The sequence below is a fragment of the Paralichthys olivaceus genome, chromosome 18 (assembly GCF_024713975.1).
Source record: "Paralichthys olivaceus isolate ysfri-2021 chromosome 18, ASM2471397v2, whole genome shotgun sequence".
Taxonomy (NCBI): Eukaryota; Metazoa; Chordata; class Actinopteri; order Pleuronectiformes; family Paralichthyidae; genus Paralichthys; species Paralichthys olivaceus.
Window position 1 is genome coordinate 5,764,280 of NC_091110.1, and position 144,179 is coordinate 5,908,458.

The 144,179-nt window shown below is 39.6% G+C and overlaps 2 protein-coding genes across 19 annotated transcripts; both read left to right on the forward strand.

The window, feature by feature from the left end:
- The first annotated feature begins 327 nt into the window (after positions 1 to 327).
- mast4 (microtubule associated serine/threonine kinase family member 4) lies at positions 328 to 88,136 on the forward strand. Of its 16 annotated transcripts, none has more exons than XM_069513423.1 (31): positions 328 to 883; positions 15,628 to 15,781; positions 21,760 to 21,893; positions 41,905 to 41,936; positions 50,296 to 50,376; positions 61,776 to 61,864; positions 65,861 to 65,930; positions 66,489 to 66,509; positions 67,008 to 67,086; positions 69,380 to 69,534; positions 69,626 to 69,701; positions 69,795 to 70,004; positions 70,111 to 70,212; positions 70,900 to 71,032; positions 72,299 to 72,360; positions 72,476 to 72,567; positions 72,831 to 73,039; positions 73,137 to 73,275; positions 74,275 to 74,407; positions 74,500 to 74,665; positions 75,849 to 75,950; positions 76,609 to 76,731; positions 77,055 to 77,164; positions 77,801 to 77,922; positions 78,256 to 78,470; positions 78,956 to 79,156; positions 79,593 to 79,816; positions 80,075 to 80,197; positions 81,158 to 81,294; positions 81,785 to 81,969; positions 82,075 to 88,136. In XM_069513423.1, exons 1-31 carry the CDS (start codon positions 641 to 643, stop codon positions 85,791 to 85,793), a joined length of 7,641 nt encoding a protein of 2,546 aa, XP_069369524.1. In that variant the 5' UTR covers positions 328 to 640; the 3' UTR covers positions 85,794 to 88,136. The 16 variants fall into 16 exon arrangements, with proteins under 16 accessions (XP_069369524.1, XP_069369531.1, XP_069369525.1 ...); XM_069513430.1 differs by having other exon boundaries at positions 81,785 to 81,879; XM_069513424.1 differs by having other exon boundaries at positions 69,398 to 69,534.
- A 28,259-nt stretch (positions 88,137 to 116,395) lies between these two features.
- On the forward strand, positions 116,396 to 139,421 carry pik3r1 (phosphoinositide-3-kinase, regulatory subunit 1 (alpha)). Of its 3 annotated transcripts, XM_020082241.2 has the most exons (15): positions 116,396 to 116,678; positions 117,745 to 118,350; positions 128,207 to 128,299; positions 128,479 to 128,553; positions 128,853 to 128,984; positions 129,599 to 129,800; positions 130,183 to 130,265; positions 134,723 to 134,924; positions 135,029 to 135,209; positions 135,293 to 135,418; positions 135,507 to 135,649; positions 135,739 to 135,915; positions 136,026 to 136,100; positions 136,193 to 136,363; positions 136,665 to 139,421. In XM_020082241.2, the coding sequence occupies exons 2-15, from the start codon at positions 118,014 to 118,016 to the stop codon at positions 136,852 to 136,854; spliced, it is 2,187 nt and encodes a 728-aa protein (XP_019937800.1). In that variant the 5' UTR covers positions 116,396 to 116,678; positions 117,745 to 118,013; the 3' UTR covers positions 136,855 to 139,421. The 3 variants fall into 3 exon arrangements, with proteins under 3 accessions (XP_019937800.1, XP_019937801.1, XP_019937802.1); XM_020082242.2 differs by lacking the exons at positions 116,396 to 116,678; positions 117,745 to 118,350; positions 128,207 to 128,299; ... (2 more) ...; positions 129,599 to 129,800; positions 130,183 to 130,265 and adding an exon at positions 131,751 to 132,231; XM_020082243.2 differs by lacking the exons at positions 116,396 to 116,678; positions 117,745 to 118,350; positions 128,207 to 128,299; ... (2 more) ...; positions 129,599 to 129,800; positions 130,183 to 130,265 and adding an exon at positions 133,097 to 133,393.
- The last annotated feature ends 4,758 nt before the right edge of the window (positions 139,422 to 144,179 follow it).

Below are 144,179 nucleotides of genomic sequence, written 5' to 3' on the forward strand. Positions count from 1 at the left end.
AGTTCATTCTTTTACAACACACATTTTGAATATGTTATTCTGACAAACAAAGATGAGTTACTGATGTTGTCATAGGCTGCTGGAATGGGTGAGTGGGGCAGGTGCACATGCTGGTCCCTGATTTTTTTCTCTACACCCCTGCTTGGAACTTCAACACTTCTGTGCATTTTCACTTCTCACCACTGATCGTTTTCACCACGGGGGGGGGGGACACACGCTTCTAAAGATGGTGAAAACTCGTGTGGTTGGTTTGGCAGCAGCGTGGCTCTGATTGGTCCGCCCTCGCACGTTGTGGGCGGGGTTTCTTTAGGCCACCAGGCTTGTACTAGTGCGTGGAGAGCGAGGTCAGAGGCAGCGTGGAGCAACACAACACTCACAGGAGGCGGCTCCGACCCGGACCGTGACGCCAAACTTCTTCTGCAACAGGCTCCAGGAGACATTACAGAGTTTGCTCCACGTCGTGACGTTGTTGTTTTGTTTTTTTTTAAATTAAAGTTGCGCAGAGAGCAGCGTCATTTTTAACGCCGATGACCTCACCGGGCTGCACAGGTGTGCTGACGGGCTAATCTGTTCTGCCTCTTCATGGAGTCGTCCTGGTCCCGGAGCTGCTGATATTACCTGGAACACAACAGCATTAATAATGGAGCTCAACCGTGTTAACGCAGCTGGAGGCTGCGGGAGTCTGTCGTCGTCCTCCTCCGGGTCGCACACCTTGTCCGAGGGCGAGGAGGCTCCAGCTGCCCGGTGCGGTCTGGCTTCTGAAGCCGGAGACGAGAGTCACAGCTCGGACACAGACAGTGTCAACGAGGCGGAGGACGATGGAAACACACGGCGGGAGGAGGAAGCAGCAGCAGGGGAGGAAGAGTGTGAGGAGGACGAGAAGGTAAACACACAAATAACGTGTGACTTAAACCAATGGGGATGCAAACATGGGGGGAAAGAAACGAGTCATGTAAAGTGTCAGTCATCTCTGTAATATTAGTCATTAGTCACCAAGCAGAAGACTTGTGAAACAGTGATCTGACTGACTTTACTTTACGGAGTAGTTCTCAACAACATCCTGCTCCAGCTTCACTCATAAGTCAGTAAGAATGCTACCGTGCAAGTATTATTTACTGTAATCATCCAAGTGTGAGTAAAGAAAAAGCATAACACAAACAAACAGCACCATATAAACAAAGCTTCACACAAACATATACAAACAGACGGTGGTAGAGTATAGTACATGTATTCAAATTACTATCATACTCAAGGTTTTTCTCAGCTTTTCTTTTACAAAAGGTAGATCATGTAAAATCAGTAGAGCACACACCTCCACTAAGGCCCAACAGTCCCCTTATGAATTTACCCGATCCATATTTTATTTGGGTCTGCACCAAATTGCACTCATATCAGTACATTTTTTTCTCACAGCAACATCCATTAATGAATTAATTATCCTCTGAGAAATCAATGGGGAATCATTCCAGGTTTCATGGTAATCTATCCACCCGTTTTGTTTAGTTTTGCTTTAAAACAAACAAATAGACAGGGGTGAGACTATCTCCTTGGCAGAGGCAATAGTTTTAGCAATATAATGAATCAATAGCAATATAACAAAGGTTCAATATATTAATGTTTAGTGAAAGCAGAGTGAGGAGGTATAACACAATAGATCTACCTCAGATTTGTACAATGTTTTGCTCTCGTCAAGTGTTTTCTGCTCATGAAGAAGAGTTTAAAACCACAACCATCAATCAGGAGCAAGAGACAGTCTTTAAACTAAAAAAATGATAATGAAATGTATGTTGTGTGTGTGATGATGTTACACAGAACAAAATGTTTTCTGATTCTCCTCTATAATACATCATAGATGACACAACAGATGCAGCTCATTGTACAAGTATAGTTTACGCTGTGTACTCCTCTGACTTCATGCACTCATACTCAGTGTGTACTTCTGAGTCTTGCAGTGAACAGATGCACTGCTTTCTGTTTTAACTTCGAGTCCTGTCTTATGCAGTCATAGCCTAGTTAATGAAGTGACAGGATTGTTTATCATTTCACCAGCTGACCTCAGCCTCAGGTAGTGTTTCTTCTGTATTAGTAATAAAACTGAAACTTGGCATGCTGATTTGTAAAGAGTTTGTGTTGCGATGACACTTCAGATAAATAATGATCTCTCAACAACAACTCCAAAAGGTCATTAAGTTCTGTGATGGGGCAGCCCAAACATTTTACAAATCTGAGATGTGCTTGCACAAAACACATATATACAGAACCTTTGATATATTATATATATTATACTATTATATTGTGATAATTAGTGATATTGTTTTATTGCCCAGCATTTTTATAGGTGTATCTAATAAACTGTAAATTAAGTTTGTTTCTTTCCAATATCTTCTTTTCTTCCACAACAGCGTGATAATATGGAGTTTGTGTTTTACAGAAAGAGGACGCATGTTTATAGTGGCTACCTGGATTTGGAAAAAATCATTAGCAACTTAGAAACAGTTGGAATGTTTTAATTAGGGTTAGTATAGCATCATGTTAAGTGACCTGGGTTTTTCCGATTGCTGACAATCAGAAAATTGATTCTTAGCTCTGTGACTAATGTGATGATTATACAACATTAGAGGCACAGACTGGGATGAACCTGATCTTTTAGAGGAGATTGTTGTGTTTACCCAGGATCAGATGTCGAAAATAAGAAGTACATAATTTATGTCTCAGCCATTTAATTCAGATAACCTGCCATGGATACTTGATGCTTTTATATTATACTGCATGAATGCCCCTGCATACTGGTTTGACTAGCTTGCATGAAAACAATTTCAGTCAGACAACTCACGTTCAACTGTTTATTGCAGCATTAGAACATAGTTTGTGTTTGGCGTCTAGGCTCCAACTCAATCACTCCCCCGATATGATTACACAGATATGAGGGGAGTGACGAGCAAATATTTGTAACCCCCCCCACCGGAGGCTACAGGTGGTTGCTGGAGTGGTGGAGGGGCTGAAGTAACTGGTAGCGATACTGCAGCAGCAGTGCGAGCAAAGGGGCTGATGGGAAATTTCTCTCTGCTTAAATAGGCTGCCTAATAAGGTGGGTGTGTAAAATAGATGTTTGTGGAGAATGAGGTATGTCACATGATGTGTGTCACGTGATTGGAGCAGCGCAGCTTGAGGTGGCTGCCTGAACTAGCTCGCAGGATTCGCTCCATTTAAACTGGTGCATGCGAGCGTGTGTTAGAGATTTCAGAGCTACAGAACCTTTCCATCATGCAGCATGACTCCAGGCTGTGGGTGTGGTTAGTTGTCAACTTCTCTGATATCCAATATGAGCAATGGGGAAAATACAGAAAATTGTGCAACATTATCCATGTGAGTCCACACATTTGACTCAGAATTTCTGGGGTGCAGTCATTATTGATCAATCACTACTTTTTTGCGTAACCTAAGCCCACATCACGAAACTTAAAGTGTAATAATTGCTGCGTCCTGGAAGTTGAGAATACACAGAACTGCAGATCAGGCCGGAATTGTGAATGTTGTATGAACCATACACCTTTCTCTGTGAGATGTTAATTCAATATTTGTAAACATCAAACCGCAGACTCTTCTCAGGAACTGACATCCTCTGGAACATAACTCCAGGGTGGTGTCATGTTTGCCAACAGTGGTGCTCAGCTAAATTGGCTTGGCGACAGATAGAGCTGAGATATCACAGACGCTGGCAAGCACCAAGTCTGGTCTCTTAATTTGTACTTCTCTCACAGTAAGTCATTCAAACCAAATTATTTGGCTAAAATAACAATGTTTTTCCTCTATTTTGGCTGATTGAATGTAATTTTGTTGTTATTGGAGATGTTTTATGATGTGTTCCTACAATAGACTATCCAAGCACACCAGCCCTTATTTTGAGCCAGTGCAGTATGAACCCTGTGGCCTTTTACCTTCCTGTTCCCCTTTGAAATGTCAGTTTGGAGTGAATTTAAAACCAGTGACCTATCTGACGCTGGCAACAGAAGAGATGTAATTTGAACTGTTATTCTAAACTTAATAGACACAAACACCACGGCCAAGAGGTCAGGTGACCTGTCAGTGAAGAGCAGCTTTCCAGTGACGTTAAACTAGGGCTAATCAGGGAACTTTGACCTTTGTCTCACTGCTGTGCAGTTGAACTTACGTGACATCACATCTTCATACCGAGCGGCTCAATTACCACTGTGTCTTCACTGTGCAGTGTGTCAGTGAGTGCATCTCGTTCTATGGAGCTCAATGGGATTTGTCCAAAATATTTACTTGTCTTCACAGAACTCGGCGTTGCTGAATCTTTGTCCATCCCAGACTTCTAAATCAGTCCAGTGTGGTGGGCAGTTACAAAGAACATTATCTGCAGTCAGAATGCGATTATCCCACTCATAATCCTTTCTTTCATGCACTAGAGAAAAAAACAAATGGATTATAACAGGTAGCATGGTGTCCAGATTTATTAACATATGGTGGCCCAAGCTCACTGGATGTATAACTTAACTTTCAATAATGACATGTCATTGCAAATTATTGGTAGCAGTTGCACCTGCTTTCCTTGGATACACCATATGACAGATTGTTAATCATTGTATTCCTTACCTTTGACCCTCTCATAATCATAAATCTATAAACCATACTTTCACTTTTCTACCCGAGATGGCACAGTTGTGTGTTGTTTAATCCCTCCATTTCCTATTTTCTTGCTTTTATATTTGTTGCTGAAATAACAAACGTGATAATTAAAGATCAGACTCATCCTGTGGGTTTCAGCATTAAGCCTTATGGTATTATTACAACAGTGTCTGTTATTTGAAGCCTGTATATCCACCGACATGTGATAAGCTTGTGGGCAGGTCATTTGGGCATAAATCAGCAAAGAACAACAACAAAGACAGAGAACACCTTTTCTTATTCTTCCCACATGCTAGGCTCTCACTCTTTCACTCTTGGCAATGACTGCAGATGTTGGTGTAGTAGCTACTAGACAGTTAGGTGGATTATCTTCGGTACACAGTGTGAGCACCAAAACAAACAGAACCACTTCCCTATAGGGTGAGAGGCAAAATGTGTTGAAATGAAATGTGCTCCTTATGCAGCATTAAACAGTACACTCGTGGAATTATTCTTAAAGTGGATCATGTTTTAAAATAAGTTTTTTTTCCAGAATATTTGGCCACGATGCATACTTTGTAATTTCACTGTGGGTTGTAGTTCCTTCCCAAGGATTCAGTTATTAGAAAGCCGTAAAAACACCTCAGTCAGACTATTTGCAGTACGTTCTGCTTGAAAATGACTTAACTGTGAATAACTCTCTTTCTCATAACTTCTTTATGGATCACTTTTGCTTGATGAAACTGGCACACTCCTTGGCAGTGGGGTTTGTTCAAATAAGGAGTAACCATGTGTGACGCTTGGCAAACTGAGTGTCACACATGGTTAAAGGATTAAACCCGCTGGAAGGTTTTGCTGAATTTGAGCTGCTGTGTTTAGGTTAGCAGAAGTCTCATTAATCTCATCAAAGACGCGCTCGTTCACTTCAGCTACGTTCATCATACAAGCACCGCTTCTGTTTGTTTAAAAGTGTCTGTGCTGTATGATGAAGAGAAATTGTTTTCATGAAGTAAATTGAGGCCAAGTAAAGTTCAGGCAGGCACGGAAGTCATTTTAGATCCGTCTTTAATACACTTAACCTTTCTTTAATGATGTATTCTATGTAAACTGACTTTGGTACTCTGTCTTTGTGCATACAGTGCTGCTCAATAGAGAGCACACAGGTTTTATTGTGTCCTAAAGTGACTGAACATTGTAAACAACTGTCAGGTTAAATGTGGTTGTGTTTGCATCTTATAACATTCATGTCAGAGCCTTATCTCCTATAATTCTGTCCTTGATGTCTTTGACAAACAGCACATTTAAATTTTCTGAAAGTGATGGAAATCAGCGGCTGAAAAATCCACTTGCATCACTTTAAGAAGCTATTCTCTGCTTTGGGGAACTTTTACTCTGAGTTGTGTCAACAATAATTTTAGTACATCCAAACCAGGGGCAAGAATAGACAAGTAAAAGTATATCATCTAAAGCCAAATACTTGTTGTTGCTGGGCTGGGCGTGGTTTTATAGTGTAAGAAAACAGTGACTTAACTGGCACATTGTGATGTTACAGGTCACTGGTTGTTATTGTGAGCTTTTTTTTATGATATTGTTGTGTGGAAAATGATGTTGGATCATTGCAAAAGTAAATGTGAACTTGAAGATTTGACTTAGCTGATGATCACTGAACAAAGAGTAAAACATCGGTTTCAGTCTGACTAGATCCTTTTTATTATTATAGCATCTTGACAGTCTGATCCCTGAAGTTTGAAGGGCAACTGTCTGGCATTGCATCTGTGCGTGCTTGAGTATCAATATTTGCTTCAGTTTGACAATGTTTAACTCTGTCTCTGTGCAGTGGTTCCAACCCTGTGTTGTGCCCTTGAATAAGCAGCCATTTATTAAAGCATGCAGACAACCAGGGTAATAAGAGGGACGTCCATTGTCAGTGTATGCTTCACGGCTAAGAGGATTACCACAATCTGGTTAAGACTCTTTTCACTCCCTCTGTGGACCGTGCCTCTCCTGGATCCATCTTTGATTTTTGACTCCTCAGCCCCGTCTTTTGTATGTCTGGGTTGAGTCCACCAGTTTGCGATGACTGAGCATTTGAAGTGATACAGCAGCTCAACTTTGTTTGTACCTAAACAAAAATGTCTCTAGGTCGGAATTTAACTGTGGGTCAGTGTTCATCATCAGAGGGAAGCAAGGTAGGAGACTCCAACTGTTGACATAGCTGATTGGATTCATAACAAGGGTTAAAATAAGGTTATGTAATCTTTTACGTACTTTGTAGTATTTAAAGTGTGTACCAGCTTTCGTAAACACCAGTAAGTAGATACTGGTATGTAAACATTTGAATGAATGGCAATATTGTTAAATTGATATAAAATGTTCCCCTGAGATGTTATAAATAATGAAATGATAATGTACAACTGTGCATCAATAAACACCTTTATATCCCTCTACCTTATAGTGTTATAAACCTTGTAAATGCAAAAGTAATACAAATGTTTCTTTCAAAATAATGAAATAAGAACATTGAACTTTAAAATTTGGTTTTGATTAAACTGTATGATTATTTTGAAGGGGGTAGTGCTGCGGTTGAACTGTAATTCATTATACATAGAGAGACGCTTTCCTGTTTTCATCATATACTCACAGATATAAATGTAGTTTAGTTGGGCTCATTAGATTGCTTTAAAAGTGTTTGGCGATAAATGCTGGATTTAGGCACAAACACAACCCTGGTGATCATTCTGTTATGCTGCTCTGTAGTGATGCATTTTTACTTGGCTTCTTTTCATTTTTTCCTGGGTGATATACACAGGTGGAAATCATGAGTAAAATGTGATCAGTTCTCTGTCCGAAGGCGATTTTATGGAATGTATACACCATGTGTCAAAGGAACTGTGTTTAATAGAAGGAAAGCTTGGTAAGAAATAAACATGGTTTAATTATTATTAATGCTGAAGATAATAACTCTCATTATGGTAAATTGTATGCAACAAGAGTAAAAAAAAAGAGACAGGAAACTGAATCCCTGTGGGAGAGCAACACAAGTTTTAAATAGGGACAGTAAGAAAATCTAAGTGTTTGTCGGTTGACTGAAATGTGAAGAACCCCTTGGAGACTTTCAATCACATAAGAGTTATTTGGATTTTAGCTGGGAGACTTTTAAGTGTGCTGTTTTCCTCATGGGTAAAACTGTCCTCAGTGTGTAGAGCTAGGGGAGAGGAATTCAGGGCAGATTTAAATTCGGGGAGAGTTGAAAAAGACAGATGTTGGGTGAGGAGGTCAGCCAGAACATAGTTTGTTCTACTGCAGTTGACCCTGAGAAAAAGAGCAATGAACATGCTCTCTATCTCGAGAGTTCACTGAGCACAGTTCACTAACATATACAGTAAGTATCACACAAAATGACCGTTCCTATTATATAATCACAGCATGTTTGTTTCTGGAGTCACGTTGGCGTCTAAATAGGAAAAAGGAAGAAATCCCATGGTTTTTAGTGTTTACAGAGGCCGCAACAACAATCCTCATACATGTCTTCAAACAGCTGACAGTTTACTAACCCCCTCCCCCAGGCTTCAATAGTCCAATCATAGCTTAGTGACCTTAACAAGGCATTGCAGGCCTGTCAGGTTTTGGATTTCTTCACAAGCTGAATCAGTGTGCATACAGTTAGTGTGTTACTCAACATGTAAGGCAGTGGTCACAAATTTTTCAAGCCAAAGATCACTTTTTAATTCCAAACATAAGTTAAGCTCTACCACCCTGATATCTTAAAAATAAACAATTTCGGAAGGTCCTAGTTAATATTTTTGTAATTATTGTTAAAGGCTTAATGTACAAGCATAAATATACACAATAAAAGGCAGTTATGCACCATCGAGTATGAAGCCGTGCATCTTCCGCTCCTGCAAATATTTTACAATAAAACCCCTATTTTTTTAAACAAATGAATGGCTTTGGCTAACAAACACTGGAGTGCTTTTATTTTGAAATGTATAAAGGAAGTGTTGCAACCATTTATGTTTGTGACATGAATTCATCAGATAAACATTAAAACTTCTCTATTTATTCTGTTGTCAACCACAATGTATATTTGTTGCATAAGTCACAAACGTACGTATTTCCAACAGTTCTCGAACCTGTTTCAAGTACAAAGTACTCCAGCGTTCCACTTTCTGAATCCATTCATTTCTTGTGTTTAGATCTGCTGATTATGGAGGGATGGGGAGCTTCTCTCTGAACATTTAGTGATTATCTTGTTGAACTGTGAAGACCTTTTGGTCTCATGCACAGTTATAATTTGGAAGTGAATTCATTTGAACCAGTATGCTTTGATAAATAAGAATGAATCACTGCTATGAATCTAAAAAACAACTCAGAAGAAATTGAGGCTTCAAAAGAAGATGGTCATTGCTTGCAGGCTCGTAATTTATATATACTGGTAGACTCATTACTTATTTATCAATAATTGCAAATTACAAGTTAAACATAATCAAAAGGAAAAAAATAGGATAACGAGCTCAATTGCACGTTGTTAATCTTTTTTTTTTTTCAAACATTCATTTAAACTGTAATGCCACGTTTAAATTAAAAGATATACAGGCTAGAAGCACGTCAGGCCGTCTGAAGTAGTTTACTCGTGATCCAACAGAGGGCGCTCACTCTCAGCTTGCCCTTTTGCATGTCCTCTTGACCCATCAGTAAAGTAAGTCAGCAATGTTATGTTGTTGCCTGAAAATACAGGACACTAGCATCCTGAGTGGATAATTGCGATACCAATGCATATGAAAAGCATTTTGTGTTCTCTACTGTATATGACAAAGTGACCAACAAAGATAAGGCTTTTTTCTTGACTTTGTAAAAAGCAGGTGCCTTACTATTCAACGACAATAAATCTGCGGGCTCACCTGTTACCTTTCCACCCAAGTGAGGCAGCAGAGAGAACAGCATACACGATTGGAGCAACATTGTTTTCAACCCCCCATGACTGCTGGGAGCCTATTTGATTACATTGAAACGAATTGTGCATCATGTCAAATTAGTTTGAACTTGATGAGAGAGATTATGTGAGAACACAAATTTACTGTCTCTGGTGTAATTTAAATGCAACAACATCGAAAGTGAAAGGTTTTCTTGTTTGTGTTATTCATTGTGGACCACAAGGGTAAAGTTGATTTGTATTAGTCTCTTTGATAATGGTAAATTAACAGCAGTAATCGATGGGGGAGAACTTTTTGTATCTAAGTATTCTACATTTATCTGTAGGATGCACGTGTGAAAAGTGTGATTACCACTAAATGTTGTTCTCAGTTGTTGGGTGTAGGAAAGAATATGATGGAGGAACAATGACAGGGACAGAGATGACTGGAAATGGGTATGGGGTATTACCCATTGATGTCCCTTCCTGTTTTATCGTAAATGAGTACTCATTGTGTCTTAGCAACCACCGATAGACGCTAATGGCCATATTCCCACTCATAAACGGTTCCTTTCTCCCATCTCAGTGAATTGGTAAATAACACGTCAGCACAAATCCTTCAAATGGAAATAATATCCTGGGGTGTGCATACATTTGCTTATTTTCCCTTTGTGATGTTGATATACATTTACATTTTTAAAATGTGGAAATTATGACTCAACCCTCTTGACCTTGTAAAGCAGAACCATGTGAGGAGGTGAAGTATACCATAATATGTCTAATATGTTGTATGAAGGACAACACAGTTTCCAAGTACAAGCAGCACTTGGGTTGTTTTCATAATTGAGTCTTGTGGTCTCACAGTGTGGACCACATACAAGTATGTGAATACCACATAGTTTTTTCTGGCTTGAACCATTGGAGTATTTATTACCTGACCTTGGGGACAGTTTCCCCAAGTGCAGCCTCGCTCTTTCATTCTTGTATTAGCTTGTGAAGTATGTGCAGCTCTTCCTGCTATTCTGTCCTTTTGTTTGTCAGTTTGTTTGGGTAGCTGTGCATGCTTGTGTATACACCGGTATAGAAAAAAAGTTTCTCATCTTTGCAGTAGAGTGTCTTTTCCCACCTCTCAAACATTTGTCTTGTTGTTTTGCTGGTAGAGGTCGACAGCAGGGGTAAGACCTCAGAGTGTTTGCTCTGCTTGCTGCAGATCAGTCTTATCTACACTGTTAGAAAAGTTCCCTCTCCTCTTTTCCCAGCAATGGTTAGGTGACTCATGGCACATACCCCTACATCCTTGACTAACTTTTATTTTACTTCGTTTTCGAGGTTTTTCCTGTACTTTTCCTCTACTTTCCTGCACATTGTTTGACTTTTTTCCCCATTCCACTCATTCTGTCTACTCCAACAGCCTTTTATTTCACATTTACAACATTCACTGGCAGCCTAAAGTTATCAGTCAGTGATTATTAAATCTACCTCAACCAATATTTTATATTTATCAAATGACAACGTCAACGGTGTTAATTGTATTGATGAACCTACAGGGAAGTTGCAGCAGAATCTGCAACATCTCCTGGCCTCACTGAGATCAATAGGTAGAAACCAAAATTACAGCTTAAATAGTCTGTTTCTGGATCACCAGAAAATAGACTCCAAATGAATTATACTGCTGCTGCTACCAACTTCAAAAGTAACAAGTCAATATTGTATCACAACTTTTGTCTGCTGCCCCTAAGTTGCAAAAATGGCTTTTATCATTTGAATGTTGTGTTGAGCTTTATGCACATTTGAGTAGCAGGAAATATTGAAAGGGGTTTGAGAGTGTTGGGTTTCAAGCTAAATGCATATTGTGGTCAGAGTACTGTGAACCACAAGAGCATCAGGATGTCTTGACTGTTCAGTCTAATGTAAAATCAAAGTACAAATGGTAGAATCTGTATTCTCAGTAGAAATGATAGTGTTACAGCAAATACAGTAATAAAACCTCATTTGTCACATACAAATAGGTTAAGGTTGCCCCGTCTTTCAGTGGGTTAACACAACTGACTTTGCGTGTTATGCTTTACATCATCTTTGTCTCACGTGTGTTTGCTGTCTGTTCTTTGCTTTGACAACAAAGGATTGTTGGTACTGTCCACTGTGTTTGAAGCTGAGGGTGGAACAGACGATGGAGGAAAGAGGAGCAGGTCAGGCTTTTATCTAGCACACAGGAGCCCTGCTGCAGGGAGAGAGGGATGGTGGTAGGTGAAAGGGCAATAGCTGCTGCCAAAACTGCAATGTGTGTTACCCACAGTGCACACAGCAAGAAGACTGGAATTGGCTCACTGCAGGTTTTCTATGTAATCAAATAGGCATTTAAAGGGCTTACACCCGCCCAAAATCAATGCAGATGTTCTGGACTGGAAGAAATTTGACACATATCCTTTAATAACAGAGCTTACTGCACTACTGTCTTGTAACATGCGTTGAATGTGCTGAATGGGTTTACTGATCCACCAGACTATCATGTATAGTTGGATGATAACGTCGAAGCTCCGAAAATCCAAAATCAGATGAAACTCTGCTCAGCTTTTGCAGCCCTCCAGTTTCCACAGACTCATATTTCTGCTTTGTGGTGCATCACCCAAGTCTGGATGGCGAAGACAAAAGTTTGCATGGATCACAAGAGCTGTGCGTGTTTGTGTTTTGAGTTCACATATGTGTTACTCATTCTAAGTAGGCAGTAAGAAAGTGACTAAAGGTATTGATTATTGGCTCTTCCATGTTTGCGTAGTCAAGTGAAAGCCAATGTCTGACGTAAAATACACACGTCTCCAAACTCCAGACTTTGACCCAGAGCACAAACAGCACTGATAGTTGACTATATTACCTCTTTTTATAAGCTCAAATCACGTGCCAGTAATAATTGATATGGTCATATCTTCTTGTAGCTGGTATGCAATCATTCTAACAAAAGAAGCTTTTGAAAATGAGACTTATATTTTCTCTGACACAGTATACAACTTCCTTTGTGATGTAGAGATCATATAATAGAGCGACATCATCCCTCAGGCCATAGTACACACTGCTCCGTGTATTAATACGATCCTAGGTGTTCCGGTCATAATGACCTGTTTGTAAATGCTTCTGTCTCTAAACAATGCAACTGGATGATGCAGGAGTTTACCAGATTATATCCTGTTTGCAATTATGGTCTGAGTTCTTGGTTTCCATGTTCGTATATTTTGATTCATAGTGCAAATCTTAATGGATTGTAGGCTCATCTTAAGTGGAGAAACTAAGACTTCACCACATCATTTGAAACCAACATGCATATGAACATTTGGGTATCACAGCTCTCCGTCTCGGCCTCAGCTGTGTTTACTGGCTCAACTTGAGGTTGTGGGTGTGTGGTGGTGTTTGTCTTTGTGGGTCTAACTAGCAGCAGTAGAGTGTTTAAGAAAGGCTGAATTTTTGTTAGACAAAACATTTTATGTAATAAATGTATTAGGGTACAGGTTTACAATTAAGGTGAAATGTATTTTACTTGGCCATTGATCCACAAAATCCTATGACTGTAGGAATATAGTTAATGTTTTAAAGTATTTTTATACAAACTCAATATTAGATATATATTTAAAATGGACCCAGTTCAGACAGAGACAACCACATCAACTATAGTTGAGGATATCTGTCTATGACTCATTTGTAACCAACTCAACCTCAAGGGCATCTTGCAACGTCTTTCTCACTCAAAATATTTTTGTGGTTAGTGCGGCCATATGTTAGAATGTTCTGCACAGAAACTTTTTTTATAGTATCGTAGAAAATCATGTTATATAATGAAGCAAATCTCTTCTGAGAAGACATACTGTACTTTGAAAACATTCTTTTTAATGAAATATGACCTTGTGATGTACTGCCTGTGCTACCAGCACTGAGGTGCGAACGCACAGAAATGTGTCCTCAATGTGTCCTGAGAACTGATCAGCCCACATTCTGAGGTGCCATGGCCACATTGTTTTCGCTTTCAATGCAAATGCATCCTGGGCCACATCTCAAGTACCACCTATTCAGCTGAGGTCTTTTGACCTGCTAAAATTTCACAATGAATCAGATATACTTTTATGCTTCTTCATTTGTTTGTAGCCACAATGTCAACACTGATCACCACATAATGATGGATACTTTTCTCAAATTGTAAAGTGGACCTGCCCATTCATTCAAGACCCTTCTGACTCCACTCACTCATTCTCTTCGCTAACACCAACACAAACACACAAACATAGTCATTGGGCACATCAGTAAACTCAGACCAGGGGAAAACTTGATTTGATCTGAGCAAACACAAATCACGTACATATTTATTTGCATAAGTGAGATGTGATCATAAGTGATCACAGGAGACACATTTAGGACACATTTTAATGCCAGATGTGATCACATAAACCAAATGTGGTCAACTTGTGATCAGATCTCTGAGGACGGATGTTAATACCACGTCTGAACAGGGCCTCTTACTCTTCATCTCTTCGTTCTCGGTGAAGCGTAGCCACCCTACACAGAAAGCTCTTGGTTGTCATTAATGACACAGGGATCATAAATCATCCCGTAGAGAGGCAGAGGTTATTTCCTTCCACCTCATGCTCTGAGCCATTTATGTGTCTTTGTATTCGTAGGGAGGGCCTCTTCCTCACCCCGCTGGGCATTGTTATGTGGTCTGAGCGTCATGTAAGGTCATTATCTCCTTAGCACACTATGGGCTGGTTAAATGGATTGTTGTGTGCATTATATGTTAATAATGGATGTCGAACCTGGCATTGTACTTTTATTTAGGCATTTGCAAATTGTCTTTACTTTTCTTACTATATATGTTTTATCTTCCGCTCTCTCTGACTGTTTCTTTTTCGAAGATATACGGATTACTGTCATAGAAGGTTTTGAATACTGGCCTACTTCTTGAATCCTGCCACCCTGGGTGTGGAAACCTCACAAGTTTTGACTTGAAAGAAAAACTCAAACTCCTATTTTTTGTCTTTTAAGCTGTAAGTACTGACATGATATGGAGGACTCCCTGGGAATCCCCCGTCTTAGATCACTTGAGAAGTTGAGCCCTGCCCTCTGGGTTGCCTATGGTTCTTTGATTTGCAGCTTTATTTAGCTTTAACACAATGCTCCCTTCATGCGAAAAGACTCTCACAGCCTGTTGCCCTACATTTTTACCCTGTGTAAATTTCTGCCAACTTCACCAGATACCTGATTAGTGTTTTCTCCTCATCTTAACATTACTGCCAGTTGAATATATTAGGGTTATAAACCAGGGTTGTTTCCTGCTGTTATTCAGATGCTTTACAGACAACATGATTAATCAGAAATCGAGGAAGAACTTTATGGATGAATAGATAATTGGGGTTGTATCTATTGTGAAGCAATCTGATACTAATGTCCACTATCTTGTATCATGATACAGAACCATGCAACAACGATATCCAAACCCACTGCCATCGCTAGCTCAGCTTGTTGATCTCTCATTATTGAACTAAATGACAAAAACACATTACAATTGCATTTGTCATGTGACTGTTGGTCCAACCATGGCTCTGCGATAAGACCTTAAAAACGAGGTATGAACAGAACCATAGATTTAGAGAATCTTTTAACCTCTAATAATTAATTGAAAATCATCATATGCTGCAGCGCTAAATGTGCCACTGTGTACAGGACTGATAAAACCAAAAATATATAAAGACAAAGCACTTACACAAGCACTAATGTACTAAACACTTCATAAATACATTTAACAGAACTTATTGTGTGTACTTGATTACTATAATTAAACCTCAATGTAGGCCAATTAATTAATCAATTATATCAGTCACCGTTTACTCCTCTCTTCCTCACAGCTCATTATTTGTAAAGATCTTAGCTCACTTTTAGCACCTAGCTGTGCTATAGCTTACTGTTGTTTGGTGTATTCGTTGACTATTATACAAATATCCACATCTTGAAAACTATAAACTGATATTTAAGATCTTTTGTGTTACAAAGTAACTGAATACATATATATTTTTTAATTCCCTGCTGTTTCTTTCTTTTTTCTTTAGTTGGACCACATCCTCTGCCCTCCCTCCATGTCCTTCAAGAAGTCCAGTAACCCAGAGATAACTCACGGGTTAAGTCCTGCTCTCAAATTTAAACGACATCTTAGTGAAGATGGAAGAAATGTGCGAAGAAGGAGCCTTGGGGGCGGTCTCACAGGTAATAATTTCACATATGGTCTTAACATTTTACTTTGTGTATGCAGGCTGCTTTCGACTGTCCAGCTGACGTATTTATGGCCAACGGATTCCACACCAGCACACTTTGTGATGTGGGGTTTGCAAAGTTGCTCCTATAGCAGCTGAGTTTCTTTTAATTTATTTTTTGGTCATGATCCAAATGTGGAAAACATGATCCTTGTATGAAGAAAGTGCTTCATATATATATTCTATATATATTCTTTCTTGGCTGCAGTTCAAGATTCATTTTAACTCTCATGCTTGATAAGATTTATGTCAAGACGTAAAGTCACCCACCATCACATGTTGTTTACAGTGTTCTCCTGCTGCATGTAGATTTATTTGCGGCACTCAACCCCAGAGGGAGGTAATCTGGTTATGTTAATCCTTATCACATTAATGGCCAGATATAAATAGATATAAAAAGTAATTTCACCTAAATTAAGAACATGGATATGACACCTTCAGTCATATCCAGCCTTGTACATAGTTTCGCTTTTATCTGTTGGGCCTCTCTCTGATATCTGAGTTATGCCACCATCCCAAAGCAACTGGGGTCAGTGGAACTTAATTTGAAACTTGAAAACTGTATTTCCAGAAGTTGCCATAGTTACTCTGGATAATCAGGATAATCCATAGGCTGTGCTGTGTTTTTAAGTGTTTTGTTACCTTTTATCTGGAAAGAAGTTCTCAAGGACACACTGTGAAATGAAAAAAAAAAAAAAAACTTGGTAGTAATAAAGTGATAAACATGGAACATCTGTGACTTAAAGCAGCCTCTGAAGAGAGGGCTGCTCAAGGAATGGAGAAGCCAATAAGATTACATAATCTGCAAACTGTAGCAATTTGACTCAAATCACCAGAAGTTGGATGCAGAAGTAACAAAATTATCAAGGTATCTTTTCAACACCATATTTTCTTTGGCTATAAAGAAAATGAAAACATATTCTCTCACTTAGCTTCTCACTGTGAAATGATGGGCACATCAGGAAAACACAATTTCATGCCAGAGGTTTCTTTGTCAACACTTGTCTAATGGCTTTTTGATTGTGTAACACATTTGGGAAAAGGTGACTTATCTCTGTGTAGTTATGAGGATTCAACATTCAAATCCAAATTTGATCACAGTTGTGTGTTTGACTAACAAGCTCTTTGTCAATGGCGACTCTTCAAACCATGCTCCAAGGGTCCAGAAGAAGCAGGTTAGCTTTTAGTTATTCAGGGTTATTGATGTTTTTCAGCTTTACCAGGTTTTCTAGCTTTATGTATAATCTGCTCATACTGTTTGCTGCAGGTAATTCCCTTAACAACTCTATTTGACCTAATATCTGTGCATATATCACTAGTGTTTTCCACTGTGGTCCATGCAAGGGTGTTATTTATACATTTCTCATTTCTACAGCCACACTCAGTCTCTGGGAATAAGGAAGAATGTGTCAGCAAACAAGCTTTTTACTGATTTTGTTTTGGTGTCGGTAGGATTGCATTTTGTGTGCTCTTTTTTAATGAACCATCCTGTGTTTCAATGAGGGTGCTGTCAGGTAAAGTCAGCAGAGTACTATGATTTATGATTTTATAAATAGATATTGCCTACCAATCAACTGTTGTCAAATAACCTGGCAAACTGGAAAGAGATGAACAAGTAGTTAAAGAACCAGTGTGTGAAATGTATTGCCATCTAGTGGTTAGGTTGCAGATTGCAGCCAACTATATGCTTCCCCTCACTCCTCATTTTCTAAACATGCAGGACAGAAATGCTCAGCTGAAATTCAAAATGACCCATAACATTGCTCAGGGCCAGGGATAAAAGTGCATTATAAAGAGCTTTTGAATTATGCATCTTGAAATTAAATGCATCATTTTCAAAAAAGTTATGTGTAGTTTCTCCTTTTCATGTGTTTTGTTAACTCCTTTTCACATAACAACCTTTTAAAAATAATTCTATAATAAAATGTTTTATTACATAGCAACAGTTTATCTGTTTTAACTCCTCCTTTTCTCTTTCTTTCCCTCTTATACCCCCCCACCCTCACTTACTTCTGTGATTGTTATCTCGTCTCGTCACTCCCCCGTGTGTGATCCCTGACTAGAGACACAATGATAAGCTGAGTAGCATCATGCAATTACAATACATGCAATGGGTCTGTGAGTTTCCCTGGCTGCGTGTTAAACCTCGCCCTGCATGGAGCTTCCACAGCACAACAGAAACTACACTGGCAACAAAAGAGATGTTTTGTTGGGCTTGATAATTCTAAGTGATTTATCAGTTATCTTTTCATCCAGAGAGAATGGCGCCTGTTTCTGAAATGAAACTGCAGTCAGCACATTAGTGACCTCAGAGGTAGAAAAGTCAAATTTTGTCCCTTCTGTGCCACTGTAGAAACATGCAGTGCAACATGGTGGTCTTCATGGAAGTGGACCTGCTTCCTCTTTATATAAGAAGGGCTCATTCAAAGTTAATGAAAACCCTGTGATTTTTCATGTCATACAATATTCAGCTTTATGCACTATTGAAAACACAATTATAAATATATCCCACTAAATCCTACATAGTGATCCTTTACTTGCTCAGTTTCAGCCTCCCTCTATATTAGTCTGGCTCCCTTGAGCATAGATACATCCTTGTCTGCTAACTATAACAAATGATTTATATTGTGACCACAGCTTTGTTTGCTTCTATTCAGAAGACAGGTTGATGTTTTATGGCTAACAGTTTCTTTTCATGTGGGGTGTAAACAGAGGGCCTTCACCTCACCGATTGTAGGTGTTGACCTTTTCACTGAAGGTTATGTTTTCATTAGATACAGCTTTAAATGTGTGCTTTACTGTTTTACTAATAGAAGAAAAAAACAAGATGCACCGACAAGCATGAACCTGACGCAAGTCCATTGTCTTGATTGTGTTATGAAAACAAGATGTGTGATGTATTTCTAGTTGGAGATAGGATGTGATTGAGATTGGGTTTTCTTCCTTGTATTGATTTGATCACAACTTCATTTGTTTTTACAGTATACTGAGTTTGCATGAGTTATCTGGACAGTACCTCAGGTTGTTTTTTGTAAACTTCTGTTGATTTGATTAAATAACATGCTTGAATATTTATCATAATCAAACTCACACTTTGAACAAGCAGAGAAATATATAGCTGAAATATGCCTCTAAATTTGCTCATGAAGGAATGTACGGAATAACCACATGGCAATTGTTGTGGTTAGGAAATCAAGTTCTTCTTTCAGCCTGTTCAAATGTTATACAAAATACTTATTTTTAATACCACTGAGGAATAAAGAGTGTTTGTCTGTTTGACAAAAGCCTTGAGTCTTACATGATGAACAATAGAGGACTCTGACTGAGATACTGAGTATAGATTTGACTTGTTCCTCTATAATTCACACAATAATACAGGACGGTAATACACATGGTTGGGAACAGAGTGGTCTGACCTTGCAAATACCTGTGTTGAATGTGAAACTCTCCTACGCAAATCTCCTGACACCTGACTTCCCAGAAGTGTTGACTAGTCTGATGAGAGATTTCCTTTATGCCGGTATGTGATGTGATGGCTCTAGTGAGGAAAGCGTTTCCTCCTCATCCTGTTTGGTCTCCCTTCAGTTCTCTTGGTTTTACTGCAGTGATCACAGTCTGAACTACGGGGAACAGCTCAGTATATCTTGTATTCACTTACTTTATGTACTGTATATTATTTAGAGGTTGACTTCGGTCCAAAAACCTTTTGGAATTAGGTTTCATTCCAATTTTGTAAAATGAATCTACAGATAAGTCAGGAGGACAACACCCATTGTTGAAAAATGACAGTGTCAGTATTTACTCGATGAAGCAAGACATTTAAAAATAACAGTTTAATGTCAAAATGTTGCCATGCCTGAAAACCTTTCTGCATCAAGCCATTAAACTAGCTGATTGCAGCACAATAAAGGTCACTGAGGTTTTTCCCCTGATAAGAATACATTTATCAACTAACAACAATAAAAGCACTCATGATATCAAGTAGTGGAGATTTCCTATCACAGGTAAGTGTCTACAGCTTGACTTTCATATACAGCAGTGAAATAAACAGAAAGCACAGAGCCCGAGCAGCAAGGACGAGACATTCATGTACATTTGTTTTGCAGTAAACATTAAATTGTCGCCACTTCAGAACAAAATATCCACAATCTGGAATCAGTTCTTTCCAGTTAAAAGCTCTGGATGAAGGAGATATCAGCATTTGGCCATATAGCATGAGTCATTTCTGTTTCTCAGTCTACAGATCGTCTCTGTCTTTACTGTGTCAAGATTGTTAGTCCTCCTCTCCGTCTCCTGGAGTTTAAACAGGAAATGGAAATATACACATGTGGATAAAATATGACAACAGCACGTCAATTCATGGAGTGCCATTGTGAAACAATATGATTTGCAGGTTCCTCTGCTTAGGGTGTTTATACTACTATGTCTTGCAGTTTGAGAAATAAAGAGGGTGGCTGGGAGTCGATTAACAATAGCAGGAGCATTTAGTGCCATCTACCTGTCAGCCCTGGAAACTGAAACTGGATTAAAACATATTTTTTAAACATTATTTTTATTCTGTGTGCTTTTGTGTTGCTGCATCCATTATTTCACGAGACTTTGAGGTGCGTGCTGGTGCTGCTGTTATGTAAAGTTAGGATTGTCAGTGATCTCTTAATAGGCTTTCTACTCCTCTGCTCTAATTTAACCCTTTGACCTCCTGTCAGGTTGCTCATGGGTCAGAGGTTTCAGATTTACAGTTCTAACTCTCAAACATAACTCTCAGACAGCTGAGATAATGTTTCTAGTTCATTTTACGGCCTGGACCATCTCCTGAGTCCCCATATACCCTCTCCTCTTGTGGGTCAGGAGTTGTTCAGTGTGTTTTCTGGGACAAACAGTGGTTAGGATTTAGCTTGATGAAAACCGTACACTGGTGTAAAGAATGTTTACATCCTGTATCGTCAGCAGTGTACTTAAGTAGCCAACATGTGCTTAAAAGTAAACATTTATTATGTAGACAAATTTCCCATTTGACAAATCTATTACTATACATTAAATAATTGTATTGTTTATATTGAGGTATATATGTATATATGTTTTTTGGGACATTTAATTACACATTTGCATCCAGTCAAGTATTTTAGCTTGGTGGTTTCCATCTTTGGGATTTGGCAGCTGGGGGTCACAAGACAATTCTCAGGGATTTTGACATAACTAATACAAGAGGAAATAAATTAAATGAATGAATGAAATAATTGATAGTTTCACCACCAATTTCACTGAGGGGAAGTTGTTTAGATTAAACCCAGACGTTTTTGAAGGGAAATGTTTTATAAGGTTAACATATTTTTATGTATGTGAAATATCAATATGAAAAGTAAAATAAACTACAGCTATAACATAAAACTGCAAAAACATAGTATTTCACTGTGAAATGTAGTGGAGAAAAAAAATAGCACAGATAGGAAATACACAAATTAAGTACTACAGTTTTACTCAAGTACATTGCTAGTTGTTTTACGAGGGCTAGATGATATGGTCAAAACTTATTTCAAGATAAATGTTCATATCTGTCGGAATCAAATATTATCATGATAAATTTCACATTGTTACTTCTGTTAAGTTATTAACAGATTATTTTTATTATTTCAGATTTTTTGCTCCTGAGTGAAAGTTGTGCTTTTAAACTCTTCTGTATTAGCAAAGAATGGCAAACACTCACAAATCTGAGGTAGAACCGTGTGTTCTACTTCCTCCCTGTGCTCACACATGGATAAATACTATATTGATGTTTATTGTACATGTGTTATATTGCTATTGATGAAAGTGATATTGCAATGATCATAATCACATATTGTTTTATTTCCCAGCCCAACTTTCTACCTCCGCAGCTGGTTATGTGCTTTAGTCAGTGTTTTTAAGTGATCTCATCCTGCTGTTCTTCTGCAGGAAAGTATCTTCTGCTACCCACAAACCCCCAGCAGACACAAACAGCATGGCAGCCGTCGTCCGAGATCTCTAACCTGGTCCGCATGTGCTCCTTGAATCTCGGAAAGTCAGACCCCTCCCTTACCTCAAGCCTGGTGAGTACTCCCTTCAGAATGACCCTCATCATCACAATCAAAGCAAGAATGCTCCAATTATCTCTTTTTGTGAACAGAGTCTGATAAAATCAAAAGCTGCTGCATGTGAATTCCACTGAACGGGTTGTTGTGTAGCAGGACTTTTCAAAACCAGAAATATGCATGAAACTACATTATCTTACACATTCAATACTCAATTATAATCTTAGTAAATTTTCTAAGAGGATATCTCTCATTATGGATGGCCAGAGGTGAAGATGGTTCAGCCATGTTAGCAGAATAACGGAATTCAAACATCAGTGTGAAATACACGCGAAAGTCAATATTCTTCTTCTTTTCCCTCGTTCAGATGATTCGTCAAGTGAAAGCGAAAAAAAAATGGGTAATTTCTGAGTGTGTCATTAGCTTTTGTCATCTCTCATTATGGATATCTCTCATTATGGATGGCACTATTTTGAAAGGGCTTCATTAATACATTTGTTTCATATAGCCACACAACATCTTTTTCAATAATGAACAAATGCGCACAAAACCAAACACTTTTGATCGTTGCATACCTGTTCGAGTTAGAGGAATGTGCACAAACGTAAACACTAATGCAGAAAAAAACCAGAAACGTACTTTTTGAAGAGCTCTGTGTGAATTTCTAGTTTGAAGAAGATGAAGTCATGAAGACGTATGACCTTCACCGTGGTCGCACCGTTCTTTCAGATGACACTGATAGATACCCTGAGGTGCTCCGTCGTGATCTTGTTTTCTGAGGAGGGAGATGTAATCAGAAGCAGAGGCTAATCCAATGCTGTAAATCTATGAGTCATTCCCCATGTGTGTGTCTGTGTGTGTCTGTGTGTTATCAGTTAGACAAAAGGTTAATGTAATGAAATGCTCGTGAAGATTGTGTTTGTGTGTTCGTTTGTGTGCTTGTATGTGTGTGTTTTTAGATTAGCTGTGAGTTTATTTTTGTAAACTGACATTAATGATCTAAATGGGTCAACGCAAAAAAAGCCACTGTAACCTGAACCATGAGCGTGTCTCAGATGACTTATGACATCATTACCTCGTTCACACTGACAACATAATGAGACTGCTACAGTATATGATCCTTATGACTATGCCTGAGGCTTCATAAAAGCTGATATAATCTTATATATTTACTTAACTTAAAATACAACATTAACAACACAAAGACTTTCCAGATGATTTGTATAATTTCATTTTTTATCTGTTATTTTAGGAGCAAAATATCCCCACTCCTTCCCTACACCGGGGGGCACTAGCATCCTTGTGTTTGTAAGAGCCACAAATGAATCCCTCTGGTTAATACGGCCTGCATAGTGAATGAATTGATTCATGATTTCCTGTAGCATAAATGTCCTCCACTTGATAAGTCCTCCAATCAATGTGTTGATCCTCTTAATGTTTTATCAATTAGGACCTGAATGAATCTGAACAAACATAATTCAACTTCCAACTTGCCAGAATTGTAAGATTCTGTATTTTATAAAACATTCTACCAAGGCCTGTGAGTACTTTTTTTACTTGGATCCATCACACCACAGCAGGACTCTGTGATGTGATGGTCTGTAATTCAACAATGATGCGTGGTAGGGATCCAGTATATTGTTCTAGGACACTTCAGTAGGAGGGATAGAGCATCTCCTGCTAAACAAATGTGGGATGAAAAACCTGTTTAGAGGGATTTGCAATAATCTGCTAAGATATTTAATCACAGTTCATATTGCCAATACATTGTATTTGATATAAAAGGACGATACAGTCAGTCAGAAGTTAAGACTTTGCACTCAAGAGGCTGTAATGGTTTCGTTTTTTCAACATATATCTGAAAATTGAGCTTGTCACTAAGACGGGCATTGGGTGGTAGTGCACACACTCATGATGCATCACGTGCCCTCTCCACCATGTGCCATTCTTCTTCATTCTTTACCCATATAGGTAAGAATATGCCACATAGTAAAAGTGAGTCTTGGACAGAGATTTAAAAGAAAAGATCTCCATGCTGGGAGTTCCACAGCTCACTGGCAGAGGCAGATGGTCAGTCATTGCTTAAATGAGCCATTGGTCAAATTCAGACTAAACTGTTCTGGCCTGATTTGATGTGGAGATAAAACACCAGAGTCTTGGACCTGGTTCTGATACAAACCCTTAGATCATCTGGTAGCATTAGGGTGCTCATCCTTGTGTGTTGCAGCATTGAATGTCCAATGCAGAAGTGATATAGCCTGTTACTCTTGCCTCCAGCTTATTTTCCGAGGCTGTCAGATCCTCTGGGTGGCCGGCAGTGTGTGTTGAGGTCAGCCATTGAAGCTTGCACAGCCACAGAATCTGTGAAAATCAGGGACATCAGGGAGGTGGGTGATCAGGCAGCTGACGGCATATACTGTATGTTATAAGTTCTTCCCTGGCAGCAGCTAGAAGAGACAAAGCTGTCAATCAGCTCATCCTTGTTTTCGAGCTCTGACTGCAGGCGGTGAATTTCATTCCTTAACTGTGAGTAAGCAAGTCAGGCCGCCACAGACAGCTGGTCCAAGTGTAACTCATTATACAACACAAATGATGGAAGAATAAACTCAAAGCTGCAATATAAGTCCTCCATTGATGGTTAGAAGGGATTCAAAAGTTTAACAACTGAAAAGATCATTGGAAACTGTATTGGAGTCCTCAATGAAATGTATCCAGTTAAACACTACTGCAAGGTTGTATAGTGGATGCTAGAGAGCAGTGCTGAGGGCATTCTAAGAGCAGCGAAGTCCATTGTAACATCAAGAAGTTACAGAAGCCCTAGCAGCTAATTTAAAAGCACAGTTTCTGAATATAAACTGTGCATTTCTCCATGGATTAAGGACTTTAATACTCTGCTGTATTTGAATAGAACCTCAAGCTGCTTTACAATCAAAAAGATTTCACACTCCTACAATGTGGGACCTTTAACAGCAGCTTCTGCTATTCGAGTTGGCTGCACTAACACCTCAGGGGTTCATCTACAGTCATTGTATCATCCTGCCTTCAGTAAATTGGTTGACCTTCGGAGAGGAGTGAAAGAGACAAACTCGTCAGCTTCTAGGAGCTGAAAAGGAAGGTGCTGTTATTATTTTTTTCCCCACTGACATTAGAACATTTTGATAATATTTACTCTCATTTGTCTTTGTTTGGGGGATTTATTCTTTGCTTTACGACTTTAACAGCATCTTCATTGTGCCTAAAAATAACGGATGATTCATGCTGTTATGTGAACAGAGTCGTTTTTGTAATTCGTAGTGATGGTTATATTACTGCAAAGATCTGAGTCCCTGAACTTAGTGACATAAATGGAGCACTGCCAGCAAACACTGTGGTGCTGCATCTAGATTGCTGAGATTGACATTGTCATTTCCAACCGGTAGAGATGCTCCGATACCATTTTCCCTTTCACGTAACCAATACCTTACCAGTGCATTAAGAAAAACCATTGCTATAATTCTTGAGACGCGTGGTATCAAATCGGTACACAGATTTGCATACTCGCCAGCAGTATCACAGGCGTTCCCCATGCTGGTATCGAAACATCAGTATTCTTATGATTTCATCAGAAGTACAAGCATTTAACATAAGCAGCTGCTATAAGTGGTTCAAATAATGTGGTAAGATAGAAAAAAATGTCAACTACAAACAAAGGGCGTGTGATTTGTCCCTCAGTCTCTTACTCGTCATCACCTTCACTGCAGGTTTAAGACCCCTTTGGTTCCGCCATGCTTCACCCCCCCCCCCCCTCCACCTCACAGGACTCCCGTTATTGCTTTTTGCCTCTTTTCCTCCTCCATGCTCCTCCGTCATGCCCCTGGGTGTGCATGGCTATTTGACTAGCGTGGCACATCTCTCTTGACTGTGATGCTCTTTGGCAGAAAATCAATACTTCACCTGTGGTGTGATATGGAGATAAGACTCAGTCATAATCCTGATGCTGTGCCTTTGTGGACTCTCATTCTCCCTAATAATTGAAGTCAGTGATGTCCTTTACTGATATCATTGTTGTTGGAGCAGGTTGTTGTTGCAAAGAAAATAACTGGACTTTATCTAAACAAACATGAGGCGCAATAGTATTTATGTACATTTTGTTGTACTACTGGATGTTTTAACCAGCTTTTCAGCAGTTCTTTCCAATGTTGTGAAGAGAAATTAATCTAACCTGCTTTCTACCCAAGAATGTCTATGGCCTTTATTGTAGAACACACACACACACACACACACACACACACACACACAGAAACACACACACACACACGGTGCACCAACCTTCAAATTAGAGAAAGAAAATATTAAAGAGATCAAGGCCTCCAAATAAATCCATAAATTAATAACAGTTAGCAGTTTCCCTGCAGGGTGCAGAATTCCAGCAGCATGAATAGTATTAACTATGTTACTGTATAAAATAATTAATCTTGCTTTTCATGAGGTGCTTCTAAATCGCTTGTGTCCACATGCCCTGTTATGTTCAGCCCTACAGATCCCAAAATTACCAACCAAGTGGTATGTCACTGTAAACATGTGGGTTTGATATAAATGAAACTGTCAGTCTTGATCACGTAGTTACAGCTGATGTTCGGCTCCTGTCATCCACTGTGTTAGAGGTACAATCTTCTCTGGTCTGAGATTCAGATGTGACTGTATTAGGCTCAATGTCACTCTGTTCCTTTTCAAATGATTTCAGTGAAAACATATTGGATTTTTGACTCAAGCTGACATCATTTTCAACTTGTGAATGCATACATTTACATGACTATTTCACTTTAACCAGAACTGAATTGATAGTGATGCATTGCAGCCATTGGTTCTTCTTGGTTACTATCTTTGCATTGTTGTCAAGGTTAAAGACTTGCCTCATCCATTGGGTGGTTGGAACAGAGTTTTATCATGGTTGGATATTCCCTCTTCTTTGGTGTTGGACAGATGGATCCTTTGCTCTGCTTTGTATGAAGGGAATTGACTGTTTCCCTCTCTTCATAGGCCATGTCCCTCCTCTGCCTGCCTTACAGCTGCAGGTTGCCTCTTGGTCTGATAAGCTCAGGCGGAGCAGAGCCTGTGGGTCACTCAATCAGTACTCTCTGCATGCTCTCAGAGCCAGATCTCCATTTTTCTCCAGCGTCAGAAGCAAATACTAGCTGCCCACCTGCTTGGAGGAAATGACTCAAAGACAACCCCTGGACTTTTCCCAGAGGCGATTCTGTGGCCCAGCTCCAAGGCCACTGGCACAAACTGTCTGCTTTCATGGCTGCCCCCAAAACCTACCTCAAAGCAGCTTTTCTTTGTGTGATGTTTTTTGTTACCGCCCACTGTAGATGTGTGAAGAGTTCCTATTACTATGTTTATTTATATAATTTTGTTTACAACATGCCAGAAAATACAATTTTTACAGCCCACGATATTAAAAATTGCCCTTTCTCTTCCACCAACCGTGCAACACCCAAAGACATTAAGATTACAACAGAAGAGTGCATACCTCCTCCAAGGCTAATGCTTTATCTCGGCATCTCAAAGCAGTGTTTTCTATTAATTATCAGTTTATATTAGACTGTGGTGTCTCGCCATATTCTAATATGCCCTGCCAATGTTTCAAAATGAACCAACAAAGTTTCTGACACTTCTCATAAAAACATAAGGGACCTTGTAACCTTTGTATTTTGTATAGCTTTGTGCAGCATTATTGGCAGCGTGCGTGTTCAGGCTATCGTCCCCCCCATAAATGCAGACAGTCAAGACCTCATAGTTTCAGCTGCAGTTGTGCATGTACCCACAAGTCATTTCCTGACTTGTACTGCATCCGAACACCAGAAAATCAAATTCTAACAATTAGAGGCACCACATATTCAGTATTTTTGCTTAATAAATGTTTTCTGACATTGTATGAGTAGATTCAATAATTTATTTAGGTAGAAGGTTAGTGGATGTAGTGCTTGTTACAGACATTATGCAGCAGAGAAAAAGAGACTGTCTGTATTGAATGAGACGGTTGACCCCCTCCCTGTTCCTTCAGCTTCTCATCTTCATTATTAAATCCAATGTGGAATTTTCTTAATTGTTCCTTTTAGCAGAGACAGACTGAGCATTGACTCGAGATTCGTCTGGTGAACATAACAGGATTCTTTAATTCCCTCAGGTAATCTGGACGGCATTGTTCATGCTGAAAAAAAAAAGTTGACTACTGTAATCCTCGTCCTCTGAGTTTTTAAGGGGTTTATTCAAAAACAGACTGATTAGCCATTCACGGAGCTGCGCTTTTTACTCTGGGCTTTCTTATCAGCGCAGCAGCACAAATGACGGTCGCCATGCAACACATCAGCTTTCCGTCGTACGCGTCGACGTAAGTGGTCACCTGTCTGACAATCCTGTGCACCTCAGCCGTAGTGGTTGGTAGCTGTCATCCCAGGCCGTGCTAACTGAGAGAAATAATTTGAGCTTGGCTGGAGATGAGGAGAATGGAAGGGGCCCACTTAATATTCACAGAGCAGTACCACCGTGAAAGGAAATGAGTGAAAGAGGCTGAAAAAAGAGAAAGGGGGGCAAAGAAAAACACAGACTGAAACAGAATGCAGAATTACTGGCTAGAATTGGCAGCACGGCTTCGGAAACAAACTTATTTTCCAAATGCTAATATTTCAGGAGGGTGTGGGGACATTGAATTAGAGAGTGTGAAAATCTGTGGTCACTCTGCGCTGAGAGAGAAAGTAGCAGCGCATGAAATTGTCGGAAATTGACACAGGGTATGCAGTTGTGTACACAACAGGTTATGTAGCGGCGTGTGATTGATCTCAGCCTATAATGATTCAGTATTGGGTTGTTTGTAATGAAGGAGGTGTTTCCTATATGTTTGTGTGACATTCTCTCAGCAGGTTTGATAGGTCTGGAGCCTTTTTTTTTTGTTACTTAAACAGCCTGGCTATTATTTTCCTCCTCTGCCATACACAATGCTCTGTCTTCCCCCTTCGCTTCCACACGCAGCGTGAGCTGTAGTCTCAGCCGTCATGTTTCTGTCACCCGCCTAACCTTCAGGTGGGTATTTTGCAGTCTCCATGTAACTCATTGACTGGAATAAAACCAGGGGATCTGTTGGGCTGCCTGCCACAGACAGGATGCCAGACTCATTGTTGGGGTTGAGGCAGAACAATGCTGGGAAGGATATCCTCTTATTTTCATGGTCACCTATGGTGCCCAAAAAGCGTGGCTGCACAGAGAAATGAGTCTTGGGGCTCCCACTTCTCCCCACTCGCCCCCACCCGCTGCTACGCTAAATTAAAACCGCCTCGCCTCCCTGTGATTCTCTCCCTCTCCATCTCTCTCTCTCTCTCTCTCTCTCTCTCTCTCCTCTTCCTCACTCCATCTCTCCTTCACTCCTGAAGTTACAGAGGAGAGGAACAAGAGGAGGTGTCAGCTGACTGCCCCCCTCCAATCAGATAAGTTTCTGATGGAAGTGTTAAGCAGCTGCTAAGATCAGATTTAGCCTGTGGGAGGGAGGGAGAGCGGGAGGCTGGAGCGAGGCAGTGCAGCATGGCTCTGCACCGGTAGGGAGGCATGATAAGTCGGAGCTCTGTATGATGGACGAGTCCAGCATTCTGAGGAGACGAGGGCTACAGGTAGGCAAGCAAATGAGCTCATGTGTGTGCGAGGCGCTGTGTCCGCAGGCTGACTTTGTACTCTACTGTACGTATGTGTTGTTTCTGAGGCACCTGTGTTGGTTGCTCTTTTTTACAGAACACGGTTAGGACTTTGAGACCTTTTAGGCAGTACAGAGTGAGCAACGTTTTGGCTCCGCTATTGACGTGTGCCTGTGTCCTGCAACTGTACAGACAGTTTTTCATTAGATGAACCACAGAGGATAATTAGGATATGAACTAATAGCTGAAAGAAACCAGGCTGAAAAGGTTTGAATCTGCATCACTTTGTTTCCCTGCACAGATACAGAGAGAACAGATTCAGCGTTACTTTTTAAACAACCTCGAATCATTTGTCACATTTTATTTGTGTTGGCTGCCAGCAGGGGGAATGAGAGCGGTGTGTTCATACAGCATGATTGATTACTGTATGTTGTGTCAAGGGCTTTCCTGAGCTTTATTGACTTTTGTCTAATGGGATGCAAGTTGAGGCTTCTGCCTTTGTGTCAGAAATGTTAGGTGAAGTGTAAGCTCAGATCAGGACAGTCATAAGTAATTGTGGACTTGATCAAATAATTCTGACCATATCATGAGACATTATCGGAAGTGAAGAGGGAGGACAGAGTGTTCTGAATTCAATTGCGTTTACATATGATCTTTAATCCAAGACCTTTAGGCATTAATCATCTCCTCCAGCTGAGCCGACAGTCTGTGTTACAGTCAAAGCATAACTTGTTCTTGATTTATTATTTTGCTTACTCCAGTTTTTGGTTAACAGTTTAAAAGGAAGCCTTATTTAAAATCAGCTCAAACTACCGCATATGTTTTTAGTCACAAACACACTGTGATCAGTTTAAAAAGTCTGCACTAGGCTTTTTTGATCCATCATTTCTTTCACAATTACCAAAGGTACATTTTTCCTCTGACAGGTTTGAATTATTTAGCCTTTAGAATTTAGCTGTTAACATTTGATTTTCATGGTCACACATTTGGTGTCAATGTGTTCCTCAGTGATTATGAATCTTTATAAAAAATTTGAGTCCACAAATGCTGACATTTAATTTATGCTCTTTGAATATTTTTAATGAGTTTCTGTGGAGAAACCAATAAAATGTTTGTAACTGTATTTATCAAATGATTACCAACAGTAATTTTGTGCACAGTTGCCTTAATCTCTCTCTTCCTTTGTTGGAGACAAAGACTCAAACAAACACCCCACTCCTGTGGTTTGTAGCTGCCACAGCATGCTAACTTTCACATTCAAAAGGAAATGAAGTTAGTTTGTCAAACAAATGAATATAACTGGTTCAGCTCCACAGTTTCCCATTCATTCTCAGGCCAGGAAGGGATGACATCATTCCAGTCATACCTGGTTTATGTGAGTGGACGTCTAGAACTTGTCTATTTAAAGTGAAGAGTGTGTCTGTACTTTAAGGCTGTTGAGATATTTCAGAATTACATTTGTCTTGGGTTCTTTATTGCTTCCCACAAAGTTCTACCATTTTATTGAGTCAGCTGTTTAACAACATTGTGACTCAAAGTCACGTAGTGCTACTTGCTCTCTTATTTATATTTCAAGAAAATGTTTATTTATTAATTTACCAACTAAACAGTTTCTGGGTGCAACACCGACTGTTTCCTGAGAACGTCAGGAAAATGATGTCCAGAACCTTTCCAGAGTTCAATTTTCACATATGAAAAAGGCAGCAGGAGATTGTGTAGGTCAGAGGCGTTCACAACAATGGGAACATTTCTGGAATACTCAGGCGAGGGGTGGTGCCTGTGCAGAGCAACCAGGAGGCAGGACATGATGTATAAATTCCTCTGCAGAAAGCAGCCCAATAAAGATTGTAGGAAAGCTACTGAATAAGCCATAATGTTTTTGCATCTGCCTGCATCTCGTGCATGTAAGGTTATCTCTCACCTGGAGATATTTTTATCTTCCAAGTTGCATGTCCGCCATCTATTAGAAATGTCATCAAAAGTGGCCCACGTTTCATTTTTCTGGACATATTAGGGGCTAAGGCGCTGGCAGGAAAACCAATGGGAAATGTCTGCATTTCTGCAACTGACCTTCGACATTTGTATTCTCACACAAAGCCCATCTGGAAAATTTCAGGACAATATCTAAACTCATGTGCATGTCTGAAGAATCCTAGAATGAAACTACAGCTACATCTTAGCTTCGCATAAAGACTGGAAACACTCTCTGTTGCTCTGTTGTATAAGCAATAAATTGTGCTGGCTATTATGTCATTGACAGAAATGAGAATCTATTTCTTTAATACCTCGTCATGGTATCTTTATATATTTATCCTCACTGTCGAGTAAAGCTAAGAGGAGATGTTTTTCATAAATGTCCAGATGACAGTAACGATGAAGAGAAATTCGTGCACAAGGACGTCAGGTTGTTTTTTGACTCGATCGTCAGTCATGAAGAACGAGTACCGAAAGCTTAAGAGGGCTTGTTGATGCCTAATGAATGTGACAGGCTGCAGAAATAATTTTTAGCCTTGTTGAAAGCAACCAGACTAACTAACAATACGCAGGAGAATTATCATTTCCCAGTATCAGACATTAATGAGTGCTCTAAATAAATTGCTCATCTAAAGTGTGTTGTTGAGTTCAGCTCAGTGAATTATCAGTGTCTTGTCTGGAAGAAAAATTGATTTGAGACTGAGTGGAATAAAGGGAACTCATATATATATTCATGATTCATTCATTCATGTTTCATATGTCCTTAAAATTATGTCTGTGTCCTTTAGAAAGGCATCTGTAATTACGGTATTTGACTTTCCAGTCTAAACACTTGTGTTCTCCACTTAAATTTCCAGAAGATTACCTTAGTGCTGGAATCTCTTGTGCCTCACTTGGTTTGTAGTCTGTTTTTGGTGGTACAGGAAGCATGTTCCCTCATTAAATAAAATTTGTAGGATTACTATTTTAACGATGCCTACGATATGCATGTCCTTCATCTTAATTAGCAGCAGCCTGACAGAAGTGGCTATATGTCTCTGTGAGCTTTACTATGCTTCTGACATCCGTCTAACTCTGCCTGATAATAAAAGGTATTAACCACACCAGTGCAGTGACATTGTGTGTCTCCAAAGAGCCGTTTGTGTGAAGTGGTGTGAGCCAGCTGGTGGGATACAGCCTGGCCGACAGAACATGATGGTGCAGCACCAGAGGACGTCTACTTGCAGTTTTTTTAGTATGTTTTGATGGCTCAACCATAAACCATGTTCATACATAACCGTATTTGAAAGCTTGTATTCTCATAAAGGAGGCAGTTTTTGAGACAGTGTTTCTGTGCCAATTTCAAAATTTATTTTTTAACTAAATGCTCTAATCTTGGAGGAACAACCTTTCTTTTTAAAAAGAAGTAAGCCGCCTCTCTGCTGAAGTGTCCTTGTGCTAGATGTTGAGTTAGTGTGAGCTCCAGTGGCACTTTTTATTGATGCTGTGAAAGGGGTCAGACTCAAAGATGAAGTTCTCCTTGAGGTAGAAAAATCATAAAAGAAAATGTTCCTCACTACTGGAAAATCAAATTGAATGGAATATAATGCCAGATGCTCACAGCAGCCAAACGCTGAGTTTAGTTTTTACTTGAAAGTTCAAAACTGACGGTCAATATTGATTTGTACATATTTTATACAAACATATTTCAGTTAACATATGTGCTTGTTTAAAAGGCTGCAGAGGAAATATTAAGATTGAGATGTTTACATAGAAAATAAAAGTGTACACAAAGCTGTTGTGAAGAATTGTGGGCAATAGCAGCCTCTGGTGTTGATCCAAGGAACTCCCTCTTATGTGCTCTTTTAGCAAATTAATATTGTACATAAACAATTCATTCATATGTATTTGATCAGACAAATATATATAATCAGGAGAGTAAATGTTTGGCTGTTTATAAAGATAATGGAGTTTCTCCGTGTAGATTACTGCTCTTAGGGTCCGTGTAATTAGTGTATTGTCATCCTGACCATAAAAATGTTGCTTCTCTCATCCATGTGAGGAGAATGTTAAAATGTTCTGAGGAGAGCAGCTTTCTCAGTAGCTTTTACTGGATCAATAACAATCTCATAAACTCAGCCATGAAAGCTCATTTTTCACATTTGTCAAAAAAGTAGGATTTTACAGCTCCTGTTGAGTTTTTTTGTTGCCATTTTATTGCTATTATAAGACACACAGTGCTTCTTTTCACTACAGCTTACATCTTAATGTCCTTACTGTCTCTACTGTTCAAACTGGACATTTTGAGTTGCTTCGTCACGTCTGTCGTTTACATTTCCTTCCGTCAAATGTCAACAAAACCCTTCAACTGTGACCAGCGACAGTTTAGTGAGGAAATCAGCTACATACAAATGCCGGTTCCGAATCAATAGAATACATTTGAACTTTTAGCAAATGGAACCTCATTAACAACCAGTGGCAATAATCAAACAACAAGATAACATGTAACAGCAGTGAGATGAGCAGTAACATGTCACCACAGGTATCAATGTTATTAGACACCACAGTATTCAATAACTTAAACCCAGAGCCTCATATTGTTAATAATGATGTTTGTCATTGTTCTCATTCAGGACACGTTCACCCAGAAAGCCCGAACCAAGTTTCATGTCTTTGTTACATTGTATTGATCCGGTTGGTTTTGGTTTCACAGAGCAATTTATGGAGCACACTTAAACCTTTTGTATGACTGTCATCATCTACATGGGCTGTGTCTATGGTTGACAATGATTGGTTTGTAGACGTGTGTGCGTCTGACGCCTCCATGTTATGGATTTGGCAGGTAGAAGTCTTTCTGTTTGAATGGATGGATTGCCACGGTTATGTCATGATGGTATTACTATCAGCATCACCAGCCTAATGGTTGCTGACTACATGGTTCAGTTTTATCTGGACTGAGACCTTTTATGTTTAGGCTAAATCTTTATTCAATGGTCCAGACTGTGGTTGGAGGCACCTTTCACTCTTTGGTGAGAAAAGTAAGAGTCGCCACTCTGTTGACTTTTGTTGAACCACAAAAAACATTGAATTTGACTGTGGTTTACTGAGTTTTTTTCACTCCCAAATACTCTTTGGCTGAGCACAGACATGCAGCATTCACATTATTTACACAACATGCTGTTATGAAATTAACAATAATGAGCTGATATTATCTACTGTCACACACATGACGTGACATTTGTCATTTTAACTGGTTAAAGCAACCGTTACTGGTTTAAAATGTGAAACCTGCTACAGTTTGCCTTAACTTTTCCCATGTGTTAAACCTCGGATAGGGTTTCGCTTTCATTTGCTTTCATTTACAGCCAGTGTTAATGAGATGTTGCTACGGTGCATGTTGAAGATAAGTTATCAAGCAAACAGTAGAGACAGCCACAACTGGAGTTTAGTTTGTTCTGATTCTTAAATCCTTGTAGACTGTCCTGAATTAAAATAAAGTTTACAAAATAACTATTTACTTATCTCCTGTTTGTATACTGTATAAAGAAGTTAGACTGGATGTGGATATCTTCACTTGTTTTGGCTTTAGATTTATATTAGTATGGCATTAAAAGGAGCTCCTCATTAGAAACCAGGGGATCATCAAATCACAGAACAATCATGCTCTGTGCCAGATGAATTGTTTTCCTCTTACAACATTGGATGAGGCAGTGGATAAAACATTTGTGACACCTAATATCCCGCTGCGAGGAGAAATATGAGGATGCCAACCGATTTAATCAGCAAAGCTTTCTAAAAGTGTCTGTGTGCTTTGCTGTTGAATCTTCCCCCGCTGGTGCAGAAATCAATATCTTTCACATCGAGCTGGTGGAAAATATGACTTTAGACAGTAGGTTTTGGGTTAAATGGGTTAATATTAGTCAACTGCTCATGTGCAGCGTCTGTATGATCAAAGTTCAAGTGATTGGTTGGTTTATAAACATCCAGATTTTAACCAGGTTTCATTGATCAGTGTCACCTCGTCTAATTTCCAGTTAAACCCGGGGTCTCTGTCGTTGAAGCAGCATTTAGATAAAACAAAGCTAAAATGTACTTTTCAGTCAAGTGTGTGATTTATATGCTCTTGTTATTCCCAATGGTAACTCTGAAGAACAATAGGCTTGTTTATTCATTACAGTATAAAACCACTGAACTGTGCTGAAAATATGTGAATGCTTAGTCAACACTTTATTTCTATTGCAAAAGGGATTTGTTGTGATAGCACATTTTACTTCTTGGCTACTTTATCCATATTCATAGTAATAATATTCTTAATTTATGGAGCTCTTTTCAGCGCAAATCTCCAAAGTACTTTATTAGTTTGTAACAGGATGAAACAAATTGATGCATTTACTATTACATAGAAAACAAAATAATGAAGATAAATGCTAAATAATAAAAAACAGATGAGATGTGCTGTTTCATAACTGACCACTTAAACTTATATAGGTCATCTCAATGAACCAAGGGGCCGTTTCCCAATGATGGTTTAACGAACTTCAAAGCATTTTCTTTAAGCATTTTTATGATCATTTTTAACTGTGACACTAAAGATCCTGCATGGGGTAACTATCTGCTGGCCGGCAAATGTATTAAAATGACAAGTGTAAATGATGCATGGTGGATATGTTTAATACTTGGACTTATTCAGTGGGAAAATGAATCTTTTCGCTTGCTCACCTTAATGATTAATGTTTACTGAGTCGAAATAAGTTGAATAAAAACGCCTTGATTGATTTTGCTGGAAGACATTCCACTTCAACTCATATTTAACTGAATATAAATAAGGTGGATTCCTAAAACTTAATGAATATGAACACAAACTCCACATTATGTGTTTCTGTAGGTGAAATGAAAAGCAGGGAGAGGAGGACACTGATACAGTTGCACAATCATTGATTTGGTTTTATTTCCAGTGAGAAGTTATGACTTCTTACCTAATGAGTAGTGAAATCAACTGCAGATACAGAACATGTGTTTTTAGATATAGACATGTGTTGCCTGAAACTCCTCCTGCCTTTAAAATTACATGTAGCCCAAGGCTGCATCCAGATTCAATAGGAAAGATTAGGGGGATTTACATTCCAGATCTTCAGTCATCGGACAGTTGAGACATTTTTTGTTCTTCAGGCAAAGTCTCTCACACAGAATATTGATGTGAATCTACTCAAGTTAAATCTGAGCCTCTGCTCCTTGATGAAGTATCCATTATTCTATTTCAAACTGAAAGTGCTGAAGCACTGAGCCCGAAGAACAAAAAACGACTGAACAAATACTGATGTAACGCAAACTGTTGATTTAACCACGTTATGACTTAATATGAGAATAAGGATTTTCCTTCCTGTCAGCAGCAAACCACAGTTCAACCAAGTCCACTTTTGATCTTTCTGATGTAGGATCATCCTCGATGCATCAAGGAGAATTATTGATGAAGCACATAGGCCTTTTTACAAGAGCAATAGCACAGCTTTGATGTGGTGTCTTGGAGATGATGTGTCGTTACTAGAAGTCATTCATTGACATTTACCCCGCGGAACAACACACTTTTTCAGCCTCATCATGTCAGGACTGTTATCTCCCTCAAGCACTGAAAACATAACTGGATGAACACATGATTAAATGTATGTTTACTTTTTTTTAAGATGAAACGATTTCATGTAATTATTCTCTAGTTTGCTCATTTGACAGCGCTGTAGTCTACACTGTCAGAGATAACATAATTTAATGGAAATGCTTGTATTTATGTTAAGCAATGGGAAAACACCACGTCAGGACTTTTGTTTCATTATTGTAAATCTCGGATTTCACTCAGTTTCAAATCCAAGACTCATCAATTAAATCTTGTTTATCATTTGTTCTCAGGGCTCGGCTTGAAGCTTGTAAGATATCATCTGCAATAAACCTTAAACTACAGATTTAATTAAAAAAAGATCAATGCAAAGTTTTTTGCTTCAAGTGTTATTGAGTATTCAAGTAAGGATTCTTTTTAGAACATGCTGAACCAACAGTGACCTGATGAGAAGATTCAGCTGCATCATTGCATGCTAGCCTCACTACAGACGTGCATTTATTCAAACTTACAAACTTACAATAACAAGATAATCAAATGTAAAATTCACAAATCTAAATTTCTTATGGAAAGTTTTTGGTAGATATTCAGGGGAAGTCCTGCTGTTTATTGCTTGAATATTTTGCAGTCTCTCGTTGACTTGTTCCTCCCGTCTGGTTTTAGTGCAGTTTACAGTGAACGAAGGCAGAAACTCAGTTTGATCATGATATTAGTGAACTGCTCACTCTCCAGTCTGATTCATGGGCACATCAAAAGAAATATCTGAAGTTATAGCCCTATTGTTTTCAGTCATGGGCTACTGGTGGTAACAGGAAGTGTTGTTTAATACGACAAACAGCTACTTTTCAGAAATACACCAGAACAATGGGTATCTATTTACACTGCAGATAAACAAACACACACAGTTTAAATATGGGCTTTTTTATAGTTTGAATTAGTCAGGCTATAATCAACCTTTTTCCATTATGCCTTGAGCAACCACCATCTGATTTACTGCAAACATCCTGCATACTTTTCCACACAGTGAAACTGGTTATTCTGCTGCAGCAGTTGAAGGTGTGAAATCTGTCGCCTGCAGATCCTCATTTACCATCAATAGCTGCTTTATTTCAAACTGGTCCATAGTCAAGAATGCATAAAACAACCAAGTCTAATACAATTGCATTTTTCATTCGGCAGAACCATACACTCAGAGAAATACATTGCTCTCTGTGCTTCATGCTCCATTTCCAGTTGAAAGATTTAGATGTGAACTAGCAGAAGTAAGAAATAAGCAGCAGTAAACAGGGTTTGTATAAGCAATGACTTAATACAGCTCTGTTGCAGTGTTCATAGATTATAAACTGATAAAAAACAAACAGTAATGTTGATTGTGCACATCCATTGTAACCTGTGGAAACGGTGGTTGTCGTATTTAAAATAAACTGAATGGCCACTGCCCAAAAAAAAAATATTCTGACCACTAATGGTATAAAAAAGACTGAAGAAGTTCAGAAACCGATACCAGCATCAGAAATGCCACAGATGCTGCTCAAAGGTCAGGTCAGGGATTGTGTGGTTAGCGAATCAATGCACACATCCAATACAGCCGCTCTGTAAAACTGGTTTTCTGGTAGTGTTGCCAGAGATGGCTACAATCTCAGCTCCCAAAAAAAGTCACGTGTACTGTATTGAAGACTTCAGATTCAAAGGGTTGGCACAAGTGTCTCACTATCTCACTATGGTAATTTTATTGATTTAATTTTTGTTTCCTATTTTTTTTTATTTTCTATATTTGTAATTGCACAAACACAGCACATTCCTTGTATGTGTTAACCTGCTTGGCAATAAAACCTGATTCTTATTCTGATAACACATTTTAGGGTTTAACCTGAGCCAGGCCATCAAACAATGAAAGCAATCATCACTACCATATAGGGAAGTTTAGCCAATCCCAGCTGACAATGGGTGAAAACGTTATATTAACTAATATTAAGAAATATATCTTATATACCTTATTTTTTTTAAATGCAGTATTATCGTATCAGTGCTCGGTATCAGCTGGTACATAGTCCAGGTATAGGCTTTGGAATCAGGACCCAGAAAAAGCTGAGGATTACAGAGCAAGAATTTGATTTCATATTGTTGATGTCATACTGTAAATTTTAAGAGAAAGAAAATCAAACTTAGTTGAAGGAAGAGTTGGAGTTTAGATGTGTCTCACTGCTGTTTCATTAAAACCATGTCACGCAGTGCACTTTTAATACACTCACCCTCAGTAATGGAGAAGCTTCTAACTCCGAAAGGCACTGATGGTGTCAAGCTTCAAAAGCATTCTTGAAAAGTCACTTTTATTCCATCTATATAAATATTTACCTGAAATGAGTTCACACGAGTACACTGTACACATTTACAATCCGTTTTTCAATAAATTAGGTTATTATGGTGGTGTTTTCGCTCTCAGGTTGTCTTTGTTATGGGCTTCACGCTGTGATTTTGTGACTGGCGGATATCCCATCTGTGTAAGTCATTCCCTGCTGGTAATTAGTGTTGTGTGAGCCGCGGTCATGTCTCCCAAGGAAGCTCTCTGCCCTTGGTCTTCAGTAGGCAGCAGGGGAAGCCAGACATTAAGCCCTAATTGATAGCAAAGGGAGAGTGGGGCTTAGCACTTTTTCTGCTGACTGGAGCAACCAATTCACATCAACCCCACATCCTACACTGTCTCACACAAAGGATCTCGCCCTTACCAGGTTATTATTAGACAATGAAACATCTACTGATCAAATCATTGGGATTTGTAGCCACTAAACAAAACAGATCCAAAGCCTGGTTGTATATCATCCCTCTTTTACAGCAAAGGGACAGATCTGGAGAGAGTTGAAATAATAATAGATGGGGAGTTTTGTATTTGCCTCAGACTAATGCTATAAAAGAAAACAGGGAAATAAATCAACCTCCTAGCTCACAAAAAGCTGCTGATACTAAACCAACAGCTCTGTTAAGTCTGAGGGTATATAGTGATCTGTACAAGGCGTGCTTACCTGTCACTGCGGCTCGTCATCATGCACAGTCGTCCATGTGGCACTGCCACATCAACAGATGCTGCAGGAACATCTGTTGGGGTCTGATGTAGTTTCCTTTTTCCTTCCTGTCAGCTTACAGAAAACATGTTGTTTGAATGTGTCATTGGATTTCTGACACATTTCTAGTTGTCAGTATATTTAAGGGCAACAAACATACTTTCCAAATGCTTCAAGCTTTGAGCACAACTAGAAATAACCAGCTGTATGTTGTTGATGTGCTTAGAATATTTGTATATCCTATTTTATCAGGGAGAGAATATAGAGCTGTGTCCCAAACTTTCATTTGGTGTAGATTATGATATTGAGAATCAGTCTTTAAGCTCGTCTAACAATACAACTGCACCTCTGAACTTATGAAACCTGGAAACAGGTTTACAATTGACAATTTAAAACTGCATTTTGTTGCCTTGTACTTGTGACATGTGCAATGACAATAAAGTTGAATCTAATCGAAAATCGAAAAATGTAGGAACAAGGGAAAAAACGCAGTTCTTTCTTAATGATGACAATAATAAGGAAATAATGTCATGGCACCTCTCTAGACACCTGAGGACCCCTTACATTATATCATTGATAAACACATTAATAATTCATAATAATATATATTCTATATACTAAAACAAAGCGCTAAAATCAGATTAGGAAACAAATTCCCCGCCATACATATGTGACACACAAATTGTTAAGTTAATTCTAGGTAGAAATCAGGAGCGGGGAAGGCAGATACATTTGACAGTGCATGTAAGAGTGACTAAAAGTAAAGGTTAAAAGGTGATTGGTTTATATTTCTATTACTAATAGCAGAAAATCTCAAAGAAAAGTACTTTAACATTTTGTACCCACTGAGTCAAATGTGTTTAATGGCAAATGCAATGCAAAACTTTGCAATACTTCAGATGTCTGCCTGCAGTATTATCCTTTAAGTATCCAGCCTGTGAGAACACAATAAATCAATGGCAGCATTGTTGGTGATTTTGCTGAGCTGATTCAGTGCACAGTAAACCCTGACCTCTGAGCAACTCTGCCTTCCACAGTGGGTTTCAGGAACAAATCCTCAGCTCTGTACACAGTCCTACTTACAGAATCGAAAAGGTTTAACATACATCTGGTTTCATTTACAGAAAATGAGCTGACATATACATTTAAGTTTATTTGTGTAACTATCTAACTTATTGGAGCTTAATTTACACTTAATTTAGGTGTAAAGTGAACCTCTCTTTAATTTTTTTTGATCTGTGTTCCTAAAAACCAATTAATCAAGCTCCTACTTCCACACTGCAATTTCAATATTTATTTCTGGGTGTTTTATGACTTTTTAAAAGGGGCTTATTTAAGAGGTAATTGGGTTTGGTGGTTGCGCTGTTGTGTGATTTAAGTAACAGTTTAAAAATCCAGATGCCGTCTCTTGTCATCTTTTTTCCCAGTTGTTTGTGAGGGGATGTAACAGTTTCACACCTGCTCTGTCATCTCCTTCCATATGGAGGCAGTTTGTGATGCTCTAAATCTGCCACAGTTGCTTGTTGTATTTTTTTCAGTCACTTCCTTAATTTCCACTTTCTTTATTTTGGTCTTAAAGTTTGATGCAGCTCTGGTGTTCGAACCAAGTTCACGTGAATCACCAAGCAACCTTTTCCGTGTGAAAATAAATACATGAGTGAGGCTGTGTTGTGTAAAAAAAAAAATTATTTTATAAATTTTGATTATTTTTTGTACTAACGATTCTTATCTTTTTTCTTTTACAGAAAGAGCTGAGTCTACCTAGAAGAGGCAGTTTGTAAGTACCTGTGAATATGTTGCATATTAGCATCTGCTGTAGCCTGTGTTCATTAACTGGACCCTGTATTAATCCTTAACCTCTATTTGACACACTGCTATAGTGTTATTTACAACTCATATTGACTCAAGTAATATTATACTTTGTGTATATTGTAATACACGACTTGAATTTTTTTAACGTCAAATCGATATCTAATGATATTCTTAGCATAGCTAGTTCATAGCAGTTTCTATCGGAGTCCTAACACTATATGAGAGTTGAATTTTGGATATAAATGTTTTAGTCTCATAGCGTCAATAGGTTTTGCAGATGTCTTCAAAAGTCTAATATTCATCTGAGTTTTAGACCTAAAAAAAGTCTTAAATATGTTAAAGATATTACATATTTATATTAGGTCTTAAATACATTTAGGTTGGTTTTGATATTGGGTTTTTTTCAAGATAAATATTGTGTGGTGTGTGTTGTACTGCAAATATTGGTGCGCCATTATAGAAGCACAAACAAGACTACTACAAACCGCACTGCACACTTAGCTTGTCTGTGGAAGAGACTGGATACCCACTGTCTCTGTCTGTAGTTTGCAATAATACCGATACAACGATAACTTGGTGAATCGAGGGTTATTCTCTTCTGGGCCAACTTAATCTTTAATTAGCACTTCTGGGAATTTCATATGCCTTCATATCTGTTGCACTTGACATAGGTCTTTCCTCTCATTCATTGTGGTCTAAAAAGTCTTACATTTATCTTGTTGAAACATGCAGAAACTCTGTTACATGACATTATTTCAGATACTGTGAATTCACAGGTATTCTTCTTTCATTACGGCTTTTTTACTAATGTACCAGCAGCTTGTTTCTCCTGTCTTTTATGAGGAAATACCCCAAAGATGTCTGAGAGTCAGCCTCTATTAAAGTGGAACTGAGTGGAAATTTCAACTATTTCACTCCGACACTTACCCGAGGCAGAATATGTCCAAGGTATTTCTCCAGCACTCACCTGTTTGTCTGAGGTTCACTCTGACTACAGGGTGGCAGATCAGAAGCAATTATTCAAAATCTCTCCCTAGATTCACATTTGTCATTTTCTGAGAAACCACACTGTATGAGGACTCTTATTAAGGCACTTTGACGCAGTGTCTCAGTGCTGGAGGACAGAATGAAATCCTTTTTTCAATATATATGGTCTACTTTATGTTTGAATCAGAATCAAACAGTGGATGAAGTTGGCTCGAATGGTCTCGACTGGTCCCTCTGCTGGTCGGTTAACTTTCTATCAGAAGCTTTTTTAAAGGTGACACTCGGCCGGTGATATGTCAGATGAATTACATCTGAGCCATGCGAAGGTGTAATGGACTTCCTGGACATTGATTTTACTTGAAGTCTGATACATTTTATGGCACTGAAAGATTCACCCATGACACCTTGCTGCTCTCGCTGCCACCTCACATCTCCTGTTACAGAGGTGAGCCATTACTAGCAGTGATCTGCTGTGAGATCACCAACTGCACTGGTTGTTATTTAGAGCGCCCGAGCCTCCACTGACCTTGGTAACCATAGTAATGGTGTTTGGATATGACAAAGTTTATATGACTGCTTCAGATTCATCTTAGCTGCAGTTTATTTAAATAACTGTCCTGTATTTTCTTTGTTTGTTACTTTGAAAACAAGAAAAGTGAGCATGACGCAGCCCATATCCTGTAAGACGGATGTGTTGACTTCTCTTGACGCAGTAGCTGACATCTTTGACTGTTGTGCACCGCTTGATTTCAATGTGTCGGTGTGAGATTTATTATTGAAATTCCTTTCCCACATTTGGCGACTGATGGTTTTTTTTCAACACGAGTCATTGGAGAGCGATGACTGAAACCTATTCATAGGCTGACCTTAATAACTAGAAGTCTTTTGCTAGGTTGAATTAAATAACTGAAAATCAATCATTTGTACGTGTTGGCAGCTCAATATGCGCTCACTGGATTTGTTGACAAATCAAAAACACATGGTGGTGCAGTTTGGCGTCCGAGGCAGCAAAGATGTGCTGCCCAACTACGTGAACTGCGTCACCATGCAACAGGATATAAAAAAGAGACTGACGGATACTGTTGCATGGTCTTTTTATGGTAATACACAAACTACAGATGCTGTCAACCATATTTCATGAACGTCATGACAAACCACTACAGATAATAACAATAATAATAATAATAATAGTAATAATACATTTTATTTATCCAGCCCCTTTCATACATAAAATGTAGCTCAAAGTGCTTTACAATAAAATCAAGGACATGAAATAAGATGGATTAATAAGAACATGTTAGCAATAAAACAAAGACTTAGGATAAAAAAACAACAAAAAACAACCATAAAACTAACCAAAGGTATAAAAAGAAGTTTAAAAAATACACTAAAGACAATGGTGTTAAAAAAAAAGAACATACAATTAATTGAAAGCAAGTTCATAGAAATAGGTATCGAGTTATGTCTTAAAACTATCAACAGAAGTATGTGTGGTGGTCGAGTTTGTTCCAAACCTTTGGTGCATAGCAACAGAAAGCTGCTTCACCAAACTTTTTGTAGTTTGTTTTTGGTATATTGATCAAGCCCAGAGGGGACGGTTTGGAACATACTCCAATAAACAATCAGAGATGTGTGAGGGTGCTGTACCATTAAGAGATACTGTGATACTGGAATGAGATAAGGTATTATCAGTGGTTAACCATATAAAGAGATTTTTATCACAAAAGCTAGTAGATTGATTACCACATGGAAGGATGCAGTCTGGGACATGAAAGAAGCCACAAAATGTTTGTGCCGATCCAGGATTTTTTTTCTTCAACATTTTCGTAGATTTCTAACCCTAACCCCAAAACAGATCTGGGTCCAGTGAATTCAAATGTGGTTTCAGAAGGGGACTGTTGGCCCATGAGCTCCCCTCCGGTTTTACGGTTGTATTCCTGTTTTTATATACACAGTATTTCCTCGGAGTATGAAAGACACCATAATTCTGGCCCACATTTGTTGACTACATCTGTCACTGCTGAGCTGAAGACTCATCCTAAGGTCAATGAGAGAACTCTTTTTGATGGTAGTTATGTGACTCTGTTCAGTCCCTCTTCATCACCTGCACATCTACTGAGAGTTTCCTTTGTCTTATTCCTGCTTAATCCTGTCATTTCCTTGATGAGACTTGTAAAGAACATCGTATACATAGTCTGAACAAAATGTGAAATGAATAATGTAAATGTTAAATCAAGCACAGGCTTATTACCGTTGCACTTTGCTATGTGACACATTTTTACCTTTTGCTGAGGCTGATTCAGCAGGTTTTTTTGTGCAGTCCTCCGCAGCACCACTGTTATCATTGCTTTTCAAAAATGTGCCCAGGTTACAGATTGCACTAATTATTCAAAGATCAACTGGCAATGCACAATGTGTTGAGTGTCCCTTATACCTCAGAGAGTTACCACTTAACTCAGCAGACAGAAATTATAAAACACATATGACAAGCACAATTTTACATGAAACTCCATATCTGCTCGATGAATTGCAATTGCCCCAAATATCTTACAGCTAAAATGTGTTGTTCAATAGTTACTGTAGCTTCTCCTAAGATGAATGCTATTTTCTAAAATATTTAATTAAAAAGTGTGACGTCAATGAAATACTGTGGTCACAAGTTGTTACAAGAAAATGTGACAACGGAGCAGCTTGAGACAAGAGCTGCAGCATTAATTCAAATGAGTTGATAAAGTGAAGCTACACACGACTCATTCCAAGTCAAGGGACAAGTAAGACGAATGAAAAGCCTGTTAACTATGACTGATGAGGGTCCACTTTTCTTTTCCATCAAGGTAGAAGTGATTTCAAATGAATTCAGGCTGAATAATAAAAGCTCCTCTGCACACTGTGCTGTGAGTCAGTGAAAGTTGTTTTCACCCAAGTACAGTAGCTGTTATATATTATTATGAAAACCTGGGTGAGTCACCTACCTTCACCCAAAGCCACAAACAATGTTCAGAAATGAGTTTAGTCCAGTTAAATTAGCTTGGCCGACTATTTATTCTTTTGTTTGTTTCATAATATTGTATACTACATGTAGCAAATACATGCAACACACTGATTTGTTGTTGTAGATACCCATGTAGTTTCAATGCATTAACTCATTTCTGTGGTAGTAGTATAAAAATAGTGCATTTTATTCTGTGTACTGGTCTCATTATAGTTTAATTTTTCTAACTGAAGCTTGTGATGGTGTATAAAATATGATAGTTCTATTTGACTGTTAAACTAACCAGATGACCCCTTATACACTTCTTATTGTGAAATGAGGTGTTCACTGTGGCTGAGTCTGTGTGGAAAATTCTGTATGGAAATGTAGTTAGTGGCATAGTTTTATATTTAACTTGAGAAGTGACACAATGGTTTAATCAAAAGATCACTGAAGGAATCAGTGTTTTCCATGCTGTCGTCTGGTTCAGTGGTACAATGCACAAGTCATAATTGACAAGAAATGTGTAATACTACAACAATAAAATGTAATGTAATAAGAAAAGAATAAGATGTAATCATCAAGAAAAATAATTTGATTAGACAAAAGTCAGAATATTCAGATATTCAGATAATTAGGAAAATAACAATTTGAGGAAGTAAGCAGCAAGGAAATCCAAATCCTCAAAAGAGACAGTTTTCTCCAGGTCCCTCTGTTTTTTTCTTTCTTCAGAATAAACAGTTTCTTGCAAAATCTTTTCAAACTTCAGACACTTCAGGACAAAGTTGAGCTGAAAGTAATGTTTGTTTTGTTGGTCATCCAAGAAAAAGCCTGATCAACAGGTTTGTGATGGTGCAGTGTTTACATGTGTGCTTAGGGATACATGTAAACACAGGTCCTCTGGATGTCTCTGTATTCATCTATGTCCCTCTGTTAGTTATTCTACCTCTGCACCATATTTAGAGGCAGAGGAAATTGTCTAACGCCCTGAAACTGTTGGATTTATGTCTCATAGATGAATTGGCATTCAATCAGAGGGTTCATTTTCCAACAAACACATGCTATGTATACCGTATGAACTATTCTCTTCTGCTAAGTTCAAATAAAACGTCTGTAACTAAACCCACACAAGATGAGGGAGATTTTATCTGGTTAAAAACAATTAAAGATGGAATAAAATGCCTGAAAGTAAAGGACAGTAAATAGTACAATAGTGCTGACCCTGGGTTTGTACTCCTGACCTGCTGCTGTACATCCCCTTCTGCTCCAGTTCCTCCCTCAGTGACTGGTTCTGTAGTTAATGTAGTGTTTGTTGACATCTGCAGGGGCTCTTAGCTGCTCAAACATGCTCACACTGGTAAAGAATTTGGTTTCCTGGATGAGTGTTTAACAGCAAATGTTACAGTTATTGTAGCTGACTCATGCAGAGAACAATTGGTGTATTTTTACTGTGCTCTCAGTTTATTTGAATAACTCCCCACTTATTGTTATAATGTACTTTGTTAGATAATTTCCTGACTGTGTGTTATGATTCATTTCGTCTCATTGGGATCTTGACGGTTTGGCAGTAAAGTGACTGCAAAAACAAGTGTGGCTAGAATGCATCATCATCATCTTGTTTTACTGATGATAAGCTGCGCAGAGATGTTTGAAATCTGTGCAGCAGCAAGGACGATCTGTTGCGTCATCGTGATTTATTTGGTTTCACTATTTGATTTCACAATCACAGCCAACACTCCTCTCCCTCTCTGAAGCACTAACACTGACTAATCTATTTGCCTGCAAGGACAGATGACGTCATACAGAAATTCCACCGCAAGTTCAGTTTTCAGCCCTGCTTTTGTATTTTTCATGTTTTTATTTAACCTGAAGTCAGTTGGTGTCTGAACTGACTGATGTGCAGCGGCAGATGGTGGTGCATTAGGTTTTTCCCTAACAGATGACATCATCCCTGGTTGTGGCGACATTGCATCGTATAGCGCGTGCCTCTTGTTAGCCTCTGTCAAGGTGACTGCGTGTGGAGCAGCAGACAAAATGGAAATTGAATTTACTGCACTCATTTCTGCCATGTAGCGAGCAACCAGCTGGGGGAGGAGTTGTGGTGGTCGGGGAGGGGCAGGGGGTTAAATGTGAATGCGTATGCGAGGGAGCAGGGGGGCGTGTATTAGGGGAGGGGGAAAGGGTTATTGTCCTGCCTCCGTGCCCTCTGCAGGCAGCTGAGGATCTCGTTTGACAGCTTCAAGGTGGAACGTGGAAAGACCAAAACAAGAAGTGTACCCCCCTTTTTGCCCCCTCCCTTTCAGTGGGGGGAAAGCAAACCAATCCGTCTCATCGCACTGTGGTGGCTGGGTTTGGCTCTTTGTCAGTGCAAGAGGGGCGGCAGGCATGAGGCAGGCAGGGAGGCAGGCAGGGAGGCAGTGTGAATGCATATCATGACCACAACAGAGCAAACGAGCACAGTTCAGCCATGAAAGCCCAGCGGGAGAGGCTGAGAATTCCCGGGCTGACGCTAGAGTGAGTATTGTCCTCTGTTATCCTACCAGGCAGCTCCTCTGCAGTGTGCAGCTCCATCTGTCTCTGTGTCATATGTGTTGCTTTAAGCTCTGTGCAGTGTGTTAGCATTAGCAGCAGCAGCAGCATCTGCAGCAGGAAGTCTAATGTCAAATCCTTCACAGCTAGGCAACAGTAATATGTGTGTATGTGTGTTGGTGTGCGTGCATGCTCATGCATTTATGTCTCCATGCACGTGTGGGTGATAGACAGATAACGTGTCAAGGAAAAGAGTGCCGCAGCAGCACAACGTACTTTATTTGCTGGTGTGACGCACACACACACACACACACACACACACACACACACACACACACACACACACACACACAGACATAGACATAGACACAGACATAGACATACAAAGGAAACACACACATGCTAACAGTATACCTGTGATGAGTCTTGCATCACTGCTGGTTGAATGTGATCAATACGTTAAAAGGCAGTGACTCACTCAGGCTGTGTTTACATGGCAGGCTCCCCTTTCATCACAGCCACAGTCAGTTGTTTGGCTTGATGTATTTTTTTATGTGGGTCACAAGGCATTTGTTATGGTTCCCTCCACATGAGGCTTTAAACATTGAACTCATGATCCTTCTAATTGGCCTCTATCTAATTTTTATACATAATGAGGACAAAGCATTATATATATACATATATACATGACGGTTCTTCAAAGTACTGAAGCCACTGATAGTGTGCTTTTCATTAGTGCTCCTTATGTTGGTTAAAAACCTGTGTACTACCTGTGTAGTGTACTACCACCCTGTGACACTCCAGGCCCATTGTTTCTCTTGATTTTGACAAATGGGTCACAAACATATACTTCTTGAACTGGTCATTGTAGCTTTAAGCAAACATTTCTCAACCAGGAGTAAACACTGCAGTCAGTGGGGGCTATTTTCATCATTAATCCAGATTTAGTGCTCTATTGTTTCGTATTAACTGCAGCAGTAAGGTGTTTGTTGGATTGAATTCAAATATAGTGCCCACAATGAAGCAATGGTCTCTATTATTTTCATTAGTTTTAGGAGAACAATGGAGCTCTGTGGCACAGAGAAATAAGATGGATCAGGTTTTGGATGCACTGACAACACTTGAATGTGGATTCAATGCAGATGACTTCGTTGTTAGTTTTGATACATATAATATAGAAAAATCCCAATTAATTTAGCATATTAAATGATGATGATGTCCACTGCAATAAAGGTTACTCACCTCTGCATGACCTAATATTCTGCAGTGCTGGAAGTTCAGTTTAAATAGAGCTGAATACATGGCATCACTATAGGTAACAGTGGAGCCACTGTTTAAAGCTTTATTTAAAGCACTCAGTTAAGGCTGCAAAATCAGGTTCATCTGTAACTTCCTTATATAATCTTATCCATAGGCAAAGCGAATTCTCTTTCATAGTACCACAAAAGATAAAATCATACATGTGAAATGTCATGTTATCATATAGTGAAAAAATAATACGGTGAAGAAGGAAAAAAGCACACACATGGTTTCCTCACACATACAAGTGTAGCTCACATTGGAACATTATTGGGGGTCAAACATCCTCAATGTCAAACTAATATTACAGAACCAGACAAATGCCTTGGGAATCTGCTCTATAAACACAATTTCATTTCATCTGACAGGGAATATTTACTCTTCATGATGCTGCTGTCTCCATCCAGACACATGTCAGGGCTCAGGGGGGGGGGGGTTAGGTTAGCTCCTGTCGTGTGTCTGTGTGTCTGTGTGTGTGTGTGTGTGTGTCTGTGTGTGTTAAAAGACAACTATTCACTACAATCCATTTAACTTACAGCCTCACTCCCCGAAGCTTGAGCCCCACTCCCACTAGCCCTTGCAGCCCGTGCAGCCCGCTGCACGCTTTTCATTTTTGGAGGTAAGCAAGAGCTCTTCAACCATAGCTATTTTGTTGTGAAAGGCCTGTCGGTGCATGTTTGAGTCACTCCTGTGCTCATCTGTCGAGGCTGAAATGTGTTATTCCTTCTGCCCATCTAAAATCATCTGCCATAGAAATGCCACTGAAAAAAAGGGGGACACGGCTCTTATATAATGTTGATAGTTTCACCCCTTCCCCCATCTTGCCCCTCACTGTTCAGAGGTTTATGCTCCTCTTTCATGTGCTAAGTAGGATTTGTGGCATTTGAAATACATCAAAGTGAAGAATGGTCTCAATCTGTCTGAGCCCCGGCTGGATTGATTCATTTAGGAGCGAAGACTATTTAAAACAGCAAAATTGAGTTTTGGATTTTTCTGTAATGGTTCCATTTCCAAGCATATATGTTTCTGATAAGAGCTTTGTGTCACTGATGTGAAATTTCTCGGGGGTTATCATGCATCAGTGATGTCTGGGACAGCGTGTCCTCTCTTCAAACTCCACATTTCAACAAGAATCTGTCTTTGTTCGAGGACTGGCTTCATTTGGGGTTTCGCCTTTAAATAGGTCATTAAGGTTGAAGCCATCTAGTTGTGGTTCTAAGTTAGTTACCTGGTTTAGTTACTAGTTTGTCAGATACAATTTGTGTGGCCTACATGATCCATTTATACCTGTGTTGAAAATACTAATACTCCTTTAAAAAGTGGATTTTCTCTTCTTAAAGTGTCTCTCTGACTCTAATCATGTTAATTGTCATTTTATGCAATTTATTCAGCTTCATATACATTTTAAGAAACTTTCTGCAGAAACAGCTTCTAATTACGATGGAGTTATTCGACACCTATTCTATAGCAAGATGCTCCATTTTAACACAGGCCACAGACTAATCTGATATTCCCCGTTATATGACACATAGCCAACATTATGACCTTATTCTTGTAAAATTACCACTTTATTCTCCAAATCTCTTCTTTTTTTGGCTTTAATACTCATATCACATAACCACAGTCCAACCGTGACTTAATTGCAGAACCCCTCAAGGAAAAGAACAGGACCATTAAAAACTAAAGAATTGGACTGGTCAGAGAATTGTGTTTATGTTTTACTGATAAAAAGAGAGACACGGTCTGTGTTTTCTGTCATGGTTCATTTGTTTTATTCAGGCTGATACTGACGCAGATTTTGTCAGGAGAAATTGTCGGTATTAAATCGGATTTTTCTTTTCTCCAGCTCATTCAAAACACTCGATGTTGAGATTTTTTTTCTGTATCAATGAATAGCATGAAACACCCACCCATGTCACCTCTGATCTCCTCTTGTTCCACTCAGCTTTCATACGGAGTCAAGTGCACCAGGCATTTAACTGAGTCAGCTCCATACAAGGATGTAGAGAAATCAGTTTTTTTTATTGACTGACATACACACACAAGGTTTGGTGTTATGATGCTTTGTATTACAATCAGAGATGAGAAGCCCAGTTAAAATGTTATTTTTCACAACATTATTTTTCATATTATTTATATGTACATGTAGCCCATATGATGATCAGATATTAAAGACTGCCACGGTTATATCTCTGAGGTGTTCATTCAATATTACAGTGGAAACTATAAGCAGATTATTATAACCATATTTTTTTCTTTATTTCATCGATTACCATTTAAATGACATTTGTATATGTATTACATGAATATAAAGTTATGCAGCAGACAATTTTGCGACTTTATCAATTTAAAGATAATTTGAACTCTGTCGTGTCTCCGTTCCAAGTGTGAATGATTGCACTCCACTCATGTAACATGCTGCTATGACAGAGTGAGAACAATAATCCCAAAACACTAGCAGAGCAGGAACAAGGTGGAAAAAGAACTTGTCGTGCCACTGTGATGTGAGTACCAATCACATGTGCGTACACACACTCACACACAGTTAACTAATTTGAGTGCAGGTAGGGATGATCGTTACTACTGAAGGAGTATTCTGTTGAAGCTTTTTGATCCATGTAAGCAGTTTTAACACTGTAAACATGACGTGTGTTTAACAGCTGTGATCAATATTCTACAATATCAATAGATTTCATGATTGCTTGTAAGTGAAAGGTGTTGCTCATCAGGATGGCTTCTGAAATTTAACATTGGTTTTCAAGGGTTCTTCTCAGAATTTCAGTTTATTTTATCTTGGTACATTTTGTACTTTCTGATGAAAATATTTTTTTTTTACAGTTTAACCAATAGTATTAATCCGTCGTATTATCTGTTAACAGTTAATGATGAACATCTCTGCTTGGAATTGTTGTTTTCCATTCTGAAACTAAAGTACTTTGATTCTCTCTCATTGATAACTATTTCCAACAAAAGTCTCAAATAAATCCACTGCACTTGACCTAATCAGTACCAAACAGATTTGCTCAGGAATAGTTAGGAATCCCAACCTGATAAACAAGGAGAGTAATTATTGGATTTATAATTCATCAGGGGGGCAGAACAAGTCTATTCTGCCCTTTAACAAATGGATGTGTATAGTAAATAGCCATACCGGCTGTTGTTGTGCTGCGGTTCTGCAACAGAGCTGCTTCCGCCAGCAGCGCTATGTTTTTACATAGGGTAGCCTTGGAAATTACCATAAATCTGTGAGCGAGTGTGTGGGAAAGAGAGAGAGAGAGAGGGAGACTACTAACCATTACCTGAAGCTCTTTATGTTAACTTTTAATCTAACTAAAGCCTTTCTGAGGTTCTGGTATAACTACAGTATTTCCTTTTATAAAAGTAGTCCCTCGTACTCAAACAAATACCAGTACTATACAGTATGAAGCCGTGTATCTTTAACTCTCGTAAATATATCACAATAAACACCTTTTAAAAACAAATGGATAGTTTCAGTCAACCAAAATGCTGGATTGTATTTATTTTGAAATGAGTAGGCTTGTGTTGCAAACATTTATTTACGTGTATATATATATATATATATATTTACGTATATATATATATACACACATATATTAAACATTGAAACTGTGAAAGATAGTTTTCTGTCTATTCTGCTGTGAAAATCGCCATGAGCTCTAATCTCTAGACGAGCAGTGCGACTTCCACAGCTGAACCTCTGCCGGTGTACCAGTTTTAATCTGTTAACATAGGCGTGAAAATGAAAAGCAAGACGCTCCAAGTCCGTGCTGCAGCCAGTGCAACACAGATGTTACGGTTTAAGAAGATAATAAGTCAATGCTTCTTTTGCGGTGGGTTTCAGATGTCCTCAAGTCACCAAAAAGTATTTTATTCAATGACATCAGTTCAGTGCAACACCTTGTTTGAAAGCAGCCGATTTTTCTGCTCACCTGAGCACAAAGCAAGTAATAGACCAGATGAGCACTTAAAAACAGGTCAACTGTCTCCTGTAATTCATATCGTTTATCAGAATAGACAGTTATTGTAGAAACTATGCTGACCTGTCACACGATTTATGAAGGAAATCAAATTGGTTCTTTTTCTGATAACTACATTATGGCAGATCAAATGTAATAACACTTCTGTAGATTGGTAATACAGTAACACTGCTCATTATTTTTCTTCTCACATAGAAATATATAAGTTCTATTTCATTCTATTCTCTTCCCAATGTCATTGTTAAAATAATGGTCTGGCAGAGAATGTTCTGGTAGTTTTGGTGAGTGAGTGAGTCAGACGACGGTACCCCACAAACCAGCTGGTGTTTCCGGTGACCTCCCTGTTCATGCTGCTCTATGCAAGTTTGACTTTGAACATCTGAACCATCGTTTCTTATGTGGAACAGAGAAACAGAGCAGAGCCATAATTAGAGTGAAGGCTGTCACACTGGCCTGTAGGGAGACGGACTGAGCCACTCTGAGGGAACACACACACACACACACACACACACACACACACACACACACACACACACACACACACACAGACGTCATACTAAAAAAATGCCTTTATTACATTTTATTACAGAAGAGGTACATGTAAGTAGAACCAGGTTTTATGTGCTGGTCCTCCTCAGCTTTTGGATTCCTCCTTAGCAAGTGATTACTCATGTGCAGCATCATGATGGTCCTCAGCTCTGACTGTGCACGTCCATTATGAAGCTTTACACCACGTCTCTCCTGCTTACTGTTGTTTCTGTCAGACTGGACACCTCATTTTATTTTTATATCCATCATATGACAACAGAGCTGGTGCTATCAGTAATGTGAAATCCTTGTCATTTGTACCTCGGGGTAATTCTGAGGATGTATTTTCAAGCATCATGTGTAATTGTTTTCAAACTACTGAGGCTTCAAACCCTAAATATGTTTTTGCATCTTTATTTTGGTTCATTTAGTTTATTTTAATGATGAGTTTTTTCCTTTGACAGAAGATGTATCAAACTCCTGATTGTCAATTTAAACATTTCCCAAATTCCAGCTGCTCAAATGTGACAATTTGCTTCTTTTACATGACAGTAAATTTGATATCTTTGGGTTTTCGTCTGCATGTCAGTTGAAAATAACATCCTGGGCTCAAGGAAATTGTGCTGTTTTTTTACCCCTTATGTTTTACAGCTTGTGTGGTAATTAAAGATAATAATTGCAAGATAAGGATTAGCAAAAATAATTTGTGTTTGTTTAAGCTCCTTTTGAAAATCCTTGGATTGTGGCAAATAAAGAGAGGTTCACTCGGATCATAAATATCTGACATTATTGCACAATATTGACAGTTTTTGCAGTTTTTATCTCTAAGACAAGATAAATGAAAGTAACCACTTTATAGGCACTACTCCTCAGACTGCAAACACATGCAGTGTTTTTATCGCAGCTCTGGAGCTGAATCATTGCACCTCAGCCAATTGTCTGTCTGCAGGACTGAACTTTGCTCTCTCTTGTGGAGAATAGTCTTTCACTATAAGTAATCAATGTCTTGGTACTAAGGTTTTTGAGTTAGAGGTTTATTAAGGTTTAGAATATGTTTTGTTTGTAGTCCTGGCAGCTACTGCAAAGTATCCAGACATACTTTGCTCCCCACAGGCTACTGTCAAGAGCCGACCCCTAAACTCACACATACATGCAGAGTTTGACAATTAAATTCATCACTGAACTGACGAAAGACCAGTTTTTGTGTTACGTGTGCATGTGCACGCACGAGTCGAGTTCTGTTTTCCTTTTCTGAAAGGTCAGATTTAACATAATTAAAGTTCATATTTCTGTTGTTACAATTAAAACGGGGTTATGATGAAGTTGGATGAAACTTGTGACATGCTTGTCTTTCAGTAGTCGTGTGTGTGGCTGCTTATCAGCTGATAGAGTCAATAAGAAAACATGAGTCAAGGATCAAAGGTGATGTAGTTAAGGTGAGGCTCCCATTCACATGCATGGACTGTCTGTGCAGGGAGCAGATGAGGGACGAATTTATGCAGCAGCAGGAGAAATCCATGCAGAAGCACAGCATTTCCATTTCAAATAGGTCCTGCTTAATACACTGACCCACCAGACTTTTGGAGGGGTGCCAGTTTGTGAAAGCAGCGAATGCACAGCATCATCTGCTGATGATGCAGTGCCCCTCTGCCTCACAACCCCCCCTCCACAGGATGCGAAGTGGTAGATGCCTGTTACATGATATGAAGCATGTTGAGTGAAGGGAGCAGGATGAGTGTTTGGGATACAGCACACACTCACAGTGAGCGGAGAAAACAAAAAATCTGCATGCATTAGGTGTCATATCTCCGCAACAGTGGAGGCTGTCAACACCTGACCTGGATCACACGCTGTGTACCTTTCAGGATCCTCCCTGGATTACTTTTTTATTTGAGGACAGAGGAGGACAGCGTGTCCTCTCTGCCTGAGTGTTTATGCCGCAGCTGGCTGCAGATGTGCCTGTGCAGAGGAAGTTTGGACCTAAGGAGAGCTGTTGTAGAAGTACCTATCAGGACTGCACTGGAGGTTGCATACTCCTGAACCCTGAAAGTCATCGCTCCTCCTCACTAGGTCTCCAGAAGCCATCTTTGCATCTCCCTCTTTGGCATGACTTGGAAACAATGTCAGATTCTAGTCTGTGGACAGTACTATCCAACTTTAACATGCCACATTTCTTCAGTGGAGCCCGTCTGCGCCGGTCAAAGAGGTAACAAAACGGTGAAGCTACAGACCATATTCCTTCTGTAATATGGTCTGTAGCTTCACAGACAGGTTTATTTACAAACTGTGATTTATTACAGATACTGAGTCTTTGTAAGAGATTCTGAGTTTGATACAGAATTCAGTTTGTTTTCCAGCAAACAGATGATTAAGTTAATTCTAACATTAACATCAACCAGTGAGTTGCAGCAGGGATGTTTTTCCCTCTTTTTACAGTAGGTAAACTGAGCTGTTTTATGAGGCCAGCGTGAATAAGAAGCTGGGTGTTCCCTGCTCTCCTATTGTGTATTATTTGCTTTGTGAGTAAAAGGGTAAATTGAATGTTTGTTGTTGAGGCTGTCTCATGTTCTTTACACAGGATGTACTTTCTCTTATGTCACCCCCAGTGATTAACATATGAAAAGTGGAACCACTGATTGTTCTTTTAGATTGCTGTTACTGATTGTTGTAGTTTCTGTCCATCGAAAATGTTGTGGTTTCTACTGTGTCCCGTGTTTCGTTTGACTTTATAACATTTCTTTGCTGGATTTAAAAATGCTTCATAGCTCCATGGGATTTACAGTCAGTGAAGAGACACTGGTTTGTAGCTAAGCCACTTTATCCCAGTTTTTGTATATGGTGGGACTACAGAATCAGTGAAGCCCATATGACTGATATTTATTTTTAATCCCTGTCCTGACCTATTTTATAGTGTAGAACAGCTTAACATGAAATACTGGCTGCTTTTGGACATCTTACTTTCGTGAATGTTTTTCATTTGAAAAACCACTGTTAAATTTAGTCCTGTAGATATTGATAACTGGAGCTTTGTGCTGTAAATGTGACTTTGTTGTTTGTTAGAAATGAATGCAAAGATGATGATTTAATTTAATACTGAGGATTTGAAGTTTGCAAATGACCTTGACATGAAATCTGTTATAATGGCGGTTACCCTTTAAAATACTTTGCATGTAGAGAATGTTTTTCACTTCATGTCACAACAGTATTGTCCTCTATCCATTGCTTGCATTTGAATTATGTAAAGAATACTCAGATATAAGGAAACAGTGTCACTTATCATAACTTCCATAAGCAAAATATGGATGTCAGGTGCTAAGGTAGCTACGTCATGCACTATATTGAGAAGACACTTGACAAAGCTGCATCTCTGTGAGACCATGTCATCTTCAGATGTAGAAACTGGTAGTAGCCTAAAGTAAACATCTGTCATTGATGGTTACAAAACTCATCCACAGTGCTTTTTACCAAAATGGCAAGTTTTTTTAATTCTATTATTAGAGTTGAGTGTGTCATATGTCTGACTTTGAGTTTAGGTTTGTCAGCAACAAACAGCAATTTATTTGGCAGTGCGCTTTGTCAGCTCACCTGACAGCTCTGATAAAAGAGCAAAACTGGCAGAAGTAAAAAATATTAATCGTGGCTTTTCGTTGACAGGGGTCAGGATGAGACATTTCAGATGTATCCATATTCACAGTAATTCAGAGAATCAAAGGGTTTTGATCTATTTTCGTCTCCTTCCGTACCCAAAAATAAGTAATCACACTGAAATCTAAGACACTGACTTTGACAGATTGAGATTACTTTGTAATAATAAAGAGTTGAAGTAATCTAGGTCAAAAAAAGTAAAGGAGAAAAGAGTAAATAAGTGCTGGTAAATATTAAAACCATGATGCTTTAGTTATAGGTCCAGTGTATTTAGATTTAGGTGAAAGGGAACTATTGGCAGAAATTTAATGTAGAATAATACTCATGATGTTTTCACTAGTTCATTTCATCTAAATTGTATGAATTGTAGTTTTCTTTACCCCAGAAAAGACCCTTTATATTTAAATACTTTATATTTACATCTAGGGACCCTCTCTACAGAGGCCGCCATGTTTTTTACATTAGTCCAGACTGGACAAACTAAACACCTTTTGAGTTTTTATGACAACTGAAGCTACCACAGGTTCTTTTTCATGTTTGGAAGGAGAGGGTGAGGTGAGGGGTGTTCAGCTGCAACATGCAACTTCAACACTAGATATCACAAAATTATACACACTGTACCTTTAAAGTATCTATAACTTAAATTATAGGATCTTTGAGTATTTTTAGTCAGTGCAGAAAAGCTCTGTAACCTGCTTGTGGAGATTCCATGTGTATTACAACAATGGTTTGATGAGGTTCAGGGTTTAGCATATAACCAAGACTGTTAAACCTCCTATGGATCTGTTCCAGGAATCCCACATCTGCAGTATACAGCATACAACACTGGCCTACTTTCTCCCTATCATCTTCGCCCAGGGCTTCTTTATCCCCCGTTTAAAGCCTCGCTATCCCATCACAGTATCACTCCGTCTTTGTGGCCACAGAGGTGCCTCCACCAGAGCTCAGCTTAGCTTCAACTGTGACAAAGACGACCTGCATGCCATCATAACCTGTGGCAGATTTCTGTAAAGTGATCCATGTGATTGTCTCCATGAGTGGCACTCAGCTCTCTAATGGGGGTATAAAACACTGGGACGGCTGGTGAGAGAGTGAGGCAACAGGAGGGTTGATTGGGCCGCAGTGTGTCATTCTCTTGGCCTAATCCACAGTGAGAGAGTATAAATAGACCTCGTTAAATCTGATCCTCTTTGACTGAGCACCTGTGTACCAGATATTATTCACTCCCTTCCCACCACGATAAATGATTCATGACATGTGTCCACGCTGCTGAACGCAGGGGTTAGCCCGACAAACCACTTGAGTAAACAAGGATTTAAGTCCAAATCGGGTTTCCCTTCTGATTTATGCAGATGAATTTAGATTTTGGTGTGGCAGCGGGGAGGCTACGGTCGTCCGCTAATCTGAAGGTCGGTGGCCGGTAAGACTAGAATACAAATACAGAACATTTACAATGGGCCATCAACAAGACTGGAGGCATGTACAATTGAGTGTCGATACCCAAAATGCGTAGCGTTTGGACAAAGATTTTGAATCGATAGTTGGGGTTGGGTCAGTCCTATATCCTGATTTATTAAAAAAAAATTTAAACTGCATGAGTCTGTCAGGGACAGGGTCACACAAACTCACACTACATTCATTCTATCAGGCTCAGGTTGGGTTCAGCCAGTCAGGTTCAGGTCAGGCACGGTTAGTTTTCTCTTGTGCTCCAATGGGCTCAGACAGAAAAATGTGAGCTGAGCTGCTCTGTAATGTACAAACTAATTTATATTTTCCTCTATATTCACATCTTGTACAGTAATTGTGATCCATTGATACAAAGGCTTTTATCTTCTCCACACAAGCCCTATAATGCAAAGTTCTAACTAATCGCCCCTGCTTGAAGATCATTTGTTTGTTGAATATCCAAATACCACAAATTGGTTGTGTACCTCTACGCACCATTGAAATTTGAATCCTCCCATCTATAGTCATCAAAGTCACATTACTATGTGGTGAATTGCTCAGTCATTTGGCAGGAGCAAACCTCCCTGTGTCCTCTGTGATTCTGGTGTCATTTTTAAGTCGATGCATCAAATTTGTGGGAAATCGTCCGCAAAGATAATCAACACCAGCAGGAGCACAAAAATCAACCACAGCCCCCCTGTGCATCTGCACTTATCCCTCCAAAACACTTGAATATGCATGTAGAGTAAGCATTAATAAACAGCTTGGTCTTCAGGGCTCTAAAACTAACTCTAGTTAGACACGACTGATTTGTGTATTCGTCTGTGAAATTTTCCCACAGCATTATTGTTTGCTCTGCAAGTGGAGCAGCTATAAGACCCAAAGACAGGGTCAAATGTGGATTCTATTTCACATGGCTATTGGTGTAGTGATGTTCTTTTTCACATGAATTTCTGTGAGCGTGAGGATGAAGGATTTGCTGGAGGCACACGGATGATTTTAAGCTGATTAGTTTCCCAAACACAGAGGTGATACTGATAGTAATGACTGTAAACGCAGCAGTTTTTAGGATGTGAAAACAAGCAAATATCTTTCAGCTATCAGAGCTCATATATGTTTTTATGTGTAATGTGTGTTATTATCACTTTGTAAAACATGTACCTCTGGCTTGCCGCTATATAATGTCACATGAAAAAACAAACAAACATGGACGTCTCACATAAGCCTGAGTACATAATTGATAGTGATAAATCCAAAATGTATTATAATATTATCAATATCAGATCAGATAAAAATGACACTTCTTTAATATTTGCTGATTTGACACTGAAGCTTTGAGGTCTCTGCAGCAGCACCTGTGTTGACAAAGAGATGAAGGCTCCCTGCTCATGCATTTCTGCGTCATTGCAGAAGCCCATGTGAACGTTGTGTGTGATTGCTCTAGCACACACACACATAGGAGAGCTGAAAATGTGACTGACACTTTCTCTCTCACTCTCCCCTACATGGAGTGTTGTCATGTATCTCTGTCTCTGGAGTAAAGCAGCATTTTGTTTTTCCTATAATGTCCTCTCAGCTCCTGGCTTCAATATTTAAAGTCTGAGTAAAAACGATGTCATACATTTGTCTATATGTTGTTCATAATATGCGCAGGATTGAAATTATTACAGAGCAGCATCTAAAGATTCAGTTGGAATTGGTTCAGTTCTCTGAGGAGGTTATGTAAGCGGATGTCACTGAGTCTCTGACCTTGAAGTGAATTCATATTCTTCAGGCTTTATACGTTTCCACTGACACTCTCTAATTTCAGAGTAGAAACCCATGACTAATTGGGACATTGAATGCTCTCTGCATTTGTGTCAAAAATATTTCATTTTTCACTCAAGGTCAAAAACTGGGCTTCATTTATGAGTCACACTTATCACAGTGGCTCCTCGTGAATCACAGCCCTGTATTAACATGACCAGCAAACATGAAGGCATTCTGAGAGATTCATCTTCAGAGGACTATGAATGTAAATCATGGGATTGTTAAAATATTTTATTCTGGACCACAGTTGTAGATTGACATCCTCACAACAACAATTTAGAATATTTTTTGTGGAAATTTCCAAAGGGGAATTCAAACTACATCAATTCAGAGAGAAGAGGGTCAGTGCAGTAAAATCACTGGTATTTAAATTTTAACATTAATAAACAGTAGATATTCCAGTGCTTCTGAAATTGAAATGATCAAGGCCTTTCTTTGCTTCCACTGGTTTTGCTGGTTCCTATAATCCCTCTGTGTTATACAAAGATATCCTGAAACTAAGCCTGTGTTACCAGGGTTCGGCAAATGTATTTGTGCCAAGTAGTTTCTTTGTCTATTGTCTTGACTAATATCTGCCTCTGTGGTTTTACAGCTGCAGAACGAGCAACAGAAAAAGCCTGATAGGAAGCGGTCAGTCCTCAGGTTTACCAAGACCTCACTCACCTCTCTCATCTCTTACAGGTAAGGATATTGTTATGCCCCACAATTATACGGCCCTACAACATGTAAAATAACTGACCACCACTGACACGAATCAACAAACAGCCCAACCATGGGAACATCAAATAACACAATACACACAATGTTAAAATCCCAGGCTGAGGCCCAGCAATCCATACACTGGAACCCTCCCTTCTGATCCTGACACAGGAGTTTTTAAAGAACCTCAGTACACTGCATACAGATGTCTACTAATGTGTTTTATCTATGTTTCCTTGTTCAAGAGATACACACGATATACTTGATGCCTATACTTAACAACATAAGATGCAGACTGGGTTATCTGGCGCAGAGAGCAAAGGACTAAAAAATGAAATGTTTATTGTCCCTCATGTGTGAGGTCAGCTCTGTTGCGTCTGGGTGAGAATTTAACTGTATACTTGGGAGGCGACAGGCAGTGATTGTGCTGGGTGAGGAAGTGGTGGCCTGCAGAGAGGAAATGCACAGGAGCAGAGGGAGGGGAGGCCTCATTTACCAGAGGGCGTTTTATTTCCTGGCATTGGTCAGTGAAAGCAGGGGGGTATGTCGGAGTGTATAGTCTGTAGTTCAAGCTAAAGAAAGGGCTCAGTCTGTAAGGATGGACTCAGAGTCAGACAGGCACAGGGTCCTCTCTAACGAATGTGTTCCTGCTTGGGATGACCTAACATTGTGGCTCCGACGTAATATTGGTACCAAAGGTAAGAAAAACATCCTTGTGCATTCTTGTCATGTACAATAATTAAGCAGGTGTCTATATACTGAAGATCAGATCTTTTTCTTCCATGTTTCATGTTGTTCCACTCAGTTATTGTTCTTGCAGTCAGAGAAGATGACATGTATCCTCTGTTAAGGTGCAGGCCAGCTCCCATAGGAGGAGGTTATCCTGTGTAATTGGCTGTAATCAAGATAACAGTGCAATTAAGGGGGTGACATTCATCACTAACAAGATTCAGTGGCTCCATCATTGTTCCCCAGAAAGAAAAAGGCCCCGTCTTTGTCATCACTGGAGGTGGTGGTATTGTAGCTTGTGGTTAATTAACTTTTTGCCCCCCCCCCCCCCTTAGTGACGGATGTAATTATGACTGATTAATACTGGACCATAGGTTTGTTTATACACTAAGGATGGGAACACAAAGGCTAATTGGTGCTCTTCAGAATGTCCCTGCAATATAATACGTTCAAGGTAAAAACAGTATGCAAACTAAGTAATGTAGGTAAAGAAGTCTGCTTAGTTATTAGGGGAAATTGTGTAGATAGAGGATCACTTCCACTTACAGTACAGTAAGTGAAAGTGATCCTCTTCAAACCATAAATATCTTAATATATCTCACTTTTAGACATGCACTTATTCTTATTATAGCCTAATATGTCACTTCTGAATAAGGCCAAGAGTCTTTTTTTGACCAAGTCAAGGTCAACCTCGTAGGGTTTCCTTAACACTGTGAACATGTCACAAGATATGAGCTGCAGCAGCACAAGGTAAAGCATACAGACAGAATGAGAAGCGTGTGTCTGGTGATGTCAACTTATTTTAAATCATTTTAAAACAATGATCTCATCTTTTAGGCTTTAAGAATTCAACACATTAACCTTCCCACCAAAAAGTACTTTTCCCCTATACAGTGCAAAAAGAAGTTAAAGAAATAGGCCGGCAGTGTCTGCATGGAAAAATAAATGAATAAACCTAGCAAACCAATCAATGCTCATGCATGTTGCATTTATTAAACCGGCAGCAAAATCTGCTCTTTAGTAAAATTACGAAATATATATGAAAATTGAATTCAATTGTGTGAAGAGGGAGCGAATGTCCACTAGCATAATAAGTTTGAACAACAATTTGTGATGCAGACTGTAAAAGAAGGCACATACACACCGTGTTCACACACCGCTGTTCTCTCTGTGCCAAATACCATGCAAGCACCTGGATTTCCATAAATGTGCTATTATGTTTGATTGAAGCTAGATGGAGCATTAACATTAATCTGACATATGCATAAACATGACAAAAAGCTTTCACTGTACCTAACAGGGGAACCTAGCAACGGTGTGTATTACATTACTGAGAAGAAACTGCCTTCTTATAGCTATCTAACATTCAAGATGCCTCATTGTATCCAGTTCAGGTGCCAAAATCCTTATAGACGCTGCTATAACATCCAAAATTGTCGGCTTCAGTGCATGTTTCTGTGGCCTAAACATGACGGCAACAAGAGGCCTTCACTTGATCCAAAACACAGCTGCCAGAGTCCTTAACAAGATAGACATTCTGTCACCAACAGTGTTGCCAACTCTCACAAGACAAATAAGTAACCACAGCTTCAAAAGCAAGCACAATAATAGGGGGATAAATGTAAATAATTAGGTTGCTGACCTGATCTTCCTAACAAGCAACCATATTTTTCAATTGACTTAAAAACACAAATTCACATTTTTGGCAGACTTGGCAATTCTGGCTTCCGATACAAGCGAGGGCTTATGTTCAAACCCTCCAGACTTAAACATTTTTAAATGGATTGGCATCCGTGTTTTTATATTGACAGTCATACCTGCATGATTGGGATTCTGCTTGTGTGATTTTATGTGCAAAGTTTCAGAGTCTGATGTTCAATTTAACTTTCTAAATGTGCAGAGGCTCTTTGCGTGATGTGTACTTTTAATAAACCTGAAGCTGAACTGCACATAAAGCTCTTACCTTGTATCTCGAACACATTTTTAGAGCAACATCAAGGCAGTTTTGATAAGTTATGTGTGTCAGACCTCTCCAGGTTTATCACACTTGCAAAGCAAATCACTGCCTCTCAGAAGTTCAATCATTAAAGATCAGCAAGAAGAGAATATTAAACTATGCTGCCATCGGGCATCACTTGTTTGACATTCAGACTCGGTTTTGCACGCGATGTGAAAACCAGCTGGCTTTTAAAAACAAATGGCTCCATGCGTACTGTTTTGTAATTACTGGCAGTAAAGTGGGATAAGAGATATGAGGATATAGATGACATCTGACTTGAAGCCAAACAGGCTGCGTGCGTAGCTGCAAAATGTCCACAACAATGTGCACTTGATTGAAGATGTTGTTTATGAACATGATTCTGTGGAATGAGCTGTGGATGTATTAAGTTTGCCCGGCTGCTGACCTGGTTTCAAACTCTCACAAGTAGTTCACGGTAGTATTTAGTACTGCAATACATCAAGCAACAGCAACTGTGGACTGAACCTACTTTACTTACTATTCCGTATTCTCATGTGAAGCATGGTTAATGTTGAGGTTGATTAGAGACAGACAGAAGTATGGGTGAGATACAATAAGTTATCACATTGTAAAAAGCTCAGCACACAAACAATAAAAAGTGACAGTATATTTGAGGAAGACTCACTAATAATCACTCAATAATTTTGAAGTAGCTCTGGAGCATTAACAACGTATTTTCTTCAGCCTTTAACTACATCTTGCACTTGCCCGCACTACTGCACTGCATGTTTTTTTTTTTTATCACTTTCTTTCTTTCTGTTTTTATGCTTTTCTTTTGAATGTCATTTGACACGTTATAATATTTCTTAAAATCAGTTCTCTTTTTATTTTAATTACATTTTAACATTTGTATCTATTGTATGTAAAGCACTTTACATACAATAGAGCTGCATTTCTTGTATGAAAGGTACTATACAAATAAAGTTATATACAGTACTTCCCGCTAATATTTCTAATGTCACTCGAGCTGAATAGCTAAAGCTGTTCCATCACCTGAAATGCAGTAATAAAATGATATTACAGAAATGTTATCTTTAATGGAATATTAAGTAAAATGGCCAGACATCAGTAATTTGTATGTTTTAGAAAGAAATATGACTTTTTTTAAATGGACTGTACCATGAGCAGTTTTCTGTCAGCCTGTATGTTTTTGCCTGCAATTGGATTGGAATCCTGTGTTGTTTTCCTTTTTTTTTATTTGTTTTATCTCTTCCTCTTTTTTCCTGCAGGAACAAGCCCACAAGACAGTCCTAGAAACTTCTCCCCGAGTGCCTCTGCTCATTTTTCCTTTGCACGAAGGTAAAACACACACACACACAGATAATGACTCTTTTTACAGTACAGACTGTATATAAAGATGGATGTCACGACTGCTCCCCAAAAGTGAAGCCAAACCAGTGGTTGGCTGCATTGTAGGTCACAAATCCTGCCTCCTCCATGTTAGTTGATGGGACTTGGACCTAACTAAAAACTCAAAGTACACGTCAAATACTTTTCTCTTAAATGTGTGTTTTCTAATAAGTTTAGTTTTAGTTAGTCATTCGATGATATAAAATTGGGTTAAACATCGCTATCAGCAGGACCTCGCCACTGCAGCGATGCAAGATGGCCGTGTTTTCATATCCAGGATATTTTGGCTTCATTTGTGGATAGTGGGAGGAAGATTCGTCCATCTTTATTTACAGTCTATGATTTATTGCTACACAAAGAAGACGTAAATAATGTTGTAACAATTTCAGCTGCTATTTTCTTTAGTTGAAATATTCTGTTTCGTTGTTTCTGTTTTCAAAAACAGTTAATTTATTACATTACATTTCTCAATGTAATGCTATTGTGTATTTTTATTATAATCCACAGTCATTGCCACAGAGCAGACAGGTAACTTCATATTAGGCTTTTGCTTTTATGTTTTCATTTCCCCACATTTGTGAAGTACATGTTAGAGTTCATACTCCATTCTTCATTATTTTTTATATCTAAACTCTGAAATGTTGTTTTACTTCATTTTAGCATCAAGTTTCAGTTTAACTTTCAGTCGCTTTATTTGTTGCTCTATCTTCTGCTTTTCTGTGCAGTGTAGTTCAAGACTTTATTTAGAACAGTAGCAGAGAAAGACCATTGTTCATTTTAACCATGTGATCATCAGGACTGTTGAAGTTATGTCACATGTTTTACCTACAAACATGGAAATTAAACATATTTACAGTTCCTAAAGACAATTAAGCTGATTTGTCTTTGAACTAAGACAAATTTCCATCACTGACTATCACTCTAAGTAAATGGACATGTGTGTTTTGATCATTTGTTTGTTCATCAATTCAGTTTTGGATTATCAAGTGTGACAGTTTGCTGTTCTTCTGTGATGTTGCGTGACAGGACTGACGGTCGTCGCTGGTCTTTGGCCTCCCTTCCATCCTCTGGATATGGAACCAACACACCCAGCTCCACTGTCTCTGTAAGTATCTACGCAACTGATCAGACATTACAGCAGGTCAAACATATCTGTAAGATAAGCAGAATCCAGTAGTTAAAAGATGCGTTGAATGATTTGATGATTTAGTCTGACCAATGTTTTGATTATTTAATCTTAATTAAACTACAGGTCTTTATTTGTGGTGGACTCAGTATCAAACAAGATGTGATTATACCAAACTTAACATTTTTGCAGACAGCCACAGAAAAGTTGCTTTTAAGTCTTCTTTGCCAAAGTTGACTAATTTACCTGTCACACATTTTATTCATTAATACAACTTCAAGTCCTGGTTTGATTCCCAAAGACTTTCCGAGAGGTCTTTTCACCAGCTGTCATTTAGAGGAACTAACACCTGTCTAGTGTTGATGTGGGCGGTTCACCATGATTGTTTATAAAAAAAGATGTGCTGCTGTTCACACACACACTGCAAAGACCGAGCCTACTAATGAGGGGATATCAAAGATTTCTTTCTCCTGGACAGATTACAACTAATCTTGGAAAGGCTCAGGAAAGAACCTCCTGAATTTTGTGAGGATCCAAATCAGATCCAGATTTTTATCTCTATTTTAACATTGATATCTTCAAAATTATTCTGAACTTCTCTAGAAGAGATCTCTATAAGAAAATCAGGTATATGCTCATATCTGTCAACAGATTAAACTTGGTGCAGATCAGATAATGATCCAGATGTATCAGATTTCAATACATGTACAGAATATGCAATATGGTGATAAAGTGGCCAGGCAGCCTTGTGGGGAATTGTCCTTTGTGGTTCCCTTTTAGTTTCTATGTAAAATAATTCAGCCGTAATTAAACCACAATTCTAATAATGCTAAAACATTAGAAAGTTTGTCTCTTTAAGTCACCGTGAATAACTAAAGAAAGAGTGAGGATAAAAAGACTTGAATGTGCAACTCAGCTTTTCTCATGTTTGCTGTGTTCACACGAGTCTGGCTCACTCTGGTGATTAGTCTTCTCTGAGGATGCATATGGAGAGTCTTTGTGTACAAATACTCTGTAAGAGGGCCAAAAGATTTGCTGTAGAGAAAACATGGCTTACAAGCAGGCACACGAACAAACACTAACACCCACAACCCCCCCGTCACCGAGAGTCTCTTATTGTGTCGACTTCCTCGGTCTCTGCATCTTCCTCTCTCTCTCCAACTTCGAAAGAAAACAATTGTATTCAGATAAATCAGCATATTCATTTCAGAAAGCAGACACAGCTAGCATAGACAACACTTGTGCACACACTGACAACACATTTACTGGAATTAGAGATTACATTTTTGTTTTGTCTGGTGTCTGGTAAAGAAATACATTTCCTGCCATTCACACCATCTATCGAAGGAAACATGTTCTTGTTGCTCTGGTAAAACGTCGCTGATATCTCTCATGAGTCAAGTTCTGGAAGAAGCATTAGTGGTTCTTTGATATGTGGCAGGAGTCAGGCTCATAGTTGAGTTATTCAGTGCAACGGTTTCTTTAATAAACGGTGAATGCGATGCAGACATTGGAGTAAGCAAGGTTAGATGAGGATGTTGCTTCATCTTGGCTGCTCCCGTAAGGGTTCGCCACCAACCAGCAGCTGGTTAGCCTCAGCCGCTTAGCATTAAGACTGGGAGCAGAGGGAGAAGCTGATATAGATAATACATTATGTCTTATATAATCCATCCAAAAACTCAAATGTAAAAATTACAACTTCTGATTTCCCCAGTGTTTCACCAGCCGTATTCTAATTTGTCTCAGTTTGATAATGAGCCCCAAAATGTAGACATTTCTCATCATAATAAAAGAGATCTCTAACATGGTGTTTTGCTCCGTGCTGCATTGTACAGCTGTGTGCAGCACTATTTGCAACATAAACGGCAAGTGGCATGTGAGGCATTTATCTCTCTCATGTAGGAACTTGTCTTTCACTCATGATCACACATTGGGGAATGAAGCAGAGGTGAACCGTTGTTGCTGTCTGAGTGACAGGGACGCACTTCCAGACTTCCCTTCCAGACTTTATGCTAAGCTAAGAACCCCGTCCCTGGCTGTACTTTCATATTTTATGCACTGATATTTTAGTGGTATCAACCTTCTCATTGATTTTCTTGGCAAGAAATCTACAACCCATATTTCCCAAAACGTAGATTTGGCAGTTACCCGAGGGAAACTGCCACAACACAGGACTTCCCTTTTTGTTTGTCTTTTTTTTTTGATCCATATAAAAAATACCATCTCTTTCTTTTTTCTTTTCATGTTGAATATATATTTGTTTCATTTCCAGTCATCCTGTTCATCACAGGAGAAGCTGCACCAGCTGCCCTTCCAGCCTACGCCCGATGAACTGCACTTCCTCTCCAAGCACTTCTGCACTGAGAGCATCTCCGGGGATGAATGCCGCAGAGCGACAGCAATGCGACCCCGCTCACGCAGTCTCAGGTTTTTAATTCACTTCTGCAAATGTAACATTATATTCATGTGGTAACACGCACCACTGGAGACACTGATCCTGTTCTGATTTATTTTTCAGCCCTGGAAGATCTCCATCGTGTTACGACCATGAGATTATTATGATGAATCACGTCTACAAGGAGCGGTTTCCTAAGGTAAAGGTTCCCAATAATTCATATATAATAATATTTATAGTAAGTTTATTTTCTTATGCTTTATCAAACTTACACATCCTCTTCTTACTGCAGGCCACAGCTCAGATGGAGGAAAGGATTCAGGATATCATCCGCAGCAACTCTCCAGAGAGTGTCCTCCCTTTGGCAGATGGCGTGCTCGGCTTTGCCCACCACCAGATAATTGAGCTGGCCCGTGACTGTCTGGAGAAGAGCCGGCTCGGACTCATCACCTCCAGCTACTTCTGCGAACTCACTGACAAACTGGAGAGGCTTGTTATGGAGGTAAGCACATCTTGAGAAATCAGAGATGTTTTTGGAATCAAAACACCAACATGTGTTGTGGAAACAGTGTAAATGAGATGTGTATCTTCTCTGGTCGTATATGTAGTCCACAGAGAGGTCAGACAGCGAGGAAGTAAACTTCATCAGAGAGCTGGCGAAGAAGATCCTCATCATCATTGCCAGACCTGCTCGGTTGCTGGAATGTCTGGTATGTTTGATGTCATTCAACTCCCCCAAAACTTGTGCTAACATTTCAGTTATTAGAAGCAATTAAGGCCACATCCACTCAACAATGTTTTAGTGTTGAAACGCATCATCAATGGAGAAGTCTGGAAACCAACTGGGGTAAAAATAAAAAAATCCTGGTTGGTTCTCAATGTTCTACCTCATAGTTGGTCCTAGAAAATACATTTGAGAGCCAACTCAAGAGCCAATCTTTCGGTCACTGTGATATGTATTTTCAGTCCTGTTAGTATTATTATGTTTCTCAATAGACATCCTGCTTAAATCAACATACAGCAACAATAGATTTACATTTTTATGGAAACAAGGTATCAGATAAATGTAATGTGAAAGAGTTTGGTCTCCACCTGACCCTGCAGCTTTTCTCAATTATACAGAGTTTAACACTGAGTTTCACTTAATTGCACTCACTGTGCACTACATGCTGAGGAGTAAACAGACAGATAGAGCACTTAGCAGAATTTTCCCTCAGGAGATAACAACCAAAAAACTGAGATAATTGAGAGTAAATGTGGGACTGACACTAGTCAGTGGCCAGAACACAACTCCAAATGATATATTTGCTGCCCAGCTCAATTAAATGTTGCATTGTCTACTTGACCTGTATTTTCATAGCAGAATATACTAAAGTGTGCTGCTGTTGTGTCTTCAGGAGTTTGACCCAGAGGAATTTTACCACCTTTTGGAGGCTGCAGAGGGGCACGCTAAAGAGGGCCAGGGCATCAAAACAGACATCCCGCGGTACATCATCAGTCAGCTGGGACTCACACGAGATCCACTGGAAGGTACGAATGACAGTACTCTTATATATCCACTATTTCTGTTTCCTTCATTTAGAATAACTCGTCAGCCATTTATTAAATATGAAGTTGAATACAGTTTAGATGAAGCTGTTAAGAAATGATGGAATTGAGCTGAGGGAACTAAAAGACAAAAGATATTCTTGGCTAATGTCCTGTATGGAACAGACTTTCTATTTAATGGCCCTCTGTCACACCAGATTCAGTAACCAACAACATTCATTACGACTAATTAGAAAGGAATGGCCTCCCCACAGACCTTATACAGATCCACACAGGCTGGCTCATCAGCCAGCGTCTCCATTCATTTCCCCCGAGTGTCTCCTGTGTTCCGTTTGCCCGATGCCTTGCGCGCCTGAAGCAAACCTACAAGGAAGGACAGATGTTAAATAGCAGTGGAAATGTGTTTACAGGCTCTCAGGGGACAGGACACACAGCCCCCTGTGAAATTACACACATGGACTTTGGCATGGTTGCACACAAACACACAGAGGGACAGAAAACTTGAAAGATGCAAGGTGGTTTATAATGAGCACTTGTTCTGGAGTAGCGATTTTCAAAATGAGTGTTAGACATGTGTTTCTGTCGCCACATCTGATTTCCGCCTCATTTATTCTCAATTCAGATTACATAGCAGTCAGCACCCCAGGCTTAATAGGTGAATAAAGGCCAAAATTTGCTGAGTTTATACTTCCTGATTCCTCAGTATTTTGGTTTTTTGTCTGTTCTGCACAAAAGAGTGGAGCAACCATGTCCTGACGGGTCCTGTTGAGTTGAACCGGGTTTGGACAAACACTTTGAAAAGACTTTCAGATTTGGGTCAGGTTTTGTCACTTTGCCTGTAATTGCAGAAAATATCAAACTCGGGTAGCGTTTGAACACAAAAAACAGAATACTTATCAGGTGTAGGTCTGGATCAGTTAATTTTGGACAGAAAATTGCCCCCTGACTCACTCAGTCATTTATTTAAAAATGTGTTTCTCCTCTTTTTTTGTTTATTTGCAATTGTCTTTCATTTGGTAAATTGTTTTTAATCTATTATTCGTGTATTTGTAGTCTATTATTATTTGTATTCTTCATGCACATTTGGTTTGCTTTCAAGTTTACATATTCACTTTGTTATTATCAGCTTCTCTTTCCTCTGCAAAACATTTAGAATGTCACTTTACAATACATGCTGTAAAAATAACATTTGAGAGATTTATTCATAAATTGCATCCTGGATTTTTATTTCTTATGTTTTCTCCATAGAAATTGCTCAGCTGACCAGCTGTGACAGCGGGATTGCAGAAACCCCAGAAACAGACGACTCTGTAAGTCCTCAGAAATTGATTGTTGTATCGATCTCTTCCATCTTTTCTACAGGCGCAAAGTGAAATACAGATTATATCTTTTTGATTTGTTTTAATGTGTGTCTCTTGCTGCCAGTGTCAGAGCCTGAGCACAGCCTTGCGGACACGGAGAAAACCCTGTGAATTGGACTTCGAGATGACAAAACTCATCAGCAATGGTGCCTATGGGTAAAGACATTTTATTCTATAAAAGAGTATCTAAGTGTCTAGTAGATGACGTGTTATTTACACAAACATACAACCCCTTCAGAATTTTGTTATCTTTAGCTTTTTCTTTTTTTGTTGTTCCCCCCTTTTATGTTTCTTTTCCCTGTTTCCACTATATGACACTGACACTGCCAAATAAAACAAATCTAGAAATTCATTCTTGAAAGTTGAGCTGCTTTAATTGGTTCTTTCCCCATCTGACTTGCAAACTGTTCTTTTCTCAGAGCTGTTTATCTGGTTCGGCACAAGGAAACCAAGCAGCGCTTTGCCATGAAAAAGATCAACAAGCAGAACCTGATATTGAGGAACCAGATACAACAGGCCTTTGTGGAAAGAGACATCCTAACCTTTGCTGAGAACCCATTTGTAGTGTCCATGTACTGCTCCTTTGAGACTCGCCGGCACCTGTGCATGGTCATGGAATATGTGGAAGGTCAGCATCTGTGTTTTTCAGTGCAAAATGCTGCTGCTGAAAGCACTGTACTCTAATCTCCAGGACATCTGTAACTTCACTCCATTGATCTCTACAGGGGGAGACTGCGCCACCCTTTTGAAGAACATGGGTCCTCTGCCTGTGGATATGGCCAGGATGTACTTTGCAGAGACGGTGCTGGCTCTGGAGTATCTGCACAACTATGGCATTGTCCACCGGGACCTAAAACCAGACAAGTAAGACTCCACAGATTTTTAACACTACCAGGAAAATAGAAATGTTTATGTTCTTTGTCTTTAACAACATCTTTACATTTAAAGGATCTCATGGGAAACGTTTTTATTGCACAGCTGTCACTCTGGGCAGGAGGCTGCGGTGACTTTCTCTCATCCACACACTTTTTAAGTTGGAGATTTCCAAAATGATTTTCTCCTGTTTTGGTGTATTCTTGTGTACATGTGAAATTGGAGCATTTGGGAAATGATGACATCATGCACATGCCCAAAGTCTGTGAAATTAAACAAAAAATAAATCACTTGTCTCTTTCACCTTCATACAAAGACTTAATTATTGATATACACCTAAGTTAATTTTAGAAATTATTATTATAAATTAAATTTGATGGTTTGGCTCTAGGGATTGTAATGTCAGCTGGCGTCTGTCAGTCGATTGCCACGGACATTTTATACAGACATTAAATGTGTGTTGGGAATTAATCCAAATCATTTTAGGTCGTCCTCTGACTTTTCCCTGCGGCCATCATGAGGTTAAGTCGGAAATACTTGGGCAGCTGCCGGATAATTTGCCATAAAATTTGGCAAAAATCACAATTAGAATAAGTCTAATAACTTTGATGAACTTTTCAATGAGTGTCATCATAAAGTAAAAATGTCTTCTTGACAAGCGCTGACAATTCCATCAGACTCAACTGTACTTTGTGCAAGTGAAGCATCACAAAGCTGATCTTCTGCCATAGACTCAAAGTCCAAATGCATATGGAGGCTCGAGTCCTCCAGTGAAAGCAGGGTCGGCTCCAACCTGGCTCTTTACTGCTTGTCTTCGCCGTTCTCTCTCCACATTTAAATTAAAGGCGAAAAGCTAAAAATATCTTACAAACATCGAGCAAGACAACTGATAATTACTGGTTGTGACGAGTCTGATTTTTTATTTTATTGTGACATTAACATATTTTTTCCTTCCTTTCCTCCTCTTCCTCTTGTTTCTCTTCGTCTCAGTTTGCTGGTGACCTCGATGGGCCACATTAAGCTCACAGATTTTGGGTTGTCTAAAGTTGGGCTGATGAACATGACCACTAACCTGTATGAGGGACATATAGAGAAAGATGCCAGAGAGTTCTCCGATAAGCAGGTAAATCTTATTTATCTGCAGAGATGGGCAGTCTGATCATTTCCAAACCTCATCATGTTAATTATACGTCCTTATACTGTTATTCTCGACAGGTTTGTGGAACACCTGAATATATTGCTCCAGAGGTGATCCTGAGACAAGGTTATGGGAAGCCGGTGGACTGGTGGGCGATGGGAATCATCCTCTACGAGTTCCTCGTGGGGTGTGTGCCTTTTTTTGGAGACACGCCAGAGGAGCTGTTTGGACAGGTCATCAGCGGTCAGTGTTATCTCTCCCTCTTCTGTCTGTGATATTTCTCAATATATTCGCCCACTGCTCAAGCTTTACTGATAGATGTGTGATCCACAGGCCGGTGCCATCATCAAGCCTTTGAAGCAAACAGGTTTCCCTAATAATTCCTGCAGTAGATTAAATCAATTCTTCCTCAATGTTTATATTTCAATTATTTATGAAAATAAACAATTGTATTTATGTTAGTCACGTTATTGAATACAGACTTTAACGTGACGTTTTCTGCTGCTAGCGGTGATTTAGGCAAAGTATCACAGCATCTGGCACAGATACTCTTTTGAGCACATCAGGAGAAATTCCCAAACCTCACGAAGATATGAATTAAACATTTGACCACATGGAATTAGTTGCTGTGTTCTTCTCAATTCATCAAAGACTGAAATTTCCCTGTGGGCCGCTAGAAAACAGATGGCAGTAAGTGATTTAGCTTGACTTTAGACCACAAGTTTTTATATTATGATGATGTTACTTTGTTCTCTTATTGTCCCATGCTGACAACTGTGCGGAGAAAATCTTTATCTTCAAAATAGGAGCTTTTGTCTTGTCAGCGGTGCGGCTCAGATGAATTGTTTTATAACAGCCTCTATCTGTGCCATGAAAATGAATGGCATGCCATGACCGATTTGGTATTCCCTCAATCAAACTGTACCAAGCCTCTGAGAGTGACTGTTAATTAAAGGGGCCTGCACACACTGAATGCATGCCACCGTGGCCTCAGGCCTCACATACATATTCATAGCTCCCCTCCCAAATTTGATTAAAATGGGGGACAAACGGTGCACAGAGCTGACAATCAGCATGGCACAGGCGGGCTCTGCTCCCCTTCTCATTGCTTAACCATGTGGCTTTTCTCTAATAGCTAGAGCACATGTAAATCATCTCACTCAACATTATGCTTACAGCCTACCAGCTTTGATTTGACTCTGCTGGTGAAGCAGTTTTGAAGTGAGAGTGTTACAGTTGTCATCACTAGGAAAATGTATAAAACTAAAACATAAATTTTAATTTGTAGAATGAGTAAAAGCATTCTGAATTTTTGTCACCTTACGCACATTTATGCTTGTTATGATGATCAAATTGAGCTCCACGCACTGCTTGTAATGTATGTGGAGTGTTTCTGATTCAAGCTGCATGTGTCGTGTCTTTCCAGATGAGATTAACTGGCCTGAAGGAGAGGATTCTCCACCTCTGGACGCTCAGGAGCTCATTACCCTGCTGCTCAGACAGATCCCTTTGGAACGGATGGGAGCAGGTAAAAAGAAAAAAAAGAGCACAGGAAAAAGCAAAGGACATGTGGCACCGGCAGTAACTCGGCTAGGACTCGACAGGCCACCATAAATTCTCATGTGACCGTTAGCGCCACCTCAGCACCGCTCATTATTCCAAGTCACCGGGGAAGAAATTGAGGTCATCCAGCAGCAGAGCGGTTTATCCTGTGGTCTCCTCACCTCCTCCTTTTGATCAATTGCAATTATTACCTTGCCAGTCCATGAATCTAGCTCCATGCATGAACAGGCAAAGTGTAAATCTGCAGACTATAAACGTGGCCATGACCCGGGACAAAAGCTTTTAATCAGAGGGGATGCATGTAGCCTGTGCACCATGCAGACAGCTGGACCTCCGTGTTCATCTAGATCCCCCCCTCGCCTGGCTGCCATTCACAAAGGCTCCCGCTATTCCACGAAAGGTCACAGGCAGGAAATTGTACTGCATAATTTATGGTCATGACATCGGTTTTGGCCTGCAGCCACGAGGGAAAAGGAAAACATAGCATAAGCATTTCTTCACCTCCTGTGTCTAACTGACAGAGTTCAATGTCAGTGCCGTGTGTGTTTTCTTTCCTCACAAGCAAAATATGTCCTGAAAATGATATTAAAACTAGTAATAAATTATATTTATACTGTCTGCAGGTGGAGCTGCTGAAGTCAAGCAGCATCAGTTTTTCCACAACCTGGACTGGAACGGGCTGCTGAGGCAGAAGGCTGAGTTCATCCCTCAGCTGGAGTCTGAAGATGACACCAGCTATTTTGACAGTGAGTTATCTCGCACATCAGAAAAGAGAAAGAACAAACACATTTCCTCAGAATCCTTTCAGTCAAGGTTTTGTCAATTTGTCAAGTTGTTTTTGAGTCACCCAACAAATAAATACAATTCATATAGAGCCTGTCTAAGACACGTAGTGACTTTATTAAAAGCCTGGAAAGAAAGAGAATGCAAATCGAGTAAAAAATCCTGAAGTTGAAGGTCCTTAAATTCCATTTTCCTCTGCATAAATCACCTCATGGCACTTCAAATAACCTGTAATAACTGAGCGCAATAAAAACGACCTGAAATCTAAACTTCCCATCATTCCCAGCTCGCTCTGAGAGATACCATCACCTTGAGACAGAGGAAGAGGACACAAACGATGAAGACTTCAATGTGGAGCTGCGACAGTTCTCCTCCTGTTCTCACAGATTCTCGAAGGTGCGTCTAGACTGACATGAACACGTTTGCATCATCATTACTGCCAAAGACGTTAGTGATGTAAATGAGTCAATGCCCTCATCTGTCTTGACCCTTTTCTCGTGGGAAAGAAAACATGAGCAATTGGTATGTCGTATGCAAATTCATGTCTCCCAGCTTCCCCTTTACCCCTACAGTATTAAGCGTAGATTTCGGCTTTGCATATATTTTCCACTTGCTATTAAGATTTTTTTTCTTTCCCCCTCTGTGATGTGGAACACAATACAGTCATACACGCCTGGAGTCTTTGTGCTGCATTGCAGTATGCTCCCCTCTCACATCAAAACAAAGCATTAGAAAAGCAGCATCTCAGAGGAAGTGTTGAGCTTTGCTGAACCTTCTCCTCAGCTGCACCTGAACTCTGTGCCTCTGTGTTAGACATAATAAAGTCTACATTGACACAGACAGAATAGTGTTTCTGGTGGCCCCTCAAAAGCAAATGTTAACAGCTCCAGCCATGATTACTTTTTCATCCTGCGCACAGGATAACTGCCTTTATCTTTGTAACTTATTCTAAACCAGACAGTGTGTTTCCAACCTTCTAGCATTTATAGCTCGCATGTACTAATGTGACTATTTCTGTGGGGGGGGGTTCAGGTTTACAGCAGCCTGGATCTGTCTCGTGGGCACCTGGAGGAAAAAGGAGAGACGGAGGAGAAGAAGAGTGAGAGCCCACTGACTGTGGACTCTCCCAGCTGGACGCCAGACTTTAATGAAATGTATGTTCACCATCAAGATTATTGTTAGAATCCATAAACAACATACAGTGATCAGTTGAGGTTATATGTGATCCCAACCAGTTTAATGCAAATGGTCCAAAAGACATTTGAGGCAAACTAACCTTTTCGCTTCAACAACATTAAAATACTTAGAGTAATGATAAAAAGTATACCTACTTCCAATCTAGCAGGAATTATACAAAGTTATTAAACAATGACTGTCATGTAAAACTGTTTGTAAGAGTAAGACATCAGTAAATTCAACAACATTTCATTCTTACAAAGATTCAGGATCTGTTCATCTCATGAGAATCTTGTCTCTCCTTCGTTCAGGCCTTCATTGTCCCACTCGACAGACACGGACAATATGAATCAAGGCCCCCGCAACAGCTTGCTGCCAAAGTTTGCCATCTCCGCTGAGAGTGAAGGAGATGAGACCTCAGGCCTCGGTGACCCCAGCAAGACCTCCTTCTCCATCGGAGAGCTGCCGCAAGATGAGCCTGATGTTACAACTCCAGGCAGCACCCACAGTGGAGCCACACTCTCTGGTACGAAATGACAGTGTTTAGAAATACGCACTATATTTCTCTGGGATTTTATACACATGCATGAAAAATCAATAAGTTGTAAGGTGCCGGGGAAGACAAAGCACTACATATCTGTTCTGCTTTTCTCACTTTCTGAGACTAAGAAGAAGAGGTCCTTGTTTGCAGGGTGAAATTGAAGCTAGGGCCAATAGCTGATCAGCTTAACTCCAGAGCCAGACTATCTTTTCCCTCTCTCCAGTCTTTGTGCTAAGCTGAAACCACTGTAGCTTTATATTTATCAGTCAGATATGAAAGTGGTTCTTATCAATCACAACTCATGTCATGGTAAATCTGTTCAGTACCTCTTGTGTAATAAACAAACCAACAACCAACAATGCAGGGGTGAAGACAAAACCTCCCTGGTGGAGGTAATGACATTTTGTTTCCCTATAATTGATCACTAAAATAAAATATTGAGTATAATTTTGTTTGTCTGTAATAATTAGGTAGCTTCTCAGAACATCTGGACCAGCTGACACCCAGAGGTGAAGAGATGATGAGCCCCGACTGTTCCAGTCAAACCTCCGCAGACCAGGGTGCTCAGAGCAGCTCTCTGCGGCCTGAGAGCGCTGCAGAGAAGACCGGAGCTGTGGCTAAAGTCCCGAAGTCTGTGTCAACTGGGACCCTCTCTCTGATGATCCCTGGAGGTAAGTGGAAGAACGTGCATTGACATACAGAAAGACACACATACATTGTCTGAAAAATGATCTCCAATTTATTAAAGCTAAACTGTCAGAGTGATAGAGTTTCAAGAATTACAATAAGAGCAACAGGCTGAAAGAGATGAAGGCAGATTACAGATCTGTGTGAAATTGGCCCACTCACCGGCTGTGAGTTCCATTTTACAGAGTGGCTGTGAGCTATTTGCAGAGTACAAGCTGCTGACAAGGGGAGTAAACAGGCAGGGCAGGAGCAAGAGGTCTCGCTGGGAGAGAGAAAATCCCTTTAGTGTCACCCACAGCAGGAGTAGAATGAGCCCGGCTCATGAGCTTTGTAGCAACACCTCACTGCTGACTCGAGGGCCAGTGTGATCGATTAAATAAAAGAACCTGCTCAGGCGCTGATCATCTCTTATTCTTCCAGATATCTTCGGGGTGTCTCCGCTGGCCAGCCCCCTGTCCCCTTACTCCCTCTCATCAGACCTGTCCTCACGAGACTCCTCTCCCAGCCGAGACTCCTCCCTCTGTACCAACCCACGGCAGCCCATCGTCATCCACAGCTCTGGGAAGAAGTTTGGCTTCACGCTGAGGGCAATTCGGGTGTATGCCTGTGACGGGGACATCTACACTGTCTATCACATGGTCTGGGTAAGGCCCATTCTAACCTTAACGGTTAATAGTCTAATCAGTAAGCTGCAAGGGGCGGTTAATCGAGCCCTGGTGAGTTTACCAGTTCTATTCTTATACATGGATGTGGTTCACAGGAATATGAACCACATCAGAGCTGAAAGTTAACTGTATAACTTTTTCCCATGTTCTAAACAGAACTACAAATGTCTTAAATACTCTATAAATCCCTGTGAAGACAACAGATCATAATAAATGTCTCTTGTCTCTGTCGATCAGAATGTAGAGGACGGTGGACCTGCACATAAAGCTGGACTTAAAGCTGGAGACCTCATTACTCATGTCAACGGAGAACCAGTCCACGGTCTGGTCCACACTGAAGTGGTGGAGCTCCTCCTCAAGGTAAATGAGAACATGTCTTTATCTTTAACCTGCAGTTAATCAATTATAAATAATACAAGGGCCGATTGATAAGTTCATGGCCTGAGATAGAAGGTTAATGGAGCAGTGATGGTGACCAACTCTCCAGGATATAAGGATCCTCTTACAGGTTCTCTCTGCCACATTTGAATTCAGCAGCCTGTCTCCTTACCATCCTTTAAGAAGCTACATCTTCCTCTAGTGTTGCCACCATGTCCTCATTGTTAAGCTCTTGAGACAGACAGAGCCGATGACTGCACAAAGGCAGATTTTGTCAATTTTCTCAGACAGTGCTGACTTGAAGTTTTCAATTCCTCGAAACACAAATACCAGAAAAAGTTATTAACTGCAAACTTTCTGTATAATCACATAAAAGTGTTGAACTGCACATGCATGAAACTAGAGCTGTAAAACTCATCTCCTACTGCCTTAGGCCATAAATTTCTACTAATGCACTACACCTCAGGTAATAATGATATTCTTCATGGTGCGTGGATAATGTAATTGATAATGTAATTTAGAATTGAGTGTATATCAGTTGAATTATCCAACCTATTCGTGTAAGGACCAGTGGATGCTGAAGTTTATGTGGGAAAATTACTGAGTGTAGCTTTTCATTTGAAATGTTACAACCCAGTGACTGATCAGTTGCAAGGTCAGTAACTAAGTCCAGAATTAGCTGGAGCTGTTTGTTTCTGAAAACATCTTTGAACTTCAGACGATACAATACTTACTATTTATAGATTGACTGTCATAATTTATATATTCAGGAAATTGGATGCATATTTACTATACACAATGTATTACCAATCTGACTGTTACCACAAATTAAGTAAAAACATGAACAATTGAGTAGTTTGATCTCAATTTTGATGTTTTAACAACTTCATTACTTTTGATAGAAAGTGTCCTGTTGATACACGGCGTCTCCTTCCTTTTCAGAGTGGTAGTAAAGTGGCCATCTCCACAACCCCCTTTGAAAACACGTCAATAAAAACGGGTCCAGCTCGGAGGAACAGCTACAGAAGCAAGATGGTCAGATGTGCCAAGAAACCCAAGAAGGAGAAAACACCAGAAAGGTAAACAAATCCTAAACTCACAGATTTTCATCCTCTGTACAGTAGATGTGTGGTTTCAAAATATATACACACGGTTTGATGTCTAAACATGTGAGTCGTTTGTGTGTTGCACATGGAAACATCGTCAGCCCAAAGTCTGAAGCTTGGCTGAATGAACTCATATCTCAAATCCAATTAGCAAAATGGATAAACGTTGCTGTGCTCATACTTCTGTATATCTGGTGCATTGTAGAAAAACAAATAGTTTTGAAGAGGTGAGTAAAAGATGTGATCTCAGTGTCTGGATACTTCTATGCCTCCTTGTGGCCTCTAGGGGGCAGAACAACACTGAAGGAATATTAGAGTGTGTATTAGAGTGCGTATTAGCTCTACCTAGAGTCCTTTTTAGTAACTATTATAATTTGTGGGGTTTTGTTCTTTGATGAAGGGATTATAAAAAAGGGAATTTTCAGTTTTTCAGAGTGAACTAATTTGTTTTTTCTCTTTCCAGGCGTCGCTCCCTGTTCAGACGTTTTGCCATGCAGCCCTCTCCTCTCCTGCATACAAGCCGCAGTTTCTCTTCTCTCAACCATTCTCTGTCATCTGGTGAGAGTCTCCCCGGCTCCCCCACCCACAGTCTCTCCCCTCGCTCCCCTACCGCTGCCCTCCGCCCCACACCAGATTTCACCCAGTCAGGTGGAGATCTTAGCTTATTTTGATGAGCATGAATATTGTTTTTTTTTTTCCATATACTATACTTAATTACTGCTCTCCTCTGTTTTTATTCTCTTAAACCACCAGGTGGCAACTCCTCCCAGAGCAGCTCTCCCAGCTCCAGCGCTCCCAACTCCCCGGCAGGCTCCGGCCACATTCGTCCCAGCACGCTCCACGGCCTTGGCCCCAAGCTGCCGGGTCAGCGGCTCCGCCAGGGGCGCCGCAAGTCTGCTGGTAGCATTCCTCTTTCTCCTTTGGCTCGCACACCTTCACCCACCCCACAGCCGACATCACCTCAGCGCTCACCCTCTCCCCTTCTCAGTGGACATTCTGTTGCCATTTCCAAGACAACTCAAGCTTTCCCTGCCAAAATACATTCCCCACCCACAATTGTGCGCCACATTGTACGCCCCAAAAGTGCTGAGCCGCCTCGGTCACCCCTGCTAAAACGAGTCCAGTCTGAGGAGAAGCTGTCCCCCTCTTACACAGGAGACAAGAAGCACCTGTGTCCCAGAAAACACAGCCTGGAAGTGACCCAAGAAGAGGTGCAGGATGAGGAGCTGAGGCCTGGGGAGCGGGATTACACCATACTGCAGAGTGTGGAAGAAACTGCCTGCGAGCCACAAGCAATGACCCGTGTACGGCCTGTTGAGCAGGGCTGCTTAAAGAGACCAAACTGCCGCAAGATGGGCTGGCAGGAGTCAGTAGAGGAGCTCGACAAGGAAAAACTGAAGTCCAAGATGGTTGTGAAGAGACAGGAGTGGTCGGAGAGGAGGGAGTCACTACAGAAGCAAGATGCCCTGCGAGAATCGGACTCATCCCCCTTGTGTGGCGATGACAGGGATGAAAGTTGTATGGGCCGAGTTCAAAACAAATCTCAGAGCACAGAGTGTTGCCCACCGGAAGCTAAAGCTGCCAGCACCACCCTTAAAGATGTTCTATATAAGAAACTCAGCACACGAGTCTCTGAGGGCATCACTGAACCATCTGGTGGCTGCAGTGAAAACGAAGGAGGACTCCGAACGTCTCTCTGCTCTATTCACCCAGAGTGGCAGCACTGCAGGCTTGGTAAAGACAATATGAAGCCAGACAGACTGGACTTTAAAGCTCCCAATATCGAGTTCACAAGGAAGAGATTGTCATTCGAAGATCGAGAAGATTGCATCTGTCGACTCTCTGCCGGCATCCATGACAACCTCCACTTTGGTTCCACCCGGTCAAAGAGCCTCCAGCTGGACACAGCCATGTCTCACGATCACATGAAGGCAGGACTGGGCAGTGTCCACTCCAGCCCTGATGGTCTCACCCCAAAGCTGTTTTCCGGTAGAGGAGAGAGCGCTGTGGAAAAACTGCAGCTCATCTCCTCGGGAGAGTCTCCCCTCCGAAAGACATCGTCTGAATATAAACTTGAAGGACGCCATGTCTCCTCTCTCAAACCTCTAGAGGGCACCCTGGATATTGGCCTGCTCTCTGGGCCAAGAGTCTCCAAAACAGAAACTTGTTTATCCAAGATGACAGAGAACACAAGCGACTCTGTTCTTGCAAGTCCTCCAATTTGGCTCCAGAGCCCCACTGAGAGACAGTTAACCATTCCCCAGTTGAAAACTGCAGACAAGCTGAAGAGCCCCCTGACATGTTCCCCGAGCCCTGAAGCTGTTTCTTCTCTAAATAGCATAGTTGTATCCAAAGAGCATTTGAATAATACCCCCTCCGAGGTTAAAACAAGCAGAAGTGATGAGAAAACACATGACAGACACAGTGACTTATTAAAGACTCCAACCACCAAAGTGGAGGCCTCAACTTTTACAATTAAACAAGAGAGCAGGGCTGGTATGAAGGCCACTTCGTCACTGGCTCACGAACACAGAGGCCCTCGGCACAGCTCCCACTTCTCCTCCTGTGGAAAAACACCGTCGATACGGGAAGTCAGCAATGAAGATCAGGAGGATGAAGTGGAGCAGCAGGAGGTCACAGCACACACAGTGACACAAAGTAGTGCCAGCTCCAAGACAGTTGTCTCTTTCACTTCAGCAAAGCCAGAGGTAAAAAGCTCCCCTGCCCTTGCACAAGTGGAGACTCCAGCTGCAGCTGCCAATGACGCGTCGCTGGTCTCACTGAAGCCGAGTATAAACTCTGGTGTGGATACAGGTCAGCGTCAGGGCTGCGAGAAACAACCAGAAAAAACTACTCGACACGTAACCTCTGCTTCGATGGTTAATATACAGAACAACCCCGCATCTGCACACGTTCCAGAGAATGCGCTTTCAAAACTGCAACCTCCGAACATCTGCTCATCAAATCCAGAACCTCAGGTTTCTATCACAACATCTGCATTCACTTCTGCTTCTGCACATGACAAGAAATCCTGCGGTTTGAAACCAGAAGCACAGGACAGCTGCGAGAGAGCCGTTAGTCATGACGCTGTGCAGTCTGTGAAAGTGTTCGCTAATACAGGAAGCTCAGGCTCTAAGAATGAAATCAACAGATGTGCCACGGTTTCAAAAGGGTTGCTTAAGAGAGACGTTCCTGCAGTAAACACCTCATCACAAAACGTTGCAGAAGTCCCACTGAGCCTGAATAAAAAGGATAACACTGTGTTTGTTGGTCAAAGGGAGAGCAACAGCACGTCACTGCAGAAGAAAGACGATCCTGTACCAGCAAAGATAAAGAACGTGAAAAATTCAGAGCAGATTTCTAAAAACTGTCCAGCTGTAAAAACACTAACCAAATCATCTGAGTCAGAGCATGGCACCTTTAAAAAAGAGAACACTGTTGTCACTGTGAAAGAAAACACTGCGTTTCTTTCAACGAAACCAAAAGTTTCCGCTTCAGCAACTGCAACTGGGCCGCAACCTGCTCCACACGGCGCTGTGAAGACAGAGAGGGAGTCGAAACCACTTGAAGTGAAATCTCACAGTGTAGCTCTTCCTCTCTCACTCGTAAAGGTCAGTCCAAATTCAAAACAGAGACATCTGTCTAAAGAGTCTGCGCTGTCGACTGCAAACGTTCAAATAACCCATGACGCTAAACGGAAAGACGCCTCGCTGCCGTCTGCCGGAGCTGACGTGAAGCGGGAGGAATCGGCGCAGCTGACACATTCTTCCATTGCCTCTGACATGAAGCAAAGAGAGACCCAGCCCAAAAGCTCTGTAGCAACCACAGCTGTTATAGGAAAAGAAAACACTGACTTGAAGCCAAAACCTCTCCCTCAGAAAACTGTCCCTTCATCAGCGACTCTTAAGACTTCTCTGGCTTCGGCCCAGTTTGTGAAACAAAGTCTTGATGCCACACATAAAGACCCCTCACCCAAATACCAAGCGCCAGTGGTTATAGACCATCACGACTCAAAACCAAAAGACGTTAACTCCCCTCATGCTGCTCCTCCACATCAGCAGCAGCAGCTCAGGCCACTGTTGGATGTTTCTACTCAGCCTGTGCTGCCAAAACCCGCTGTGAAGAAAGAAACGCCTTCACAAAGCAGCGGAGCCGCCTCATCCAGGCTCCCCACATGTGCAGCCCAGGAGACGGTAGCTAAGATATCCAAAGCTGACGCGCTCAAACCAGACAGTCACAAGGGCCCGGACACCAAAACCACCACCCCTGACAAACTGGCCTCCTCCAGCCGCAAGGAGCTGGCTGACAGGAAGAAAAAAGAAATGGCTCAGGATGTCGCGTCCGTACAGAAAAACACAAAACGAGACGCATCCAGAGCCGCTGCTGCCGCACAGAAAGACAGTTCAGACAAAGATGGCGGCAGGTGCAAGCAGCAGAAGGAGTCGCCACGTAGCTCCAGCAACAAAAAGTAAAGAGCAAGGAGCTGACGCCGTCAGCTCACAGAATCCAGATGTAATAAAATGTTAGAAACGGTTTGTACAAACGTCATCATGCCTTTGTTTTTTGGTTGTTTTTTGTAGGACCGAGCAAGCTGTTCCGCGCTGATAAAGAGGCGGATGCGTCTTATGAGATATGACAACATATGTAAATGTTTAGAGTTCTGAATGTCACCGATCATTTCTGGTGTTTTCTGAATTTAGTCACTTTTAAGCGAATGTTTGGAAGTTGGTGTTCGTCGCAGAATGCTTCGTGCAATCAGTCTGTCAGAGGCCATATAGAGGAGCCGTACAGAGGTTAAGATGTACTGTAGTCAGTGCCATAAATGATTTTGAATTGCACTCTTACTTCGAGACCTGAAGGACCTGATGTTGAACTTGTTTTAATGCAGTAGACCACACGATTTTGCTCAGCAGTTATATAAATGTATCACGTGTCTGTTTGGTAAAACCAGACACTTTTAAAGTTTTGTGCAGCGGTACTCAGAGGTGATGCCTGTGCTTTTCACCTAATACTTAAAAAATAAAAAACACAGAATAATCTCAGAAATCATGAATTAGTGTAGGGGCCTTAGAATTATGGGAAATCAAATGTGCTGTTCTTAGCAAGATGTGGTGTTTATTCACATTCCTCTGACATCTGTACATATAGTTTTGATTTTTATGCAATATGGTGAAAATATATGATAACACTGTAAAACTGGGATACATGGGCTTTCATGATTGTTGTTTGTATCATATGTATAGATTTTTGCAGTGTCATGTTTGTATTTAGAGTATCCGCTCGATAACTAAGCTAACGTGATGTATCCCATCAGAGGCACCCTCCTCCTGACATGTTCCAAAATTCACTTGAAGACACATAAGAAAAGGCACGAGGGGGTCACTGGGCTATTTCAAAAAAAATGTAGCATTATTATAAGAAAACTGTGAGGGCTGTCTGCGTTTCCCAGGAATGTCTTTACCGCTGATGGCGTGATCGCTGCCTGCAGCAGCTTGTAGGATGACGACTGTAAAATATGAAATATTGTGTCTGATAAATGAGACGAACCCGCAGCTCCGCACACGTTCGCCAACGGTTTCTGCAGTCAAGTGTTTTGTTTTCCTCAGTCTCTGGGCATCATCAGTCGTTACATCTGTGTAGCGTGAGATCAGCTCAATGGCGAGTAAGAGCGAGTTCCCAGAGTGCTTCACTGTCGATGTTTCAAAGAGCTTTGATGTCAGGCTTCAGTCAGTGTTGTTAAAAATGTCGTGTTTGTGTTTCAGACTCTTCGTAATGAGCAGAAGATTTTATATAAGGAATCCTGATTATTTGCATAGTTCATATCCGCAACATTCATTTGATGTTAATGTGCAAATACTTGGTACTATACACATAGGCCGTCATATATCAGCATTCACTTTCTGCAATTTACACACGTTTCTGTAGATGCCTTTACATTACAAACCCTGAATAAATGACATCCAGAAAGTAGTCTAGGACACTAAGTATGTAATGCAGTATTTGCTCTGTCGTGTTGGCTATATAATAACAATAACCTATACTCAATGTTGACAAGTCAAAGAGAAAATACTTCATTTAACATGACACAGAATATAGTTTATCTGCATCCAAGAATGACACGTGAGGTAGCAGAGACTTCAACGCTGAAAGAATCTGATGTGTACCTGCACTAGATCTTATAAGTGTATTGCTAATGTATTGTGAATAAAGGATAAATGCACCTTAATGTTTGCCAGTCGTCAGTCCAGAAGGTGAGTAAAGACGACAATTGGAACTGAAACCTGTTTATGGATTCCCCACTGAAACGAATCACTAACTTTTATTTGAACAATTAAACATGCAGGTTTTCCTTATTTTCTGTGACGACTGATATTTAAAATCCTCGAAGCACATTCAATGTTTGTTTACAAAGCATCATGGATGTATATTTTGTATATTGTTGATTTGCCAAATCTCTGTTCTGTGTCACAGATGATGTTGTTTATAGTAGTGTGAGACTTTGCTCCCCTGCCACCACCGATTGTTATGAGAACATTTGTTTGTGCCGTAATCAATGTCTTTTTCTCACGTCAGGTTCCTCTTTGTCTGCTCGTCTCCTCGGTTGTCTTTGGTTTTTTTCCTCCTCTGTGCAACACTAGTATTAGATGAACTCGCTTACATTGGTTTGTCTTTTAGAACATGTGCAATAAAAGTGTTTTGAGTTTTGTATTTTGCTCAAGGAAAGCTCTATGGATGTCATAGATGTTGTATATTAAAACAGATATTTATACTTCTAATGTTGCGTAATACTGAAAATAAAATGGAATTATAAATTATTCTCTATAATTTTTGTTTATCCTCGCATGTAAAAAAGCTAATCAATATACTGCTTATTATTCACAAGTATGACAGCAGACAATGTACAGTAGATTTTACAGTTACTATAAGTCTCGGCAAACTGTGACAGGAAAGTGATGCACACTGCTTGTAATGACTAAGATTACCTGTATCAGAATACTGGACTTAATACCTGCTGATACCTGAGATTAAAATTTTTGACAAAAGAACCATAATATTTAGTAATTTGTAATTTTGTAATGTTTTAAAATTATTATTTTTTAATTTATTTTTTTGTATGAATTGATTGAATAACGAGCAGTGTTCAAGTGGTACACTTCAGTTTAATTCCATTTATTGTAACTGAAAAAAATACTAACCAAGTATTTTTGATAAGTAAATAAGTAACCCACAGGTAAATTGATAAGTAAATCAATTTACCTGTGGGTTAGAATATTGAACTCAATTGCTTCTAATCCTATTACGATTACAAACATCTCTGCAACCATTGAAAAAGCTGTTAAAATAGAATAAATTCTTTTTTTAAGTTTACTTTTTTCAAATTGAATTGACTAAAGGATGAGTTACAATGTTAACATTATGTGCCCTTGATTTCCACATATAATTTAGCAAAAAAAGTTAAATTGCTATCTAATAAAAAAAAATGTATATCGGTTGGAATTGGACAAAAAAACAAACCATTGTTCAAATTGTACACTTAAATGTAATAAATTCCACTTATTGTCAGTCTTTTAAACATGACATGTCATCTGAACATGCAAAAAAACTGAAAATATCTTCACATTTAAGTGGACAAATAAGTTTACAACCTTAAATGTATTTACATGTTTTTCCATTGAACATTGTTTTCAAGAATTATGAAGTTTGTACAAATTTAAATTTACATTTAAAAATTAGCTTTTAGTAAAACAGTGCAGATGTTAAGAAAGCAAATGTTCAAATTTTCTTTTATTATTCAGTTTTTATGTAATGATGCAAAAAGGTGTATACTCTATATTTCTTTGCTGTACAGTGTATTGCCAACAGGGGGCAGTATGCTCCCACTTGTGTGCTGGGCGGACACTGCTTAGATAGGCCCTGTGTTATGCAACATGTATGCAGCACAGATACAGAGATCTGATGTGGTGCAACATAGTGAACGGAAATCCTCTGGAGATTAAGGCGAAGCTGATAAAGCTGCATATTTAAACTGCCTCTTTCATGCAGATTACGAGTATCTAAATCCAAACAGTAAAATAAAGAACATTAATCTTTGTTCCGCTTGTATTTTAGACTAAATTCTAATCTATCATTTGTTTCCTGCATTTATAAATCACATTGCAGGTGCTTTCCCCAATTAATATTCCCTACATTCTTTTGGCATATTGGGCCCTTTAAGTCCCTGATGATCCTCAGTAACTGTCTTTATACACGATTAGAGTGTTGTTGGTGCAGATGGAGAGGTCTCCCCACAGACTGATTACTAAGCAAAAAATATTAAATGGAGGAATGAAAAGGAAGAAATCCTCTTAGAGCTTGTGGATGGGGTTGGCCCCTGGGGGAAGGGGGTGCAGTGGTAACTCATTTATTATCATTAATTGACCATGCGCTGCATCCTTGACTTGTTTCTCAGCAGGGAGCAATTTCCCCAGTCTGATGTTTCACTGCAGCTGTAGGCCTATATATCATCATGGCTGCAACCCACACAGTGTTAACCCTCGTCCTCTAATCTGTGGATATCAGAATACCATGAGCTGCAACATTCTTAATATCTCACTTTCTTTGACGTGTAAAACACGGCATGATAAACAACGTCTTGATGATGTCATTCTGTCACAGCTGATAACACTGATGTTACATCTTCACACAGTTTAGTGTCAATTTATTTTACAAACATCATTGTGATAAGAACGACCTAAAAAGACAGAAAGCATCTTTGAGAAAAGGTTATTTGCCGTACACTTTGACTTTGTAGTTGGGCCCATGTCCTGTTAGGCCACCACAAGGGGGCAATCAAGACACTTTGGCTTCACTTTTGGGGACCTAGCATGCCCCCCCCCCACCCCTATTCCTTCATTAGTGCGAATAGAATGCTTTGAATCTGCGTCCCCTAAAGTTTTGTCCATCAGCGTTTCCATGACTACAAACCTCCCACTCCCTTAATTCCACTTGAAAACACAACAAATAGTGTTTTAATCAATAGATTGTGAAGAAAATTAAATGTATCTCTGTTGTCAGTCTGACTCCTACACAGAGTGGAGGCCGGCTGGTTTGTAATCCATTTTAGAAGGACAGATCAATGCTAATGATGTGAACAGCCATGTGCTTAGTTTTAGCCCCACCCTGTGTGGTGTGGGGCTAAAAGCGGGGACGTGCATACGTGTGCAAACAGACACACAAGTAAGTTAGAAACAGTGAATGAGTGGGAGTCTACAGCCACTATAGCAGCTGTGAAGCTGTAATCAGGCACGGCGGTGGTTTGAGCTAAATGCTAATATTACATGCTGTATTTTTACCATGTTCAACACCTTGGTCTAACATATTAACATTTTGCTAACTAGCACTATAAATAAAACACAGGCTACAACTGAGGGAGATGAGAATCGGGTTAGTTTTGCAGGTATTTAGAAGTCAGTGAATCACAAAACTTATCAAGGTTTAACCTCTGGGATCATGAATGTCAAAAAACTCTTTATTGCAACAAGGTTGGCAAAGCAGGCAATTTGCCTGTGGCCCAAAACTGAGAGGGCCCCCTGAGAATGGCTGATTGCTACAGCAAGGACAAATCAATTTAAGTCCCTCGAAACAAATCTAATGGCAATCCATTGAAAAGTTGTTGTTATATTTGAGTCTGTACCAAATAATGTACCATATACAAATCAGGCGATCAGAGGTGTTGAAGGAAGGCCCCCCCCCAATGGCTAATTATGTTAGTCCACAGCAACAACAACTGTGTAGGGCCCCCCAGGTCCTTTTTGCCCAGGGATGCCAAAGTCCTTTGAAACAACCCTAATAGCAATCCATTAAAAAGGTGTTGATATTTATCTGGACCGAGGTGTTGGACCACCCAACCAACTGGTATTGTCACCTCATGGGCCATAACTCTAGTGTCCTCAGAAGTAAAGGTAATTCAAACATTGTCAAACGGCGCAGCACGTACACAGTAGTACATTTTAGCTCTGGTGTTTTCACTTAAAGTCGGACTTCACCTCTTAAAAGTGTCTTTACAACAACAGAGAGAAGTGAGTCACACTAAAATAGAACATTGAAAACAGTGTAGGGAAGATTACTTGATTCTGTAGACACATGGAATCTGAGACACAGATACACTAATCCACTCTGGCCCATATTAACTTTTGCTGCTGGAATTCATTCAAGTACATTCTGTGATTTGGGGGGAAGCCAGAACTCCAGGCCAGCTCTCATATCTCATGTTGCAACTAATGGCTTCTAGTTGAGCTTCGGACCATCAGGCACACAGGGAGGGGCGAGCTTATTATGTGGGACAGGCTTCGCTCTCATACTAGAATGATTAAAAACTATGTGCTGCTGTGAGGGAACACAATTTATATCTGATTTATGTGTTTTTCACTTTCTTAATGGGTAGTTTCTTTAAGGCAATTCAACAAAGTGTGAACATCATCCTCACTGTGCTGTGTAAAGCATGTGCATGTCATTTAGTTGCATTTGGTCTTCAAGTAGAACAAATGGATCAGTAGTGACAAGATCCTCGATGACTATGCAGTTTACTGTCAAGAATTCCTCATGGCCTGTTATGTTGATCCTGTGATACGTGCTGATATTCAGCAGCCGTTTCCACAAACGTAGGCCAAAGCAGTCTTTCTGTACGCGCTGCAAAGTAACAGGTAACAGCAGTGATGCAATGTAGACAAGGTTTGTGTTTGTGTGTGGGGGCGGACGGACGGACGGCAGCTGGTTCACTGTGGGAGAGGTGAATGTTAAAATTACATAATATGGAGGCTTGAATAGCAGCAGCGGATTATTATTTTCAGAATTCATAGAAAAAGGCCTGTGTTGCAACAATTAAATAAACAGTTTACAAGTTATAAGTGAGATTCCTGCAGCTGCGATGAAGTAATGCTCAGTTTGAAATAGACTGTGGGACGTGAAAAACTCCTCATGTGGTAAAATAGAGAGAGAGCATGTAGATTAAAACCTACAGTGAGAGGAGAGGATGATGTATGACGGGATGATACAGTGGTTTTTGTGTACGGCTGCTAAATGTTGGGTGTATTTACAAACTATGTATGTACATCACTGCATGAGATAGAATCCGGGTCATCAAATACTTCTTTTTTAAACTCACATGTGACACGCAGTGTCTGTAATAGTGAGTGTATGTTGTTTCATCTGCTTGTGTCATCACAGTTATATTTAGTTGCATCGTTATACTGTGACTTCACTTTACAATGTTCTGAAGGAAACAGGAAACATAAGTACATTTTTCATACCTGTAAATTTGCAGTTTTTTTGTTTTGATCAGAAGCTGGGGCTTACTTTACCCACAATGCTAAAACAGTTTGGTCTGAGATAGGGTTTTGTAGCTCCCTGTCTCTAGGGGTAGGCTACAGAGGTAAACCAAGTTCTTTTTAACTCCTCTCCTCTGGAAACAAGGACACAAGAGTAAACCAAAACATTCATTTGTGGATCATAAATATTGAGGATATTGATCTGAAAGATGTTAAAATGCTCTGTAGAGCTGAGTCTGAAAATAATTATCTGTAGGTGTATTAGCATGAGTAGTATCGTGTTGTTATAAGAATATTGATTAGTGAATGTTATTTTCCCAAATGACTGTCCCTTGGATACGAACAAGTTCAGGCCCTGAAGCAAAAAAAAAAGAAGAAAACCTCTCCTGACCAAGTTGACTTTTGCTTAAATACATTTCATACCTCCATTTACCAAAAGGGGATTTCACACACATGGACAACATATGTCTCTCATATGATCAGCAGTTCACTGCTTTCCTCCAAAGATGTGAACTTTGCCTCCCGGTGTGCACAGTGTCAGAATTGTTTGAAATGGCACACGAGGTAATTATTTTAAACATGTTGGTTCCTATGTGTAGTTTTATCACTGTTGAAATGAACCGAAACTGCAAAAAGAAATATCTGTTCACATTCTGGTGCCCAGCCACACTCACAGCTCAGCTGACCACAGAACTCTTTTTGTTTTCTTTCGGTTTGAGTCAGGCAATCATGACCCTGGGTAAACTTGAAACAACCTCCACTGTGAGTCTTCAGAGTCCTCTTTGTCTCCGTTTACATGGGAATCAAAGCACAAACATGAGATCTGTCGTAAACGAAACATTACACTTATATATTCGCCACAAATTTTGCTTTAAATCTGTAACCCATTGTGACTGTAGCTAAGGTAATCAAACTGGAGACAGCGGTTAAAGAGGAAATGATGGAGGATGGAAAAAAGAGGGGAAGGACCGGGGGGAGGAGAAGATCCCCCTGTCAGACAGAAGACAGGGGTCTGGGCTCAGGAGAGTGAAGAATGACACGACCTCAGTGTGGTTCCACACACCGAGCGCATTAATGAGCGTCTGAGAGGGATTTAAGGTCCAGGGCTTAGTGCAGATCAGGCGCTGATTCTCTGCCTCAGGGAAAATAGGACGTGAGTCTGAGCCACCGTTATGGAGGCAGTGATGGGGGAGACGTGCAGATATGGCTGTGGATTTGATCCAGGGTGAGAGCATGTTAACTCAGTGTAATTAGAATGCAAAAGATCACATATGTGATGTGTTGTACATGCAGTATTTCTGTATTTCTGCTTCCTCTGACAGTAGCAGGTGAGGAAAAAAATGCAGAATGAAGGGAGAATAGCGGTCCTCGTTAACTTCTGTGAGTCCTCATTTTGATAATGACTTGTCGCTTCATCTTCACTTTATATTGCCATGAAAACTATCATATTGATTAATGGTAGCTATACAATTGAAATGATTTACATTAACAATGTCTCTGATCATCATGTCTTGGCAATGTTTGGTCTTAAACTGACCATAGACTGTACTTAAAGATGGACCACCAATCTTCACTTCCTCCCACTGTCCAGAAATGAAGCCAAAATATCCCAGATACAAACGCAGCCATCTTGTGCCAAAGATGTCATTTACAGGCAGAGTCTACGTCCTTGTGATCGGGGGTGCAGTCGAGTATCAAGGTCCCGCCAATGTACCTGCTCAACCAACCTTAAGTCACGCTCAGCTGGAATTCATTAGATCGTAAAATAACTAGTTTAAACCAAAATTACCAGAAAAAAAACCCTTGGACATCAGTGTGAGAAGAACTACTTCAATGTTCCATCAACTAACATGGAGGAGGTGGATTTGTCATCAATACTTTAACCAGCCACCAGGGGGCTTTGGCATCAATTTTCGGGAGCAGCCCATCTTAACATAGAATCGGTGGTTTGTCCTCTGAAATCAACAGTCTTTCTGGTGACCAGGACGCTGTTGACTCTAAAAAAGACTTAGATAAGAGAATGTTGGTGCTGACCTAATTTCTGCTTTTTGTCTACAGCCCTTACGGCCTTTGATCATGCCACCAAGTTAAACTTTTTGCTTATTCAATAGAGCACAACATTGTGAAAGTAGACTACAGTCAAACAAATGTTCAGTGGATTATCATCGCATGGATAATGCAGTCTTACAGGGTTCATGTTAAAGTGTCCATAATCCAATATTTTGATCAAACCATCTGCATTCAATCTTAATCACATTAGAGGTTTGACCAAAGCTTGACCTTTTAAAAACCTCTCACCTACTAACATTCAGCACAGCCTTAACTTATGGGCATGATGTAGATTTAGGGCTCAGTATGATGAGGGAATTTGTTTTCAATATTTCACAAATCAGATTTATTAAAAACACTCATCTGCAGTGATGCAAACCTGCAGATTGTTTGATTACAGAGACGTGTGAGTGATCGCCAGTCACGTAAGCATGCATTGTCCTTGTTGATTATTCCTTTGGGTTAGTATTGTATTTACCACCGACTGTACTTTACGTGTAGTATGAACCAATGTGTAAAAACTAAATAATTTAATACTTTTCATTTATTGTAATTATTGCTTCTTAGAACTGGATTTTAAAATAATTTGGAGACTATTGGGATTTTTCAAATATATTTACAAAGGAAAACAAACCCTGTCTCTCTGGCATGGGGCATGGAAGTTAGCTGGCAAGTTTAAAGGTTGTGTTTTGAAATTCTGTCACGCAAAGCTGTAACCGTCCTGCTCAAATAGTAACTGAAACTAGACCTTGAACTCCACGATGAGCTGGTCGACTTGTACGCGCTCATATGAACATGTAAAAATAGGAAACACTGTTTGAGATGCAGTTTCAAGAGACATAAAACTACTACAGTTTGTCCCCCTGTCTTGGGACTGAATCTACACTCAGCCTGCAAATCCCATGTGTGTTAAAAGATAGAAGTGCCACTAATGAATAAGTGTGTTTATGATGTATGGACTTGTATAAGCATCACTAATCCGCCATACTGTATGATTTATGCATCTGAGGTCATATTGAGGTCAAAAATAAATAAATGCTGATTACAGCGAGACCAACGTTTTAAAAGTTGTTGTTGCTTTAAAACAGACTTGTTGTGGGGGGAAAAAAGGCTATTAAGAAAAAAAGAATCCTAACTGCATGCTTTCAGCTATCTATAGAACCTGCTGTGTGAAGTGAAAAAAGCCCAAATGAGCGTTATATAAACACATTCCCAGCACTCACTGCCCAAACAGACACAGCTGGCTGAATTTGCGTAAGAGGCCCTGGCTCAGACTCTGTGTATGCCACGGTTTGTAGATCACTGGAAATCTGCTTTGGTTCAGTCCTGTGTCACAGGCACCGGCTGCATGGCACTGAAACGGACGGATTAGCGTAAGTGCAGGATCGAGGTTGTCCCAGATAACCAGGGAATCAAAAGAGGCTCTTTTGCCATGACTGATTGCCAAAAGCGTCCAACTTTTTCAGGGGTTGTCTAAAGGTTATGTACTGGATTGTAATACGAGCTGTGCTGAGTGAATGTTTCACCTGAATGTTCTTGGACTGTGAAAGGGAAAATGAGAACACAACTGATGTCATTAAGTACGCACAGTTTTTTAGAGTCTGCTAGATGACATATGAAACTACTGAAGATGTTTAGCTTAGGTTTGCAAAAAGACTGAAAGCAGGAGTTAACAGCTAACTTTGCTATTTAGTCAATAAACTGATAAAGAAGGAATGACCCATTATTGCTTTGACACCTGACTGAAGAAAAAAGCACAGTAGAGTTGTGCAACATGAGATCCATCCGTTGTAAAATGTTTCCCAGTGAGCTGAGGAGCTCTGACAGATCTAAGCCGAAGGGGTTCTACACAGAGATTCAGGAAATCCTTTATTTCTGCTGCAGGACAGTTTTTAATGAACTTTGTCATTAACTGTCACTGATGATGATGATAGATGGTCTACAGAGGATTGGGGTAGTTGCTATTTACATATCTCATTGATGGTACCATGCTGCTGTGCTTTCCACTGATCTTGTACTTAAGACATGTTTGATTTTCTCCTGCCTGTCCTGTTCATTCCATGTCCCCCTTGAGGGACTAATGAAGTATCTTGTATTGCCTTGTATTGTATCATATTGCACCACCTCACATTCCATCGTATCATATCATATCCTACCTAATTGTATTACATCACCTAACATTGCATTGTATCTTATTGAATTGTACCGCATCGTAGTATCGTATCATAGCATCATATAGTAGTATCGTACCATAGTATCGTACTGTAGAATCGTATCGTAGTATTGTATTGTAGTATCATACCATCGTGGTGTATCTCCAACAATACACCTACTAGCACCTTTAAAGCTCCCTATGTAGAGATAAGACACTGTGGTTTTTATTATAGTAATGTAGTGTAACTACTGTGAGCTTCAGAAAAGCTGATTGGCAGATTTATTTTCTTTTTTAAACTTTGGGCAGCCACTCTAGCTGTTTCCTTATTCCAATGTTTATGCTATGCTAAGCTACCCTGACAATGTGGTGGCTCTATAGCTACATAATGTGCTGATGTACTTTTCTTCTTCCCCTCCTCTGTTGTCTCTTCAGGTGCCAACAGCGTGATTGGTTTTCACCTGAGCCGTCCGATCCTGCCAGTTGATTGGTGTTATTCCCATTAGAACAAGCCAATAATCCTCCTCCTTAAAGGGGGCTCACATACATCTGCCTGCCTGAGCTGCAAAAAAGAACTTGTTAGCAATATTTAAAACAGGTGGTGGGAGGACAGTAGGTACGATTCAGGTAGCCTTAACATTCTCACACACAAGTAACAAAGTAAGCTAGGCCACAATGTCTCCCACATTTTCAAATAAAAACGTCAAAGTAATAATGATTAGACTGCAAATCAAACAGACAAGAAATATATAGTTTTCCAAAGATTCAAGACAAATGTTCCATGAGGTAGAAAATGCATCATATATGTTTGCGAGGTTTTAAATAGCTAAAATTAATATTTTGAAGACAACATATTGAATGAGAGTGCAAACAAATTTCAATGTGGATTGGGTCAGTCTGAGAATTGGCAGCTGTCATCAGCAAAAAAGTGCTAAAAACCCACAATGCATAGGGATAGTGAACATGTGGTAAACACTGTGGAGCACTTAGCAGCTAAATAGAGAGACACTTCCCTCAGGAGGTGGAGGAGAACCAAACAGAGCTCGGTTAGAACATTGCTCCAAATTAACTAGATGAGTAAACAGATGTAATTTAAATAACTGCTTGCTAACAAGTTTGCCATATCAACCTAAAAAATAATGATATGTTGTGTTAACAAATTGTTCCCATATATTTAAATTGCAAAGAAAATCAGTTATTGCATGTTTAAGGACACATTTTTCACATTGTGCATTGTGCATAGGTAAGTGACTGCAAATTCATTCATTATGTTTGTTTACAACAGCATATAATGTGTCCTGGCTGCTGAAGTGAGAAACCACACAAAATGAATTTGCTTAATTTTAAATGCTTTTCTTATGAATAAGATAATTTACTGTGATGGTGAAATCTGAGCAAATTTGCCAGAAGCACTTGCCTTGGCATGAATATGGGGGGAAGGTCGTGCACTAACAAGTACGACCAGGCACTGATTAGTGGGTAATGCACTTACCTCAGTAAGTGGAGTAAAACGCTCTGCTGTTTTAGTTGGAGTGGACCGTGTTCGCCTCGCTCTGCCAGCGTGGCAAAGTCTTAACAGTCTCAGGAACACGTAGCTGCTCGGTTCATCAGCTAAAGGTCTAACACAACAATGAGCTACTGTTGGAATAGAAACCTGGGTAAAAGTGCAGCTAATTAAGCATCTTAAAAAGGTCACATTTGTGTTGAGCAGATGTTTGCTTTTACTTTACAATATATTGTTGTTATTACCCAAACAATACCACGTTTTCATCCTGGTGGAGATGTGATTTTGTTGGATGTGGTGGTTCATGCGTGATGCAGATTTTGTTGTTCAACTGCTGCATGTAGTGCATATTATGCCTCACTCTAGTTTTTGGAATACAATTAGCTGTCCAGTGATAGCCAGAACTGAGGAGGTATTCACATCCTATATTTAAACTAAGATTCAACTCAATAGAGTTCATACCAGTCCAAATAGTCTAATGAAATCACATTTAAATTTTTATTTGGATCTGCAGCAATTTGCGAACACCCACAAATATCAGTCCCCTGAATGTAACAGATTTTTAAAAATCAAGATCCATGAATTTGAGGAACCATGAAAAATGTTGAAAAATGTCCTGTCTCACAGTGTCAAAGGAAGTGTAAAAAGTATCCTCGACCTACTTGCTGCTCTGGATCCACACAAAATGTAATGGGTTCTGTCCTGACCCATGACACATCCCTCCACCAAGTTTAGTGGAAATTTGTTCCGTTGCTATTGTGTAATCTTGGTTACAAAAAACAAATTAATCTATAAACAAACTGACCGGGATTAAAACATAAAAGTATTTCTATCACAATGTTGAAAAATATTTTCCTATTTGATTGCTAATGCTTATACAGAGTGAGTAAGTAGCATTTATTCTTGAAAGTTGTTTGAGCTAAATAAATACTCAATGCACAGTTGGGTTGTTTATCTATAACAACACATCATATTTTATGAGGTCATCAAATGTTCTTGTAAAATTGTAAGAAGGAACAACAGCTGTTAAATAAATGTACTGGAGTAAAACATACAATAAATGTTCTTTTGAAATGTCTAAGTAGAATTGTCAAGTAGCAGACACTGGAAATACTTATGTACTGTATGTAGGTATGATGCATTTTATGTATGCAAAGCACTGCTGTGATACACTTCCCCACTAACACTCTGTATGAGGGATTATCTTGAGTTAACCCTGATCAATATGGCACTCTGTCTGACCATGTGTGCTGAAATTGAGAAAAGAATATGAGGTCATTCTTTGTAACAAGAGTCGACAAATCTGCGATTGGCTGATTTCTCACACCGTGTAGAACAGTGGCGACAGACTAGTCAAGCTGCAGATGTTCACAGATTATAGGTTTGTGCAATAATCAGCTTGGTGGAGCCGTGCTGAGTCTCTCATTATCAGTGGCCCTGTGTGACAGACAAGGATGCAGAGGTCTTTGTCCCCAGTGGAAACTGTACAAGTGTATGATTGTTATTGTTTTAATTCTCTCAAGAAAAGTTATCGAATGATCAAGTGTGTGGACAGTGCAGTTTTGTAAATGATCACAAGGGCCAAACATATGACAATTCATGAAAGTCCCACAGTTCATTTGGAGAAATTGGAAAGAATCTACCATTTGTCTTGTGGTGGACTGGATCAGCAGGTCAATCATTCAGTGGGGTTTTGAGTGAGAGCTTTACAAAATCTGAACATGGAATCAACAAGTTCTGCTCTCATACTGAAAGACCACATGCTTTAATAAAAGGGGGGAGGGGCTTAGAGGTGTGGTCTAAAGCCTTGTAAGACAAGGGGAGACAGTTTTAAATATAAGGGGCCATTCTAGGGTAAAGACACAACAATTTCTACTATAATTTAGATGAAACACACTAGTGAGACATAGACATAGCTATGATTAATTTATATTAAATGTCTGCCAATAGATCCCTTTCACCTAAATCTTACACACTGAACCTTTAAAACTAATTTTAACACAAAAAAGGAAAATCAACCAAGGCACTCATGCTTGACCAACCTGAAGTAAAGAAAAGAAAAGAATAAGACAAATATATATACATAGTTTATAGTATAGGGTATAGTATAGAGTATATATATTTATAGGTGCGTTAAGTTAGAAAACAAACCATGTTTGTTGGAATGTGTTTGAAGGGAGGAATAATCTATTTTTGCTATGCGAACAGGATATATATTGGCCTTATTAAGTTATTATGGTGACGTCTCACAGAAGCACATTAACAGAAAACGCGGATGCAAAAGCCACAACACAAATGCAAAAGTGACGATACAGCAAAAGCTTCACAACGGAAACACAATTACAACAGAGGTGAGCGATAATGGATGCTGAGCCTCAATTTGTGAAAACACGTTTTTCACAAAAAATGGGTCACTTGATCTCGGCCACCGCAGTTTGAGACACCCCCTAGGGACTACCTCAATAGCCTTGTTTCCTTTTGGGCTGTAACACATTCTTGACAAACTCAACAAACTCGGGGCCACGCTAATGCAGTATTTAACACATGATAGTGTAGAAGGAGCTCTTTTTTTCTTTTTCATCAACTTCCCAAAGTGAGGTTGATTTTACTTCCCTCTAAGTGGATTATTACAACCAAGACATGATGAATTGATGACTTGGCATTATAAAATTAACATTTGATCCTGCAATACTGCACATCCATAAAATTGCAGATTGTGCTATCGAGCACTGCATAACCCAGATTTGTTGGAAGCATATCTAAAAATTTAATGCACAGTCACTTTCCTGAGCTCTTACTGGAGTGCAGGAAAAAGAAGAGTGCATATTTTTATAGGATGAGTAGACTGCAGGAGCAGAAGCCTTCAGCCTACTCTCTAATGCCAAGTTCAGACTACACAACTTTCTTCTTTCAGTCTTACAATCAGGAGTCTTGTAATCATTGTGAGTTCTACTCGACTGACGAACGACAAATTTGGACAAGTTTGGTGACTGCATTTGGCCTTGATCTGGGGCTGTTGACCAGAAAAATTTAACTATAAATCAGGTAATGTAAACTAGGCATTAGAAGCGGATTAAGCAAATTTGGAGATTGATATTTTCACTCAACAACAAAAGAAATAACTACCTTAGCTGATCAAGGTGAAACTAATAATGAATGTTCTATACATTGTTGGGTTAAAGCTAACATGCATAGAGGAAGTAATGCCCTCACATTGTCAGCAAACAAACTGCAGACAGACTCACAACCCTACTGTAGCTAACATCACCCTAACAAAATATCTTGGCAAACTAGCAAATAAGCCAAATGTCCATCGACAAGTTTTTACCAGCCCTGTTACTCTCTTTGACTCATATAAGAGGCGCTGTCACACCTCACATGCCTGCATGCCCTCGCCTGAACCCTGCCAGTCTCTAGTCTTCAGTACGAATCAATCTCATTCAGATCTCCACACGGTCTGGCAGTAAACTCCTTCTCCTTCCTCTGGTAATACTTCAATTAGCACTATCCCTTAGCACGTGCAGGATTTACCATCTCTTGCTTCCACTGCCCCCTCTTCTATGTTTTCTCCTGTCCTGTGCAATGGCACGCAATCATGTTGTGCTGGGTCCAATAAGGCTCTTTGTTTGTTTCCCATTTACAAAGCGACGGCTGTGTAAGAACTCCAGATTATTCTGGATCTGTTGATAAAGAGCAGATACTCACTTACTTTGACAGGATGTGTATATTATAAGAATGGCTTACTTTACTTTTAAAAACAACCTTCCCTCATAGGTTGTTTCAGTGCTTTGCTCTGAGTCTGATGATGTAGCATCTCAAACATCCTGAGTGGACTGGGATGTCAAAATACACAGCCACCCCACAGGGACACAGAGGCAACTGGTCTTATAGAAAAATAGCTGTAGAGTGTGGTAGATAGTGTTATATAGAGGTAAAGAAATATACTGCCCACACAGCCATCACTTACAATGTAGCATTTATTTAAAAGCTTGCATTAAATGCCTGCAGGCTGACATCTATAATGACTAGATCTATTTCTGATCGTCCCTCAGCTCTCAGAGAAGCATTCTAGTTGTTGACAAGAACATGGTCCAATGAGCCCAGGGGAGTTGTACTTAAAAGCCTCCCCCATTTTTGTTATCTTTTTTCAATCGGGTGATATTTGACAAAGCTTTGGATACAAAAACTGTAGCGCCTGGAGTTATCTGAGCAGCAGCAGTGAGAAAGTATATAAAGATCGATTTGGGCTTAGGGTCAGAGTCATACAGAACGATGGTAATCAGATTTCACATGGAGGCTTCACTCAACATTGAACTGATGTTGTCACTAATAACATTTCCTGTGGCATGCAGACCGGTCATGTGAAAAAAATACAAGGCTGTGAAAAATGCATGCTGCTAAGAAAGAATACTTAACCACTTTACACACATGAATGCATGAAGTCAGGAGCAAGCAGCTAATTATATTGAAGTACATTCCAATTATCCAGTCGTAAGCTCTAAGAAAAAGTTGCTGTTTGCCATGTAGTTTTAAAACAGAGTGTCTTATGCAACTGATTTTGCTCTATCCATTAATGAAACCCTTTGTTATGAGCAGTAGTCAAGAGACAGACAAACATGTAACATGAACAATATGCGTATTATGAAGAGATGAAGGGTGAAGTGTCTAAGCAAACAAAACACAAACATTTTACACAACTGGACAATCTTGAGAGTTAAATGTCGTGTCTGTGGCTATACAATCGCATAATCACTCTGGTTTTCCTCTCCACCACCGTCTGGCTCTTGGCTCTTCTGCCTAATCCTCGACTACATGTCCACCAGCTCATTGTTCATTTTGTCTGCTGTTTAGTCCTGAGCAGGCTGTGTACAGAGCTATTTAGTTGGAAACACCAACACCGCTGCTGCATCTGGAACCAATGTTGTTGACAGCGGTGGAAGTGAACCAAAACAGTAAATCTGTGGGATGCAAAACCAGAGTAATGTGCTTAAAGATGCTGAAATGCTCAGTGGAGAGAGGTAAGCTGCAGAGTCCAGTGATGATTCTTCCTGGGTTCATCACCACCACTGACCTCTCCCCTACCTTTACATGCATTACTATCTTGGAATCCCTCCATTTAATTATGTTAATCACATTTACATAATTCAATGTCTCAGTTTTTCTGAGATTTAAGCTCAGAACAAATTAGCATTTGCAGATTTTGAATACAAGGAAGCATAGTATGTCTTTGTGAAACAAAATTAAATCAGTTTTATTTTTACTCATCCAGCAACCAAACATACTTGTGACATTAATTCTACTATGGAAATCAAATTACTCAGACAGTTCATTCCAACACTGTTGAAGACAGTTACACAAATCTGTGTGTTCTGTCCTCAATTCTAACACTGGAAATGGAGGAGGGGAGTTCTGAGACACACTTCAGGGTTCGACCATCCAACAATGATGATGATGATGATGTTAATGATAAGTTTAATTAAGTTTTTAGACACAAGATGCCAAGTATGAGCAAAATCGTATCTACTGGCTGGAGAGAAGTTCCAATACAGTCAGGGGTTAAGGTGAGGGGCTATTGGCTGCAGGGCACCTACTCGGGGCTCATTCTGTGTAGTTGTGGCTCAGGAGGTAGAGCAGGTTGACCATGAACGGGAATGCTGCGGGATCGATCCCAGTCTCCTTGGGCAAGATGCTGAACTGTGATTGCCCCATAATGGCTGTGCTGACAGTGAATGAATGATGAGTGAGGGAGAAAGTGTTGCACATCTAGGCACTGTATGAATGTGTCTGAATGGGTGAATTGCAAACTGTACTGTAAAGCACTTTTAGTGGCCATAAAGACTAGAAATGTGTTATATAAATACAGACCATTTATCATCGGTCACATATTCATTAAATTTGTGCAGTAATATTTATCTTGCTGGTCCTGGGGTCATTCCAGGCTTTACACTCCTACCTCTAACCTTCAGGCCACCACTCTTTTTAGCTACTTTTACTACTTTTAAACATAAATATCTGTACAACTACAGAACCTTTGCCATGAAGTTCTGATATATATTCATGGTTCCCAGAGAATGGATTCTGAAGCCTTTGGTGATCCTTTTATCTCTTAACCTCAGCTGTACTTAACATCAGGGTGTTATTACAGGCCGTACGTTAGCATGCAGATGTTAGCATTTAGCTAAAGTGCCTCACAAAGCCTCACAAAGCTGCCGGCATGGTCATACACACTCTTGTTACAGACACAGTTAAGCATGTACTAAACGTTAACGTGCACGTTTGAAAGCTGAGCGTTTCCGAACGTATGAACTTTATTGTATGGGCATCAAATAGCAGGGGGGGCAGCTCCAGAGAGGAGAGATGTTATAATCGTTTAGAGTTGAGGAGGACCTAATATTAGAAAGGACTTTGGCAGGGAGAGGGTTGAGCAGACAGGATGTCTGATTCTAAACAGAGACTGGAACCATCTAACATACCCTCTCTGCACCCTTCATCAGATATGGTACTGTCCCAAGAGCCAAATCAAAGGCAGTGCCACTGCCAAAAAAAACAGCAAAATACCAAATGTCTTCTTAAATAGCAAGACTGCTTCAATAAGGCGTTCAGGAAATCACAACATCCTTTGCCACAGTGTTTCATGAACCTTTGTAATTTAAGCCTATGTTTAGTATATAGCCGTTTGACCTGCAGGTAAAATCCGGAGAATTGGCTACAGTGTTTACCATCTTGGCTTTCACACATGCACAGCACAGCTGGAGGTTCTCTGCACAGACACGTTCACAACAGAAACAAATCGTCTGCATTATTTGAGAGGTGGAGCAGACAGATGCAGGAAGTGATGTGTTATTATCACTTCCTGCCGAGATCACATGATTTTCTTTACAACACATAAGTCACCGGCATCAGCTCTTATCACCACAAACTCTCCAGGCATCTTCGTCGGTGTCTTCTACGTGTATGGCTCCGCTTTTTCAACCGCAGATATTTGTTTTCTTTTTGTATTTTTCATTTTCTCACATAAAATTCTTATAAATTTCCTTCTCCCCTATAAAACTCAATTCCCAGTGAAAAACAAATTATAACTTATTTTGTTTATTGCTATTTAGTAGGAAAGAAGAGGAATTTAATGTAGCCTGGTCTGTCAAAATTGTCTTCCTGATTTTCTTTGAGACTACTAATACAAAACAATGAACTGCTTTCCCATTATTTGGTCATCAGCAGTTTCTAGGTCTCAAACTATTCTCTCGGCACAGTCTGTCCTTGGTAGATTTGACATCTGTGTCATAAAGAGACAGGGAGATTGAGCTGCAATGTTTTTTTAATATCACTTCCTAGAAAGATAAAATGCCTCGGAGCGATGTTCATAAATGTCAGTCATGCCCTGGCAGAGGACTGCACTGCTGAATTAATATTATATGGAGCAAACAATGCTTGATCCAATTTTATGGGTCTATTCCAGTTTCACACACAGTCTGAGCCCCCAGTCATGCAGACCTGTGCAGGCTTGCACAGTGGCGACAGAGATGAGCTGTCTAGAATTTTCCATTTAGTCCAGAGACCTTTTAATGGATGGCACCATTGGAGCACAATGTTTCTGCAAATCACAGATTACAAATTTTAGTTTCCATAAAATATTAATGGAAACTACCTTAACATAGCAAAGTCAAAGACATCCTGCATTGGCTTAAACAAAACATTGTATTGTAAATAAGTGATGTTTGGAAAGGTGATTATGTTTTAGTCAGAATATATTTAGTCAAAATATAAATATTTCTTCAACAGACATTACATCAACAGACTTCGTTTTGTTTACCCATCTTCTGATGATTTTATTATTTGATCATCCAATAAATCATCCTGTCTATAATTAAAAGATCCCATCTCCTCAGATTCCAAGGTTATATCTCGACAATTTACTTTATCCAAAACCAAAACATTTGCATCTTACAATGAAAATAAAGAAAAGCACACTGTTTTTTTCTTGATAATAGACTCAAGAGGTTACTCAGCTAATAAAATTGTTGAGGATCAGATTTCCGACAGTTCAGCACCTGTTGACATGCTTCATGGGTTGCTATACAAGTGTGGCTATGCCTGCAATTTTATGTCCAAACCCAACCAAGCCTGAGAGAAAACTAACTAAGCCTTGCTCAATCTAGTTTGTTTGTAACCCAGGAAGTGTTTCTCTCTTTCCCCCTCTAACCAAGAAGACACAGAGGAGCACATACCTTCAACATCTTTGTTTTTTCATAAAACAAATTAGATATAGCAATTACATGGTGAGCTTTAGAGGTGTTGTTTCCGGTCTTTATGCTAAGCTGAGCTAGCTAATTGGCTTCATATTTAATGGATAGGCATCAATCTTCTTATCTACCTCTCTGTGTCTTTCTCATAATGTTGAGCTATGCTTTGAGTTTTGAGAGCATGTAGTGTTAGGGGATGCATATCATAGTATGGATTTCAGAAAGAAAAGGCTAATATTTCATGCATTTACTCTACTTCTGACAAAAATTGCTGTTAGAGGAAACCCACAAGTCAGTCTTGACAAGTGCTATTCAATGCAGCTTGTGTTTGTGGCACATGATGGACATTCTGCGGGGCCTCTCTGTTCCCAGCGTTTTTTTATGATGCCAGATGGTTGGCCTTACACACAATGCGGTGCCCTCTCCATCATGTCCTGCACACTGATACCTATGTAGTGGGAACTGGATGTGTAGTCCAGATGAAAGACGCAGCTCATTGCTCATCCGTTGCTTTAACTGGTCTCTTGAGCCCACACCCTCTCTTTCACTGGCTCTATCAAAGCCTTGCTTCTCCTGTTGCCTCAGTTGTTCTTCCTTCTGCCATCTTCTCCACGTGTTTTGATTCTCTTGCCATCTGCTGTCAGAGTTTGGTCAAAATGTATGTTAGCAGGCAGAGTGAATGCCCTGTTTGCCTTCTGGAGTCATAAAGTTGAACATAATGAAAGACGCTGTATCTCTGCAATCGAATTAAAAAGAGAGGACATCATGGGTGTCACAGTTGATAGATACTAATTTTACCTCTGACTTTGGGCTCAAACCGCAGGCTTGTTTCCACATTTAAGAATCTAACAGTCTACCCACACAAAATGGAAACTCAGCTCATTCAGCAACACAAGATTGTAATTACCATGTTAAGATTGTATTAACAAAACTACATTCCTTTATGTTTATCATTTTTATCCATGGGCTCATAAAAATCATTTTTAGATGCAAATATGTGTTTTAATTTGACTGTAAGTATAAAACTTGTCTTTACAATGAGGAGTAGTTACTTACATAGTCCTCTTTGTCCCTTGAGGGGCATAAGGCTTCGATGACCTGCTTTCATCTGGGCCTGTCCCGGGCTGTGTGTTGGGCCCATGGTTGGGCCTTTCCTGTCAGATCAGTCTGTTTCAGCTCGGCTGCCACAGTTTGCCGCCATGTTGTTTTGAGCCAACCTTGTTTCCCAGGTTGTGTCTATCTTGGGGCGTTCTTTGTTATGCGCTTCTAGTCCATTCTCTGTACTGTATATATCCACTCTATGTTTAAGAAAAAAAGTAATATGGGGAGCAAAAAAGATTATAACATGCAGGTGTCAATATTTCATTTTTTGTTGATTGTCGACTGTGTATAATTTGATATGTCATTACCAAAATTGTCTGTCTTATAACCAAGAGTCCCATTTTACATAAGACTAGTATGCACTGATATTGCACATTATACATTTTTGACATATACAAAACGGAATATGTTTGCGCTATTAACACATCACTCACTTTAAAAGCTGTAGAATATGTCAGCGAGACTGGATCTAACAGAATCTCTCCAACAATGTGTCTTCAAATCTGACTGAAAATGTAACAGCAGTCCTGCAGTGCCGGTGACAGGGGGGGATGGATGGGTATCTACCAGGAAATTCAATTTGCAGCTGGATCTTATAGCCCCCTCATGTAATTCAAATGGACAGCTTGAAACCATCGCTGTATGTTGCTGACGAATTTGAAATGCAGGTGAGAAATAGCTGGACAGATCCCTGTGTTGGCGCAGAGAGAGAGGGGAACAGAACAGTGCATGCTCTGTCCCGAGTGCTGAGGAAATCCTGGGACTATCTATAGCAAAGCTCATTCATTTATGTTATTATCTATGAAATATTTCATGCAGCATATCACTCAAATATACTGTATATCAACCTAGTGTTTCTGCTGACAAAGTAGTAGTGGTGTCCTACAGTACGGGTCAACTTCCCCCATACATTTCCATTACTTCTTCCAACAGTTATTCCAAAACTAATAACAAAAATAATAAAAACTAATATAGCTACTACAAAAAAATATTTTAAGAGAAGTTGAGAAATCAAAATAAGTATAGCCTTGCTGGTAGCTCTGTCAAGCTGATATTTATTTCATTGTCAGCATAGGCTACTGGGAGGGCCCACAGTGACATGCAATAATGCTATGTTTTGAAGTTATGTTGTTTACCATGATCATCTTAATTTCTTGTGTTAGCATGCTAAAATTAAAAAAAAAACACTGAACACAAAAGTCAGTTGAGGTTGAGTGTAAATAACCGACCCCTGTGGAGACCTGTTCTAAACAGCTGTGATCAAATTCTTTTTTAATGATATACCGATTTGGATCTGATTGGGTTTGATCACATTGGCTGTGCCATCTTTTTGATTTTGTACCCAACACATTGCTGTAATCTGGGAGAACAAGAGCTTGCTACACTCAACGTAATGGTTGCTGAGACTTTTCCCCATAGTGGTGCAAGAGGGGAAAATCCAAACTAGGATTAAACGTGTGGTAAACATACTAACTCGCTAATCAGATATGTATTTCTACTTTCTTGTGAAAGCATTGACAGCCTGGCAGTTATATAATACAATTCAAGGGGTCTTTTAAGTCATTAGGATTCATCCTCTGGGAACCATGTATATCTGTACCAAATTTAATTTAATTGCATCCAATAATTGAGGTTTTAGATTTAAATGTAGACCAAAGAAACAAACTGACTGACATTTTGCTATAAAGCAAAAAGGTCTACATAATGATGGCATCAGAGGGTCAAAAGATTCAGCTTCAAACTCTGGGGATAATGACTGTCTGTAACATTCATGGCAATCAACCCAATAGTTGATAGGTTTCAACTGGCATCACCATCCATTGAGCTGCACCACAGATGTAGCTAAAGAATCCACGAGGGTCCATTCTGTTGACCAGTTTTCTTTCAACAGTGAATACATTTCAACCATGGCCAAATAAATCCCCACTGAACGGAGAGACTAGAAGTGGAAATTGATCTTGACGCCAAGTCAACCACATGAAGTTATCATTCATTGTGGTTTTGTAATGGTGTTATTAATGTCAAAAGAGAAGGCTTGTTCTGCAGTTAAATGTCTTTCCTATTCTCTGACTGATGGTATGACAGGCTTACACAGTGGGCTCGCTCTCTTGGCCCTCCTTCCTATCCAATCTTTGTGAATTATCTCCTCCCTCTCATGGAGCGCATTGTGGCAAACACATCAAATAAGATTACACTCATACAGCAAGGGTATATTTACTCCCCTCTGGGACATATTTAATTTGCTTGTTTCCTTGGTAACATGAATCTCGCAAAGAGTGGCTGCGGCGTTGCCTGTAATTATAGAACAGGCCTCTTCATCAGAGGCTTTAATCTGAAAAATGAATACGCTCAGGCTGTCAACCAGGCCCTTTGGCAACTACACATGGCCTTGGACACCATTAAATTGCAGTCATAGGAATTAGGACTCATTATTCCTCTTGAACCAGTGAACTTGTGTAATGAGCATTAAGTATAATTTTAAAGTAATGGGAATAGGGCAATTGATGTCACCATTTCCTCTTGTGTAATAAAGAAGTAGAGATATATTTTGACAGGGAAAGGAAAATGAGCACCTAAAGGTCACTGTTTTCTCTTGTCATTTACTGTATGTCAATTCGGAGAGGTAGCCAGATGCTTTTGTCTCACGTTCGGGAGATAATGAATAATTTATTCATGTAGGGATGTTGCCTCCAGAGGCACTTAAGAAAACTACCAAGAAGGAACTGCATATATGGATGAACAAAGAGTGGTAAGCTACAACTGAAAAAGTGAATCACAAGGATGAAAGTCTGTAAAATAAGAAGAATTGGCAATGAAGTCACGAAGTGAATTCAATTATGAATGGACTCAATGAGGCTTTTACACAGGGCACAGCGATGATTAGTGGAAAATGTAATTTAACCACGCTAACATGCTTACAATGAAACATCCTGTTGCTACGCAGGCATATTGTTTGTCATATTAACCATCTTAATTAAGTGTGTTAGCATACTAACAGCATGCTAATATTTGATCATTAGCACAAAACACAAGGTACAGCAGACACTCATTGCATTAAAGGTAAAGGTTGGGCTCACCAAAGTCAATGGGATTCATAGTCTGAATCATGAATGTGTGTGGAGAGTTTTTTTTCATTAATTTGTAGTCGAGATATTTTACTGGATCCATGAAATATTTGATCTACTGGTGGCCCTAGACAAAAGGTTTTGGGATCACAAAAGTTAAATGAGTTCCTCTTGGGACCATGAATGTCTGTACGATACATAATTAAAATCGAAAGGCTAGAAGAAAACTCAGGGGATCGCCAAACTTACTCTGAGTCATGAATGTCTGCAGAACAAGAGCCATGTGTGGCTGCAAACAGAAAGGTTATGAAAGAGACATAAAGGCAGGGAAAGCAAGAGAAGACACAGGGGCAGGCACGAAGGAGTATCCAGGTTCCACCCAACAAGAATCACGTCTCGCCTCTTGGAATGGTTTCAAGCCCTACTGCTCCAAATGAGAGGGCCCTGGAGCAAGGGTGCAATCTCTCCTCGCAAAATCACTGGCCTGTGCTCATCAGCCATAAACATGTCACTGCCGAACTAGGTCACTGTTCTCCGTGCACACACATGAAACGGGGGCCTCCAGTGCCGCATTGGCCGGCTGTGCGACTTTCTGTGCTGCACCTCCACATGATGTGGCCCATTTTTTCCTCTTTTGTTTACGTGACATGTCACCACCTCTTGTTCCCTCGGCATGCAGTAAGAGCAGGGGGGGTGCATTAACATGGAGGGGAACATCAGTTGAGGCAAAGAAAGGGAAAGAAAAAGAGAGGAAGTGTAAAGAGATGGCAGAAATAAGAAGAAAGGTTTGGGGGAAGGAAGTCTTGAGGTTTTAATCATGCAAAGGCATCTAAGTACAAACCAAAATGACTTCACAGCTTTTCTAAACAATTGAGCAATCAGTTGGTCTTCTGTTTAAGGAGTGGTATATTTATATATATAAAAACTGCTGCAAATACTTTGAAAAAGATGAAACGAGGAAAGACAGTATATGAAGAAAAAACTGTCCAAACATTCACGCTAGATGAGAGTTCAGGTTTCTACCTGTTAGTGATTTCCCAGAAGTCTCCCCTGCACCTTGCCAACATTATTCATTAATCACCATGCAGTGTTGAGTTCCAAAACGTCTTGTTAGTGCACGGTAGAAGTTGGTAGATTTTTGGAGCAGTGTTCGTGTGAGACGTGGCAGTACACAAACCTCCCATTTTCTTCCTCACTCCACTTTTTGTGAATTATTTATCATTATACTGAATTTTAAAGTGTTTCATCTACAATGGAATTTTTATATTTCTATCAACTGCAAAAAGATAAAAAGAAAGCAAGTAAATGTCCTTGTCTTTATGATCTACACATTGTAGATCTGGGGTTTTCCAGTAGTTACATCTTCCATAACATATGCATGTGCAAAAAGACAGCACCTACTTAATGCTTAATGCTTAATGCTAAGATTTAGTTGCTGTTATTAAACATGGGCTTACAAGGATTTTTTTCAATGAAAATCATGCAATCTTACCCATGTATATTGATATCCTGTTTTTGCATTGTGATCCATCTAATCAAAGACAATGTAAATGTACATTCTTTGAAAATCATTTTCATTGTCGTGGCTTTGCCGGAACATATTTGAAGAGCACTGTGCACTGATAGACAAGGACATGCCAGATTATCACTTCTTTTAAAGCTGCTATAATCAATAGTTTTACATGATCAATGGCTCAAATTACAATGTGTATATAAAAGTAGTAACTCATGATGAGCCAACAGAGTTACACCAACTCTGCAGTTTCCCTCGACCTCATAGTCTTTATTGTTTCCACCCTCATCAGGGTTTTTCCCCTCCAGATGCAGCAAAAAGATAAAATAAAACAATCTGTGAAAACTCTAAAAACTCATTGTGCACTACCTGCCCAGCAGTAGACAGACGATTCCTTCAGGAGTCAGTTGAGACCAAACTGGAGCTAAAAGCAAGCGAACATTGGTCTTACATGATTCATGTAGCTAGAAACATGACTCTAAATGAATCAGACAGTTTATTTAAAAGTTGATTTTAGGTCACTTTTGTGTTTAAAGGTTGTTTCTTCAGCTTCCAGTTACTTGTTAGTTAGTTGGTTAAAATTTGAAATGTGGAGATACAACATCTTGCCACTGACTGAAAATATTTGGTTCAAATGGACCAGAGAGACAAACAGTATAAGATAACATTCTGTCAACATATTGTTGGTGATTCACAGATGCAGCTTCTGCTGTAGTCAAATCCCTCCTGTTCCATTGTTTGGATGGTCTCCAAAGCATGCAGGGGTTCTAACGCTAGAAAACACTTGAGCTGTAACTAATAGTGAAAATGAATGATTTATGGGCCGGTCCAGTGAAGAAGGTCATTGTCTGCCGCATCTGATGAGTTGATGGTTGAGTAGAGAGAAGTGTTCCTTCATACCAGAGAAATGTTGTTATACAGACAAGCACACAAGCAAGTCTGTGCCCTGAGGTGAAGAATTTGCAGAAGTTTTTTTGAATCGCAGAATGCTGAATTAGTGACATAAAATCATCAATTAGGGAGAAATGTTGCACTAATGAAGGTTAATTCCAGACAATGTGAATTTGTGTGTCAGGATGGATGGAAACCCCAGATTACCAGAAAGAAGCATTATTAAGTTAGAGTAATTTTAGAAAGTATCTACTGCAATTAAAGTACCACTTTGACATGAAAAGATTATAAATGAATTTCAATGTTGCACAAATGTCTAATGCAGAGTCGTTTTCTACATTTGCAGAGATGCTTAAATATGTTTTCAAGTTGTCTCTTTTTATTACATTCCTCTCAGTGGATAATGGCAACTTCACAGAAAGGTGACTGGGTTTAAAACATAAGGAGGAAGTATAATTGTTTTTCCTTTTTTTAAGGGTTGATGTGTGAATGGGCGTTGGTGGGTGATGCATTTCACAAGTTCATCTTATTTTGGTAGGCATTAAGGGGTTACCCATGTGAGAATTCTCAGCTTGCTCACAAAAGTAAAAGAATCAATGAATGGGGGGAGGATAAACAGCCGGGAGCCTGAGAGCTCTATACACTAAAGTTAGCCATTATTAAAACGCTGAAAAACCTGCATAGATTAATGGTTTAAGGGGCCCGATCCACGCAGAGGGAATTCTTTAAAAAGTAGGTCCCACTGTTACAACATGAAAGGAACCCTCTTCCGTATACCTGCAGCTATAATTCAGTGTCTGAGGGCCCATACAACACTTCAAAACCCCAGAGGAAAACCATTTTGACAGATTCTGGAAGAGGAATTAATTTTTGTCTTGTTTGTTTTTGCACTTCCCCCCCTTTTAAAAAAAAAAAAAAACATTTTCATACTTGCTTAGAAGTGAAGTAATGGTGCTGAAACACACTTTAATCTTTCTGCAGCTCGGTTTTATGAAATATACTGTTTCAGTGTGAGATTTTAAATGCTTTTGCAATATTTCTGAGTTATGAGGTTGTTGACCTATTTCAGATTGTTTTGGAATGCTGTGACACAGTAGGTGGTCTAAGAGCACTTCACACTTTGAAAATTACCATGATAAAAGCCGGGGAGCCCTGACAGTTTGGCAGATCTCAAGTACTTTTCAATGAAATGTATGTCAACGGAAAGTGCTTATCCAGTGAATAATTCAAGTGACCACATACGCAGCTCAAGAGTTGTTCAAAAAGGGAAATTTGTTGCATTTCTATAATGAAAGAATTAAACATAATTTAAAAAACTTATCTGTGTAAAATCTATGAGCGCTTGTGGCAATAGTCTAACATATTGAGGAATTTACTTTGTCACTTTCTTGCCGAAATGTGAAGATCACTACCACTCTCACATTAAGCCACCTGATAGTAGCTTTTAAGCTTGGCTTATCATGGAGACTCAAAACACAGCAAACTTGGCTCAGTGTAACAAAATCTGCCCAGCAGCACCACTGAACATGTTTTATCTTGTCTGTTGAATCTGCTCAAAAAGGGAAACGCTAGGACATCTTCTGCAATCTCTGCTGAATGATGCACGTACGACGTAAACACAGTGACCACAAAATATTCAGAGCAAGAAACAAATTCATTGACCAATTCACCAGTATTCAGAATAAAGCAGAGGGCTGCATAACGGATGTTTGCATTGTAAGCTTCTTAGATTTGCATTAAATAAAAAAATACTTAATATAATATAAAGTCATAATATAATAACCGGTATGCTGACAGGTTTGACACATGAATTAAAGGATTGCGCCTGCTACAGTACACAAACACTTGCACTCAACACTTAATGAATAGCTTCCTGTTTAGGATAACCACCATATTGACACAGCTTGATGGTGCAATATTGGACTATGCAAACAAGACAAACAATAGTTTATATGAGGTGTGATGTACTTTTGTTTCACACTCTGTTAGAAAACATTGACAAAGTCCAGTATGATGAATGTTTTGTCTGGGTACTGTGACAGATTCTCCCTAAAAATACAGATTGGGTATGTGCAGGGCAGCAGATGGGTCACCAGAGCCTGGCTATTTAATCAGGGGGTGAGGTGTGGTGCTGGCAAAGTGGGGGATTACATGGTCTGGTGCTTCAAATATTCATTTCCATCATCTGCAGCAGAAATACAAGTCCTTTTTTTAATATTCAGTGGCTATGCACTGGACACAGTTTGATGTGGTATCTGAAAGAGAGAAAAACTAGTGTATATATTCTCTCCTGTGATATCAAACACATAAGTGGAGTAAGGACTGAAAAGAAATGCAACCATGGTTTACCGTTGTAGATGAAACATGCAACATTTGCACTTTTTTATTGCATATACTGCTAATGTGACTCATTTAAAGACGTCAAAGTGGCCTTTTAATAAGATTGTGATCATCATGGCAGCAATTAGAAGTTCCTGTAACAGTCGATTTCAACACCAGCGTTTCTCGTTTTCCTTGCTAGTTCCTCTATTCTCTGACGTGACGGCCACTGATGTGACTGTAGCACACTTGAAGGGGCCTTCTCTTGCATAAAGCTGCTTAGAGCCATTTTTAGCACAGACAGGACAGTAGGGTTTATACTTGATAGGGGATTTCTCCAAGCCAGCCTCTTTTCCCTACTATAATTAGGCCACCCACATTCACAGTCATGCGCCTCAGATGGTGACTGTAAGATTTTTGGGACCTTTCACCCTGAGAATATGTAACGATTTATAAAAAAACACAGTAAGGGCTATATCTGTTGCTTGAAACAACACAAAGCCTCCCTTGTTCTGGATATTAACTTCCTGAAAACATAATGTGGTATCCCAACTGTATCCTCCAGAGCAGCGTGGAGTTATAGAAAACAAAGAAGAAAGTCATATTCAACAGGAGATGATGGTTTGAAATCCTCTGGAGGCCCCGTGTAGCTGCTTCTCACACATCTACACAGATATCTGAACTCCAGCTTCACTTTCTATTGGATCGTAGAGCTGTAAAACGAATGAATGTCAAATATTAGTGTGATAGTAAAAACTAAAAAGGGCTTACATTAGGTCTGTGTGCACAAGTTATGCAATATCCATAGGTGTTTCGTGCAGGAGGGTCTGAGAGGTGGGGGGGCGTGTCCCCCGCGAGCGAGAAGCCGGTTGGTCGGATCAATGTGCTGTTCGTGATTGACAGGGACGCGGACCAATGCGCCGCCCCTCTTTGTCTTGCCCCCTCGCTGGCCGCAGAGGCAGAAGGGAGCGTTTGTTCGGGACGGGGCAGCCGAGCCGTTATGTGGAGCCTGTAACAGTGTGTTCTTCTCGTTCAACCGGATTCAAACACGACCGGAGGAGTCGTCGCTCGTGGCCATGTCGATAGAGGACTCGGCTGCGGCTGCGTTTCGTTGGTAACACGCCGGAACTGTGAAGTTTTTAACCACGCGGAAGCGTTTTTTAAGTGTTGGAAGGAAGAGGAGCCGCAGGATTCGCTCGTGGATTCGTGCAGATTCGGTATGTAGCTCGCACATGTTCGGGTTTGACCCACTGTGTTAAAGGGTGGAACCCCAGTCTTACAGTGTACACGCTGCTGCTCATCGTGAGACGTTCACGATCCTCAAACTTACTTTTCTCTGTCGCGTTAGCTTGTGTTCCTTTTCTGCTCTGTGAAGCTGCTTTTCTTCACCTCTGGAACTGCTAAACTTTACCCTCGGTTGTTTGTTTCTGCTTAGCGTCAAGTTCAACTTTTAATAAAGTATCATCGTGTTTACTTCAGGCATTAAGTTAATAATCCCTCGGCGATGGTGCTAGCAAGCCGCTAACTTAGCTAGCCGCTGTGCTCCCTCGACAGACGCTGCTCACGACTCTCAAGCTAAACTAGAATACACTTGCGAGCTGCGGCCGTGCACACGTTTGCAAATCCGCACTTTGGCCAAGAAAACATTTCAGCACACTTGAACGTAACACAGAACCGTGTTGCTGGTTTGTTGTTGGAGAAAAGGGCTTGACAGCGCCGTGGTTCGAACCTGTCACGCAGAATGCTAACGTTACCAATCATATGTTGGCTGAGAAGCATTAAAGTCGACCCAGTGTGTCTGAAGCCGTGAGATGTGATCACAACGAATCAGTGGTGATATCTGTACCAAGAACCTTTTTGCTCCAAGTTAGTTGAAACTTGACATATGTTGTTGCTAGTACAAATATTTGATGAAATAACTCACTATTACAATTCAATTTAAAACATCTCAGATGCCTTTCTGCCTCAGCCAATATAGTCTTTCACAAATTTGGCTTGTGGCATAGTTGCAATAGTTATTATAAAGTTGTAAGAAAAGTTAGAGTAAGTGATTAAATGGTTAAGTCACGCAGAATAAAGTGTCATCAGTGTAAATTGCACATTACATAATTTTCATGCTTTTCTTACTGTGAATAGTAATGCTGCTTATATGTAAAGATCCACTGTGGTTATATGTAGATCAGTTGTTATTATTATGTTTATAACGATGTCATGTTAAACTTTCTGTTATGCATGGTTTTCTTATGTAATGTGTTGCAAATGGCCTCCACTCTCCTCTTACAGGTCTGGATAGCATTCTCAAGATCGCAGCTGCAGGCCATTTACTGATGGGTACATACTGCGAGGCAACACGCCAAGAGAACTGCAAATCACTCCGAAAAGACAACTGTCGAAGAATGAAGACGAGCTAGATCTTGTCTCTAAAAAACAGTTGAAGACTAGTTTTCTTGGAAGCATACCTCGACTAAACGCATATTCAGGGAAACCTGAAAAGTAACCGTGCTGGTTGAAGCTCATCTTTGAACAGAACACATTCGCACCACATTATCAGAATGAGTGCTGAAGGATATCAGTACAGAGCGCTTTATGACTACAAGAAGGAGAGGGAGGAGGACATTGATCTGCATGTGGGGGACACATTGTTGGTGAGCAAAGGAGCTCTGGTGGCTCTTGGGTACACTGATGGGCTGGAACAGAGGCCAGATGAGATTGGATGGCTGCCAGGCTTCAATGAAACCACTCAGGAAAAAGGGGACTTCCCTGGGACATATGTCGAGTACCTTGGAAAGAAATGGATATCTCCCCCAACACCCAAGCCCAGGCCCCTCAGACCCCTACCTGTTGCTCCAGGTTGCTCCAAGGCAGAAGCAGACTCTGACTCAGAGCAAGGTGAGTTTAACACCAGAACACAATGTCCAGTAATTTAATAATTGATTCATTATAATATTATTTTGCTAATCACACCAAACATCACAATTTCTACAATCACATTATCAGATGTCTCAGATTGGGACCAATAGTTAGAAAGCCTAAGATAGTGTGTTTACTGGCGTAGAGTAAGGGCCTCTGGAGTTTCTGCACACTTTTTTTTTGCCTGGCCCCCTAGTATAAAGTCAGCAGGAACTCCAGAGGAGCCGATGTGAGCACACAGCAAGACATCCTCTGTAGTGTTTACTGTGAGCGGGTGGGGGTGATGATGCTTTTAACATGAGACACACACAAAAAAAACAACCCCAAAGTAATACAAAATCTGTGGATGAAAAAGCAGAGCCTACAACTTAGAAAACATCGACGAAGATGCCAAAGAGGGTTTTTGGTGATAAGGGCCTGTTGCACCCCACTCACCTGAATCCCATGGAGGATTTGTTGCTTTTGTGAATGCGTCTGAGTGGAGAACCTCTTGCTTTGTTCATGTGTGAAATGCAAACTGCAGAGAAAGTCTGGACCCAATTCTCTGGAGTTCCTCCGGGAGGTCATGTCTGAAAAATGGCTTAACCTCTGAATCACGCATCACATCTCCAATAGTTAAGTGTCGTGGTTATTGTCGTTGTACCTTGTTGATTTACAGTAAAACAGTTATTGCGCAGAAATTGAATCAGTTACACAATTTAATCGAGCAATGAATAATCGAGCAAAAGTTGATAAATAGCTTCTTATGTTATGTATTGTGATAGTTGCTTTATTGTTCTTTGTTGGCGCCAGTGAAATCTACATAACAGAGCTGTGAAATCTGAATAAGTTTCGCATTCAGCATATGAGTTTGACCGAGAAACATAGCCTGTTACATGGACATTGGAACAATGAGAATTTATAGTATGTAACTTAAAGAATAAAATATTGCTGGATGGCTGTATAATGTCAGGCTAAATTCGCATTTTCAACTGGTGAATTAATTTGCAAAAACATCCTTTCCATGGGTCATTACAGTTGTTTTTTAAGACATTTTCTTTTCACGGACTCCGATTTGGTAACTGATTTTTGAGTTAAAACAGAAATGAGAGAGCAGCAGATCTGGAGTTGTGTGAATAAAGTGAGAGAATACTGCTGATTTCGCAGTTCCAGTCTTTGAGAACAAGTATCTCTTTCCATTTCTGTCCAGCTGCACTGAATGTGAACCAAGCTCAGCCTCAGAGGACAATGGTGCTGGCAAACATCCAAGCTATAGTACACTCGAGCATCTCGTGCCAGCCATATGTTACCAGAGGATATCATCTGTGTTTCTGTACAAAGCTGCATCTTAAGGGAATTAATTTCCCTTATCTACCGTTGAGTCAGATGATTAGATCACTATGTATGGGTGATTAAGGCAAATTACTCTGAAAGCCCGGGTGCAACAGCAAAGCAAAACTGAAATTAGATATGCCTCCATGTCTTTATCGCTGTCTTACTGACTTCTTGTAGTTTGTTAGCTACCAAGCTAGTCATAAACATTTTGATGTCACAGGAGATTGCTTATGACAGGGTTATGGCTAATTTACCAACAAGCTCTATGAGCACAGGACTTTTGAGAGGCTCCAGGCAGTCACTGCATGCTGTGGTTGTTGGTCAGGAGGTGCTATGTATCCAGCAACCCCAATAGCCCTTTTTGACGTCTTTGTTTGTGCAGACAGTGAACAAAATAGAGCGAGTATATATAACAACTGTGGAGTTGCTGTTATTATAATTTTCTCTTCAGTTTTAACAAAGTTTGATAAGTGGTGAACCTCCTTGTCACTGCTTAAGCCAGGCTGATGACTACATCTGACCAATTTGGCATAACGGCAAACAAGCCAAACATCAGACTGTTCATATGCAATCTAGACAGCTCAATTTATGTTAGTATATAAATAGTAGAACTACAGCACAAGTTTTTGTTCTATGTATTGAAACTCTTAACACGTCTTATTTCCGGCTCTATTAATTTCACGATGGCTGCATTTAAAAATTACCCCTTGAAGTTAAAATGTGATACTTCTCAGACCACAAATGTAAACTGCATTCAAACCTAGTATCTTTTTAAAAGCGCTCTGGCTTGCATGTATGTGTGGCTAAAGCTCACTGCTCACCTAAAGAGCAGCTGTCATTGGCCAGGTTTCCAGTTTTTGCCCTTTGCGGTACGGTTGTGAAATTCTTTGCTGTGGTTTGCAGGGTGAGCGTGGATCAGTATGAAGGGGGCATGTGTTGAATGGCCGTGTCGTGGTTGAGTGGCAGCGCTGAGCCCGGAGCGAGGGTGAATGTAGCACCGGGAGAAGAAAAGTCTCTGTGTCCTGGGCTGTGAGAGACGGAGAGGAGGGGGGAGAAGAAGGGGCCCCATGGTTGTGGTTGAAGGAGAGAGAGTCCCTGTGCTAGCTAAAGGGTCGGTGCACAGCATAGTGTGCAAAAGGATCAGGACTGGAACAGAGTTGGGGGCTTGGCAGAGGGGCTGAAGCAGGAATGGGGTGGAGGGACTTTGGCTCTGCATGCTCAAGGGGGCTTTGAAGAGGGGCTGAGGGCACTATGATGGAGGCAGGGCTCTTGTTGCTCCCAGAGTGTTTGTGATTTATTGCACACCACCAAGGGATCTCACTCCCTTCCTCCTACTCCTCAGCTTTTTCTCTTCCTCCTCCTCTTTTTTTTAATGTTTTGATAGTTCCTACAGTCAGCTCTGGCAGGGGGAAAAGAGGTGGAGAATGGAGGCTTGGAAAGGGGCCTCTTCTCTCTAAGCCACAGGGGTTTACATGAGTGCAGCAGATGTGGAGAGGGTAAGAGAGAAAGAGAAGAGGGCCGGGCTGGGAAACTATTCTGCCTCATTCCAGCTCTCAGCCTTTTTTTTTTTTTTAAACATTAAAGTGTTGCTCCTTTTCTGGGCCTCTCACTTCGGAGAATATACAAATGTTTGAGCCCGCCAAGAGAACTCAAAGAATGAAACCCAAAGAATGAAGCCTCTCTTACTTGATTGATCAATTGTTTTTATTTTAGTTTGTCACCATTTTGAAGCGAAATCATTGTTCATAATTTTTACAGATGCAAAACAAATGAATAGCTTTTGAAGGCTTCTCTATTTTTCTTAATTGATGAAATCATCTTAATCTAACCCATGCATAACATTAGTCTAGGGAAATGTGTTGAATGTGTTGTCCAACATGTCATCATTTTATCAATTTCTGTAACAACAGTGAAGTTCAGCAACAGTCAGATATTCTCATTGCCGAGGCGGTGGCTCTAAATGGTTAAATGTTTTGAGTTCTCAGTGTTCACTGTTGTTTTTTGTGTGCAATTCCCCTTTATCTTCCAACAGCCTGTCTCAGTGAACATTCTTCCCAATGTTAGAGATAAAAAAGTGAATAACTGGTCATTACACTACAAGCTCTCACAAGGTTCAGCCTACTTGCAGAGTCTTGTTTGAGGAGATATTTGACGCCATCGGGCTATCTCCTCTCTCATGACTGAAGCTTATCAGTATGTTTTTCTGTGGCTAACATAACAAAATGAGATTGCAGGTGATCATTTGAATAAATCACTGTATTTAAAATGTTTAGGGCCGTCGTCAGTACATTTTAAAGGCAGTTTCCTCTTTGTAAACATTACATATGTGTGTGGATTTACACTATATTTTTGCAATAGGCCAACTATATGAAACTTTTGTTTGAAAAAGAAACAGGGTTACTGGAAAAAGAGAGATCAGACTATACAAAGGAGGCTGTTGCAGAGAGAGCACACTGCATAGCTGGAGATTGAGATAACGTAGCTCTCCTTCTCTGGGCCTCTTTGGTACTCAGGCTGACATATGCTGTATTGAACACTCTATCTGTCAGTGCTGCTGATTTGTTCTTTCTGCTAAGAACTCATCCCTCTTTAAGACTGGACATGCAACAACTTTGGTTATGGTTAAAAAACAGTATTTAATGCAGTTCTTTCCAGAAAAGACATGCAAGTGTCACTAAATTCAGCCAATTCAGTGGCAGAATGAGCAAAGCAGGAGTTTTATAACATGATAGTTTGCACTAATAGTGTCAACTGTGGAACTAAAAGCAGCTGGGGCCAGGAATGTGTTGGCCCTTCTTTTGGTTTGGAGGGGTGTGCACAGACTGCATGGTAGACTGATTTGTAGCTTTGTGATGAATCAGTATTGTGCTAAGTGCTGATTGCAGTAACTTGGTGCACAATGCAACTGGACAATAAATGGTTGCACACTGAATAGGAGCCCAGCGATTGCTGTTTTACACTGTCATTGTTATCAGTGTACATGCTGCCGGTACGAAGCTAATTTTGACTAATTTAGATTAGTTTTGTCTTTTTGAATTGGTATATTGTTTTTATTAGGTGTAAAGCAATTATTGTCCCATTGTCCTACCGTTAGTAGGAGGTGCAGAACTGGAGTTTCTGAAATTAATGTTTTGAAGCGTTAAATGTGAGTGTTTATGTTTGGGAAAATATGTGTAAAAGACAGATTTATGCCTCTTATAATTGTAACAAAAGCACATGAGAGAGAAATCATTTCCTTGATTATAGTTGGTTGGTTCTTGGTTCATCTAAATTAAAAGTGTGGTAAATGCCTACAATTAGGACGACAACTATCATTCTTTTTAAAATAGCAAAATGCTAAAAATAAAAATTGGCATATTCTCATCTTGTGATTTTGATTTTTACTTTGCCCCTGAGCCTTACAATATTTTGCTGTTTACTGATGTGCCAGAGAAGGAAAGGGAGTATAATTTAAGGTCCCAGTATGGCTCCAGACTGCAAACATTTTTTGAGTGTGAGTTAAAATTTCACGTGGTCACATTCGTGTGAGTGCATGATGATCAGTTGGCTGATGTTGAAAGTAGCACTCTTTTTTTATAACTGGCTCACTTGGTCTTACCTTACCCGCACTCTTCCTGCTTGCACAGCCCTGCCAGTCAATCCATTTAGCTGTCACTGTGATTATAAAATGAAGCAGCCTATAGCTGATTATTTTTTTAAAACAACAGAGCCAACAAAAGGTCCCTGACTCAGACACAAATGATGAGAGAGTAGGCTGCAGGGAGAGTGACTTTTTCTTTCCAGTTTAACACAATTCTTGAAACTTTAAAGTTGCACAATAACTACAAAACCTGCAGGGACCGATCCATCACCTGTAAATGGTCATTACCTTCAACACTTCTCATACAAGTACAAGAAAAACTCTCGTTCACAGACATTCGAATCTGTGCTCTTAACTTGGAAGAACCAGTGCTACCAGTGCAAAAGATATTCAGGAGCTCAGCTCTGCTCTTTGTAATTTTGCTTCACCAACTGCATTAGCGATTAAATCCAGACTTGTATGGTATTGTGTTCATGAAAGTGCGAATAACAGTTTCATTACTTGATTGTGTGCAGAGAATGAAGGCTGAATTGGCAAATCTTCTTTACTGGAGTTAGGGCATGTCTGCAAGCAGGATTAAGAAAGAGAGAGAATAAAACAGAAAGACACAAGGAAGTGGTACAATAAGACAGGTGAGATTAGAGAGGAACTCAAAGTCAAGGGGAACAGAAAAGGTATTTGAAATATGTTATGTATTAAGAGAGGGAGGGAGACAAGGTGGACGGACGTGTGTGGAGCCACGTGCTGTGGAGGTGTGGCGTTACATAATCATTTGAGCTAGATAGATCATAGGCTTAAACGCTTCAGTTATACTCAACCTAGAAGTAATTTATCTAGTTTTTGTCACAGTGCCAGTCACTTCTATTAAAATAGAATCAATTATTTTACTTCCCGTACCTCTCAATGTGCACTTGCAAAGCAGAGGAATACTCTGTCAGAGCAGTTGGAGCACACCCTTTTAGTTTAAAATTCACATTGCAGTTACACTACTTTTTACACCCTAAATCCCACAACCATCACCTTCTCCTTTTTCTCATGTATTAGTTTATGATATTATAACTGCAGGACTTTTTCACAGTTTGACAGGACAAATGAAAAACCTTGTCCCATATTTAATTGTTGTATATGGCACAAAAAGGGAACTGTTTGAGGAACTTTAAGGGGTTTCTGTTTCACTTCTCTAATTAAACTTAAAAAAAAGTCTGCATTATGGCAGAAGCTTGGAAAAGGAGCTGCAGTTTTACAGTGTTTTCAATGATCCTTAAATAGTGTAGACAGTATTGAACAGTCTGAACGGGACACATCTGTCAGTCTGTGCTCACGGATCAATCGTTCCGACATTAAATTATCCCACTATATTTTAATTTAACATAATTAAAAGCAGTTCCATCATTTGTGTGGGGTGCTTTGCAAATTGAACACAAATGTAAAAAAAAAAGAAGCTACTTCAAGCAGTAATAAGATTTTAAATGTGGCCTGAATCCTGATTCAAACTCGTTTGCAAGCCAGAAAACTGTTTACATGTCTAGGGTGGTTGCTCAGTGTTACCCAGTCTGCTCTCTATAGGGTTAATTGTCAATATGTAGCAACAGTCATCTCATTGGCTGTTCCTAAGCTCTTGCATTTCATCTTCCAACCTGCAGAAGGCGACATTGCCTTCCCTTTTTGTACTTTCCTCAGCTTAGAGCTGTATCACTCATTCTCTGTAGTACTAGCTGTAAAGTATGTCAGTTGCTCCCATGCCAATTCTTTCATATATATATATTTTTTATTGCTGAGTGCTAAATGCACTCAGCACTTTAGCTGCAGCCCTTTTCATTAACAGCACTGTACAGACTGTACTCCACATTTATACTTTTGCATGATAATTTGTACCTCTTGCTCTATAATGTTCTGTCACGTGTGGTGTGATCTCCTTTGAGTCGGTTATCAACTTTTACTGGCGTGCCCCAACTAGACCTTTTTCAGACAAGAAGGAATGGTATAACCTGAAAATGCAGGTTACTTGAGTGGGCCCTCTAAATTTAACCTAAGTGTGTGCTATCTTTAGTTTGTCCATGGTGCCCCAGCCCTGTCCTGCCCACAGTCTGCAGTTCGTTCGGTTTAGACATACCATTTGAGCCGGGGTGATTGTCCCCCTCACACCGCAGCAGCACCAGTGGCAGCTGCATTGACTTCCTCGACCTGTGGTTGACTGACTGACTACTGGCTGGCTGAGGCTTTTTGGGATACCATGAGAGCAGTCTGCCAAACATGCAGGCTTGTAGAGACACGTCCAAGGGGCCCCTGTCTTCGTACTTTCCTCTCCCAAATTGCCTCAGAAACCAGCTGAAATCTGAACAGTCTCAAAATGTGTGTAGCCCCTCAGCTGTTCCACACAAAGCAAAACAACAGCAATAGATGTTGTTACAGCACTAACTCTGGAGAAAATAATGTTGTCTATGTTTCTAGGATTGATTACATCAACAAGAGTGATCATAATCTTGCTACAAAATTTACAAAAAACGGCACCCTTCTAATGTGCCACTTGCAAACTATAAAACATTTTATTAAAACCTATTGCACCTATTTGCTCCATGGCAGAAAAGCTTCCTAGTTTTAGCTTCTAAATTTGGTAATTTGTTTGTATTTGTATGTGTTTCCATGGTAAGAAGATGTATCCAGTCGGAGCATGTTGATCGTTTGATTTCGTGCCAAGGCATCTCAGAAGTCATCACTGATAGCTTGAAACATTTCTGTCATATTTTGTCTGCTACTTGATACAATTCCATTGGTGCCGAACCTATCACATCGTTGACAGTACCAAGAAGTAACTCTATCTCCAGCCTGTACTGAGTCACTTATAGGCCATCCGTGTATGGAGTAAATAAACACAAACCTGGGGAGCACTTTGAAGAGTCTTTTGTTTTTAGGCGTTATAGCAAGCTGCAAGCAGATGTTTTCTATTGATCCTTATGTTTAAAAGTATCTGGCGTTTTTTTGGCAGAAATGTTATCTTTAATAAAACCAGGCAAACCTGGGATTTTGCTGTTGTTAATTTTTATGGATATGAACAGTGGGAAGTTGGGTAGGTTGTGGGTTAAATTTAGCTTCAGGTTGTGATTTGAGTTTCTCAGAAAAAGGATGGCTGTAAAATGGCAGCCGTGTTGGATATCTTGTCTGAGAGAAAGGTTACACTTCCAAGGTGTGCGATGGCAGCACTGCGTGTCTCGATCTCTATTTAGGGAAACTTTGGTGTTCCATCTCAGAGTTCACTGCTTCTGAGAAAAAACCCCCTCCCGCTCTGCAGTTCCAATAATGTCTTCCAGATGACCAGTTGTCCTACATGGAGTTTTTTGTGTGTTCTGTGGTTAGAAGGACTTTGGTAATCCACTTTCTTCACACGCAACATGCCAGCCTGTTTGCTGCGCTGGCCAAAGGGGATGTGGAATTGGATGAAATGGTTCATTATTTGCATGATTGAACATTCTTTGGTAGGAGAGTATAGGTCCTCGGTAATGACTAGCATGCATGCATAAATGCAAGCAGTAGTTGGAAGTTTTAATGTGCAATTCTGAAAAAATGTGGCAATTTTTAAGGTAGGAAAAAAGACAAATATGGTTGCTAGAAAGGCTTCCATTCATAGTTTCTCAGCATTTTGAATCTGCAGACTCAACGTTGAACAGTTGAGCCTTTCAGAAAAGTGCCCTTTCAAAATGTACATTTGCAAATCCAAATAAAGTCCCTGCCAACCCCTGCATCCTTTCAAGTCCACACCTGGGTACGAAGTTCTAAAGGAAAAAGTCAGACCTGGCTTACCTCATATCACAGGCTATTTGCTTAGTTCCTTGGTCCAGCAAACGTTAACTTCAGTGCTCAGCACCTCATTTTTTTCAATAAGTCTGTTGTAAATACTCACCTTATACTTTTGAAGCCAGTGCTTTGGTCTCGTACCTGCTTTTGAAGTTCTCAGTACTTCATAAGTCATGCACCTAATCAACAGTTACTGGTCCAGATCAACTTCAGCCCTCGCTCTTTCATTTATCATAAACATTCACCATAGCTTCAGTGACTGACGGGGGGATAAGAACTTTAAATTCTCTCTGTACTACTTAACTTTGTATTTTTAATTCTGTTGCGTGAATTTGCTGATACAAGTTATAACTCACCTAAATTGTGTACAACCCATTCATTGTGACCATTCACCACAGAAAGAGTGAAATCCCCCTAAAGCGATGGTATTTTCACAACAGCCAGAAGGATGAGGCATTGTATTGTTTTATTAGGTCTAAATTTAAAAGCTTTTTAAACAAAGCTCTTCTATACTTTAAATGCTGTGAAAGATATTTTTTCATTTTACATAAATGCAAACATTCATTTGTAGCAAAGGAGAAAAACTGTCTTCCATTGCTCAAATTCCTCCTGGGGCACTGAGTTCTAATTCTTTCATCAGTCGTTCATCATAGGAATATTTTAAAATGATAATACAGCCCTTTATTATAAATTGCTAATTATAGCTGAACTTAATTATTTCAAGCAAAACAACTGATTGTGGACTATTTTCAAAATTGGCTTCATATAAAAGAGTTTAGTAACTGTTGCTGTTTTATTTGTGTTAAGTAACTGGGAATGTTGACGTTTTGTGTGTGCTACAGTGATGAAAAACTGTATGGGGAAAAAAAAGATGCTCAGATGCACAACTCTCAGTGCAAAATTTATTTTAGATTGGTGAACTGGTTATGTCAACATTATAGCACATATATTATGTGGCACAGGTTGATATTGGAATTACACCGATAATGAGTTTTGATGACCTTAGTGCTATTTCCATGGTTTTAGCTATTCAGTCGGGACTGGTTGATAACTTGTTACCAGTAGGCAGCATAAAAAATGTAATTAGACAAAGCACTGACCCCCTGATTTCATTTCTAAAAAAATCTTCTATGTTTTTGTCTCCTCCAGGCCTCTGTCTGCTGGACTTAGTCGAGCAGTTTTCCCCTCCAGAGACCGCTCCACCCATGCTGGCCAGACTGCTGGAAACCATCGAGAGGAAAGGTGAGTCCAACATCCTGACATGCTCCTGCACTTGTGCATCATATTAATATTGACTAGAATTGATTTTCTCTTTTTAACCACATTTGACTGGAACTGATGACTTATTTGACTTCATGATGTAAAAATTATTAGTTTTGTCAATAAATGTTAATGAATGGTCTTATACTGATTATTTGCAGGTCTGGATAACCCCACTTTATATCGAACATTCACTGCTGGAGCTGGACTTGAAGTCAGACAGTATTTCGAATGTGGTAAGCGTTTTTTCAAACCTATATGAAACTTGCAAGTTTCCGAAGATTGTTTGCTAGAGACGAATACATAAGAGGAAGTCTCAGATGAAAAAAATTTGACACTAGCAGTGATGATGAATAGAGCATGGTGTGAGGTGACGTAAAAGAGATTTGTTTGTGAGCAGACACCATAGATTAATAAAAAGAAGAGAGAGTGCCATGTTTTGGAAAGGTTTTATTGTAGATTGTATTTAAATATTTCACTGTGCAAGAATGAATTACAGTATTAAACTTTGTCTGCTGGTTGTTTTGCATTTCAGATCCTCCCTCAGCAGACCTGGATCAGTTTGAACTTTCGGTCCTATGTGATGGTCTGCGCAGGTACTTGCAGGATCTTCCACAGCCCGTCATCCCCTCTGCAATATATGCTCAGATGGTTCTCACAGCCAAAGGTGAGAACAAACGTCAGAGCGGATATAGTGTTAAATTGTGTTCGATACAGGGTGTCTGAAACAGAAGTGCTCACGTAGTGAACCCCTGCTCTACTTAGTACTTCAAACAATAAACCACAACCTCGTCAGTGTCATACGGCCTCTTAAAGACGAGATTAACATTGTCACTCGGTTTTTTCTTTTTTTATCTTCATGCACTTTTTCCTCAATGTTATAAACAGTATATAATCAGCTGCTCTGTGTCTCGCTGCATTGGTTGCAAGTGCAGGCAACATTCTCACACCACATACTGTTCCGTAACGCTGCATTCTCTTGCTGTCACATGGCCAGAAACAGGATATCTGTGGTTAATGGGAACTAAAACAAGCTTGAAAGTTTATCTCAAGCATCTCTGAGCAGCCAATCACCTGCCAGTGTACCTTACGCTCATTGTCAACCACACAATCTCTCTGCGGTCTTCAATCTGAACTGCACATGTCACTTTTTCCATGTCTTCATTGTTTAAAGAGACATGTTTCATTTAACACTCCTGTTTGATCTTGGCAGGGTTTAATGTTCTATCAGTTTTTTACTGTCTTGCTGACCTTTTCGGTCGTTCTCATCTGTTTCAACAGAGGTGGCGAATCCTGAAGAATGTGCCCAGCTGCTACGTCGCATTGCCAGCACCCCAAGCCTGCCTCCCCAATACTGGCTTACTCTCCACTGTCTGCTAAGGCATTTCGCTAGAGTGTGCCATAACGGCTCCAAGAACTTGCTCTCTGCTAGAGCCCTTGCCGAGATCTTCAGCCCTGTGTGTTTCAGACAGCAAGCCACCAGGTCAGTGTCAAAGCAGCGAGACCACGCACCACCTCTGCATTCTCTGTTCTGTCAAAGATAGACACTCAGACAGCAGACAGACAAGTGTGTAGGCTCAGTCATGCAACACTGAGACATGCAGACTCAGACATGCGCTCCTGCAGCCACTGACATTTGCGTAGGCCCACATGCACACACATTCAGAGCACAGCCTGTCAGGCACTCATGGGTTTTAGCTGTACATGGATATAGGTTGGGGCTTTTCTACTTACCAGCTGTGCTGCACAATTATCATGGCTAAGCCTGAATTACCATCAGATTGAAACCAGCATAGAGCAGCAGCGACACTAAATCACCTGGGCTGTAAAACAAAGACTTAATTTAACCTGCTCTCCCTCTACAGTTGTGAACCCAGCCTGGATACTCACATCAAGATCATCGAGGTTCTGGTGACCAGTGAGTGGAGTGAAAGTCAGGCTGCTCCAGGTAAAATGTCATTTTTGCATTAAGTATTTAAATCCTGCTAATTTTAGAGGTTGATGCTCACAATAGTACAACATCATTGTTTAGTTAGAAATAAAAAATTAAGAAATATTGCTGCTTATTAGTAAGGGACTTCTGTGCATTTATTATCTGATGAAGTAAATAGTCGCATGTCATGCAGGGACTAAATTCCTGCAGAATATGAACTCAGGGTACTTGAACCCTATTAATAGCTCAAAGAAAGGTGTTGAGACTTTCAACTGCTGCAGTTGTGGAGGGCCACTGGGTACACTGCCATGATAAACTACTGACATTGTTATGTTTGTTTGGTTTAACATCTTTGTATATTATCATGTACTAGTTAGTTGATACACATGTCCTAATCTTTAATAGAGAACAGTTTGAATTAGGGAGACAGTGTTTCTAAAGGTTAAGCTGCAGCTTACAAATTATTTTGTCAGAAATAAAATTGACACTTCTTTAGAAGTTAATGACATGGTGCAATTACGTACAAGGTTCTAATAGGATTTTAGATTTTTGTGTTTGTAAAGCTTTTGGATTTAACTGCAAAATGAATGTGAAGAAGCCCATTGATAAAATCTTGTTTGACATTCTGGCTGGTAATATTTCAAATGCTAAGCTGCACAAAGTCAGTTTTCATGGCTGTTATAGTGGTGGTCTGCATAGATGAAGCTGGTGTGGTGGTGTGAGTGCAGCCCGTTGCGTGGCACAGTTATGTTTTTACAGTGCTAGTTAAAAGCACTGTCGTTGGCTGGGCCAGAGGCCCAGGACTGGCTGTGGCTGTTCAAACATTTTATTACCTGTTAGAGCTATTTATAATGGTCCTGTGCATGGCCCACTCTCAGCTGTCAGTAATTTGCACCTGCGGGAGCACTTTGGCAGTGGGACAGATGGATGGATGAAGGATGGAAGGGTGAATGCACAGACGAGCAAAGACCAAAAGGCTTTTAGTTCTTTTATACACACACTGACATACATACGTTAAACATTGCTGTCAAACATAGGATTAAGTTCAGGCATGCTAAACTGGTTTCAGTCACCTGTGTCATGCAGATAACACACGAGAGAGAGAGAGAGAGAATAGCCTTCTTCGTAAACACACATGTACATTCTGTACATGTGGTTCTGTGAATGACCTGTGTGTGTGTGTTGGTGTGTCTGCGTGCCTCCTCCCAGTTACTGCGTGCCTATTTTAAGTAAGCAACAAAAGGCCCACTTTGATTTGGTTGGCTGGAAAGTCGGCCTACTCCACAGAGCACTTCTTGTTAACTGAGGGCAGCTTCCAGTTTTTACCCCCCCCCGCCCCAATCGGTCCTCCCTCTGCCTAGATCTCCACATGTCCTCCCTGCCTCAAAGTGCCCAGCTCAGCAAATATTTGAAACTTTGCAAGTTAATCATAAGACCGAACACCCCCCTCCCGCCTCCTCCTTTACAAACAGAGACGGAGGGAGAGAGGGAGTGACCAAAGAGTCAGAGAGAGACACGCAGGCACACACACAGCTGGCACGAGTGGCTGCTTTCAGAAGAGGCAGTGCTGACACCAGAGCAGCTACTGTTAATCATTAACTACCTGCCTCCATGCGAGCAGGCCTTAGCCTCACCAAGCTCTGAAAGAGAGAGGCATAGAGGAGGAGACAGAGAGGAGGAGACTTGGCCTTTTATCACACTCGCAGCAGGAACCGAACAGTCAGTAAGCTAGACAGTCGCATGTTGCACCTGCTTCACACCGAGAGGATTACCTGGATTTCATTAAGAAGCATATAAAGCCGTAGCCTTCTAAGAATTAAAACAAGCCACATCCAGTTTTTCTCTGTGGCCTAAACTATGAAATGGAGCTTTACTGGCGGACTTGAAAGTAACTCTGTTGGATTTAACTCACCTTGTGGGAATAAAAGAGAAGCTAAAAAGAAGAAAGTTTTGATTCACCAAAACATGCACAACTTGCAACGTAAGTTTGACGATCTGCTTCGTTTTTTTTTTACCTTCTTAACTTTGTCTCAAGAAAGTGAAACATTGTGTGTTTGCTGCATTTGCCTGCGGGCTATGACAAAAAGGGCTGCATTGGTAGAATAAGACACAAATACCACAGCTTAAGGAAATAGATCAAGAATAAAAGGCTTTTTTTTTTCCTTTTAAGCTTCTATTCATAGCTATCAGCGAACAGATTTGCCCAGAGCCACTTCTCATGTCGTGTAGATATGAGCTATTCTTACTTACTGTATTAATAACTCTGTATTGCTCTGAGACATGCTGATGAATATTAAGAGTCCACATTCAGACATACTGCTCAAAGAGACCCTAAAATAAGTTGTGCGAGGCTACAATAGATATATAACTTATTTTAAACCCTGTAGAAATAGTTGAAGAAAGCTGTCTTTAGCTGTCTTCCTCATTTAGGTCTCAGATTTTGACATTATAAAACATTAATTCCAACACACTGGTTTGTTTTGAGTGTGATGTCTTTCATTACTTCTTAAGCATGAAGAGTTTTAAGAACCATCTTTTCATTGAATGTAGAAGGATGGCGGCTGCACTCCACTTGAATCCTCAGACTCTACCAGGAACTAGCTCTATTTTAATTTCACTCAGGAAATCAAGGGAGCTATCTCTGTCTTACTGAGTGTCACGCTGTGGGATTACAGGCGTATTTGGGAGCTCTGGGTGCCGCTGACCAGGCCAAGCATTATAATTTAGCTGCGTACGTGCTGCTGCAGCAGAGCTGGCTTTGTCTGCGTGCCATCAGTAGGACGGACTAAACCTCTGCACGGCATGCAGAGAGGAGGGGCTGAGCAACCTGCAGGAGAGCGAGCGAGCGACTGAGCTCACACAGAGAGAGAAAGAGAGAGAGAGAGGATCAGAGAGGAAAAGCATGGAACAGGTCCTTCCCCCATCTGCTTGTGGAGAGATGCTGCACATTTTCTCTTAAGATGGATGCTGGATGCTGCAGAGAGAGAAATATGAGTTATTCCAGTTTTCTATTTAGCTGCAGCGTTGTGAAGAATTGAAGCAGGGAGGTAAAAGGTAATGGGCTTTCAGAATGACCTCATCGCTCTCAGGAAATGAAAGATGCAGGAGTGGTTGGTGACAGACCCCCAGTGTGATTGGCTGTGGTAAGTGATGTAACACGTTACTGAGCAGGCTGCCCTTAATGGTTTTTCAAACTGACGTTTCGGTGGATGTATGAAAAAACTGTTTACTGTGCCTCTTCAGGGAGATTGTTGCAGTTAATGTTATATTGCAAGCTGTCTTTGTATTGAAATGTGGGTGTGGAGCTGTTGGCAGGAAAATCTTTGATAAGACTGGATTGTTCAATTGTCTGGTTTAAAGAATTAGAAATTGAGAGATCAGGTTGGATGGCACATGTATTGAGGAGTGAATAAGAACATAACATGTGCATTTGTGGTTGAAGTGCCAGGCTGCATCCTGCAGAGATAATAAACCTCTGCATTTTATGCCATGTCACAGTTGTATCTGATGAATGGTGCTTGCAGTTTGAAGTTTTGAATTTGAAAAGTCTATAGCGGCAGCAACGGTGTTAAAGAAGAGGGTGTGAACAAAGGCAGTGCAGATTTGTGGGTTAAAAATAACCTGCTACCTTAGTTCTGCTTCTGCTAGCTTTACTGAGAAGCTGTCAGCCTGTGAGCAGCCGCTGCAGATCTAAGATTCTTTATAGGTTGAGTGTATCTGCGTCCAGAGCACAGACACAATGTCACTCTTGAGTGCTGCTTTAAAGCTGCAACAGGAAAAGCTAATTCTGGTTATTCAAAATTAAAGCTGAATTATTGCTGCTGTTAATTGCTCTCCCCCAATCAGCTGAATATAAATAATCTCTTTATTAACTCCTGATTATCTTTTTCTATCCATCTTAAGTTAAAAAAAAGGGCTGTAATTAAACCCTTTTCCTGCTTTCTTATTGAGAAAACGTTCGTGTTATTGGTGTCAGTGTTCATTGCCATCAGTTTTATGTGCATAATAATGCGAAGCTGTATTAGCAGCTAATATTTTGAGCGAGCCCCTTTTTTTGAATGAAATTCATTCTCCCTGACTCACACCCAATCTCTCCTCCCACTGCCTCTCTCTCTCTGTCTCTCTGCTGAAGAGGTGCGGTGTTTTTCCAGCCCTATTAAATCAATGGAAAAAGGATGAGAGACAGCCACTGTGTTTGCGCGTGTGCGTATGTGATTCAGAGCGTGTGCAGGATGCTTGATTTCCCTGCAAAATTGAATACAAACATTGTGGCTATTGGTTTTGGTATTGTGTATTTTCTGCAGCATAATGTACCTCCAGTCTCATTAGAGGCATCATTATGCGTCAGGAAAAAATCTGGCATTTATTTCAAGCTGTGGGCAGGTTGTTGTAAAAGTGAGCGCACACACAGGCTCCAGTTCCTCTGCAGCTGGTTTATTTACACTCTCTATCCACTCCTCTTGTCCTCACAGCTCTACCTCCTAAGCCGCCCAAGCCCACATCTGTGACTAACAACGGTATGAACAACAACATGGCTCTGCAAGACGCCGAATGGTACTGGGGAGACATCTCAAGAGAGGAGGTCAATGAAAAACTGAGGGACACCGCAGATGGTACGTTTTTGGTGCGTGATGCCTCGACGAAAATGCACGGAGACTACACTCTGACTCTGAGGTGAGCCTCCTCCTTCCTTCAGTATGGAATCATTTTCTCTTGTCTACAACGATTTCTTGTCAACAGTTGGTTTAACTATTTCTCTCCCTTCTTTTTGTCAACAGGAAAGGAGGTAACAACAAGCTCATTAAAATATTCCATCGGGATGGGAAGTACGGCTTCTCTGACCCACTGACCTTCAGCTCAGTTGTTGAGCTCATCAACCACTATCGCAATGAGTCACTGGCTCAGTACAACCCCAAGCTGGATGTCAAGCTGCTGTATCCGGTCTCCAAACACCAGCAGGTAAGACATTAGCACATTTAAAAACTACCACACTTAAACCTGCAGCCTTTTGCATTGCTGATTGTGAATCTTATGGATTTTAGGATCAGGTGGTGAAAGAAGACAACATTGAAGCTGTTGGGAGGAAGCTCTGTGAGTACCACCAGCAGTACCAGGAGAAGAACAAGGAGTACGACCGTCTGTATGAGGAATACACCCGAACATCACAAGTGAGTACCGCCCTCGGTCAAACTACCATCAAGAATTTTACATTGATATCTGAACACCGTGTACTAATACTGTGCTTCCTTCTTCCAGGAAATCCAAATGAAAAGGACAGCGATTGAAGCGTTTAACGAAACCATAAAGATCTTCGAGGAGCAATGCCAAACACAAGAGCGGTACAGCAAAGAGTATATTGAGAAATTTAGGAGAGAGGGCAACGACAAGGAGATCCAGAGGTAAGAATACACTGCACTTTCCAAGTCACCTGAAAAGATGCAACATTAACACATATGTTTCATTAATAAAAACAATCTGTTGTTTTCAGGATCATGGGGAACTACGAAAAGTTGAAATCGAGGATAAGTGAAATCGTAGACAGCAAACGCAGACTGGAGGAAGATCTGAAGAAACAGGCGGCAGACTACAGAGAGATCGACAAGAGGATGAACAGCATCAAGCCCGACCTCATCCAGCTCCGCAAGACCAGAGACCAATATCTTATGTAAGCACTCACACAGCGGCTCTACTGCTCCTGAAACTTGTGCTTCCCTCCAGAGAAAATAAAATCAATCTGTCCTGGTTTCTAACGCCCTTGTGTTCTCCCTCTCTCAGGTGGTTGACCCAGAAGGGAGTCAGACAGAAGAAACTCAACGAGTGGCTTGGAATCAAGAACGAGAACACAGAAGAGTGAGTGTCGTTTAACTTTGAACAAATGGGCACAAGATGCAAATGATATTGCCTCACAACTTACATTCGCCTGCATCTCGTTTTTTTTCTAGTCAATATTCTATGGTAGACGATGATGAAGACCTTCCTCATCACGACGAGCGGTCCTGGAAACTGGGCAACATCAATCGACTACAGGCGGAGGCGCTCCTCCAGGGCAAGAGAGACGGAACATTCCTGGTTCGAGACAGCAGCAAAGCAGGATGCTACGCCTGCAGTGTTGTGTACGTATCACTTTATGTGCTCTGTTCAAACTGCTGATAAAAGATAGTCGGCTCATCAGACTGCTGATCCCTCACTACCTTAAGATCAGGCTTGGAATACATTTTTGAACAAATCAATTATTTGACTTGAACAGGAGAAATGATAACAGCCTCTTCAGATGTAAATATGAGCCTGTGATTTGTTTTAAAAACTGATGAACCTATTTCTTTATGGTTGAGACAGATATTAATTAGTCTGTCAAGTAAAAACGGTCAGAAACAACACTGCATATTCTGACTGGGATTGTCTTTGTCTTTTCAGCGTGGACGGTGAGGTGAAGCACTGCGTCATCAACAAGACCCCCTCAGGTTATGGCTTTGCCGAGCCGTACAACTTGTACAGCTCATTAAAGGAACTCGTACTTCACTACCAGCACACGTCTTTGGTCCAGCACAATGACTCTCTGAATGTGACGCTAGCGTACCCAGTCTATACCCAGCAGAGGCGGTGAGGACCCGGATGTAGCCACATGGACACACAAGAAAAGGCCTCATGGGAGTTGGAGATTCATGTCCTGGGACTCTGTGATTTAAAAACAAGGCTGTAGTGCCTAACTCAGACTTAAACAGAGGAAAAGACGCAATAAAGCCTGAAACATTTCAATGACTCTGCCTGACCACGAGCCTGAGGCGAGTCTGAATGTAGATTTCTCTTTTGCATTTTGTGGGAGCACAGAATCAAGCGGAAACTGCTGAACTCCCCCAGTGGAGGACATATGAGGCCTTTTCCCAACGGTGCTTGTTCTTTTTCAAAGCTTTACCAGCCGGAATGTCTAATCGCAGCAGATAAACTCTTCAGATGGAACTGTACCCACCGGCCACAATTTTTTCTTTTTCCACTTTCTTTTTCCTTTCACATCATTTGTGTGTGTATCTGTGTGTGTGAATGTGTTTGTTTCTGCACAAGTGTTTGTGTGTATGAAGCTGAGTGAGTGTGTGATTGTCCATGTGACCAAAACTCATAGAATCAGGAAACTGTGTGATGTCAGGGGCTGTGTAACACATTCACTTGTGTTAACCGTTCAGTAGCAAACCATGGATCAGCTAATAAATGTAGCAAAATGGCACTTTTAAACAAAGTTTTAATTTTATTTTATTTTTGTTTTTGGAAAAGACTCTTATGTACTTTTATCAAAAGAGCATAGGTGGACAAGACGTCGGCATCCCGCCTTCTAACTGTTATAGCGCAGAAGTAAACTTGATCTTTACTGTGGGCAGGTGAAACTATGACTGGACTCACAATTTCATGTACATCTGTGAAAATGTGATGTATCAAAGTGCACCATACCAAAAAGGATCAGTTCCTATTTAGTTATACCCTGATCTGCTATGCAATTCTTTCTCCATTGTTTTATTCTGTTTCAACCCACAATATAAGCTTGTTTTATTGCTTGTAAAATATATTTTCCTGTGTAAATATCCAAGAGGATATTTTGTGTCGAAATGCCAAGATACGATAAGAAAACTGCTTATGATTTTTAAAGATAATAGACATTATTATTTTACTTTAACAACAGGTATACAGATGGAAAAATGAGTATTTTATTAGTCTCTGGCTTCAAACTAATGTTCTTCTCAGGCAGAGCCTTTTGAGCATTCGAGCTGCTTCAGTCACAATTTCTCAGAGCTAAGCCTACACGCAGTTCTTGGTTGAAATAGACAAAGAAGGTTTGATGACTCAGAATGGGATGATGGGATTGTAGGACCCTTATCAACCATAACCATGAAAACAGTATAGATTTATTTTGTTATAAAATATATATGTTCCCACATGAGAATATATGAAAGTAGACTGGTGTTTTCAACCGATGGATATTGTTATTAAAGATCACTATACATTGTCCGCTTAGAATTTTTCTGTATCAGAAAATCACTGTGCTTACATGGGTGGAGCAGCTCATTTCAGATAGTCTGTAATTCATAATTCAAAGATAACACGTGCCAGTGGAATCCTTACTTGACCCCATCTCTCATCTAGTTTCTACACGTCCACCGTCAAATGATTGGTACAAATGGTGAAGACCCAGTGGGCTGGTGGAAACCTCAGCAAATATTTGAAATGACTTAGTGTTTTAAGTATCAGGTCACAACCACAACTACTTTGTCACCCTTGTTAAGCTGAAAAAAATGACTAATTGGATCTCTCAAATGACAAAATGTCTGCTGTTTATAGTATATATTTTCTAAACCTATTTTAAATCATAGATATACCTGCCATGAAATTATTCAAAAGGTTTGTCCCTCGAAATGTAGGCATGGTCTGCAACAGCTGTCGAGCTAAACTGTTCATATATCTTTACGTAACAAATGAGTTGTAAATGTAATCTTGATTATTGCTTTCTTCGGCCGGCACAATTTCTATTTGTAGTTAAAGGTCTACATGTATAACAACAGCCGCTGCTTGTGTCGCCTCCTGTCAGAAGAAACGACCCCAGTGTTTTCACCTGATATGAGAAAAAAGCTGTGTGAAATACGACCATGTGAGAAATTGAAGCATGGAAAAACAACCCCTCGATGGCAGGCCAGTTGTGCAGCATCGACTACACAACTGAGTTCAAAGCGTAAAATGTGTTGTAGATACACTCGACCAAATTATTCATCCAGGATTAATTTTTAGCACATTGATATTAACAGTCATTTATCCTAGGTTTTATTGGTTCTTTCAAAGCCGTTAACAGATGTTATGGATACAATGTCATATCTGACGTTTCTTTTTACAAGAAGTCGTCTGACTTTGATTAACCCCCCCCCCCCCCAACAGCTGCTGGCATGAACTTTTATTGTGAAAATATTTTCTTTTTCTTTGTATAGTTCTTGGACAACAGCACCATTATTTTCCTGACCCTGATTCTGGGCTGTATGATTATTTTAGGTGTCTTTTTTTTTTATTTAAGGCTCATCTTTTGTGGGTGTCCCAGACATGATGATTGGATTGAGATTCACCAGTGTTCCCCAGTTTTGCTTCAAATCTGTATTGGGCTTTGTTAAATACAAAATAAAACACTTCTTTTTAAAGAAACAAGTCTTGTTTTGGTTTGTTGTTGAATCAAATATGATACTCAATTTGTATTCCCTCAGCATTTAAGGCTGAGGAATGGAATACAGTGGACGTCTGTTATTGTTTTTCTTCCTATACTTTGAAGTTTGTGTCCGACCATAATGACAATATACTAATATACTAAAACTACTGTCACGCCTTACTTCACATTTTTATACCTCACGATACTATGTGGATCAATAACCATACTATAAGATGGCGTTTTTATGCATTACTATACTATGGCCTATTTTTATACCTTATAATACTATAAAGTTTTTATGCCTTACTATACCATGACCATTTTATACTGTGAAGTTTTTATGCCTTACTATACGATGGCCTTTTTATACCTTATAATACTATAAAGTTTTTATGCCTAACTATACTGTGACCATTTTATACTATGAAGTTTTTATGCCTTACTATACTATGGCCTATTTGTATACCTTATAATACTAATAAGTTTTTATGCCTTACTATACTATGACCATTTTATACCTTATCATACTATGAAGTTTTTATGCCTTACTATACTGTGACCATTTTATACAATGAAGTTTTTATGCCTTACTATACTGTGACCATTTTATACAATGAAGTTTTTATGCCTTACTATACTGTGACCATTTTATATCTTATTATACTATGAAGTTTTTATGCCTTACTATACTATGTCCATTTTATACTGTGAAGTTTTTATGCCTTACTATACCATGACCATTTTATACTATGATTTTTGTATGCCTTACTATACTATGACCATTTTATACCTTATTACACTATGAAGTTTTTATGCCTTACTATACTATGACCATTTTATATCTTATTATACTATGAAGTTTTTATGCCTTACTATACTATGACCATTTTATACTGTGAAGTTTTTATGCCTTACTATACTATGACCATTTTATACCTTATTATACTATGAAGTTTTTATGCCTTACTATACTGTGGCCTATTTTTATACCTTATTATACTATGAAGTTTTTATGCCTTACTATACTATGACCATTTTATACCTTATTATACTATGAAGTTTTTATGCCTTACTATACTATGACCATTTTATACCTTATAATACTATGAAGTTTTTATGCCTTACTATACTATGGCCTATTTTTATACCTTATTATACTATGAAGTTTTTATGCCTTACTATACTATGACCATTTTATACCTTATTATACTATGAAGTTTTTATGCCTTACTATACTATGGCCTATTTTTATACCTTATAATACTATGAAGTTTTTATGCCTTACTATACCATGACCATTTTATACTATGAAGTTTTTATGCCTTACTATACTATGACCATTTTATACCTTATTACACTATGAAGTTTTTATGCCTTACTATACTATGACCATTTTATATCTTATTATACTATGAAGTTTTTATGCCTTACTATACTATGACCATTTTATACTGTGAAGTTTTTATGCCTTACTATACTATGACCATTTTATACCTTATTATACTATGAAGTTTTTATGCCTTACTATACTATGTCCATTTTATACTATGAAGTTTTTATGCCTTACTATACTATGTCCATTTTATACTGTGAAGTTTTTATGCCTTACTATACTATGACCATTTTATACCTTATAATACTATGAAGTTTTCATGCCTTACTATACTATGACCATTTTATACTATGAAGTTTTTATGCCTTACTATACTATGACCATTTTGTACCTTATTATACTATGAAGTTTTTATGCCTTACTATACTATGGCCTATTTTTATACCTTACAATACTATGAAGTTTTTATGCCTTACTATACTATGACCATTTTATACTATGAAGTTTTTATGCCTTACTATACTATGACCATTTTGTACCTTATTATACTATGAAGTTTTTATGCCTTACTATACTATGGCCTATTTTTATATCTTATAATACTATGAAGTTTTTATGCCTTACTATACTATGGCCTATTTTTATATCTTATAATACTATGAAGTTTTTATGCCTTACTATACTATGACCATTTTGTACCTTATTATACTATGAAGTTTTTATGCCTTACTATACTATGGCCTATTTTTATACCTTACAATACTATGAAGTTTTTATGCCTTACTATACTATGACCATTTTATATATTATTATACTATGAAGTTTTTATGCCTTATTATACTATGACCATTTTATACTATGAAGTTTTTATGCCTTACTATACTATGACCATTTTGTACCTTATTATACTATGAAGTTTTTATGCCTTACTATACTATGGCCTATTTTTATACCTTACAATACTATGAAGTTTTTATGCCTTACTGTACTATGACCATTTTATATCTTATTATACAATGAAGTTTTTATGCCTTACTATACTATGACCATTTTATACTGTGAAGTGTTTATGTCTTACTATACTATGGCCTATTTTTATACCTTATAATACTATGAAGTTTTTATGCCTTACTATACTATGACCATTTTATATCTTATTATACTATGAAGTTTTTATGCCTTACTATACTATGACCATTTTATACTGTGAAGTTTTTATGCCTTACTATACTATGACCATTTTATACCTTATTATACTATGAAGTTTTTATGCCTTACTATACTATGACCATTTTATACCTTACAATACTATGAAGTTTTTATGCCTTACTATACTATGACCATTTTATACCTTATTACACTATGAAGTTTTTATGCCTTACTATACTATGACCATTTTATATCTTATTATACTATGAAGTTTTTATGCCTTACTATACTATGGCCTATTTTTATACCTTATTATACTATGAAGTTTTTATGCCTTACTATACTATGACCATTTTATACCTTATTATACTATGAAGTTTTTATGCCTTACTATACTATGGCCTATTTTTATACCTTATTATACTATGAAGTTTTTATGCCTTACTATACTATGACCATTTTATACCTTATTATACTATGAAGTTTTTATGCCTTACTATACTATGACCATTTTATACCTTATAATACTATGAAGTTTTTATGCCTTACTATACTATGGCCTATTTTTATACCTTATTATACTATGAAGTTTTTATGCCTTACTATACTATGACCATTTTATACCTTATTATACTATGAAGTTTTTATGCCTTACTATACTATGGCCTATTTTTATACCTTATAATACTATTAAGTTTTTATGCCTTACTATACTATGGCCTATTTTTATACCTTATTAAACTATGAAGTTTTTATGCCTTACTATACTATGACCATTTTATACCTTATTATACTATGAAGTTTTTATGCCTTACTATACTATGGCCTATTTTTATACCTTATAATACTATGAAGTTTTTATGCCTTACTATACCATGACCATTTTATACTATGATTTTTGTATGCCTTACTATACTATGACCATTTTATACCTTATTACACTATGAAGTTTTTATGCCTTACTATACTATGACCATTTTATATCTTATTATACTATGAAGTTTTTATGCCTTACTATACTATGACCATTTTATACTGTGAAGTTTTTATGCCTTACTATACTATGACCATTTTATACCTTATAATACTATGAAGTTTTTATGCCTTACTATACTATGTCCATTTTATAGTGTGAAGTTTTTATGCCTTACTATACTATGACCATTTTATACCTTATAATACTATGAAGTTTTTATGCCTTACTATACTATGACCATTTTGTACCTTATTATACTATGAAGTTTTTATGCCTTACTATACTATGTCCATTTTATAGTGTGAAGTTTTTATGCCTTACTATACTATGACCATTTTATACCTTATAATACTATGAAGTTTTTATGCCTTACTATACTATGACCATTTTATACTATGAAGTTTTTATGCCTTACTATACTATGACCATTTTGTACCTTATTATACTATGAAGTTTTTATGCCTTACTATACTATGGCCTATTTTTATACCTTACAATACTATGAAGTTTTTATGCCTTACTATACTATGACCATTTTATACTGTGAAGTTTTTATGTCTTACTATACTATGACCATTTTATACTATGAAGTTTTTATGCCTTACTATACTATGACCATTTTGTACCTTATTATACTATGAAGTTTTTATGCCTTACTATACTATGGCCTATTTTTATATCTTATAATACTATGAAGTTTTTATGCCTTACTATACTATGGCCTATTTTTATACCTTATAATACTATGAAGTTTTTATGCCTTACTATACTATGGCCTATTTTTATACCTTATAATACTATGAAGTTTTTATGCCTTACTATACTATGACCATTTTATACTGTGAAGTTTTTATGTCTTACTATACTATGGCCTATTTTTATACCTTATAATACTATGAAGTTTTTATGCCTTACTATACTATGACCATTTTATATCTTATTATACTATGAAGTTTTTATGCCTTACTATACTATGACCATTTTATACTGTGAAGTTTTTATGCCTTACTATACTATGACCATTTTATACCTTATTATACTATGAAGTTTTTATGCCTTACTATACTATGACCATTTTATACCTTACAATACTATGAAGTTTTTATGCCTTACTATACTATGACCATTTTATACCTTATTACACTATGAAGTTTTTATGCCTTACTATACTATGTCCATTTTATACTGTGAAGTTTTCATGCCTTACTATACTATGACCATTTTATATCTTATTATACTATGAAGTTTTTATGCCTTACTATACTATGGCCTATTTTTATACCTTATTATACTATGAAG

Excerpts from the sequence above, each read along its gene's own strand:
- mast4 (XM_069513423.1), top strand. The coding sequence starts at position 641 with ATGGAGCTCAACCGTGTTAACGCAGCTGGAGGCTGCGGGAGTCTGTCG. Across the intron at positions 74,408-74,499 it reads GAGAGTTCTCCGATAAGCAG|GTTTGTGGAACACCTGAATA; the intron begins GTAAATCTTATT and ends TATTCTCGACAG. Across the intron at positions 79,157-79,592 it reads CTCTCTGATGATCCCTGGAG|ATATCTTCGGGGTGTCTCCG; the intron begins GTAAGTGGAAGA and ends TTATTCTTCCAG.
- pik3r1 (XM_020082241.2), top strand. The coding sequence starts at position 118,014 with ATGAGTGCTGAAGGATATCAGTACAGAGCGCTTTATGACTACAAGAAG. Across the intron at positions 135,650-135,738 it reads AACGACAAGGAGATCCAGAG|GATCATGGGGAACTACGAAA; the intron begins GTAAGAATACAC and ends TGTTGTTTTCAG. Across the intron at positions 136,364-136,664 it reads TGCTACGCCTGCAGTGTTGT|CGTGGACGGTGAGGTGAAGC; the intron begins GTACGTATCACT and ends TTGTCTTTTCAG.